At 39.3% G+C, this 137,826-nt stretch overlaps 5 protein-coding genes across 5 annotated transcripts; 2 read left to right on the forward strand and 3 right to left on the reverse strand.

Moving 5' to 3' along the window:
- Positions 1-2,209: 2,209 nt before the first annotated feature.
- REXO5 (RNA exonuclease 5) lies at positions 2,210-39,110 on the reverse strand (the record flags this gene model as incomplete). The annotated part of the gene is made up of 19 exons (XM_080703014.1): positions 2,210-2,291; positions 5,806-5,924; positions 6,823-7,010; positions 7,232-7,448; positions 8,001-8,093; positions 9,543-9,680; positions 10,581-10,685; positions 18,532-18,652; positions 19,236-19,336; positions 22,365-22,467; positions 23,786-23,880; positions 24,030-24,168; positions 25,763-25,878; positions 26,933-27,021; positions 29,342-29,485; positions 31,026-31,122; positions 33,015-33,141; positions 34,068-34,180; positions 38,973-39,110. 19 exons carry the CDS (start codon positions 39,108-39,110, stop codon positions 2,210-2,212), a joined length of 2,325 nt encoding a protein of 774 aa, XP_080559140.1.
- An 844-nt stretch (positions 39,111-39,954) lies between these two features.
- Positions 39,955-46,796, forward strand: ERI2 (ERI1 exoribonuclease family member 2; the record flags this gene model as incomplete). The annotated part of the gene is made up of 9 exons (XM_080703260.1): positions 39,955-39,977; positions 41,598-41,665; positions 41,752-41,835; positions 42,349-42,476; positions 42,986-43,142; positions 44,147-44,247; positions 44,508-44,589; positions 45,168-45,256; positions 45,456-46,796. The coding sequence occupies 9 exons, from the start codon at positions 39,955-39,957 to the stop codon at positions 46,794-46,796; spliced, it is 2,073 nt and encodes a 690-aa protein (XP_080559386.1).
- Positions 46,797-48,142: 1,346 nt separating this feature from the next.
- Positions 48,143-63,364, reverse strand: ACSM3 (acyl-CoA synthetase medium chain family member 3; the record flags this gene model as incomplete). The annotated part of the gene is made up of 13 exons (XM_080702415.1): positions 63,128-63,364; positions 62,108-62,318; positions 60,411-60,618; positions 57,480-57,623; positions 56,880-57,036; positions 56,538-56,617; positions 55,359-55,482; positions 53,920-54,000; positions 52,095-52,196; positions 51,208-51,335; positions 51,004-51,103; positions 48,581-48,700; positions 48,143-48,229 (listed from the first exon to the last, which is right to left on the reverse strand). Exons 1-13 carry the CDS (start codon positions 63,344-63,346, stop codon positions 48,143-48,145), a joined length of 1,761 nt encoding a protein of 586 aa, XP_080558541.1. The 5' UTR covers positions 63,347-63,364.
- A 22,086-nt stretch (positions 63,365-85,450) lies between these two features.
- On the forward strand, positions 85,451-90,149 carry THUMPD1 (THUMP domain 1 NAT10 acetyltransferase adaptor; the record flags this gene model as incomplete). Its single annotated transcript, XM_080702294.1, has 4 exons — positions 85,451-85,681; positions 87,054-87,228; positions 88,004-88,252; positions 89,740-90,149. 4 exons carry the CDS (start codon positions 85,451-85,453, stop codon positions 90,147-90,149), a joined length of 1,065 nt encoding a protein of 354 aa, XP_080558420.1.
- A 4,890-nt stretch (positions 90,150-95,039) lies between these two features.
- On the reverse strand, positions 95,040-115,812 carry ACSM4 (acyl-CoA synthetase medium chain family member 4; the record flags this gene model as incomplete). The annotated part of the gene is made up of 13 exons (XM_080703934.1): positions 95,040-95,126; positions 96,164-96,283; positions 98,132-98,231; positions 98,326-98,453; positions 99,090-99,191; positions 99,323-99,403; positions 100,854-100,977; positions 102,784-102,863; positions 104,243-104,399; positions 105,516-105,659; positions 109,388-109,595; positions 113,133-113,343; positions 115,612-115,812. The coding sequence occupies 13 exons, from the start codon at positions 115,810-115,812 to the stop codon at positions 95,040-95,042; spliced, it is 1,743 nt and encodes a 580-aa protein (XP_080560060.1).
- Positions 115,813-137,826: the final 22,014 nt, after the last annotated feature.

Consider the following 137,826-nt stretch of genomic DNA (forward strand, 5'->3'; position numbering starts at 1 on the left):
TCTTGTCCATATCCAAGGCAGGTACTTCTTTTCTAAGTCAGGAACCTCAAGCAGTAAATATCAACTGAGCTCTCACAGCTCTGGAGCTCAGCTGGGCAGGAAGGGATCCAGCAGCACTGTCATTTCAAGTTGTCCTTGTGCTTTGCAGCTGAAGCTGGCAGCAGAGAATGTTTCTTCTGACAGCTTCAAGTTGCAATGTACTGATTCCACACCAGACTCTTCAATGCAGGCTCCATTTAGGGCCAGGTCTTATACAAGTTACATTTAAAGGATTAAATTCTGCCCTAAATGCCCAACTTCATGGTTATTTTAAGTAGAATAATAATTTTTTTTTCTAATTGGTTTGTGAGTCACTGTGGACTGACCCAGGGGCTTTCTGCCTCCAGGCTACACCCTCAGCCCTATTTTTTTTTAAACAGTCTTGCTTAAGTTGCTGAGGGTCTCTCTCAATTGCTGAGGCTGGCCTTGAATCTGCAGATTAGTTTTCATGTCTTAGCATCCCAAGTACTAGTAGTACAGGCATGAGCCATTATGTCTAGCTGATTTTTTTTCTAATTATAAAATATGTGCTTGAAAAAATGTTTTCTTTTTTGGTACTGGGGATTAAACCCAGGGCATGTCTCACTCAGCTCTCTTAGTTTTTTTTTTTTTTTTTTAAACAGGATCTTGCTAAGTTGCTGAGAACCTCACTAAGTTGCTGAGGCTAGACTTGAACCTGCAGTCTTCCTGTCTCAGCCTCCCAAGTACTGAGATTACAGACATGTGCCCTGATTTTCTTTTTCTCCTTACAGTAGTACAGATTGAACCTAGGGACATTCTACCTCTGAGCTCTATCCCTAGACCTATTTTTTTTTAATTCTTTATTTTGAAACAGGGTCTCACTAAGTAGCTGAGGCTGGCCTCAAACCTGCAACCCTTGTCTCAGTCTCCCAAGTACTGGGATTACAAGTGTGTGCCACCACACCAGGCTTGAACTTTTTTAAGTCTAGCCTACACACAGAAAAACATTTGATAAAACCTAAAATGCCAATATCACTAGGTCAGAAATACTATATTTTGGCAAATAGCCTTCCACATTTAATTGTAAGCCTATGCATAACTTTGTACATGTTTTCCTGTGAAACTGGACTCAAAATGTATATATTCTATTTTGTAGCCTCTCACAATAAATCATATAGTATTATGACTGCATAAACTCATTCAGGACAATCCTATAAGATACAAACTATTATCACAACCACGGAGGTGCTAAGTAACATTTGAGTTCAACAATAAATGAATAAACTGGGATTCAAAGTTAGGCACTCTGGACACACACACACACACACACTTTAAAAATGGCTACCTAGAAGTCCACTGTAATAACCCTGTGATCTCTCCTTCATGTTGTGAAAATACTATACAGCAATTGTAACCTTGAAGTAAAACTGATGGTCTGAATGTATAGAGCAAGCTTTTTGGTATTATAAACACTGATAGATTAGTTCATGTTTTCTGGAGGACAGTTCATGTCTCTACCAGTCTGGGAACTGTGCACCTGTGCCCCACTGTCCTTTCCAATACAGAATGTTACCAGTTTGAGGGTTGGTTTAAAAGGAAAGCACAGATTTTTTACTGAGTTTCCAAATCCCTGGAGGGATGCTGGTGTGATGGAGGCACCTACTGGTACAGGGTGGGACTGCAGCCACATTCTGAGGAAAGAGGGATTTCTAAACAAGGAATTGAATTGGGTTTCTGGGGTTAGTAAAAAGCTCAGAGTCTGAGATTTACAGTTTGTTATCTTTTTCCTTTAATTTTATAACATGTATCAACTGAGAAAACAGTTTATCTCAAAAATATCCTTCAACTATTACAACTTTGACAAACTGGCTGCTTTCTTCACAGAAATACCACTCCTCCTGGTTTCCTTATCTGTTTACCACTCCACAACTGTCCCACATGGAATGAGTACCCATGTACAGAAACTCACACAAAGAAAACAAATTGGTTTCCTCCATCATACTGTCTTAAGATGCTTAAACTTTAGACATTAATTGAAAACTTGCACATGTCATGTAAATAACTATAGACTCCTTAGCCGGTACACCAACTTTCCACAAAAGCTCGCTGGATAGAGGGGCCCAGCAGCCTCTGGAGATGCTGCTGCCTGACCACATTCTCCACCATTGCCTTTGAGGGGCAAGAAATGGCAATGAAGTGGTGGGCACTCTCACAAACCCATGCTTGGGATGGCGCTTTCCTCTTCATCTTTTATTCCCATCAGTCCTAGGCCAGAGAGTGATCCATGAGCACTGCAACAAAACGAATGAAGACAGGTTTCTATCAATAAGGCTGAGGCTCCTAGGCTAGATGATGTTAAGTTTTTGAGTATTTGTGTTCTGCAGGGTGAGAGGCAGGCCAATTTAGAAAGTTGTCTGTTGAAGATAGTTCAATGGAAAGAACATTGACTAATCCAGAGGCCTGATTCAAATCTCCGCTCTACCACCTAAGAGATGTAAGGCACATCTCAAACAAGACTTACTTTTTTCAACTACAAAACTCTAGATTTTTAAAATTACTGTCTCACAGGGCTTTTGGGAGAACCACAGACAATAGTATCCAATATACACTGAGCATTCATTACATGACAAGACTGTTTTAAGCACATCTCATTTAATTCTCAAAAGAGCTTGGTGATGATGTTAAGTATTACTATTATCTCCATTTTTCAAATAAACAGACTCATAGATATTATATAACCTGTTCAAGTCATACAACCACATAAGTAGTGGCAGAACCAGGATTTTTTTCCCCTTACAATACTGGGAATGGAACCCAGGGGCATTCTACCTCCGAGCTACACCTCCAGCCTGATTTTTTATTCTTTATTTTGAAACAGCATCTCACTGAGTTGCAAAGAGCCTAAGTAGCTGAGGCAGTCCTCGAGCCACGATCCTCCTGTCTTAGCCTCCCAAATGCTGAGATTACAAGTGTGCGCCACCATGCCTGGATAGAACCAGGATTTTAAAAATGGAAATCTGTCTTTCCAGTCCTTATAAATTGTTAAGTCTTTTGTTCATTTTACTTAATCTCTTTTGTAGTATATACTATGTACCAAGCTTTATTTGAAAAACTACAATACATTAACTTATTTACTAATGTATGAGTAAAATATCTGGTGCTTTGCTTAGAACTGAGGAGTCATCCATTGCCTGTTAGGTCGTCATAAATAAATTGGGTTAGCGGTCTGAGGTGCTCTTCCTCAGAAACAAGCAAAGACAAACATATAACCTGTCTCACCTGATGTCTGATCTTATGCTGGCAAGCACTAGCCTGCTGGGGATGAAAGAGTGGAGCTTTGAGGGCAAGTGGGTAGTTAGATTATTAGGGTTGAAGTACTTGTTAGTTGTATGACCTTAAGTTGCTGAAGCTGAGATTTCTTTTCTTTGTTAAAAAGGGGCTCTAAGCCGGGCGTGGTGGCGCACACTTGTAATCCCTGCACTTGGGAGGCAGAGACAGGAGGATCGCGCAGGTTCGAAGCCAGCCGCGCGCGCTGGCTTAGGAGACCCTGTTTCCAAATAAAAATGTAAAAATAGGTCTGGGAGTATAGCCCGGAGGTAGAAGGGCTTCCAGGAACCCCAGTACCACCACCAAAAAAAGGGGGGGCTCTAATACCTTTAAATATAGATAGCATAGTGCTTGCAAATTAAAATAGCAATGATTAATATTTTCAATATTAATTTCGCCAGGTACCAGAAATATAAAGATTAAGAGCTGAGTCAGCTCCTAGCGGACAAAACCTGTTGTCTTTGCTTTTTTTTGGTGATACTGGGATTCCTGGAAGCCCTTCTCCCTCCAGGCTACACTCCCAGACCTTTTTTTTAGTTATTTGGAAACAGGGTCTCTTAAGCCAGCGAGGCTGACTACGAACCTGCGCGATCCTCCTGTCTCCACCTCCCAAGCGCGGGGATTACAAGCGTGCGCCACCGCGCCTGGCTTTGCTTCTTTTATTTTTACTGAGTATTTGGTTTCCCAAATGTGTCCACTGGCATCATTGAGACAGTTGCACAGATCAGGCTCAGTGAAGTTAGTAATGCAGACTGGAGAAATGTATTCTATTACCAAGTTTGATCAATATGGCCACAGAAATCAGAAGGTGACTTTTAAAAGAAAGAATTCATGTTTCCTCACTGTAGCATTTGCTGCTTTACAGGGAGTTACTCTCTGTAGTTACCTGATTTGTCAAACTCATACTGGGATCTTTGCTGCAGCCACACTGAGTTTTTGTGCTCCCTGGCCTCAATACTTCTTCCCCAGCCTTTGCCCTCTGTGAAATATCCAGACTTCTGGAAGGAGAATGCTAGCTATGGAATACTGCCTTAGTTTACCTGCAAAATGGGGACTGCAATATAAGTATCTTACCTGGGAAGATGAAGACCAGTCTCCTACTGTACTCCTACCTCCAGACCGGCTGGTCCTGAGGAGCTATCTAAGGACCAGTCCCCAATCCCTCAGAGCTTTTCCTTGATTAAAAAAGTTTTAATGGCAATCTTGGCTCACTTTTTAACCTCTTACTGTAAACTTCCCCACAAGCCTATGTAAAGTATATTGGCTTATGACTATCCATCCCTAACTTAAACACCTAATACTCATTTCTGCTTCTCTGAGAAAGTGGTTTTTTCAAGCTACCCAGAAGGTAGACTGTCTACCAGTGATCAGCCATCAAATGCATGTTGTGAGGTTTTTGACAGGAAATACATTTTGGATGCAAGATTCAAGTCCTGAGGTATTCATACTCTGCAATTTGTAGTTTACCATATCTCCTACAATGTCAGAATCTTAGTGACTATTTTCTTTTTTCCTAAAAATAATACAATTCAATGCCAATCTGCTCCCCCAAATCCATGTCCTCTTTCTCTTTTCCTCTAATCTATACTTCATTCACTCATTCACCTATTCACTTGTTCCAGAACCACCCAATCTTTATACTTTAGGATTTAACATTAAGATTTTTCTTTAAAGAAAGGACTTAAACAAGAATTTAAAAATCACTGATTTACTTCTACTCCCTCATTTTAGAAGGGAAATTGAGACAATCAGAAGGTGGCATGGTCACTTGTGAGAGGTAACAGAAGAAGAAACGGGACCCCAAATCCTGTTCCAGTATTCCTTAGGCTTAGAATCAGCAAATAGGCTTTACTTTTAAAAAATAATTGGGACAGCCAGGCATGGCGGCACACGCTTGTAATCCCAGCATTTGGGAGGCTGACATAGAAGGATTGCAGTTCGCGGACAGCCTCAGCTACTTAGTGAGGTCTTTTGCAACTCAGTGAGACCCTGTCTCAAAATAAAGAATAAAAAATAGGGCAGAGGGTGTAGCTTGAAGGTAGAATGCCCCTGGGTTCCATCCCCAGTACCGGAAAAATAAATAATGGGGACAGTGAGGGGAAGTGAGGGAAGCCAAGAACATACTACTGATACATTGGGAGAGGTGGCCTTGATCACACCTAAGTCTGGGGTTTCTTTTAGGACACCTCAACCTTTTTACTTAAGGGTTTAAGGAAGTTACTTCTTAGACCAGAGGGGCTACAGGACACAAGATCTCTGATTTTAAACTGGGATAAGCTGTTTTGAGTTACCAACCAATAAGTGAAATGATAAAACACCACATAAATCTAAGAGATAGGAAATCTAATTCCTATCTCTTAGAACTATGAGATGACCCATCTAAGTATTTATATGCCTGGATATTAACAAAAGGTCTTTCTCCAAAAACAGCTTAAGTCCAAGGGCCAGTCATGAGAGAAAACCTATCACAGTCCTTACCTATTGGTTCCTGGTAGGAGGATGAGGCAAAGAGTGCCTGGGCTCAGGCTGTGGTAGAGCCTTCCAATCTTCCGGCTCCAACGCCAGGCCACTATCTTCGGGTGGTCCAGCTTCAGAGTCTAGGATTAAAGCCATGTGTCAACACTTAGCCAAAATACCTTCTGCTCACCTTTGGAGGGTGGGCCTTCTGCTCATCTTTGGATACTTCCTCAAGATCTAAGGCCATGGGATCCCAATAAAGGCTCTGAAAAAATCCATTATTAAAACTGGAGCCCATGGTTCAGGCCTCCAAGGTAGTTTAAGCCCCCTCAAGGGAAGGCAACTGCTGTCCTTTCCTCCAGATGGGTCTTCCAGGGACCCTTAGTTAGGGGAGCCACATCACTGATGAGGCTGCTTAGTCTGGCCTCTGCAATGAAGTATCTTTGTGCCTTTGGGAGAGTCACTCATCAGCTCCTACCTCTACTTCCCATCTTCTCAGTGTGAGAGATCAGGACAGGGTTTTCCAAACTACAGACATTTTATCTCCTCTCTTAAGTGATTTCTCTCAATTTCTTTCTTAGCTTTGTCTAAGTAATACTATTAATGAAATTTCAGGTTCACTGTGGTTGTATACTTCAATGACTGTTAGAAAAATAAGTCCCTAACTATAAAAGTGAAAATAAACAAGTTCATCTATGACAACCAAAATTGATCTTGTATGTATATCACACTTTGGGAAACCTCAACGAGATCTCTGAAGACTTGTCTAGTTCTCTGACTTCCCACCTTGGTCCCACAAAGTCCCTTGGAGAGCCACTGGAGGACTAAAAACTTGATTTTAGTAGGTATGGAAGGGGCAAAGTATGAGAGATCTGGGAGAAAAACAGATATGACCAGGACTAGAGGAAAGAGTGACACAAGATAAGTCAGGGCAAAAAAAGCAAAAGATCAAGTGTCTCGGAGCAGAACCATCCAGAAACAGAAGTCCAGAGTAGCTGCCTTTCCCCTCTGACCTCAGAAGTCACCCACTCTGCTCACCTGCAAGGCCTGCTTCTCTGTGGGAGGAGGTATAACTCGAAGCCCCGGGGGCCTTCTTGATTCAGGCGGTGAACTTCTAAGCCATGCATGGAGGTGCCTTGGGGTTAGGGCATATCTGCCTTTCAGCTTCCAGTACTTGCCTGTGAGAATGCTGAGGGCCCTCTGAGCATTGAGAAAGGCTTTAAATTCTGAAAGCAAGAATATCCCCATATTCTCTTATTATGGGCCAGGAAAACTGATCACCTTATAAGCTGGAGCCTGGCCAGGGCCCGCAGGGAAGAATAGAATCAGGAGCTCCTGCCCTGGTCTACCCCAGGAGGGCTTGTTTGGTGAACCTTCCCTTTCTCTGGCCTCCTGTTATCACCATCCCAAATCTCCTTTAAGGCTATACTTGGTGGTAGAGACTTACTCAAAAAACAGTATTTTTTCTGATTTCCACTTCTAAGATCTTTAGGCAAGATCACAGCATCCAGGCCAATGAAAAGGTTAGAATGCTGCATCAGGTATTCTTTGAAGGTTTCACTCACTCCAGACAGGTAAATAGTATCTCGGTTCTCTGAATCTTGTTCCAACTCCTTAATAAGTTTGTCACAATCAAGGGTGAGCTCTGTCACAGGCCTCTGCACCTAACCAAGGAAAGGGGGTATTAGTAGTGGAAAGTTACTACTTTCAACCTCAAGACTATTGTATTAGCAACTTAATTTTACAGGTTTCTAGTCTGTAAAGAGGCTGATGATGACTGTCTCATGGAACTATGATTAGAAACATATGATTCAGAAACATATATGTTCCCTAACTCCCTGCCTCCCATACTCAATGAAATTGTTTACTTGCACAAGAAAGTTCAAATTACCTCTTCTCCCTGAAAATTGAAGGAATAGGCAGCCACAAAGAACTACCCAGAATAAACTTCCTGGGGCTTAAGTAGTGGTAAAGAATACAAAGAAGACCCCAATCTAGCCCAGAATGAGTTTGACAAAAATAAAAGCTGTTATTAGGACACTGATAAGAGAATGTTAGACTTGGCTGAAGACATTCTATAACCATTCCATAATAAAAAATGTTGTGCTTGTGCTTTCAAGGGTGTTTCCTGTATCTTGGGGTGCTGTACATAGCGGCTATGTTAGGCCAGGCCTGAGTAAAGGGGCCTGGTTTTCAGCTTTCTCTGGCCACTTTACCTTAATGTAGATATCATCCAGCAGAATGCCATTCAAGGTCTCTATGGCCAGCTGGGCAGCTTCTAGAATTTCATACTGTATACAGAGATGAGGCTGCAGAAAGACCAAGATTTCTTCACTGTTACTTTCCAGCTCAAATTGCTGGAGAAGGTACTGTAAAAGAGACCCAAACTACAGTAGCCAAAGCTATCATAATGGGTGCCCTTTCTGTGGTGAGCTACATAGGCAGTGATAGCAGATTATCAAGTAGCATGACCAAGGTTCAGGAGCTGGTTCCCAGAAAATAATGAATCTTTATTTGCTTTTTTTTTTTTTTTTTTTTTTTTTTTTGGTGGTAGTACTTTGAATTGAACCCAGAGATGTTCAGCCACTGAGCTACATCCCCAGCCCATCTGTCCATCCATCTATCCATTGCTACTGGGGATTGAACTCAGGAACATCCTACCTCTGAGCTACATCCCAACCTTTTTTTATTGTGAAACGGTCTTGCTAAGTTACTGAGGGTGGCTTCAAACCTGCAATTCTCGTGTCTCAGCATCCCAAGAACTGCGATTATAGGGGTGTGCCATCATGCCTGGCTTATTTTTAATTTTTTGTTGTTGTTGTTGTTGTTGTTGTTGTTGTTGTTGTTGTTTGGTTCTGGGGATGGAACCCAGGGGCATTCTACCTCTGAGCTATACCCCCAGCCCTATTTTTTATTCTTTATTTTGAAACAAGGTCTTACTGAGTTGCAAAGAGCCTCAATAAGTAGCTGAGGCTGTCCTCGAACCAATATCCTCCTGTCTCATCCTCCCAAATGCTGGGATTACAAGCATGCTCCACCATGCCCGGCTTTTATTTTTAATTTTAAAACAGGGCCTAAGTTACTGCACACTAGCCTCAAACCTGCGATCCTCCTGTCTCATGCTCTCAAGTACTGGGATTACCAGTGTGCCCAGCCCCTTATTTGCAATTAAAAATCAAAGTCCTTCTGAACTATGTGAATTTAAAAACTGATATGCAAATATTATTTTTATAAGTAAAACAAGCTCTTTACAGGATTTTTATGTAAATAAAAATCCAATACACAAACCTTACTCTTAGTGTATTCTTAAGAGAATTTTTTTAACAAAACAAAAAATTAATTAACTCTTCCTCCTACATCTTACCTTAGCTATAAGCCTACTTGCTAGTTAAGCTCTATAAAGCTTCCCAAGACATGGACATTACTGTTTTAACACTGAGGTCATAATCAGAAGGCCCACAGGCTACATCCAACTAGCAGACATATTTTTGGTCTGGCTTACATAATATTTAAGAAAGTTGAAGCGAAAACATGGAAACTAGCAGATTTCTCAATTCTCAAAGCAAACAAAACAAAACACATATTCCAAAGCCAAAAAATCTGGTAACATGGGGTATACATTTTTGTGGGTCAACAACTCCCAATAGACAGAGTTGGAGACAATCAAGCTAATTTTGGTATCTGTACAGCTCCAGAAGTCATCTGAATTTCTAACAATAATCTAAAAGGTAAAAATCTAAATTTTCTAGTCTCCTTACCTGATGAGTTTCAAAAACAAGAGTCATTGAACAAACTGGGCCAAAGCCCTTAAAAAGCGTCTTGAGAGCTGTAAAGTTACAATTTTTAGTAAATGGCCCAGCGTAAACAGTTGACATCTCTATCCACTTGATCCTCATCTATAGGAAAAACAACAGAATATAATGAAAACATGGATATAGACAGAGAGTTGAAATGAGTTAAAATATGGGACAATACCACCTCAAAAATTTTTTTGACAAAAACAATTACCAAGTATATAAGAATTTATTTTATTTATTTATTTGGTGGTACTGGGGTTCCGGGAAGCCCTTCTACCTCCGGGCTACACTCCCAGACCTATTTTATATTTTTTTATTTTTGGAAACAGGATCTTTTAAGCCAGTGCGGCTGACTTCGAATCTGTACAATCCTCCTGTCTCCGCCTCCCAAGCGCGGGGATTACAAGCGTGTGCCATCACGCCCGGCTGTATATAAGAATTTATATAGTTTATTCCAACATTATTTATAATAGAAAAATGTATAAAGCACAAATGCCATAATATGTATACCATATAGCAGAATATACTATTGTTCCTTAAAAATAAGAGAAGGTATGTAGTGACATGGAAAAATGTAAAATATAAAATATTTTAGTGAAAAAATAAAGTTGTAAAATAGTATGCATAGTTCAATTCTTATTCTTTTGTTTTGTGCAACTAGGGATTGAACCTAGGGGCAATCTATCTCTGAGCCACACCGCAGCCATATTTTTTAATTCTTTATTTTGAAACAGAGTCTCACTAAGTTGCAGAAAGTGAGCCTCACTAAGTAGCTGAGGTTGTCAGTGAACCTGTGATCCTCCTGTCTCAGTCTCCCAAGTACTGGGATTACAAGCGTGCACCACCACACCCAGCTCAATTCTTATAAGAATGTCTTTTAATTGTTAACATATACATTGAAAAAGATTTGGAGAAATACACATAAACTTAATACTTTTAATAAATGCACCATTACTTTCTTTCATTAAGTAAGGCTGTTGAGCAGAACCATTTACTTACCCTTTTGTTCATCTCCTCAGTGAGGACAGGTGAAAAGGGCTCAAAAGAGAGCTGAACAATGCTGAAGGGAAATAGAGGGATTTCCATTCTTGCCTGTTCAAGGACCTGCAGAGAACAGCACAGCCTGGATGAGGCAGGAACCTAGTGCACACTTTATAAACATACTTTTACTCCCATTAAAAAGTAATGTAGCTTAGCAGAAAAGCCATAAAAATCAACAAAAAGAATAAATAAACCCTTATAGGACATGTACCTTCAGCATTCAAATAAGCCCTAGGACATAGGGCTACTACACAGTCTCTATAATACCTCAGGTAAGAAAATAAGTGAAATCCCAATAGAACTCCCAACAGTGTACACTGCTAAGCCTATGTACAAAATAAGCAAGAGAAGAATCTTAAGAAATTTAGTGGCAAAAACAACAACAAAAATACTACCACAGGCATGGAAGAATTAGAGTAAGCACAAACAAAATCATCTCCAGAAAGGAAAAGTTCAACTAAATGCCAAATAATGAACACAGGTCATGATTTGCTACTTCACAGCCTGTAACTATAAGGAAGATAGGTATATAGGCTCTAAAAAGAAGCAGGGACAAACTGCTTAGGAAATTTGGGACAGCTAGAGGCATATGCACAATTCCAAAGGAAACAAATTTTCAGAACAGTTTTAGAAGGTCATGGACCCTCTAACTAAGCTGACTTCGAAAGTTTTTCCTGAACAAAACAGTTCATGAAAGAACTGGTTATTTTTCAAATGCCCATCTTGACAGCAGCGGCAACAAAATCACATGGCATCCAAAGAAAGAAGCAAACCTACCCAATCAAAAGAAGAAAATCTAATTCCAGAAACTGAACCTAAAGAATGTAGAGCTATGAATGGCTTGATAAATTTCAATCCCAACAGTGTTGTCCCTTAGTATGCACAGGGGACTGGCTCCATTACTCCAGAAAATACCAAAATCTGCACACGACCTAAGTGCATATAATGTACGTAAAGTAGCATATAACATATGAACATTCCCCTGTATATTTTAAGTCACTGTTTCTAAATTGCATATAGTTTCTAACAAAATGAGAACGTGACTATGTAAACAGCTATTATACTGTATTGCTTAAGGAATGACAAAGAAAAAAGCCTGTACATGCATGTTCAGTACAAATGTATTTTTTTCTGAATGTTTTTTATTTATGGCTGTTTAAATGCATGGATGTGGAAGCTGCATTCATATGGCTGACTGTAACTGTCTAAAAGAAGATGCTTAATAAGAGCCATGCATTACGAGCACATGCTCGTAATCCCAGTACTTGGTAGGCTCGAGACAGGTGGATATCAGGTTCATGGCCAACTTCAGCTACTTAATGAGGCCCTCCCTCCTCAACTTAGTAAGACCATTTTGAAAAAAGAGAAAAAAATAGGGTTGGAAGTCTAGCTTGGAGGTAGAATGCTATGTTTAATCTCCAGTACTGCCAAAAGAATAATTAATAAGCTAAGACAATTTAAAATAACTGAAATGAAAATGACTGTCTAAAGATTCTTAATGAGCGAAAAGGGAACACAGACAACTAACAAAATCAGGAAAATGATGCATGAACAACATCACCAAAGAGAAACTATAAAAAACAATCAAATTTTAGAGTTGAAAAATTCACCAGAGGGGTTCAACAGCAGACTTGATTAGGCAGAAGAGAGAAATCAATGATCTTGGAAGATAAATTATTTAAAATCACTAAGTTAGAATAACAAGAAGCAAAAGAATGAAAAAAAAAGTGGAGTATGCTTAAGGAATTTATATCATACTATTTACAAGAAACAACTGTGTGCCTTGGTAAATATATTATTAACTTATTCCACACAAAAACTGCATACAGGCTTAAAGAAGCCTTATTCATAACTGCCAAAACTTAGAAGCAACTAAGATGTTCATCAGTAGGTGAATGGATAAATACACTAAACATACATATGATGGAATATTATTTGATGTTAAATAAGCTATCAACTGCAGAGGCCAAGGGAGGTACAAAGCACTGAAAAGACATGGGAAAAACTTATATACATTATTACTAAGTGAAATAAGGCAATCTGAAAAGGCTACATATATATCCGGGAAGAGATATATATGTATATAAGGAAAGCTTACGAAGGCAATAAAAAAAGATTAGTGGTTTCCAGGGAGAAAGGAGTTGGGAGAGATGAATAGGCAGAATATATCAATTATAAGATTTTAAAGGCAATGAAACCATTCTATATGATACTATAATGGTAGATATATCATCATACATTTGCCAAAATCCATAGCAAATACACTACCAAGAGTGGACCGTATAGCCGGGCATGGTGGCGCACGCTTATATAATCCCCATGTTTGGGAGGCTGAAACTGGAGGATCGCACAGGTTCAAAGCCAGCCTCAGCTACTTAATGAGGCTCTCAGCAACTTAGTGAGACCCTGTTTCTGAATAAAATATAAAATAGGTCTGGAGTGTAGCCCAGAGGTAGAAAAGCCCCTGGGTTCCACCCTCAGTACCACCAAAAAAAAAAAAAAAATTGGATGGACCTTAATCATAATCAACCAAATGGACTTTGGTTGATTTGTATCAAAGGAGGTTTATTGATTGTAATAAATGCATCACTCTGGTGTAGACTGTTGACAGCAGAGGAGAATGTAGGAGGTAAATGGAAAAACACACTTCCCATGCAATTTTGCTGTGAATCAAAAACTGCTCTAAAAAGTAAAGTCCATTAAAAAAATAATAATGCTCACAAAACCTTTAAGGTCTATGTAGGTGTGCAGGATGGGGTTAAAAAAAAAAAAGGAAAAGAAACAACAACTCTCAGGACATTGGAAAAAGAAAGTCAGTGATACTTGAGAGATGGGAAATAAATGAGTGAGCCCTTAAATTTCTCTAGCTTTCTACCTACAGAAAGTCTCCAGGATTTAAGAGAAGCGGGGAAATCTGCTGGCTAGACTATCAGAAGGCAAATAACTACACACCTAAGTCTAGAGATTTATAAAGAACCTCTCTTCAAATTTTCAGTTAAGTACTAATTAGCATATCAATGTACACAAACCCCATAAGGCCTGGGAAATAATACCCAAAAGGATCACAGGGAACAATCCTAAAGGCTCACTTAGGACCAGGAATAGTTTAGATTCCTGAAACTAGAGTGCAAAATCTCATAATTCATGGAGCATTAAGCACTTAAGTATGGTTTTGCTTTGATAGTGGGGTAAAAATTGCTTTAGTTTCACCTAAAAACCTGAAAAGCAAATCCAAAAGGATCAAAGTCACTATTATATCCAGAGCATAATTCACAAATATTTATAAGAAAAAATATAGTACTCAATAAGGTTAAATGTACTATGTCTAGCTGGGTGTGGTGGCACACACTTGTAATGCTAGTACTTGGGAGGCTGAGACAGGAGAATCAAAGGTTTTCAGGCAGCCTCAGCAACTTAATGAAGTTCTCTCCACAACTTAGTGAGGTGTTGTTTCAAAATAAAAAAATAACATACAACTGAGAGTGTAGCTCAGAGGCAGAACACTCTTAGGTTTAATCCCCAATAACACCAAAATAAAAAATACTACTTCTGGCATGCAATTAAAAAACAAAAACAAAAACTAGCCAGGCATGGTGGCACACTTATAATCCCAGCATTCGGGAGGCTGAGACCTGAGGATCATGATTCATGGACAGCCTCAGCTACTTAGCGAGGCCCTTTGCAACTCAGTGAGACCCTGTTTCAGAAAACAAAAAGACTGAAAAATAGGGCTGGGGGTGTAGCTCAGAGGTACAATGCCCCTGGGTTCCATCCCCGGTACAGAAAAAAAAAAAAAAAAAAAAAAAAAGAGAGAAAAAAACAACAATAACAAAAAATACTAGCAGGCAGACGTGCAAAGAAACATGAAAATACAATCCATAATGAGGCTAAAATTTAAGGCTTACTAAAAATATGACATAAATGATCAAATTAATAGATGAGGACATTAAAATAGTTATTGTAACCATGAAGCTAGAGGAAGCCACATGATGGCATGCGCCTGTAATCCCAGTAACCTGGGAGGGTGAGACAGATGGCTGCAGATTTGCCACCAGTCTCAGCAGTTTAGCAAGGCTTTTTGCAACTTACTGAGACCCTGTTTCAAATTAAAAAATAAAATAGGGCTGGGGTTATAGCTCGAGGGAAAATGTCTCTGGGTTCAATCCCCAGTAGCCCCCCACCAAAAAAAAAGAAGCTAGAGGGAAGTTTGAGTATGTTCACTAGAGACATGGAAGATATAACAGCACCAATCTACCTCTAGAGATTACAATGACAATGTTGCAATAGAAATGATTAAGGAACTTGAAGACCTAACATCACAGAATATCTAAACAAAAGAAGAAAAAAGACTGGGAGAAAATGAACAGAGCATCAGTGAGTGATGAAGCAACTTTAAACATCCTAATATGTTTAGAGCTGGAATCCCCAAAGGAGGGGAGGGCAGTGAAGAAAAAGTTGGAATAGTCAAAAAATTGTTTTTCTAACTAAATTAACAAAATAAACTCACGAATTCCTGAACTCAACAAGCTCCAAGTGTAATCTCAGCATTAAGGAGGCAGAAACTGAAGGATCATGGTTCATGGACAGCCTCAGCTAGTTAGTGAGGCCTTTTGCAACTCAGTGAGACCCTGTTTCAAAATTAAAAGGACTACAAAAATAGGGCTGGGGGTGTAGCTTGGAAATACAATGCCCCTGGGTTCCCTAGTACTGCAAAAATAAATAAATAAACAAAGTTATACCAAAATAAATCAAGATTGAATTGCTTAAAACCAGTGACTAAAATAGCCAGAGAAAAAGTCCTATTTATATGGAGAAATAGTGATAAGGGTAATATATTTCTCCTCAGAAATCAGGTTAGAAGACAATGTAAGAATGGCTTTAAAGTACATGAACAAATGTCAACCTACATATTTACTTCCATCCAAAATATCTTTCAAACACAAAGATTAAAGAATGTACAAAGCTTTAAGAATTTAGCAATTATAGACCTGCACTGCCCAGGTAAAAAATCTGGATTTATACAAAGAAATGAGAAGCACTAAATATGATAATAATAACATGGCAAAATAACTAATATGTCTTCTTATTAAAATGTCTTTAAACAATTGAGCTTTTAAAGCAAAAACAGTTAATTATAGTGTAGGCTTTACAATATTTGTAGAAGTAAAGCCTGACAACAACAACAGCACTCAGGCTAGGGGAAAATTCGAGGGGAAATGCAAGTGCATAGTTACAAGGTTCCTATACCTGGAGTGGCATAATGTTGCTTAAAGGAAAACTGTAGTCAGATGGAGCAGTCCATTCCTGTAATCCCAGTACTTTGGGAGGCTAAGAAAGCAAGACTGTAGTTTTGAGGCCAACCTCAGCAACTTAGTGAGACCTTGTTTCAAAATTAAAAGTAAAAAGGGCTAGGGTGTAGAATGCCCTAGGTTCAATCCCTAGTAGCTACCTGCCCTAAAAATAGGTAAACTATGTGTAATGATGTGACCATCATTACAAATTATAAATCCTAAAGCAACACTATAATAATAAAAAACTGTAGCTAATAAATTGCCAAAGAAAATAAAATCATTAAAAATGTTTCATTAATTAAAAAGGAGGGGGGAGAAGAGATAGATGGAGCAAATAGAAAACAAGATGACAGATTTTAAACCTAACAGTATCAATAATCATACCAAATACCAATAGCCTAAATGCGCCATTTAAAAGGAAAATATCAAGTCAGGCATGGTGGCGAATGCTTGTAATCCCAGCATTCTGGAGGCAGAGACCAAAGGATTGTGGTTTGTGGACAGCCTCCGCTACTCAGCGAGGCCTTTCGCAACTCAGTGAGACCCTCTTTCAAAAATAAAGACTTAAAAAAATAGGGCTGGGGGTGTAGCTCAGAGGTACAATGCCCCTGTACTGCATAAAAATAAATAAATAGCCGGGCGTGGTGGCGCACACTTGTAATCCCTGCGCTTGGGAGGCGGAGACAGGAGGATGGCGCAGGTTCGAAGCCAGCCGCACGCGCTGGCTTAGGAGACCCTGTTTCTAAATAAAAATATAAAATAGGTCTGGGAGTGTAGCCCGGAGGTAGAAGGGCTTCCAGGAACCCCAGTACCACCAAAAATAAATAAATAAATAAATAAATAAATAAATAAACAAACAAACAAACAAACAGGCTGGGGATGTATAGTTTGGAGGTAGAATGCTAGAGGATTCAGTTCTCAGTTCTGAAAAAAAAAAATCATGCAAAGTAGAAAGCCAAACAAAAAGTTTCCAAAGATAAAAAAGATCTATTTGTAATGATTATGGGATCAGTTTGTCAGGAGGATATAATTCAAATATTTAAGCAACTAACAACAAAGCCACATAAAAAATGAAGCAAAAATTAAAACTAAGAGAACAGATAAACCCACCATTCCAGTTGGAGCTTCCACTTCTCAATACATTTAAAAGAATCCAAGCAATACAATGCAAAGTATGTTCTTGAATCAGAGAAATTAGATTAGAAATCAGTAATATAAAGATCTCTGGAAAATCCACAAATATTTGAAAACAAAATAACACAGTGACAAACCTTGGGTTAAAGAAATCGAAGGAAAAATAAAAAATTATTTGGAATGAAATGACATGAAAAAACAACTTACCAATATTTGTAGGATGCAACTAATGTTAAGAACTTAGAAGAAATTTATAGCTCAAAATATTTATGGCAGAAAAAAATAGTCTCACACCAATGACTTCAGCTAGCCTGGCTATATCAGTCATACTATTTAGAAGAAAATAAAATAGAAACAAAAATTGGAAAAAGAGAAATAAAACTATAGTAAAAATATAACGGAGTATTATGTAGCTATAGTAAAGAATGAGAAAAAAATCCTTATACACTGACAACAGTATGATTCCCAAGATAAACTGTTAAAAGGAAAAAAAACTCAACTGCAAAAGAACTTACGTAGTTTGCTATTTCTGTGTAAGAAAAATAAGAATGAATGCATATATCTGCTCATATTTACCAAAAAAAGCAAATGATGGATAAATCAGAAAATAAAATTATTTACTTACATGAAGTGGGGCAGGATTGGGAAAAGGAGATATAAGAGAGAAAGACATACCTCTGAGTATACATTTTGTATAGTTTTACCTTTGGGGATTGTGCTAATGTTCTACAGACCCAAAAAATAAAGTTCAGTGGAAGGAGGTAAAAAAATCTAAAACTGAAAGCAAACTCAAACAAATAAACTGAACTTTATTTTAAGGTGAAACTGTAGCTAACTTAAATGGGGATGGGAATCTAAGTAACTTATAAATAAAATAATAATACTTTACACCATCAGTTGTGGGTAGGGAAAGGAGGACAGAAGTATAAAACAAAGACTGAGCACACCTTATGGTGATATGGGTACATGTGACTAATACAATTGAGGAACTGATTTTTTATTTTATTCATTTACTTTTATATGCTTTTAATGGTTACATTATAGTCTCACATCATAAGGTAAATCATATTGGCAGTGACATATATACACACAGCATAGAACTGAATTTTTAATTCATGTTTTGATACGAGCCCTCTGCTTTACATGTGCAGCAATGAAAGATAAAATATAAAAAGAAGAAACCTAAAGATATAGCCAGACTCAAAAGTGCAGTAAAAATCACCATAAACCAGAAACAGAATAGAGATTCAAAGTGGTGTGCAAGGCCATGCTATAGGCCTGCTGGGCCCTGGAAGCAACAGTGGCTACTGGATCCTATGAAGTAACTAAAACTTAAAGTGTCCATACAAGATCTGAGACAGAAGCCAGACTTGCTCATTATAACCAGCACTGCTGATGAAAAGAAGGTTGACACCTGCATGGGGTGTAAAGAGCTATATTCTATGTTCTGAATGTAGCCTATAAAAGCACAGTAGGTTACTCACCTCTTTATTTGAAAGGCACTTAGTAATCTGACAGTTTCCAGAAGAGGGAAGTTCAACAGTATCTGTCTCCCGGGCCAAAAGAAGGAGATTCTGACCAACTGAATCCAGGCATTCTAAAACACTGTAAAGAAGTAAAAGAGATAAGAAATACAGTCTTCTATAACCTGACAGTTATTTCTTTATACCTATAATATTCAATATGGTAGCTATAAGCAACATGCAGCTATTTAATTTAAATTACAAAATTAAAATTAAATTAGAAATTCAGTTTCTGAAATGTACTAGTCACATGTGATAGCACAGATAGAGAATACTTTCATCACTTCAGAAAACAGAATTGGACAATATTGCTAACAGGGAGGAGAAAGATAATCAAGAAAGAGACCTAAAGCGCTCTATCTCTGTTTTGTTTCTGGGTTTTAGACTAGAATCTAAGGATCTGATTGATATATTCATTATGGTTTAGAGTCAAAGTCTTTTTGAATCTGTTTTTTCCCCTAATCTTGGCAATACATCTAAGGATATAGATGGACTCTTCTAACAAAAATACCAACAAGTCTATCTCCTCCAATGCTTACTTCAACGTATTATAAGGTCTTATTATTTTGTAAAATATATCATTTTAGACCATCAAGTAGATTCAGAAAATTAGAAATAAGATCCTCTATTTGCTTTTGCTCTTGTTTAGAAGTGAAAAACATCACCTTGCATTTTGGTGCTGAAGTATTGTTGTATTTCTTGGTTGTTGGCCTATTCCTTGTAGTTCTTGCTGACTAGCTAATGCCTCCAGATTGAGTTCTGCAATCTATAAGAATTAAAGTAGTAAAATTCATCTAATTTATTGCAAACTATTTAAAGTTAAAATAAATAAAAATAGACCCAATGGTATGCTCTGCTTCTTTAGACAGTGGCTTTGCCACTCTAACAGTGTTGGGCTGGCTTCAATAGTTACTATATGGTTTCTAGTTCCTTAGCCAAGAATGACAATCTGTTACCAGCTACTGATGTTACTATATGAATATAGGAAAGGACCAAGTAAGTCTGAGTGAAAAAGGATGGCAATTTTGATTCATCCTCATTCCAAACTCAATCACTTAAAATGTACTTCTCTGCAAACATGCAACTTTTGGAATTAATACAAGAATGGCTTTTACAGCCACAACAAAAAGACTTAGTTTAATATAAAGCCATGAGAAGTCTATTCTAATTGATGTTTCTTCTTCCATAGAGTGGGAGTTTACTTGGAAGTTGTGAAGCAGAAAATGATAAATAAAAATTTTAAATAGAGCCGGGCGTGGTGGCACACGCTTGTAATCCCTGCTCTTGGGAGGCAGAGACAGGAGGATCGTGCTGGTTCAAAGTCAGCTGCGCTGACTTAAGAGACCCTGTTTCCAAATAAAAAGTATAAAATAGGTCTAGGAGTGTAGCCCGGAGGTAGAAGAGTTTCCTGGAACCCCAGTCCCACCAGGAAAAAAAATTAAATAAACTTTATTTACTTTTTATTTTTTTGGTATTACAAGCATGCGCCACCATGCCAGGCCACGATAAACGTTATAATAACAGATTTATAGAAAAACCACAAAGACAGTACAGTTCACATATACCCAATAGCCATTTTAACCTATTATTAATAGATTACTATGGTATATTTATTGCAACTAATGAACCAATATTGATAGTTAAGTCCATGCTTAATTCAGATTTCCTTAGTTTTTATACAAGTGAGATAGATTTTTTACTAGAAATCAAGCATAACAGGTTCTGAAAATGTGTTCTGAGATCCCTTGGGAGTTCCAGAAACCTTTTCAGAAGTTCACAAGGCCCTTCCTTCTTCTAAATGCATAATTCAACAGATTGCCGATAAAGGCAAATCTGAAAAGCCACCTATCTTCTGCTAAGCTGGATTATTAAAGAGATTTGTAAAATATGTAAAGCAATTATATTTTCCTACTATTTTTGAAAATGCTATTTTCTATAAAATATACTGTGCTAACATTAAATTTTTATTTGATTCTTTAAATTTTTATTGTTGCATTGTATTTATACATCATAATGGGGTAAAAAATTTGTGTAGACATAACAAATATTAAAAATATTTTCACATATTTTTTTTTGGTTGTAATGGGGGTGGAAACCCGAGGCTTTCTACCTCCAGGTTATAATCTCAGACCTTTTATATTTTATTTGGAAACAGGGTCTCACTAAGTTGCTGAGAGCCTCACTAAGTAGCTGAGGCTGGCTTCAAACCTGTGCGATCCTCCTGTCTCAGCCTCCCAAGTGCAGGGATTACAAGCATGTGTCACTATGCCCGGCCCATATTTAATTTCTAATATGGGAAATGTTGATAGATATGACACACTTATATAAACAAAAGCATTTTGAGGGTAAAGTTGTCTTGAGACCAGTAAGTTTTTAGAAACACACTGTAGTGGTTTACAGAGAAATTGACCCTCAGGTCAATTTTAGACAGTGAATATTTTATTGAATCAAGGCTGTGTTTTTGTTGTTGTTGTTGTTTTTTTTTTTTTCCTGTACTAGGGATGGAACCCAGGGACATTCTACCTCGGAGCTACACCCCCAGCCCTATTTTTTTTATTCTTTATTTTGAAACAGGGTCTCAATGAGTTCCAAAGGGCCTAAGTAGTAGCTGAGGCTGTCTTCAAATCGCAACCCTCCCATCTCAGCCTCCCAAATGCTGGGATGACATGCGTGTGTCACCACTCCCAGCTAAGGCTGTGTTCATTTGTTAACATATTGTCTATGGCTGCTTTTGCACTAAGACAGCAAGGTGAATATCTGTGACAGACACAATATGGTTCACTAAATCTACTGAAAAGGTTTCTCCTGGTGTAGAGCATAGACATGCCTTGGAATCTGACAGTCTTAGGTCTGAATTCTGGTTCTACCTCTGACTAGTGGTAGGGTCTCAGAAAGTCATCTAAGCTTTAAAAACTTGATAATGCTTATGAACAAAATTGAAATGATAATAATCCATAGGACTTCTGTGAAGATTAAGTAAAATAATGTCTGTAAGACATTTTATAACAGATTTGGTAAGAGCTCAGTCAATAATAACTTATATCTGCATGCCTAATTAAGATCTTTTAGAATGTTTTTGTACCTCAATGACACAAAACACTATTCTGGATGCTCTTATTTTATGCAGATAACAATTTATTTCATAACAGAATCATGATGAAACTTATGTAATGGGACAATCTAACAGGTTAAAATGTATTATAACAAAGTCTCTCAGAAACCGTCTTTTTCAGTATCTGTCTTATGTGCTTTTCTAATCTATATCCACTGCATTGTTGTTGAAATAATGGTATGCCAAGCTCCCCCCAATTGACAGCAGCAACCTCTGTAGATTTTTTATAATTGCAATTATTAGCATCAACTGCAGTGGTCACCACCATCAGCATAGTTAATATATTCAAGGCACTATGTAAGAGTTTTATATACACTATCTCATTTATCATCACTAATAATATCCCAGAGAACTGTGTATTGCCATTTTACAAATTGAGAAACAAGCTATTTGGAAAAACTGCCTACATCATAAAGCTAGACATTGTAGATCCTATACTTATATGTATATGAGCCTAACTTCAGAGACTTGATATACTTTACCACTGCATTCAATCACATTTCATTTTTGTAAAGAAGGAACAATAGGAGATAGTCTGACTGATTCAGTCCCATAATTTAAAAAAGCATATATAAAACACGCACACACACACACACACACACATATATACATATAAAAGCATATATAAAACATATATATCATATATAAAAAAGCATATATACAACTGATCAAAGATACTAACCTTCTTTGGACCATATTTAAGGAAATATCGAGCTAATTCAAGGGCTGCTCTAGCATCTTCTATAGCATCATGACCAAGCCTGTTTGAACTCTGTATATCCTTCCTGGAAAGTCAAGATAAAGATGACATATCTGGAAACTTTTTTTTTTTTTTTTGGCGGTACTGGGATGGAACCCAGGGGCATTCTACCTCCAAGCTATACCCCCAGCCTGATTTCTTATTCTTTATTTTGAAATAGGGTCTCACTGAGTTGCAAAGGGCCTCACTAAGTAGCTGAGGCTGTCCGTGAACTGCAATCCTCCCGTCTCAGCCTCCCAAATGCTGGGATTACAATCTAGTGCCACCAGCCTGGCTTCATCTGGTAACATTTTTAATGATAAATTCTTTCAACCACCTCAAATCTTCTGGTTACATGTAAAATTTCAGCATTGTTTCAGATTAACATCATGATACTTATACTTTTTTCTGGCTAATTGCCAGGCCCTGAGCGAGGTGCTGGTGATGCAAAACAGTCAAGAATGGCTTTGTTCACAGTAAGCATATCATCTGGAAAAAAGGCTGGCCAGAAAAGCCTCTAGAGCTCATCCCCAGCCAGTCTTCTGTCTCATTTTTTAGATGTAACAACTGTTTATAGAGTTACCATCCAGAAAATTTCTATTCATATACAAGTATCTATGTATACTGAAGTAATTTATTTTTATAAAACTTTACATATATATTTAAGCCTACAGGTATATATAAATCTAATCAATATCATATCTTGCTCTCCAACTCCATTTTACTCTATTTTTAGAGAAATTTCCATATTTTCAAAGATCACAGGTTTTTTTTTTTAACAAAGTATTCAAAAAATTACAGATAACCATAATTTATACAGCCAGACCTCTAAAATACATCCAGTTTCTTTTTCTACTTTCAGGGATCTTATGTATATTTTGATATAACAGGATATATTCAATATAGGCATATCATATTTTGAAATTTATTTTCTGCCCTGCATGTCTGTGTCTGACTCTCCATTAGGCTTCAACTGAAAATAGAAACCCTTTTCTCTATTCCCACAATTTCTTTATTTTTATATTTTTTTGATACTGGGTATCAAACCCAAGGGCATTCTACCTCCAAACTACACCCCAGCCCTATTTTTCATTCTTTATTTTGAAACAGGGTCTCAGTAAGTTGTGGAGGGCCTCACTAAGTAGCCGAGGCTGGATGCAAACCTGTGATCCTCCTGTCTCAGCCTCCCAAGTATTGGGATTATAAGCGTGCACCACCACACCCAGCTTCATTTCTTAAGAAATGAAATAACATTTACAAATTAAGAGAACAGAGACACTGAGTGTTGAAATATGCATTAAATTAGATACTATATGCTAAATTCAACTTACCAGGACAATATTATAATATATAAATAAACATACCCCAAAATAGCTTTGGCTAAAAACTTTAGCTTAAATCTTCTGCCCTGCTCTCTGACATAAAGCAATGAGGTATCAATAACATATGGATGTATCATCTGAGGAAGAAAGAGAATAGAATGAGTAGTGTCTTATGTTAAAGAAAAAAACAGTGAGCTGGAAGGTAAAGAGCACAAGACTTTAGATTTGAGAGAAACAGATCATGTCTTTATACTAGAAAAAATGAAGTAAAAAATCATACACAAACCTTCAGTGCTCTGAGATCCAAGTCTAAGGAGTGGCCCACTAACACAGCATCAGGAGGAAGCAGGGCTCTTAACTGTCTCTGTACATCTCTGAGTTTGGTCGTCACTGGGTTAAGAATGTTCTTTGTGATTCCTGAAAAGCTTTTAGTAAAAAGAGAAAATTGGACAGGCCAGAATATTAACAAGATTTTTTCCTGAAAAGTCTTTTAGAAAGAATAAAAATTATACTTAATAAATACTTCATAAAGAAAAGGTCTAAATACAAATTAGCAGTGGAAATTAAAAGTTAATTAAAAGTTTTCCATAATCCCATCACCCTGAGCTTATCACTTTTTGTTTTATTAAATATCCTCCTACATTTTTGATAAATATTTGTGAATGTACTTCACTTTTATAAAAATGCAATTATAGTGCATGTGCTATTTTATAACATGAGTGTCACTTGCAATGTTTCCACTTGACATCTATTTTCACAGACTTTTAAGTGGATACACAATATTTCATTAACTATATAACCTATTTTAACTAATCCTCTTTTTCATTCCCACATTTTTTCAATATAGAGGCTGTGACAAGAGGATTGAGGGTTTGCAGCCAGCCCCAGCTACTTAGTGAGGCCCTCTGCAACTTGGTGATACCCCGTTTCAAAATAAAGAATAAAAACTAGGGCTGGGGGTATAGCTTGGAGGTAGAATGCCCCTGAGTTCAATCCTCAGTACTGAAAAATAAGAAAGAAAGAAAGAAAGATAGATAGATTTTGGAAAAAAAGAAAAACAGTAGTATTTAAATTGACTTTTTTCTTTGCCTAATTACTGTATGCATATTCTGAAATTACACACAAATCTTTAGAAAGCAGACTAAAATTTAAAGCTTCAATTTTATTCCGTTTTTTTTTTTTTTTTTTGCGGTACCGGGGATGGAACCCAGGAACATTATACCTCCAAGCTACACCCCCAGCCCTATGCTTTATTCTTTATTTTGAAACAACATTTCACTGAGTTGCAAAGGGCCTCACTAAGTAGCTGAGGCTGTTCACAAACAGTGATCCTTCTGTCTCAGCCTCCCAAATGCTGGGATTACAAGTGTGCGCCATCACGCCCGGCCAGAGCTTCAAATTTCTTTTATGGGAAAGATTCAGTTTTGTTTTGAGGTCAGAGCAGATTAGGTGCTAGGATCATTTGGCTGCCAAACAATAATTTATAGATTTTTAGATACGGCCTTACCAGAAAGCAAAGCTCCCTCTAGCTGTTGAGTAGTTGCTAAATAATGAATACAAATGGGGTATTTTAAGACAAGGAAGATAATCTTCTAATTTACCATCAAAAGAAAACTAGAGAACACAAAAGGCAAAGGCATTATATACTGACTGTATAATTTCAATATTAAAACATATCAAGGTGTGGCCCCAGTCTTTTTTTAATATAAGTACATAAAATTAGCCGGGCGTGGTGGCACACGCTTGTAATCCCTGCGCTTGGGAGACGGAGACAGGAGGATCGCGCAGGTTCGAAGCCAGCCGCGCTGGAGTAAGAGACCCTGTTTCAAAAATATAAAATAGTCCTGGGAGTAGAGCCCGGAGGTAGAAGGGCTTCCAGGAACCCCAGTACCACAAAAAAAAAAAAAAAAAAAAAAAAAAAAAATTAAGTAAAACGGAAGTTGTGAGTCATTCCTACCAAGTCTTATTCCATTGTAGGTTTATAACTCTAGGAAGAGCTGGAGGCAAGGTGAAAAATACCTGGTGAGGTAGTCTAGAATTCTGTCATCGGGTTTGACCAGTTCATCCATAATACAGCAGCCTCCTTCAGCAACCAGTGAGATACGTGTTAGCTCTCTCCCCTTGGATGTAAGGCACTGGAAGACCAGAATAGTCAAGCTTTAGAATTGTGAAAGATACTGCTTCTTTTTAAAATTATCCATTAAAGCACCTACCCCCTATCCTCAACTACCAGGTCCCTGAAGCTATGGCAAAGGCATTTGCTTACTAGAGGATCCAGTACAAATGATGTTAAACAGGCTGCCGAATGCTATACTTAAGAGAAGCAACACCATACAGTTCCTCTGGAAAGTGATGTTCACAAAGATGAATAGGAGTAATATCAATCATAATTGTATCTACAATTTATGGAATGTGTACTATAACATGTATTCTATTAAGTACCACTAATATACTACATCACTGAACTACATCTCAAGCCCTTTATATTTTAAGATTGGGTCTTGCTAAGTGCCCAGGCTGGCCTGGAACTCCTTAATCCTGTTTCAGCCTCCAGAGTAGCTAGAATTACAGGTATCCAACACCGCTCTATAGGAAAAATTTTAAGAAGCATGCCCTAACCGTGTGAAGTAGTTTTTAATTATTTCTACTTCAAGAGAAATTGAGGTTAAGAGAGGTCAGCAGAGATGTCAGATTCCAAAACATTAGCTCTTGGTCACTCTGTTAAGACTACAGGAACTAGTTGATGAGTACTGAGAGAGAATACACTGTCTTAGAAAGGAGGCTTACTAAAATTAGGCAAAGTAAAGCACAAGTGGTGCAAAAGCAGGGAAACCCTCCTGATCTTCAATGTGTAAAACTAAGCTAAAAAATGGCATTTAAGTCTTCATGACAATGGCAACAACAATAACAACAAAATACTTGTTTAAACAACAGCAGAAATAAACTTCTAGTAAAGTGTTAAAACTTGATTAAACATAGCAACTAACTGGAAAACTTATATCTTTATTCTTCATCCTGTAACATGGGTCTACCTTTTCTAAAATGTGAGTAAAAGGACCTGTTTTCAGTTATTGAAACTCAACAATGGAACTGAATGCACTGTTTCACTGGTATATTAGAATCAAGAAATCATCTTCCACTAAACACCAGTTTGCAACATTCCAATTTAAAAATCAAAATAGTACTTACCATTTCACAGTCAAGGCCAAACAGCGGACTATTGTCTGTTATAGGACCACTGTATTTGGTAGTTATAAAGTTTCCACAGTCAGAAGAACCTAGGAGGAAAAAGAATAAATATTGGTCTTTAGAACTAGATATGATAAAGGTTACAGATTGATCCTAGGAAATTGAAATACCATCTTTGCTAGGTACCTTCTCTATGTTAATTAGATACTTGAAATATAAAGTCTAAACCAGAGGTAATTTCTGTTCTTAAGTTTTTCTCCATCCATTCATTTTTATATTTTGAGAAAATAATGTAGGCTGCTGTTATAGCAGATCCTGGGGCCCAGACTTACAGTAACTATCAAGTAACAATTTTTCCTCCTTTTGAGAAAAGAGATTATAACTAAATTGTCACTAAATCTAAAGCCATTGGACTTTTTCTATGGAAGCACTAAAAGAAATGAATAAAGTATGCAAATAACCACATGTGGCATTTTTATTTCCTAAATAAAAAAGAGAAAACAGGAAAGAGATTTCATTCTACTAGACATCTAAAAGAACTAAATAGCAGACAAAGTTTAAATAAAATTCCCTGGGTGCATCCTTCTACCCAACTCAGCCCTTGACAATTCTCTGAAATCTCTACTCAGAGATTCAACTGTATTTCTAGAATCATAACCTGAAAATTCCCTCTTAGAGGCTCAACATAGTCATAGGGTATTCCCTCCATTATGTAACCTGCCATGTTCAGCTCAGTAATCCAAAACATTTCAATCATTGAAGATTTCTAACTTTACACAGGTACTGAAGGAGTAAAGGTAATGTGTACATCTTGTTTGATAAGAAACAAAGGAAAATATGAAAAACGATGACCAGTTTTGATCTCTGAAATTTTCAACTGATTACAATTAACAGAATCAAAATATGGTTTGACCCAGAAAAGAAAGGCATCCCCAAATCTGGGAGACACTATAGTACTTACTTATACTATTAGTGGCAATAATAGCAATAAAATGACTAACATTCTAAAAGTATTTATGTGCCAGCCACTATGCTAAGTACCTGTTATACTGACTTTATCCTTATGATAATACTATGCTATATAAACTAAATTTTAACTCCAATTCACAGATAGCTTATATTCTTATTATTGTAAAGGAAACACATGTCTCTAGAATATATTAAAAAGTCCCAAGCCAGGCGTGGTGGCACATGCTTGTAATCCCAGCATTCGCGAGACTGAGACCAGAGGATCGTGGTTCGCAGACAGACTCAGCTACTTAGTGAGGCCCTCTGCAACTCAGTGAGACCTGGTTTCAAAATAAAGAATAAGCTGGGCATGGTGGTACACACTTGTAATCCCCACACTTGGGAGGAGGAGATAGGAGGATCATGCTGGTTCAAAGCCAGCCTCACTGGCTTAAGAGACCCTGTTTCCAAATAAAAATATAAAATAGGTCTGGGAGTATATCCCGGAGGTAGAAGGGTTTCCAGGAATTCCAGTACCGTCTCCCCACAAAAAAAAAATAAAAATAAAAAAATAAAGAGTAAAAGAATAGGGTAGGGGGTGTACCTCAGAGGTCAAATGCTCCCTGGGTTCCATCCCCAGACCTGCAAAAGTTCCCATAACTCACTAATAAAAAAATAGCCCAATTAAAAAATGGACAAAAGAGCTGGGCATGGTGGCATATGCCTATAATCCCAGTACTTGGGAGGATGAGACAGAGGATCACAGGTTCAAGGCCATCCTTGGCAACTTGAGGCCCTCTTTCAAAAACAAAAAGGCTGGGGGTTGTAGCATGGAAGTAGAAGGCCCCTGGGTTCAATCATTGGTACCAAATTTAAAAAAATGTATTAAATAAAGGATCCCAATAAATATTTTGCCAATGATAAACAAATGGGCAATAACCACGTGAGAAGATATTAAAAATCATTAGCCATCATGGAAATGCAATTCAAAATCATGAGATATAATTTCACACTCATTGAGAAAACCATGTAGAAGTAAGTGTTGGTGAGAATGTGCAGAAATTGGACCCTCATACCTTACCAGTGAAGATATAAAATGATGCAGCTGTTTTGGCCAACAGTCTGACAGTTCCTCAAAAGGCTAAACAAATTTACCATATGACCCAACAATTGCATTCCTAAGTATATAGCCAAAAGAAATAGAAGCATATGTCCACATAGAAAACTTGTACCGAACATAAATAACTTCCTAACTAAATATTTCATTTTCACACAATACCTCTCAAATTTTACCAATCATAATATATACCCCATACTTTAGGAATCACTATACTTCAGATATTTCCTTCCTAATAGAAAATGGAATAAGTAAAAATAAGTCATTCAGAAAGCAGCCAGAAAAGTGAACTTTCAACAGAAGCACCTATATAAACTGTAACATTAGATTAAGTCTAAGCTGACCTTGTAATGGAAAGTGAAATGTTTTCATTTCTTCCTTCGTCAGAAGGCATCTGATCAAACTCACTCTCTTAAAGCCATACTTTTGAATGATGGGGTCATTCTTCAGGTTGATGTTGGCTTTTGAACTAGTAGAAAGTAAAGATCCTGAAACAAGAAAGACAATTATTATGTCTAAGAACCTCCGAGGATATGTCTCTCACTCACCCTTAGCATCCCCAGCGAGTTAATGTTCTTTAGTCATGTCAGTTTTCTTTTTCCTGATTATACCTTTCCTTTCTCAACTCAAGACCTTTACTTGAACCTAAAGATTTCATGATTATTTGATTATTCAAAGATATTTAAAATACAGTACAAGCCGGGCATGGTGGTGCATGCTTGTAACCCAGCATTTGGGAGGCTGAGACAGGAGGATTGTGGTTCATGGACAGACTCAGCTATTTAGTGAGGCCCTCTGCAACTTAGTGAGACCCTGTTTCAAAATAATAATAATAAAAAAAAAAACAGTGCTGGGGGTGTAGATCAGAGGTGGAATGCCTCTGGGTTCCATCCCTAGCACCACAAAAAGTTTTTTTCAAATTAAATAGCCGGGCGTGGTGTCGCACACTTGTAATCCCTGCGCTTGGAAGGCGGAGACAGGAGGATCTCGCAGGTTCGAAGCCAGCCGTGCTGGCTTAAGAGACCCTGTTTCCAAAAATAAAAAAGTATAAAATAGGTCTGGGAGTGTAGCATGGAGGTAAAGGGCTTCCAGGAACCCTAGTACCACCACCACCAAAAACAAAACAAAACAAAAAAAAAAAACCCAAAAAACAAAAACAAAAGCAAATTAAATAAAATATAGTGCATATTAAATCAAACAGAGATGTGGATCAGATACAACATCTACTATAAGGAGAGGGAAACAATGAAAAGGTAGAAAATTAGAAGATGCTACTAAGACAAAGGATAATAGAAAGCACTGTTCTGAAGGAGAGGGGAAGAAATCACTGGTTACTTCTCACCACTTTTCATGTCCCCATAATGCAATTACACAATTATGACACTATTTCTGAACACACAAAAAAGTTATCACTGAACAAAACTTACCCATACTATATGCAATAAATGCTGGTAAATATTATTCTATTCTTTCACTCACCCTCATTTCCCTCAAAAACAGAAGGTTGGGCTATAACTTGCTAGTAGGATTCAACCCAGAGTCTAAAAGACATGGCCATGCTATCATAGACATATATCTACAAGAAGCTTCATCTTTTGGGTCTATACCACTTGTCAGAAGCATCTAAATATATTTCTCACTCTGAGTAGTATTAGTGAGTATCCTCTAAACTAGTCAAAGGCAAGATCTTCCTCCCAATCCGTATGTTAATAGAAATTATTCACAGTAATTCATAAAAGTCCAATGTCAGTGATATTCAGACATCCTTATCTACCCCAATAAACCAGATAGTTTCTTAGGCTTCATGAACCTTGGCTGTGGTTCTTGAGAGCTTTCCTGGGTATTTGCACATTTCTCCTTTTAAAAAACTTAGAAATAAAAAGATTTAAAAAATTGCTCTTCTGATTAAGTTAGTCAGGATTGAGTTTTGTTGTTTACAGTAATAAACATGACTAATAAACCTTCTATGACCATATCCATAACATCTTTTATAATGGGCACATTATCAAACTAGAGTCATAGTCATACCTTTGATAATCTTGGGTAGATATCCAGCTGTTTCTCTATTTTGAAACCCAATAATATCAGCTAGAAAGTTAGATGATGGAGGAGGCAAGCGGAATTTCTGCAAATATATTAACAGGTTTTTACAAAAATGTTTGAAAACAGTTTAAATACTGTGAAAGGTCTAGACTTTTAGTTCAGTCAGAGATATAAAAGCTCTAGACCTTAAATGTTTGCACTGTAAAATGAGAACTGTTTCCTTAATATGGAACAGTGACTAGTCAAAGTCACATTTACTACTGACACCACCTCCTGGCAATTTGGTTTTCTCATATACTGCAAAAATAATAAACATTAAAAAATGCACTTTAAGAAAAGTCCCTTAAATTTTTCAAAGCACTTCAACATCTATTATTTCATTGGATAGCATGCCAGGTAGTCAGGACAGATGATAATAGCAGTGCAAAGGTTAAGAGCTCTAGTATCAAACTCACCTGGGCTTAAATTCCAACCCCACTATTTCACAGATCTAACCTGAGCAAGGTACTATTATGTATAAAATGGGAATGGGCATGGTAGCACACACAGTACTTGGGAAGCTAAGATAGGAGGATTGCAGGTTCACGGCCAGCCTCAGCTACAAAGTGAGACCCTCTACAACTTAGTGAGATCCTGTTTCAAAATAAAGAATAAAAAATAGGGTTGGGGTGTAGCTCAGAGGTAGAAGTGCCCTGGGTTCTATCCCCAGTACCGAAGGGAAAAAAAGTGAATAAACTATCTCTCGCCAGGTGTGAAGGTACACACATATAATCCCAGTACTTGAGAGGCTGAGACTATAGGATCACAGGTTCAAAGCCAGTCTCAGCAACTTAACAAGTCTCAGCAATCTAGTAAAATCCTATTTTAAAGAAGTGTGGCTCAAAGACAGAATGCCCCTGGGTTCAATCCCCAGTACCAAAAAAAGTATCTCTCTTATAAGAACTACTGTGAGAATTAAAGATGTACACAATATGACTAACATAGGACTTGTATATAGGAATTGTTCGATAAATGGAAGCAAAAAAGAAAATGGAAATTCAGTGATATAAATTAGGGCTCATCAATTCAAATACCTTCAGGGGCAAATGGATTAAAGAGACCAAAGGAAAATGGACAGTGCATGCCTTTTCTCAAGATGATGATAGCTGTATTCAGATCCAGATACTGTCCTAAGAGTGCCCAATCTTAGAATTTTTTTTTTTTTTTTTTTGGTGGGTCTAGGGATGGAACCCAGGGGCATTTGAACTCTGAACTACACTCCCTGCCCTATTTTTTTTTTTTTTTTTTTTTTTTTTTTTGGTGGTACTGGGATTCCTGGAAGCCCTTCTACCTCCGGGCTACACTCCCAGACCTATTTTTACATTTTTATTTGGAAACAGGGTCTCCTAAGCCAGCGCGCGCGGCTGGCTTCGAACCTGTGTGATCCTCCTGTCTCTGCCTCCCAAGCACGAGGATTACAAGCGTGCGCCACCACGCCTAGCCTATTTTTTATTCTTTACTTCGAAACAGGGTCTCACTAAGTTGCATAGGGTCTCACTAAGTAGCTGAGGCTGTTGGCAAACCACGATCCTTCCGTCTCAGCCTTCTGAATGCTGGGATTACAAGCGTGTGCCACCACACCGGCTGAAATTCTTAAACAGATTCTTAAAAATTCTTAAAAAGATAGAAAAACAGATTTTATGAAAGCTTTAAGATTTCTAAAAATTGCATATTCAAAATTGTTAAACATGACATTATCAACTTGGAGTTACAGATTGTAACTTGTGAATAAAGATTTTACCTAGATCACCAAAGAAAATAAAAAAGAAATATAAACATGAGGTCTCTGACTCTTAGTCCTTTCTACATCTGTACTTTCTATATCTCCTATTGCTTTATTCAGTTAAATCACCACAAAGCCTATTCTCATATATATGCACTAGTCATAGATGAGAAGACATAATTCCGTTCCAATACAAAGTTTGCTTAACTTACATGTCTGAATGCCTTTCGGAGAGATCCAAACTCCAAATAGAACTTATAGAAGTGTAGCTGACTCATTCCTTGCAGAACAAAAACTGCCACATTATTCAGCTGGTTTTGGTGAAAAAGCTGGCACCAGCTGTTGAAAAACCAAATCAACATAGTTAAGAGTGATGTCTTAAGTCAGCTACAGGCTGACAGAAGGAAAGCATGAGACAAAAAGAGGAGTGATAGCTAATGGGATTTTTTAGGACACACCAACCTGGAAGTGGAAGATAGTCATTAGTTCAAGAACCCATATAAAGATCTTTTGAAATAAATTATGGCATTCAAATCAAGTAATATACTAAGAGAAATGCAGTGCATTTTAATTCATTGTCATATTAAGATATGCTTTTAAGTCAGAATTTAGCTCATTTTCCAAAAGCTCATCCCCTTGCTAAGCCAGGTAGTCAAATGGCTGGCTTCAAGAAATTCAATTTTTGATAAACTGACAGACAGACAGCAGTCTGATAGCAGTATTTGTTGATGAGGAAGATAGCTTCGAAGTATCTAGCCAATTCATAACTTCCCCCAGGGAAAAAAGTGTGCATTTGGAAACCTGTTTATTGGAATATACAAAAATAATTTTCATAATATTAGAGCAGTAAAACTCCCTTTGCCTTTATTTGTAAAAGGACAAAAATAACTGACTAGTATTATTAACATATCACCAGGTTATTTCAATGGGTCTACACAGGAACAACAACTAAAATATCTATAGTGACCAGACAGATACTGAAAATCAGGAAAGCAGGTCAAGTAGGACACTGGAGTATAGGCAACCATATCTAAAGGAAAAGACCATCACTCAGCTTTGACAAATTGTGCTAAGTGCGAATACTGGGACAGTTGCCAGATCTTTGAGTTTTATGAAAAAGTAAAAAATATGATGTTGGTAGACATTATTAAAAAGAAACTAGGATATGCTGCATGGCAAATAGATAATGTCAAAGCCAGATATAGTTTCCTAGACACCATTTTGAAATCTGTAGTCTATATATACTGTTTAAATTCATCTTTTACCTGGGTTTAGGAGCACTGGATTTACCAAGAATTGCATACTTCAGCAATTCACGTAGCTGGCCATGGGTTATTTCACAGTTTTCAGTAAATAAAACTGTAGATAAACGAGCTTTCTGAAAAGAAAAATCAGAGCATAGCAAACTGTGCTTTATCAAGAATAGTGATAAAGCAAAGCAAATTACTATTCTAGTTTCTGATTTTACTTATTTTTGCAGTACTGGGGATTGACCCCAGAGGCATTCTACCTCTGAGCTATACCCCCCAGCCTTATTTTTTATTTTGAAAGAGGATCTTACTAAGTTAGAGAAGGCTTCACTAAGTAGCTAAGGCTGGCCACAAGCCTCCAATCCTCCTGTCTCAGCCTCTCAAGTACTGGGATTACAAATGTGCACCACCACACCAGGCTTAGTTTCTGATTATTTTAACACATATACAATCCTAAGGAAGGTTTTAATTAATTAGAAATGAAAATTTAAAACAAACTGTGGTATGATGTTATTAGAGTATTTACTAACATTGCTATAGAATCTGAGTTATACTTGATTAAGGGCTAGAAATAGCATAAATAAAATACAATTTGTGCTCTCAAAAATTCTATTTCATTAGACAAAAAATGTCTTCTAGGCTAAGGAATCAAAATTTGGCCTATGGCTGGGTGTCGTGGCGCACACTTGTAATCCCTGTGCTTGGGAGGCTGAGACAGGAGGATCACACAGGTTTGAAGCCAGCCTCAGCTACTTAGACTCTGAGCAACTAGTGAGACCCTGTTTCCAAATAAAATATAAAATAGGTCTGGGAGTATAGCCTGGAGGTAGAAAGCCTCTGGGTTCCACCCCAAGTACCACAAAAACAAAAACAAAAACAAAAAATTTGGCCTACGGCACCAGGAAGGTCAATGAAGTCACCATCTCCTTAAACAGGCTTTGTACTTATTTCTGGATATTACAGTGGTTCATGTTTGTTATCAAAGACTCAGATTATAGACAAAAGTAAAACATAATAAATACACAACAGGTAAATATAAAAGCCATCTGTATAACTCAAGACAATTAACACTTTCATTTGTGTCTAGAAAACATGAGTGAGCTGGGTTTGGTAGCACATGCTTGTAATCCCAGTACTTGGGAAGCTGAGATAGGAAGATAAAAGGTTCCAAAGGTTCGCAACCAGCCTCAGCTACTTAGTGAAGCCCGCCGCAGCTTAGTGAAATCCAGTTTCAAAATAAAGAATAAAAATAGGGCTGGGGGTGTAGCTCAGAGGTAGAATGTCTATGTGTGCAATCCCTAGTATGGAAACAAACAAACAAAAAGAAAACATATGAGTATAAAGTTTGAGAGTCTTGAGGCCTGGAGTCACAGAGTTAAAACACTAAGTTCTATCATCTTGGACAAGTACCTTATCTTTTTAAGACTCAGTTTCCTCATCTACAGAGTGACTATAATTCTTTCATAAGATGTCTAATGCAATGTTTCAAGGCTAGAGCCTGACATACATACTTAATAAAAGTAAGATATTAATTAGCCAGGTATGGTGGCGTATGCTTGTACTTCCCGCATTTGGGAGGCTGAGAAAGGAGAATCATGGTTCGCGGACAGCCTCAGCTCCTTAGTGAGGCACACTGCAACTCAGTGAGACTCTGTTTCAAAATAAAGAATAAAAAATAGGGCTCCTGTGTAGCTCAGAGGTAGAATTCCCCTGGCTTCCAACCCAGTACCGCAAGAAATAAAAAATAGAAGGTATTATTTTTGCTAACTTTCCCGTGGTTCAGTGTCCTTAAGCTAATGTTGAACATTTGCTATAAGCTAGATATAGTCCTAAGCACTTTACATGCATTAAATCATTTAATTGTGACAACTCTCAAGCACTCCTATCCCCATTTTACAATTAAATAAATGAACAGGTAACAGAACCACAACTGGGATGCAGAACACAAACCCAAGTTCTTTTTCTCTATATATTCTATTTCCCCCAAGGGATTTTACCATCCATTCTGTTTTGTAACCAACTCCCAACTTAATCTGTGAATATCTTCTTCCAACAATTAAATATAACATCAATTTTAGTAACTGAATAGTTAGTTCATTATCTAAATTTACCTAAATGTTTATAACTTATCTGTAAAAATCCCTGATATTTTTTTTCTTAAGAATTACAATATTATGATGAGCATCCTTGTACAGACAGCCTTATGCACCTGTTTTCTCAAGAAAAGTACCTGGTAAAAATGCGCACATATATTTTACATTTTGATAAATACTTTTTTATAATTTTTTTTATTTTTGCTGTATTGGGGATGAAATCCAGTGGCATTCTAACCCGAGTAACACCCCCAGCCCTATTTTTTATTCTTTATTTTGAAACAGGGTCTAAGTTGCAGAAAACCTCACTAAGTAGTAGCTGAGGCTAATCTGTGAACCGCGATCCTCCGGTCTCAGCCTCCCAAATGCTGGAATTACAAGCTTGTGCCACCATGCCCGGCTATAAATACTTCTAACTTCTGGATTTATTTACTTATTTATTTTTTTGGTGGTACTGGGGTTCCTGGAAGCCCTGCTACCTCTGGGCTACACTCCCAGACCTATTTTTACATTTTTATTTGGAAACAGGGTCTCTTAAGCCAGTGCGCGCAGCTGGCTTCGAACCTGCGCGATCCTCCTGTCTCTGCCTCCCAAGCGCGGGGATTACAAGCGTGCGCCACCACGCCCGGCTGGATTTATTTTTATAACCAAAAACGTATGAGATTATGAAGATGGGACTAAGCAAGATAGGAGCCTATAGTGGTGAATAATCATGGTTGTTGGGCATGGGATATCAGAACTCTTGAGAAGACACCTCGTATGGGAGATAGTCCAGGACTAGGAACAGAAGCCCAGGACATCATTGTAGGAGGGTACCCTACTATCTTGAGGGTAAAAGAGGGCATCACTGCTGAGGGATATTAGTGGTCTTCTGCAAGATTCAGAGCCTGAAAAGGGTGTGTGTGTGAGAGGGATGATGGTAGCAGCCTGTCATGGAGTGACAAAGGCTCCAGGGAAGTGACCTGGTGTAAGACAATGGATCCCAAGCAGGGTGAGGAGTATATGAGGATGGGAGGTGGTGCAATGACAGGGAATTGATCATATATATGGGATCAGGTTTCTCACAGAAACAAGCTACAAATGTTAAAAAGGAGAAAACTAGAGTGAACCTGTAACCATTAATTCACAAGACTGAAAATAGAGGTACTGATGTGAATTCATGATTTTAAATTAATGTAATGAGGAAGTACTTCCCACAAAATCACAAAGAGAAAAAGAGAACTTTAGAGAAGTTAGCAGACACTATCTTACGTATTCAAGGTTAATAAAACCAACGAGACTAGTGAAAATCATGTACAAACTACAAGAGGAGTATCACTTCTGTGGTATTTCTGCCAAAGATGCATAACCTAAATCTAATCAATGAAGAAACGTACAAATCTAACTTGAGGGACATTCTACAGAATAAATGATCCAGAATTCTTCAAAGGCAGTAAGATCATAAATGTCAAGACTTAGAAATTGGATTGAAGGGGACATGGCAACCTAGACTGTATTTTACTGGTAAAGAAATTAATCAAGTAGAAAAACTTGGATGGGATCTGAGGATTAGGTGGCAGCAATATATCCATGTTAATTTCCTCAGTTTGATGGATGCATAGTGATTATGTACAACTGTTAGCAGGAACTACACAAAAAATAGAAAAATTAGGGAAAATAGATTATTGTGTCAGCAACTACTTTCAAGTGCTGGCTGGAGGTAGTTTTTCTGGCATTGTTTTTTGCAGTTTCTGGGAATGTGAGACTGCTTCAAAATAAAAAAAAAAAAAAGACTGTCAGCGGGCGTGGTGGTGCACGTTTATAATCCCCACGCTTGGGAGGCCGAGACAGGAGGATTGCACGGGTTCGAGGCCAGCCTCAGCTACTTAGTGAGGCTCTCAGCAACTTAGTGAGACCCTGTTTCCAAGTAAAATATAAAAAGGTCCGGGAGTATAGCCCAGAAGTAGAAAGCCTCTGGGTTCCACTCCCAGTACCACCAAAAAAAAAAAAAAAAAACTGTCAATTTCCTTACATTAACTTGAATTTTTGCTTGTATGATAGGCAAAATATTTGTAATCCCATCTTAATAAAAACGTCATAGCATGAATTTTTTTTTTTTGTGGTACTGGGGGTTGAACCCAGAGGCATTCTACCTCTGAGCTACTCCCCCAACCCTATTTTTAATTTGAAACAGGATCTCAGTAAGTTGTGGAGGGCTTCGCTAAGTAGCTGAGGCTGGCCTTGAACCTCCAATCTTCCTGTCTCAGCCTCCCAAATACTGGGATTACAAGCATGCACCACCACCCACAACTTGCATGAATTCCCTTCTAACATGCCATTTATTTATACCTATTATTTGTCTCTGTTCACTAGAAGCCTTACAATATGATCTTTATTCATATACCCCCAAGGACCTCAGTGCCCTTGCACAAAGAAGACAATAAAAACCTGGTGAATGACTGAAGGGGTGAATAGTCTAGTTAGCTCTCAATGTTAGGGATAATGATTAGCTCTATTATTATTCTACAGGACTATAAACTTCACGAGGGCAGGGAATTTTGTGTTTCTGTGTATGAAGATAATTCCAGAACCTAGAACTATTTCTGGCACACAGAAGACTTTAATATTTGTTGGATGAACATTTTGTGTGCCAGATTTAAACCATAAATAACAGCCTTGATGTAAAAGATTATTACAGTATTATCCCCACTGTACAGATCAAAGAGCAGGCTTAGTGAGGTCAATGGGAGGGTGAGCCCAATCCTTGGATCCTTGACTGGGGGCCTGGAGGGCAGATGGCGCCAGGGTTTGGGAGCCCCTAAACACCTAGGGCAGCCTGGTAGCTCACCTTGGGCTCCGGCTGCCTGTCCTCCAACTCCCAACGAGCTCTCAAAGCCTCTGTCGCCCCGACCAGTCTGTTTGGGGCCTGCTTCCTCTTCCTGCCCTTCCTGGGGTACCTCCCCATCTTTCCCTCCTCTGGCTCCATGAAGCTGCAAAGAAAGAACCCCTGGAGCTGAGACTGATGGCCAGATCTGTGGGTGGGGGTAGCAACGAGCTGCAGGGACTTTATAGCTTATAGCCTCCCAGGGATCCTCTCCCCAACCAAGAGCTCTCCCCGCCCTTTCCACCTCCCAAACCCACAGGGCCCTCATGATCGCTCCCCTCCCAGACGTGACTCCCCGGTGGCCCCAAATGCCAGTTTACAGCTCTCTCCCAGCCCGCCCTAAAAAAGAGGCAGAAAAAAAAAAAAAGAAAGCCGGGCGTGGTGTCGCAGGCCCGTTACCCCGATACTTGGGAGGCTGAGACAAGAGGGTCTCACGTTCCAAGACCAGCCGGCCTCAGCAGGTTGGCGAGGCCCGGCACAATTTAATGAGACGGTGTTTCAAAATTAAAAATAAAAATGGCTGGCAGTGTAGCTCAGAAATAGAATGTCCCTGGATTCAATCTCCACTACCAAAGGGGAAAAAGAAGAAAAGAAAATCCAGAGTCGGCCAACGAACGATCTTCCCCTCCCCGCGGACGGGACGCGGGCGTCGCACCAACCGTCCGCGCCCGAGGCCGGGGTTCCAAACAGCTCCAACGGCTCGGACGCCGCCACCACCGGCCATGCGCGAACTGGGCGCGACCCCGCGGCTTCCCCGCTTAAATCCACTCCCCACGCCCCCGAGCCGGAAACGCCCCCCCCCCCGGAACCCCGGCGACCACCGCGCCCGCCGCCGCCGCCGCACCAACGGCCGCCAACGCCCCGCAGCCGCGCCGCGCGTTTGAACGACCGGAAGCGACACGCCCACTTCCGCCGGCCGCGCGCCGAGGAGCGGTGTCTGTCGGGAATGGCCACCAAGCGGCTCGCGCGGTACGCGGCGGGGCTCCCGGGCGGGGCGGGGCGGGCAGGGCGCTCGGGGTCGCGCGCTCCGGGTCCGCGGTGGCCGGCCTCGGGCTCTGCCCCCGCAGGACGCCCCTGCGTGACCCCGGGCTCCGGCCCCAAGGAGCCCCAGGAGTCCTGGGTTTGCCCGTCTGCGTGGCCCTGAGCCCTGGACCTCGGGAAACGCGACTGGACGGGACAGCGCGGTGTGGACTGTTGGGAGGTGTCGGGCAGGGCCCGCTGCACCCTCGGCTGTTCGCCTCCGCACTTGCAAAAGACCCGTCTAGTTGCTCCTGTGACCTGTTGACTCCGGGCGCGCGGTGCGCACCGCTCACTCGTAGCAGCAGCGGAGTGATGGGTGGGTGAACAGCGTGGACTAAAGGGCTGGACGATCAGGGCTGGTCCTGGGCTGGCCGGTCAGGGCTGTGTTCCTTTGACAGATGACCTCGTGTTCTCATCCGTGAAGTATGGGTAGCAAACCTCCTAGAGTTGTTGTCTTAAGTGAGGTCACCGTCTTAAGTTTAGTACCTGTTATGTAATAAACTGAATGCTAGCTATTATTATTTCCAAATCCCTCACATCTCTAAAAAAAAAAAAAAAAAGCTACAACGGTTAACTCTATCTGTTCATCAGAGATTGTCTCACCTGCATTTGATTTCAGTACACTTTTCCTACTCTCTGAATACTGGCATATTGCCTTCAAGGGTCCTTTATTATAGGTTAACTTGTAGTGATTTTATGGATGTCTTGTTTCTTTACCCAGATTTGTTACGTTGTAGAAGATGGGAACATGTCCTATGTTCTTCAGAACTGTGCTATATACACAGTAAGGACTTAAAAATGCAAAGACAAAAATAAAGCTTTTCAGTGCACCCGTACCACTACAATCATTTGAGTTCTTCACCAATACCATATGGGGAGCAGATAAAATTAGCCTGTTTGCAAACATGCACTGTAAAGCCTGTGTTTTTAACATGACTACTGAAATCTAAAGATCACAGTTAATTTGAGACTTTTCTCCCAAAGTCTAGTTGAATTTCTTTTCAATTATAATGTGTGTGTGTGTGTGTGTGTTGGGGGGGGGGGGTACTGGGGATGGAATCCAGGGCATTCTACCTCCTAGCTATACCTCCAACCCCCCCCCCTTTTTTTTTGCGGTACTGGGGATGGAACCCAGGAACATTCTACCTCCGGCCTATTTTATAATTTATTTGGAAACAGGGTCTAAGTTGCTGAGAGCTTCACTAAGTAGCTGAGGCTAGCTTCAAACCTGTGTGATCCTCCTGTCTCGTCTCCCAAGCGCTGGGATTACAAGCGTGCACCACCAAGCTTACTTAAACAAGAGTGCGGCTGGGTTTGGTGCTGCAAGCTTGTAATCCCCGTGCTTGGGAGGCGGAGACAGGAGGATGGCGCAGGTTCCAAGCCAGCCGCGCTGGCTTAAGAGACCCTGTTTCAAAAAAAATAAAAATAATAATATGAAATAGGTCTGGGAGTGTAACCCGGAGGTAGAAGGGTTTCCAGGAACCCCAGTACCACCAAAAAAAAAAAAAAAAAAAAAATGGGAGTGCGAATGTGTTTCTAAATCTTATTTGGCTTGTTTTACGTTTTTAGGCAACTTGGTTTAATTAGGAGGAAATCGATTGCACCAGCAAATGAGAATCTAGGAAAAAGCAAATCCAGTAAGTAGTATGTGTAGTTTCTTTACATTTCGTAGCCTTGCACTTTCAGCACTGGTAAAGCATAAGGACACCTTGATCTTTTGCAGAGCAATTGTATGGCTACCTAATTGTGATTGATTTTGAGTCTACATGCTGGAATGATGGGAAACGCCACAATACTCAGGAAATAAGTAAGTATGGAATTCCAGTGATCAAATTTAGCATTAGATGAGTCTCTTTAAATGCTTATAGCTATAAACCAACAACAGTTTAAGAAAACAGGATTATCTATGAATTTGTCATTTAATATAAAACCTGTCTTTACTAAAAAGAACAAAATCCCAAATACCTAAATGTGTCATATATAATTGTTTTAAGATTACATACAAAACCTCAGTTGCATAGAAACTGAAAATCAATATACCCTTGCATAAAAAAAGAATACATTTCAAATATTTCATATTTGAAATGTATTCTTTATATTTAGTTGTGGAAGTATAAATAGATGTGCACATGATTTAAATATTTTTATTTATTTTTTAGCGTATCTTTATTATTACTTTGTATCATACTACTTTGGTCATTTTAATGTGTTTTTACTAAAACTTAATAATGCTGTTATGACGGGTATATGTTCAATTTTGTGATTATAACATATTTTAAAATTATATATTCAAGCATCAATTGGTGATTCTTTCATTTAGTTGAATTTCCAGCAGTATTGCTGAACACATCAACTGGAGAGATTGAATCTGAATTCCACACTTATGTTCAGCCTCAAGAACATCCAATTCTTTCTGAATTTTGCATGGAGCTGACAGGCATAAAGCAGGTATGATGCAAATTTGGAAATTCATAAATCAAATTAAAAAAAAAACTATATGCCATTTAGAATTAGATTTATTTAATATTAGGAGAAATAATATTCTTCCCAGAAGTCCACTGGAATCTTTAAAAATTGTTAAAAACATGAAGATCAGTGCTGGGTGTATAGCTTAGTGGTAAAGCACTTGCCTAGCATATGGAATTCCCTGGGTTTTGATCTCCTCGTTATTATTTTAAAATTATTTTATGGAAATTAATTGACTCAAATTTGTCTTTATTTCTATCTGTCTGGGTTTAGTAATTATTTTTTCTGTGTGATTTTAGATTTATCAGCCTAATTTATATTGGTGGTTGTATTCATTATAGAACTTTTGTGTATTTTAACATCTTTTCATTAGAAAAACTCTTTGCCCGTTAGAATGTCTTGTTATATCTTTCCATAGTGTATGATTATAATATGTGTTTGATAATTATAGAATTTGATGGTTGAATTCAGATTTTGTGACTCCTTATAAGGTTCAAGTTGATGAAGGAGCCCCTCTGAAGATTTGCCTATCTCAGTTCTGTAAATGGATTCAAAAGATTCAGGAACAGAAGAAAATTATTTTTGCATCTGGGGTTTCGGAGCCTTCTAATTCTGAAGGAAAATTGTGTGCATTTGTTACTTGGTCAGGTAAAATATGTATTATGCCTATTAATCACAAATGGTAGCATTATCACTATATAATTCCTTATTTCCAGTTTTCTACTTGCTAACTTGGATTTATACTTAACGCCCTGGACCCAAAAAAGAAATTCAAATGCCTAATAGATGTTGAAGCAAATTCATTCTTTTTTCTTTTTCTTTTTCTTTTTTTTTTTTTTTTTTTTTGGTGGTACTGCGGTTTTTGGAAGCCCTTCTACCTCTGGGCTACACTCCCAGACCTATTTTATACTTTTTTAAATTTGGAAACAGGGTCTCTTAAGCCAGCGCGGCTGGTTTCGAACCTGCGGGATCCTCCTGTCTCCGCCTCCCAAGCGCGGGGATTGCAAGCGTGCGCCACCACGCCCAGCTCATTCATATTTTTAACATTATGATATTGAGATACCTTAAAAATTTAAACCTTAACTTTTACAGTCTTTCTAGATGTTCCTCTTTTCTTCTGAGGTCAGGGAAAGATGGTTTAGTGAAAACACATAGGTTATTTTCTATAGCCTTGAAAGTCTTCATATAGCTCATATCTTTTGCTTTTATGCATTGATACTTACAAATATGAACATTAATGACAAAAATCTTTTGTATGACCACACTAGAGCATTGCCATTAGGAGCCTATGATACCCTTGACTGTATAGAGTGATAGTCATATTTGGCCTCAAGTTGCTATATAATGTTTGGTTTCTCAACTACATTGTTTCTTCGAATATAAGAAATGCAGCCTTCGTAATTTAACATTTTTGACTTGTTTATGAAATAGTCAAGAGATTTATTGTGTGTTTAAGAAGTCATTTTGAAACTTAGTTTTCAATGTAATTACTTAATAATGATTTATATAAAGTAATAAAACATATAAATGGTTGTTAGTTATTAACTGAGCAATTAAATCTTACTGTCCAATTTTACATTATCTTCCCTATTTATAAGTAGAAAAAATGCTACCACCAATAACTTTGTTCTATTTTGATATACTTAATGCAGACTGGGATTTGGGGGTTTGCCTGGAGTATGAGTGTAAAAGAAAACAACTGTTAAAACCTGTGTTCTTAAATTCTTGGATTGATCTCAGAGCTACTTATAAGGTAAGGGTCAATTATGGAGGCATGTTCCCTTCCTTCTATTAAACAGTGATTATATTTTATCCTACACATGGATATAGCTTTCTAAAAATTATGTCCTTTGGGAATGCCACCAAAATATATCTTAAAATATTTTAAAGCAACACAATAAAAATAAGCATATTCAAATTTAACGGAACTAAAAACTATGAAAAGTAAGTGGTTAATATGTAGCCTTTCAAATAGTAATCTTATTTTTAGATGTATTTTTTTTATTTGACTAGCTTTTCTATAGGCGAAAACCAAAAGGACTAAGTGGTGCCTTGCAGGAAGTGGGAATAGAATTCTCAGGACGAGAACATTCTGGTTCGTATAAGTTACAAATAATTTCTTATGTAAGTCAGTGGACTTTTGTAAAATTTTCATATAAATCTCACTTTTGGTAATGCCATTAAAAGGAATATCCTTCAGACTAAAAATTGCTCCTAACTTATACAACGCAATTTGTTCATGATTTTTCGAGTTAACAACTTTAAGAATTATTTGAGATAAAGATTGCCATCTAGTGGTTTTCTAGTTCCTAAAAAGAATTTATTAGCCAAATCTCAAGTGGAGATTCAAAAAGTGCCCAAATAATATGGTGGATTACAAAAAAAGCTGAAAAGACTATTTGATTACTCACAAATCATGGCTCCCACAGAATGCTAGTCACATTTGTGGAAACTGGTCAGTTTTCACATCCTCCTCTTTAAATATGAAGTATCTTATCTTTCATTGGTAATGCTGCTACATCTTTCTACAAGACAAGTTTTATTATGATTAAAATTAGTAGATGATCAAAAAACTAACAATATGCTCCACTATCTAAGTCTTGATTTTTTTCTTTGCTATTAATTCTTTACAGTAATGCCACTAAATTCTGTGTTTGATATTTGTTTCTTCAGGGTTGGATGATTCTCGAAATACTGCTCTTCTTGCTTGGAAAATGATCAAGGATGGTTGCCTAATGAAAATCACAAGGTCCTTCAGCAAGGTTAGTGGCATCCTGACTTTTTTGTCATCTCAAGCCCCAAAGTAGACATAGGTCCATGGAAATGTAGATTTCATGTTATGTATGTGATCATTTGTAAGCCAATGACATTTTCTTTTCTGTAATATCATAAAATGTCTCTACTGAAGAAATTATAAAGGCAGAGTTTCTAAAGCTGTTGGATTTGTCTGTGAAACCATAGGTTCCTACTAAGAAGGATCCCAACCTTTTGACCAGAAATTCGGATACAGATCAAGTTGAGGAAACAGTTACCTGCAAAATTAGCATCAAGCATCCAAACATCTATGATAGGGAACCTAAAAATTCAATAAGTGCTCATGAAAAAGTTCAGATGAGTTCAGTTTGTGTGAATTCTCCTAAAAAGGCACAACAGGATCAGTTACAACTAAAGAGCTATATAAAAGCCGGTCTTCACAATGGCAAAAGTTGCTTATCTCTACTTAATAATAAGTCCTCTACATCTCTGGGACAGTTGCAATCTTCTACTTTGAACTCACCTGTCCATATGCAGAGGCAAAGAAAAAACGAGCATCTTGCTTTTAATACCAAGTCTAAGTCTTCAACATTTGGTTCAGAATTGGTTCTTGTTTCCACCACTATTCCTTCTGTTAATCATGTTTCTCATATGGAAATGAGTTCTACCTTGGACTGTTTGCCTATGTTATCTGATTGGGAAGATGTAGTTTTATTGCCAGCATCTCAGCCTGAGCATAATATAAATTCTATATCTCCTACTAGTGACACAAACATAGATACTTCATTTAATTCTGGAGAAGGACTAAGAGTTTTAAAAGAATTGGAAATGTTGAGTCATGAAAATTTTGGAAGCAATGAGGAAACTCCTCAAAACTTTGAGACCTCTAAGTCCATTGTCTATAAGAGTCCTCACACTACTATTTATAATGTAAAGGAAGCTAAATACCCAGATTCAGATGTGTCTGCCTTCAAGTTACCTGAACACAAATCATGTACCTTCAACAGCATTGCTGGCAGTGCATCTCATCCTTTAGTTTTGGGGAAACAGCCTCTTTTATTAGGTGCTACTAAAAGGAATTCATTTAGTCCACCAGTTTTCCCACCAGCAAAAAAACAGACCATCACTATTCATGAAGAAAACCTTATATTATCTGACTGCTCCCCAGTAAGAAGTTCTTCCCGGAAGAGTCTCCCTCCTGTATTAACTTCTACAGTTAATCTACAAGAGCATTGGAAAAGTGGGAAAATGACGCCTCCCTTATGTAAGTGTGGCCGAAGATCCAAGAGACTTATTGTTTCTAATAATGGACCAAATCATGGAAAAGTCTTTTATTGTTGTCCTGTTGGGAAATATCAAGAGAACAGAAAACGTTGTGGTTATTTTAAATGGGAACAAACACTTCAAAAGGAAAAAGCCAGCACCACAGTTGTATCTCATCCCACAGGGGGACTCACTTTTAGTTCTCCAGAAACAAGCCATATTCAGGATAGTAACTTTTTTCCTACAAAAAATTCTTTGAGACTCAGACCTTCAATGAGGAATTGATAAGCTGTCTTTACGTCTAAACTGTGTGTTTTGCCAGGCATGGTGGCTCACGTTTGTAATCCCAGTACTGGGGAGGCAGTGACAGGAGGATTGCAGATTCGTGGGGCGCCTCAACTACTTAGTGAGATCGCCACAAATTGAGACCCTGTTTCAAAATAAAGAATAAAAAATAGGGCTGGGAGTATAGCTCGGAGGTAGAATGTCCCTGGGTTCCATCTCTAGTACCACAATTCTATATCTTTTAGTGCAAAACAGATAAAAAAAACGATAGGACTACAAGTTATGGAGGCTTAGCATATCTGAGCTCTGTAGGCTGCACTAGAGTAGTAACACACACATACAATGAGGAAGAAAATAAATTTCATGAGCTTTCATTTGTCAGTTGTCTAACATTTGTCTTCTCTTTGATCATGTATGAATCCTAGTATTCCTTAAATTCCCAAACATGAATATTGTCATAATGTCTTACATAATTTTAATCGTGTCATACTTTTTTGGCTAAGTTATCCTACTTTCTCACCCATAAAAAATTTGTAAATTGTATTCATTAGGTTAAATATAATAAACAACAATAGTACATGATACTCATTTTTCATAGACCAGGAAACAAATATTAAACTATTTTTCAATTTTTTGTTTGTTTTGTTTTTGTTTTTTTGGTGGTACTGGGCTTCCTGGAAGCCCTTCTACCTCTGGGCTACACTCCCAGACCTATTGTATACTTTTTTTTATTTTTGGAAACAGGGTCTCTTAAGCCAGCGTGGCTGGCTTTGAACCTGAGCAATCCTCCTGTCTCCGCCTCCCAAGCGCGGGGATTACTAGCGTGCGCCACCACGCCCGGCTTCTATCTTTCAATTATTTGAACAAGACTTTGAGTAATAATTTATAATCTATTTTTAGGTGGATACTTTGAGGATTATAATCTTCTGACTGATAATTTTTTTATTTTTCTAAAGGATCATGCGTTATTTAATTTTATTTCAAGGCTTGAAGATTGTTCTGATTTGTATGTTAACATATAGGAAGTACTCAACTCAGGTTTGAAAACCATTGGGACAAAGATGTGATTGATTGCTAGAATCTGCTTTTATTACTGTACTTGAGAAATTCTTCAGCAATTGATGACATTCTTTTCATGCTTCCAGATTATAGGGCAGTAATGCAGATGAAGCTATTGAATATTTTACTGAAAATTCAGCCTCAGGTGTCATAACCACAAAACATTTTAAACAAAGTTTATAAACATACTACCACATTTTTTATTACCTCTTTCTAAACTCTGGTTTCTATAGATTTATAGATACCCTATTTGTCTTATAGGTACTGTGATAGTTAATGGAATGAATTTAGGTTGACTCCCATTCTTTCTTCCTTAGTTCATTTCTTTTTGTCTTCCCACTTATAGTCTTTGGCAGCTCTTCAATAAATTCTACCTGTTGGTATCAGGGGAAAAAAATTAGTCCAGAAGATTTCATCTTTAAAAAGCCATTTATAGTACTTACTTCTATTATGAATTTGGCTAGCCACTACTGTGGACTTTTAGGTAACTAAAAAGAGAGGGGCCGTGCTATTTTTCTTGATATTTAGTATTTCCTACAAGTCCACTAAGCCAAATGACCCCAAAAAAAAAAAAAATAGGAGTTTCACTTTACTCAAAAATTTTTTATTCTTAGGTACATGTCATTACTTCCATTTAGAACAATTTGAATAGCATGTTTGAGGAAAAGTTCATTAAATAGGAAAAATAAACAGTTGAAAACATTATTCATGGTTACGATGCTTACCTTCCTGGGGTATTTGTAAGGTGCTGTAGTGTTTTTTACATGCTCCTGAATCTCCTTTTTTAATTGTTCTTGATCATGTGACTTGTAATCAGGGTTCAGAACAATAAAGGCCTTTACTACCTAAAATAAATATTTGAAAGTGAGTTGTATATTTTTATGCTTTAGTATGTCTTGTTTGCTTTCTCTAACTGGAAATTGTGCCCGGTGGCAAAGGACTTAACAGAGCTCCGTGCTCTTAAGCCAGCCTGTTGACTTCCATACCTCTTGGGCTGTACCAGATAGAAGATAGCTTTTGGGATCCCTAATTTATTTATGATCTGCTCTTGAATACCCTCTCATCTACTACATTTTGAAATTTTGCTTTCTGACCTATTTTTGATGATCTCTGTCCTTGAATTCTTGCCTCATCTTTTACCTCATTTAATTAGAAAGTCGGCAGTGTACTAAATACAACCTCTTGTGAAACAACCCAGCCAGGTCCAGACTAGCTTCTAGGATCCTATTCTTGTTGTAGCCCTTGTAAAGAGTAGTGAACGTAGGTTTGTCATGCCCTCGTTGAAGGGAACAACTCCCTGAGACCATGAACTCATTATACAAGGCTGTGAAGATTCCAACAGGCACTTTGCTGTTGCTCTGACACAGGGTGACATGGCCCTGATGGACAAGAGTAAAAATGGTAGGGACCTCTACTCTGTATCTAGCAGAAGGAAGGCACATCTTTCCTTCTGCTCCATCACTTTATGTCTACACATAAACTCTATGCCTTACTCTGGCTAATCAGATATCAAAACCCCAGAACTGTGGAGGGACCTCAACCCACTTACAGATCTTTGCTATCATGGGATATCAGGTGACTACCAAGCCAGTCTGGTCCTAAAGATGCTATAGCCATCCTGTCCCAATTAAGTACCTATATAGGCGGATGAAAGTCGTCATAGTAGAGAGGTGTGGGAGGAGCTGAGATTCTTGACACCCTGCCAGTGGAGTTCAGTAGAGAGACAAACCTCAGTAATCACTGATCTGTGCCCTGCTCTCACCTTTCTGGAACATTCCCCTTCATAGTACATAGGCATTTTCATTCTAACAACTAACCAAACCAGCAAACATCAACCACTGGTCGATATCCAAAACAACTGTGGGCCATCCAGAAAGACCTACAGATTATGCTCTGCCATCAACATTAGGATAGTCAGTTCTGGGGTGGGAAGGGGCAGGAGGATCTATCCTTGCTGTACTATTACACATCTCTCATTTCTGCCTTAAACTCAATGACCTATTCAACCTCTTGAGGGTGAATACCTTGTAACCCTACCCCATACCTAGGATTTAAGATAAGGAACTTAAAACAGGGTACAGAAACTGACTTAAACTAATGTCAACGTCATCTCCCAAACTTGATTTTGTATTAGAAGGGATATAGACTGGAGTTATATTGTAAGAACATGTGCCCCAACTCGCACAACCCCAGAGGCATGTGGTAGACACTCGGGCAAAACCCATGAGGCCCTGCCTGGCAAAACAGTGGCAATAGTACCTTTAAGCCCAAACTACCATGTGGTCAGCCCCAGTAGAAGTGGGCGTTCAGGACTTCTGCTTTATTCTTCATTTACTTGATGAAACCTCTACTTATCTCCCTACCAGACCTGCCCATGGCAGCCTTAGTTCTTGCCTCTGACCTTGCTCTCACCACTGATATCTGATGCCAGCTCCTCCTCCTTTGCAGTACCAAGCATCAACTTCCAAAGCTTCTAGGTAACAACTTGATCTAGCTGACCTTTGGACGCCCTTCCTGGAGTGAGCCTGAATTACTGGCATCCATCCCATCTTCACCCCAGTGCCCCATGGAATTCAAATTCTTTTTAGTATATGTTTTATTTTTTTAGTTTTATTGTATAGCGACCCCCCACCCCTTTTTTTTTTTTTTTTTTTTGCTTTTTTTTCTTGTGGTACTAGGGATTGAACCCAGGGACATTCTGTCTCTGAGCTACACCCCAGCCTGATTTTTTATTCTTAATTTTGAAACAGAGTCTCACTAAGTTGCAGAGGGCTTCACTAAGTAGTGAGGCTGGCTGTGAACCTGTGATCCTCCTGTTTCAGCATCCCAAATACTGGGATTACAAACATGCACCTATTCATGCTAGGTAATCTACATCTCCAGTCCCTTCTTATTTATTTTGGGAGAGGCTCTCACTAATAAGCTGCTCAGGCTGGCCTCAAGCATGTGATCCTCCTGCCTCTGCCTCCCAAGTACCTGGGATTATAGGCATGTGCTACCGCCCCTGTTTTAGGAACTGAATTTTTATAGAACTTGAATGCTTAGTGAATGAAACATTTGTGTAATTCTGTTGCAAGGAAGTACTATTTTGAAGTATTGTACTAGATCTATAACAAATTATAATGCTGACACAAATCAGTTGGTTTACCTCTCCTCTGATGGGGTCTGGGCTACTGACAACAGCTGAGTCTGCAACTGAAGGGTGCTCCATCAGGGCGCTTTCTACCTCAAATGGTCCAATTCGGTAACTGGGAAGGCATATGGCAGGAATTTACGAATGAGTCATAGATTCAGTCCAGAATGCCGCTGATCAGTTAACATAGACATATACACAGATGGAGAAGAAAATTACCCAGAGGATAATATGACATCATCTGATCTTGAAACAAACCAGAAATATCCATCTTCATCCATATACCCTCTGTCCCCGGTGATATAGAAATTGCCTCGTAGAGTTGAAGCTGTTTTTGAAGGATTATCCTGCCAAAAGAAAAAGGCATTGTGTTCATTTACTTTGTGATTCTACTGTATAGATAGATTTTTTTTAATGTTCAAAGAAAAAGTTTGGCAGCTTTTAGAAGCCACAGAATTAAGAGAAGCCAGAGTGTTGAAAAGAAAACCCACTGATACCTAAGAATTCAAAAGAGCCGACATGACTTTTTGTTTTGTTTTACACAAAAGCAGAGAACTAGTTCTCTAAATCTGACATAAAATGAACTAATAATTGTTACAGCATCAATCTCACTGGCAAGTAGAACCTGAAGTGAAACCTCTTATTATATTGATATAAACTGTGCTTTAATTTCTATATTATGATTAGAGATGAAATTTGCTTGCAAACAGTGAAGAGCTGGGAAGCTCTATGTGGAAGGACTTTATTTAATCCCAATGTCCCATTCCATATTCCTCCCATTCCTCTTGAGAAAAGAGAAAACTGATTGGATGTCAGGAAAATAAGTAGGTGTTATTTGCTAGTTATGAGGATTGATGACTGTTAAGGACGTGAATGTACGAGACTATCTTATTTCTACCCTCCATGGGTGTTATAGCCTACAGAACTAAAGCATTCATCTTTATCAAGCACTTGGGTGTTTCTTCAATTCCCAGTAAGCAAAATTATTACAGGAGATAATGAATCTCTCACTGAAGACATAGGTGTGTTTTATGACAAATAGGAATAGTTACCAAGTACCTTCAAGAATTAAAAGAAAATATGAGATTTAAAAAATAGTCTCTTACTACATAGTGAGTAAAAAGGCCAAAAGGTCGATTAGGTAGAACTTGGATGCCAATATCTCCTTCTTGTCCGGGAGGTAGAATATTGCCATTTGCATCCAAAATCTAGGATACGACAGAACAGTTTAAGAAGATGTTTATTTAATGACACATCTTAAATCTTAACTTGCATGTGTTTTTACCACTTAACGATACAGACTTTAAAAACATTTTAAGTATAGTTTAAAATTCTGAGAGAAAAGCACTTATTTAAATTTTAATTGCATAAAATACTATCAAATGCAGATTATCAAAAGTTAAAAGAGGAATAAACATGTCTTTAAATTCTACTATCCAGCAATAATCATGTTTAGGTAGTATCCTTTTGGGACAATATAGATATAGTAAAAATAAGATCACTTCATATTATGTAGTTTTGTAACCTGCTTTTATAATTCAGCAATATCTTTTTTTTTTTTTTTCAGTATTGGGAATCAATCTCTGGAGCATTCTGCCTCTAAGCTACATCCCAGCCTTTATTATTTTATTTTGAGACAGGGTCTTACTACATTGCCCAGGCTGCCCGTCAATTTGTGATACATAGGCATCATATGTATCAAATTGATACATATCAATTTGTGATACTCCTGCTTCAGCCTCCACAATAGCTGGGATTACAGGTGTGCACCACTGCTCCCAGCTCATTTAGCAGTATATGTTATTAAAAGCATGGATTTCATGGCCCCACAGCAAATAGATTAAATCAGTCTCTCCAAAGAATCAATTCAATTCTCCAAAGAATTGTATTTTAAACAAGTAGCCATGTAATTCTTATGATCACATGAGCTTGTGACACACTGATGTCTGTCTAGAACGAACCTTCAGGTAAATTTGGGTCTGAGCTCTACTCTGGAAATGCATCCAGTCTGCCTTTTGACTGTTGTTGCTTTCTCCTTTATTACTGTAAGTTCTTTGGCTTTTCCTAGACTTGCACCCGCGTCCATCTGAGAACAATTATGACCCTATACAAAGTGTGCAGAGAAATAGAATGTGCCTATGGTCTCAAGTGATGGTAAAGGTGGTGGTTACAAAAAGCCTGGAAATGTCCAGGCAGGCAGAGAAGGAACCAGAGAGGGAGAGTGCTGTAGCCTCTGTATTCTTGTGCCTCGTTGGGGCTCGTTGATCCCCTCAGGAGATCCTGATCTCCCTCACCAGAGTGGTATGGTATTGTGGTTAAGAACATGGATAGTGGCCGGGCCTGGTGGTGCTCGCTGGTAATACCAGCATTTGGGAGGCTGAGACAGGAGGATCTGGGTTAGCAAACAGCCTCAGCTACTTAGTGAGGCCCTTTGCAACTCAGTGAGACCTTGTTTCAAAATAAAGAATAAAAAAATTATAGGGCTGGGGGTGTAGGTCAGAGGTAGAATACTCCTGGGTTCCATCCCCAGTACTGCAAAACAAAAACAACAAAAAACCATGGATATTGGATCCAGATTGCTTGAAACTATATTCTTATTCTAGCAGTTACTAACTATATTACCTCAGGTTAGTTCCTAACTGGTCTCTGTGACCTTATATGTAAAATGAGCCCATTAGTATGTCTTTATGTTCCTTCTTAGAATTAATGGGTTAATACTTAATAAAATGCTTAGAACTACATAGTGCAATATAGGTTTGGCAAAATAATAGAGACCTGATTAAGCTAACATTTCTAACCCATTTCTGTCTTTGCATAGAAATTAAAGTATCATGGAAATAACATGGAGCCCCTATTGGAGTGTATATAGGGGTGGGCAGGAAAACAGGTCCGACTGTTATTAAACATTGTCCTGGAAGCATCTGTGCAAACCTTAACATTGAAAGCAGGAGAAGCCTTTCCCATTGAACCAGGCTTGATTTTCATTCCCTTAAAATTTCCACAGATTAGCACCTAGTTAAAAAGAAGAAAATGGAAAGGGACATAAGTAACAAAATTAATTTATTCATCAATCATTCACTTATTCGACAAATATTTACTGAGAACTTAGTGTGAACCAGGCTCAAAATGAATTCTGTACACATCAGTGGTGAGGTTAACAATATACAAAGAGAAAAGTTATAAGACAATAAATCATAATTATTGAAATAGCCATATTTGTTAAAATGAATATATTAACATTTGTACTTGTAGTAGAATATTTTTGTGCCAATTCTGTTTAAATAATTTATCAAGTTTTAAATGATTGATATTTTAAGTTTTGACCAGGTAGTACATTAAACTTATAAATTGAAGCATTATAGAAAGACGTGCTGAAAATTATATTCAACTTTTCTCTTATTTGCCCTACCTTAGCTCCCCTGCAAAATAATACTTTTGTTCTTATTTCACTACTTTCCTCCAGAATTTCTTCTTATGCTTGTCTGCATGAGCCCCTAAAAAGCACTTTTTAAAGTATGTTTAATATTTTAAGTAACAAAGAGCTCAACCAGCATATGTGTGTGTGTGTGTGTGTGTGTGTGTGTGTGTGTGTGTGTTACTGTGGTACTGGGGCTAGAACTCAGGGACAGTCTACCCTCAGACCTTTTTATTTTTTGTTTTTGAAACAATTTCTTACTAGGTTGCTAAGAATCTCGCTATGTTGCTGAAGCTGTCCTATAGCCTGACATCTCCTGTCTCGGCTTCCCAAGTACTGGGATTACAGGTGTGTGCCACCACACATGGCTGCATTTCCAATTTGCAGCAGCCCTGACTAAGAAAGTTACCTTTCAGTTAATGCGGAACTCTTTCTTTTCATAGATTCAATATTTTTTCATTAAAATATAACTCCATTACCATGATCAACTGATAGCAATTTTTCTAAATGAATATCTTTTAAAAAACTGTATCTGTTAAGCTGGGTGTGGTGGCACACACTTGTAATCCCAGCATATGGGAGGCTGAGACAGGAGGATCACTATTCGCAGACAGCCTCAGCTACTTAGTGGGGCCCTTTGCAACTCAGCGAGACCCTGTTTCAAAATAAAGAATAAAAAAATAGGGCTGGGGTATAGCTTGGAGATAGAATGTCCCTGGATCCCATCCCCAGGACCACACACACACACACACACACACACACCCAAACAAAACAAACAAACAAAAAAACCTATCTGTTATAGAGCTTTTTTGCAACTAGTTTTCTTTAAGTTTTTATTTTTTTTAACTCTTTGATAATCACCCCATTTCTTCCCATATCCCTCAAACACTCATAATTACAAAATAGACACTGAGTAAATCAAGTCCAGCCCCAACTTTTCAATGAGGTCAGGTACCGTTTCTGTCTGTCCATATCCTTCATAGATATCCAAGCCTGTCCTGTTTTTCCATTGTTCAGTCACCTCAAGGTTGATTGGTTCCCCAGCACTCACACAGTGCTTTAGGTTTTTGAACTTGTAGCTTCTCCGAAAACAGGTAACAGGTTTAGGAGGAAAAAGTGTAGAGAAGTGGAAATTAAAGTTATGCCTAATACAACAAATCATTCTAATATAAAATGACACCCTTATACCAGTCTTTTTCTTATCTCCTTTGTGGGGGGGGGTAGTATAGGAGGTATTTGTTGCAAAGGAAAGCTATGCAGTTTAGGGATGGTGCTTATAATAGCACTATCAACAGTTAAAAACCCCCTCCCAAGGGAGATGTGAAGTATTGAGTTTTGTGAGTATAGTCAAATGGTGGTTTTTCTTTCCAGTCCACCCCCTGGAATGGAATCTATGCATCCTCTTTCCTGTTTGCTGAGATAAAGTTCCAACTAGGAGCAACATTTTTCTTTTCTTTTTTCTTTTTTCTTTTTTTTTTTTTTTTGGTGGCACTGGGGTTCCTGGAAACCCTTCTACCTCTGGGCTACACTCCCAGACCTATTTTATATTTTTATTTGAAAAGAGGGTCTCTTAAGCCAGCGAGGCTGGCTTTGAACCAGCACGATCCTCCTGCCTCTGCCTCCCAAGCGCAGGGATTACAAGCATGTGCTACAATTCAGTTAATAGCCATCATCCCAAAGATTAAATAAAATTAAATACTTTTTTTGGTACATAAACCCAGAAACATTATACCTCTGAACTGCACCACCAGCTCTTTTTATTTGAAGCAGGGTCTTGCTAAGTTGCTGAGGCTAGCCTCAAACTTGTAATCTTCTTGTCTTTGGGTTCTCAAGTACTGGGATCACAAGTATGCACCACCCCACCCAGCTGATTAAATACATTCCTTGCCCATAGCCAATGGGCTAAGAACTCTAAACATGGCTTAGCCCTCCCTTTCTTCTTCCTTGGAGAAATCTGCCTTAGACATATTAATTATCATTTACAGAATGTTAGCAAATAGGAAAAGGAAGATATTGTCAAAACCCTGCATTGGCTTATCTGGAGACAAGCTTTTAGATAGAACGATCTTCAGTGTCCTAGTGTTGTCCTCATCTTCCCTCCCCTACTAAGTGCCTATTTACCAACATTGTTTACCTGGTCATATCTTTCTCTACAAGCATTCGGTATGCAGTTGGTGCTGAACAGAAGACAGTGATGGGAAATTTGGAGAGTGTCTGCAGCATAGGAAAAGCAAACCCAGTTTTACTACAGCTTTGATAAGTGCTTAAATGTCTATGGTAGGCACAGCACAATTTAAAGACTGATTATTTTAATGTAAATACATTCACTCCTATCTCTTTTCAGATGTACTGACATTTTGGATATTAAATGTTTTAAATCATGTTGTATACCCTGATCTCTGCAAATTATTCACTAGTCCTGTCAACAGTAATGCTAATTCATTTCTAAATGTGGACCTCCTGTACTCTGCCTTACTTGTAAGATGGAAATTGGCTCGAAACGGGGCAAATAGTGTACAAATACGCATGCTCCTTGGATCCATGGGGAAAAAAGACTACTCCATGCTGACTTTGCCCAGCCTGTGTCTGAGGTATTCCACATCACATCTGAGGGTGTCAAATCTAGCCAGAACCTAGAAAGACAAAGAATAACCCTGATGCATAAATTTATTTTTTTAGGAATTTGACATCTATAAATATGTGGATAAATTCAAATGGCTTTTTTTTGTTTTATTTTGTTTTGTTTTTTGCAGTACTGGGGATGGAACCCAGGGGCATTCTACCTCTGAGCTACACCCCCAGCCCTATTTATTTTTACTCTTTATTTTGAAACAGGGTCTCACTAAGTTGCAGAGACCTCTCTAAGTAGCTGAGGCTGGCCACAAACTGCCATCCTCCTGTCTCAGCCTCCCCAATGCTGGGATTACAAGCATGCACCACCACACCCAGCTTCAAATGGCTATATTTTTAAATATGTAAAAATGTTAAATTTGGATCAAAACAAATTTTAAAGACCAATGCATGAATCATTATCTTTTCATTTTTTGACATCTCAAGCTATAGTTCTGTGGAATACCTTCCATTTACTGATAATCCTAACCCAAAACTGCTGTGAGTGTGTCCAATCATTTTAGGGAGTCCAGTTGTTCCACTAGTAAAGTAAATGGCCATCATCTCATTGTGCTTTGTCTTCACACAGGTGTGGTTGTCACTGGCATGCCTGGAAAGGAAAAACTACAGTGATTGTGCACATAAACAGTGACGTAGACTGCTAGACTGGAAAGGACTTAGGAAACTCTCTACTTTGACCTTTTCGTCTCAAGGATCAGGTCCCTGATTCTTAGGTGAACCCCAAGGTAAAGGCTACCACCTTCTCTCCATCTCGTTAGGTGATTTCTAGAATCAAATTTTGCTATCAAAAAACATTTATAATAAGTGATTTCATAGCTGTTTCACTATACAATAAAGGACATTTTTAAAAACTTAAGAGTTGTATCATACCTCCACCACAGTGAGTTTTCTTTGATCTCATAATCATGAATATATGAAGAATTTCCCCTTACTCTCTACTGTAAATGCTTTAAAATATGATTTTTTAAAAATGAGTGTGCTAGCCGGGCATGGTGGCGCATGCTTGTAATCCCCACGCTTAGGAGGCAGGGATAGGAGGAATGCGCAGGTTCGTAGCCAGCCGTGCTGCCTTAAGAGACCTTGTTTCCAAATAAAATATAATTTTTAGGTCTGGGAGTGTAGCCTGGAGGTAGAAGGGCTTCCAGGAACCCCAGTACCACCAAAAAAAAAAAAAAAAAAAAAGAAAGAGTGTGCTGGGCTGGGGTTGTAGCCCCATGATAGAACCCTTGCCTCGAATGTGTAAGACCGTGAGTTGGATCTCCAAATACCACAGAGAGAGAAAAAAAGAGTAAAAAATGAGTATATTAATGCAAGTAATGGGTAATGACAAAAATCTGCAAATTATGGCTCTTGGGTCAAATTTTTAAATAAAGCTTTACTGGTGCAGAGATATGTTTATTATCCCTGGCTGCTTTCACAAAACAATAATACTACACCTTCATTCAGGGAAGGAAGAACGGTAGTGAAAGAGAAAGAAAACCTTTCAGTTCCAAAGGATAATTTGGCTTCTCAATAAGTCATTTGTTAGAGCAGCCAAGAGGAGGAGGAAAGTACACGGACACACTTTAAGTATCTAAGAAGTATACAGATGGATCTGGGAGCACTAGGCTGAGAATGAATAAAAAACATCTAGGCCACGAGAAATACAAAAATAGACTTTTTTTTTTGGTGGTACTGGGGTTCCTGGAAACACTTCTACCTCCGGGCTACACTTCCAGACCTAACATACATATATATATATTTGAAACAGGGTCTCTTAAGCCAGCGAGGCTGGCTTCAAACCAGCGCGATCCTCCTTTCTCCACCTCCCAAGCACGGGGATTACAAATGTGCACCACCACGCCCGGTTAAAAATAGACTATTTTTAAAGCCTAATAAAGCTAGGCTGAGTGTGGAGTCTATAATTTCATAATTATCTTCCTTAAAAACACTATTTATATACTTGGAAGATTGAGACAGGAGGATTCCAGGTTTGAGGACAGCCTCACCAATTTAACAAGACCCTACCTCAAAGTTAAAAATTGTAAGGGTTTGGGGGTGTAACTTAGTGGTAGAGCGCCTTGTGTTCAATTCTCAGTAACACACACACACACACACACACACACACACACACACACACACACACACTACAACTGCATGCTTGCATTTCCATCACAGGTATCGTTACCCCCAAAATCTAAGGCAGGACTGTCGTGCTGATCTTATACTACTAGAGACAGTGTAGGTAGCAGTTAGGAGTGTGGGTTCAGAAGCCAGCTGCCTTTGAAATCCAGCTCTGCCAGTTACTAGCATTGACTTTATTCATATCTCCAGCTATAGTACCTACCCTCTAGCCCAGTGTGATATTTACATGAGTTAATGTATCTGGAGTGCTTAGAAGAGTTTTCTGGCACGCAACTAATGTCACATAAATGTTAATTATTGCAATTATAACGTTATTTTTATTAGAATTATACTTGGTCTTTGGTAGGAACTCAATTCACATTAGCTATTAAGAAGGAGGTAGGAACATGTTCCCAAATACTTGAATAAAGGAAGGAAGCTCATTCTAGAAAGAGAAATTGCTACAAGCTTCCATCCTAACACTAAAATATAGCTCGACCTGGCAAGAGTTTCAAATAACTCTTAGAAGCACTCCACAGTAGGGCTGGAACATTAGTGTAATTCAGTTTTAACTGTAAACATTAGCATTAAGTGCTCTTCTTATTATAACCTATAATAGAAGTGTTGCTGCCAGCAAGGGAATGAATGGTCTAGCCTCCACAGAAGGACTGATTGTGATCAGTTTCTATGGGAGACAATAATAGCTCTGTGGTTGATGATGTGATGTACCTTGTAGATCCCTCGCAGGAATGGAGGACTTTCGATGGGAGCCCTCTTAAAGATTGACTTGGCTAAAGAGAGCTGCCTCCTTCAAAGTCACAACTCCTTCCAGGGACAGTCCACACCCAATAACTGATAAAAGTTGGTACATAAAGGCCAGGACCTCTTGTTTACTAGAAACAGCTTTGAGGAGCTGTCCAAACTCCAGAAGTCCCAGTGATTTGGCTGAGAGATTTGTAGAGAATATATTACAGACTCATGTCTTCCTCTGCCCAGTCCCATACCTTTCTCATTCCTTCACAGGTTTTGATTCCATGAGAACTCCTTTATAAACTTCTCATACACCATTCTCCATCCCAGGGACTGCTTCCTTGGGATCTTGACCTCCAACCCCCTTCCAGCCTCAGATCTTAGCTCTATTAGTGCAGCGATAGTTGCCAATTATTTCCTTTGTCTAGTGCTTTAATTTGCATTTTTGATCACTACTGGGTTGAAGATCTTTTCCATTATTGCCTTTCTTTTGGGCAGCTATTCTACAATTAAGGCTACTCACTTCATCATCTCTTTGAGGTTTCCCCACCCCTCTCTGGAGTTCTGAGATACAATTAGCTTGGAGTGAAGATTTTCACATTTATGTGCAACAGCGTCTACTGCTGGGGCTAATGTTTCATCAGTAATAATGCACTTTGCTTTTGAAGATTGTAGTCTATAAAGGATGTCTTTCTGGGTCAGTTGAGTGGTTCCTGGAATCACAACTGTTCCTATAGGAACAGAAAAGAAATAATGTTTAGAAGAAAGATTATTCTCATCACGTTAATATATTGTAGATAGCATGTGTGCATTCTATATTTCTCAGAATGAATCAGTTTAGGAACTTTCATAGTCTTATGAGAACGACAGACATAAGCCAATTGTATACCCCAACAGTATAGTATCTGTCAAAATAGAAATGCATACATGTTGCTTTGGAGAGCTCAAAGAAGAAAGTTCCTGTGTTGAGATAGTGTACTTGTGAAAATAACATTAAATGGAGTCTCAAAAACCTACTAAGAGTTATTTTTGTGGCTAGGTGTGAGAAAAAGGTTTTCCACATGTGAAAAACTGCAAAAAAACCCACAAGATGGGAATAACCACAAACCTTATAGAAAATCATTTGATATGGCCTGATCACAGAGTATAATAGAGAAATTAAAGCAATGAAGGGAAAATAGTTAGAGCCTTCAATGAGTCACCTAAAAAATTCTAAAATGTATCTGGTAGGCAGTGCAGAGTTATTAGATAATAATGTCAAACAGCAAAAAGACAGCATAAAATTGTGCTTTAGAAAAAAACACTGGCTTGGGAGGATGAATTGGATTAGAGAAGAATGTGGTTATACTTGAGACCAGAATTAGGAAGATTTTGGAGAAAATCCATTTGAGAAATGATAAGTGTGTGGAATAAAACAATGGCATTAGAAACAGAGAAAAGGAGAAACTCTGAATACCAAGAGTCTAATATTTTCTCTCATACGTGGAAGCTACAGAGAAAATTGGAAACAAAAGGGAATTTAGATATTTGACAATAGTGAGTGGTAGAACAGTGGAAGGGGGTAAGAAAAAAAAGATGGGGAAGGAAAAATGGAGATCTGATAAAAGAAACTATTCAAATCATGCTGTGCCCATGTATGCGGGTCTCACTACCAGTCTCTGTTGTGTACAGGGAAGGGCGAGTTGAAGGGTGGGACCTGAAGGAAAACACACCAAGACCAGTGTGCATGTTGATTTGTATGGCTTCGAACCTCACTAAGATGTATAATTATAATGCACCAGTAAAAGTATTTTTTAAAAGGCCAAAGTTATAAGATAGAGTAACTTATTAATAAGGAAATATCAATAGCTGACTGCCTTAGGGCACCAGATGGATAATAATTAATCATGAGAGGAATGAAGGTATAAAACAAAACTGAGTTGATCCTTCAAGTTTCAGATGACCGTGGATTCTATAGGAGGAAAGGGAAAAGAGGTATGAAGATACTTAATTGTTGATTGGCATTCACTCGATAAATCTATTGCATCAGGAAAAGCCCAACTTCCCATGTAGGTCAAAAGACATTTCTAAGGTTCCTGAGGATAAGTCTACTTTGTGTACAGTTCTTCTTTAAATACTATATCCAAATAAGTTTTTCATGATTACTTCCATTTTTTGGAGCGGGGTGGGGGGGCCCATCTGGCTTGGTTTAAATATGACTGGACTGAAAACATTACCAACCTGTTCGCAAACAGGCCACATTGGCAAGCCACCACTCTGGGATTTTAGGCAGAATCACAATTACTCGATCTCCCCTTTCCAGGGAACAGGCTTCTGTAAGTATATTGGCAAACTTCCTGGACAAAGATCCTAGTTCCTCAAAACTCCACCTCACCTCTTTTCCACTTCCATTTATCCACCAGAAGGCTAGATTGGAGAGTCTCTTTCCAGCCTAAGGAAAGACAAACCAGTCATGGATTTAGAAGTTGTTATACAGTTAAATTCTATTTCAACTGACTCGGTAGACTACATTGTCTGAAGAAAATTCACAAGTCATTAGTTAGGTCTTAAATGGAATATTTGAAAGTAACTCTGGGGTCCTTATTTGCAGATGTTGGGAGCCATGTAATTTCTTCTAGCCTATGTCATTTGCTATTCACTTCGATCATTTCTCTTTCCAAAAAGTTAGAATAATTACATTCTTTTATATTTCTCTAAATTCTGGAACTTTGCCTCATTTCCTACCATTTGATTTTTTTGTTACTGGAGATTGAACCCTGGGATATTCCAAGTCCAAGATATACCCCCATCCCTTTTTATTTTGGAAGAGGGCCTTGTTAAGTTGCTGGGGGTTTCACTAAGTTGCCGAAGCTGGCCTCAAACCTGAAATCCTCCTGTTTCAGTTTCCCAAGAACTGGGATTACAGGCCTGTGCTACCGCACCTGACTCATATATGAGTCTTAAAGTCACTTTTCACTCCACTTTTTGTTTAAAAAATAAATCAACCTAGTTATGCAATCCAGGCTTCCTCTACCAACCATGGAACTATTGACATTGTGGGCCAGATAATTCTTTATTCTTTATTCCTACCCTTTATTTTACATGATAGGACTTTTAGAAGCATCTCTATCCTCTACCCACCAGATACCAATAATATTCCCTCCCATTCACCCTTTACCCTCTTAGGGCAACATTTCCAAAGATTGCTTAATGTCCACAGCGGGCAAAGTCTCTCCCAGTTGAGAAATTGTAGTCCGATACCTTTTCCTCATTGGTCCACTGGTCTAGAACATCTTTAGCAAAGTTGAAATACTCTGGAATCTCCAGTTTGAAGTCCTGTTTCATGGATTCATAATTGGAGAAATTCTGAGGGATTGCTGTTTTGTAATCTTTATGCAAAGCTCTCATAGAACCAGGAATTGCTAGGTGCTGAAAACACTTGGCACGAAGTAGTAGCTTCATGGTGACAAGAGCTAGCATCAGTCTTGTTGGATGTTTTAACACTCAGGATTTCCATGTAGACTAATCCATCTAAAAGACAAGCAAAGACCTATATGTATTTCTGTCCTAAAGGTGGCCATACTCCAAAATGGATAGTTGCTATCATCGTCATCATCACCACCAGCACCATAGCATCATTTTCAGGATACTCCCTGTGTTCCAAACACTCTACTCAGTGTTTTATATACACTTTGTCATTAAATCCCCAGAGTAACCCTGTGGAGTAGGTACTGCTACCATCTCTGTTTACAGATAGAAAAAAAAAAAATGACTAGCAAGAGGCCTCGTGTAGATTTAAACCCAGAACCATCTGGTCCCAGACCATGCTGACTACTACGCACAATTGCTTCCCACGCATATTTCTAAAGAAGTAAATATCTGGATCACCCAGGTAATCTCACTGTTTGCACAGGGTGAAAGTCTTCTTATCTAGCATCTTTTACCTGCAGATTTCAAAAGTAGTGCAGAAATATCAAGGAAGAGTTTTCATAGAGGATGATTTACAGATGAGGAAACTGAGAGTAGCTCACTACTAATTAAACATAAGCACCATCAAAGTTTATATTCTGTCCAGTTTATAGGCAACAGTTCCCATGATTCCAATAGCAACCCACACTACCTTCAAGTCTAGGCATGGAACTGCATTTACTTAAGACGTAATCATAGGGCCTTAATCTTTATAGCTTCTGTGGAGGAGGCCTTTTGGGGTCACCTTGCCCTCCCTGCTTCTGTGGGAAATCATCTGATCATGTCATTTACTTGGCTGAAGCTATTATAAATATAGTTCTAGGATTATGATGATTTGAGGTTCTCTTTATACTTCCTGTAATTTTTCAAATTTCCTACAATGAAACATGTATATCTCCCATAATCATTAAAGCATAACTTTTACTACAATTCTAGCTGTGTGGTATATAAGGCAACCTGGCTACATGGAAGCATTTCTGTTTTAATAAATTGCCCAAACAATACATAATAACGGTATAAAATTAGTTTTACCCTAAAGAGATCTGGGATATGGGCATCATGTTTAAGGACTGAATTGAAAACCTGGGTACTTCTTCTGGCCCTCCCACCTCTTTATGTGAGGATCTGACAAGTCAGTTTCCTTGAGCCCTAAGAGGTCATCTGACTTGAACTTCCTCATTTTTCACCTGCAAAGAAATACAAAGCCCCAGAAACAAAAAACAAAGAAACTGGCTTCAACTTGTCATGTCAGAGTTAGAGCCAGAACTCCAGTCTTTGGATTCCTACTTGAGTGTTTGTACTTCAGTTCAACAGTATTTCAGTAGAGTAGTGATTCTTCATCTTGGTCTTACATTTGAATCACTAGGGAAGCTTTTCAAAAAATTCTGATACACTAGGTCTTAGACTAATTAAATCAGCATCTTTGGAAGTGGGACCTGGCAACATATTTTTCACAATTTACTCAGAGACTAATAGAACTCTGTCAGTTATCTCAAAAATTAAACTTGATAAGAGTTCTATTTAAAACCTAAGACCTAAGAAATTCATCTACTACTTTAATCAGAGTTTTGTGACTACCTGAATTGTCCACATGTGGCAGATTTATTTACACTAGTTTAAAAATCAGTTCCTTAGATATGTTAGTTGCATTTCAAGTATTCAATAGCCACATGTGACTAGTGGCTATAATATATCTTTCAGTGCAGACATAAAACAATTCTATCATTACAATAAAATTTTTGGGCAGTGCTTCTCTATATTGATAATAACTTGTAACCAGACTGATATGAAACATTAATTACAATATGGGAAAATCAATGGGTAAGTTTCCCAAGATAAGATTTTCCCAAGGGTCCAGGTATCTCAAACTATAAGGAGAAAAGATGCTTTTTTAGAACAGAAATAAAATCACTCTGAGGCCCAGTTTTTCTAGGGGTGAAGTCCTCAAGTCCTCAAATGTCCTTTTGATGGGCACTGGGGACAGAGCAGAGAGAGAAGAACTACTGGTCTCTACTGTTTCCTGGCAAGCTATAACCTGCCCACTTGGTGACTATTTGTCTTAGCAGAATTAGCATCAGGGTTCTTTCCACTGAAGGAAGTGGTTAGCACTAAGTTTCTGGACATATTTTGTCTCTCTTTTTAGTTGTTTGCATAATGTCTTCTAATAGTTCAAAAAACATAAAAGATAGTGAAAAATCTGCACTCCATCCTCAGTCTTGAAGCTTCCAGTTTAATCCCACGCTTACCTTCCAGGGGACTACTACTGTTCTTTTAATGCATCTTTCAAGCATTTTTTATGTCCTCTCAGACAAATATAACTCTATGTTTTCATTTTTCTACCATTTTACACATCAGATAGCCTAGAATATACACACTATTCTTTTTACTAAAACTTTTTTTTGTGTGTGTGGTACTGGGGATAGAACTCAGGGGCATTCTACCTCTGAGCTATACCCCCATACCTATTTTTTTTATTCTATATTTTGAAACCGGGTCTCACCAAGTTGCAAAGGGTCTCACTAAGTAGCTGAGGCTGTCAGTGAACCACAATCCTCTGGTCTCAGCCTCCCAAATGCTGGGATTACAAGTGTGTGTCACCACACCCGGCTCATTAAAACATTTTTAACAATGTATTTTGAGAGGTTTTTTGGTTTTTTTTTTTTTTTTTTTTTTTTTTTTTTTTTTTTTTTTTGGTGGTACTGGGGTTCCTGGAAACCCTTCTACTTTCAGGCTAGACTCCCAGACCTATTTTTTTAAAAATATTTTTATTTGGAAACAGGGATTTATTTATTTACTTATTTATTCATTTATTTATTGGTAAGTAAATTTATTTATTTATTTATTGTCACACACATCTAAAATAGTTAAGACGTAAGTATAATAAAAAAAATTCCTGATCCTATTAAAAGGCAGGAATTTGGACTGGTTGGAACAAATATCTTAGGGCACTGTATTTCATTCTTGGCAGGTTAGCGTGATTCAGTTATTTATTTAACAGATATTGGTACTGGGGTTCCTGGAAGCCCTTCTACCTCTGGGCTACACTCCCAGACCTATTTTATATTTTTATTTGGAAACAGGGTCTCCTAAGCCAGTGCGGCTGGGTTTGAACCTGCGCGATCCTTCTGTCTCTGCCTCCCAAGCACGGGGATTACCAGCGTGTGCCACCACACCCGGCTGGAGGGGTTTTTTTTTTTTTATATCAATACAAAGAGCTCTTCATTTTTTCTTTATAGTTGCATAGCATTATAGTGAATAATTATACCATAATTTCTTTAACTCAGTCCCCTATCAGTGGTCACTTGAGTTATCTGTATTATTTTGATGACATTTTGAAACTATTTCCTCTAAAAGAAATGTTCTGATTCTTTCCTTCATTGCTTGGATGTACAAATAGTATTTTAAAATAGTTAAGAAGTAGCCGGGCGTGATGGTACATGCTTCCCAGCATTTGGGAGGCTGAGACAGGAGGATCGCAGTTCAAGGACAGCCTCAACTACTTAGGTCCTTTGAAACTCAGTGAGACCCTGTTTCAAAATAAAGAATAAAAAAATAGGACTGGGAGTGTAGCTTGAAGGTACAATGCCCCTGGATTCTATCCCCAGTACCACACACAGACACACACACATACACACACACACACACACACACACACACACACACACACACACATCTAAAATAGTTAAGAAGTAAGTATAATAAAAAATCCTGATCCTATTAAAAGGCAGGAATTTGGACTGGTTGGAACAAATATCTTAGGGCACTGTACTTCATTCTTGGCAGGTTAGCGTGATTCAGTTATTTATTTAACAGATATTGGCTGAGTACCTGCCATGCAAAGCTTCAAACATAGAGGATTTATGGGTGAATGAAAAAGACAGGGTCCTCCCTGCTGTCATTGAAAGACATATAATTGAGGCAACAAATAAATGTGACATTATACACGAAAAAAAAAAAAGTAACAGGAGAAAAGGGAGGCTATTTGAGAAAGTTTCATCAGAGATGTGGAATTTTTGTTGGGATCTGTCAAGTGGCTATACTTTATTAAGCATTTTGCATTGATTATTATTTTCATTTTACAGACAAGGAAGCACAACACACACACACACACACACACACACACACACACACACACACACACACACATGCATATCCAAAGAAGGCCAGACATTCATTCACCGCATGTTTACTGAGCACATACTAATGCCAGACCTATACTAACTGCCAATAAGCAGATGTGAACAAGACACAACTAGTCCTGCTTCTGTGAAGTTTCTAGACTATTAAACAATTATGTACATAGTATCATTGGGGATAAATACACCTTATGCAGCTTGCTGATACTGAGTAGAGTCAGAGTTCAATATTATTTCTTTCTTATACCTGATATAAAACTCTCTACCCTTTCAGAATCCTTTAAACATACATTAAAAAGAAATTTGACCAGCCAGTTGGAACTTAAAATGAATGTAATAATTTTCTGTTCTCCAAAATTTTTTAAAAACTCTAATAAAGAAACAAAAATATAAAAAAGCCTGGCCTTCTCACCAAAACCATAATATTGCCTTTCCCCCATAAAGCTCAGTTCCTACCTTTTGAATGATTTTAGTGTTTTACAATTTCCATTTCTAGATTTGTAAATTTTTTTGTGTGTGTGGAGGTACTGGGGATTGAACCTGGGGAAATTCTACCTCCAAGCCACACCCCCAGCCCTACTTTTTATTCTTAATTTTGAAACAGGGTCTCACTGGGTTGCAAAGAGCCTCACTATGTAGCTGAGGCTGTCCGTGAACCTGGATCCTCCTGTCTTAGTCTCCCGAATGCTGGGATTACTAGCCTGCACCACCATGCCTGGCTTATAAATTTTTTTTGTAGATAAAAGAACTGAGATAACTTTCCCAGGGAGAGTCCAGATTTTTATATTGATCCACAGAAATGTTGCTAATGAAAATTCTAATAAAGACAGTACCACTGACTAGTCAGATGGGCTTTTGAAAGTATTTTTGACTCACCTAAAATGCAAATGTATGTCCACATAAAAATTGGTGTCAAGAGGGCTTTAACCTCCCCACACCTTCATAAACACCTCTCCCCCTAAGTAGGTTAAGTCATAACAGTTGTTCCATATGCATAGCCTCAAAGCAAGGCAAAGCTCCTACAGCTCTTCCCAACCCCAACAAGACCCTACCTTAAGCCTCACCCATGTGCAACTCTTGGAGCTGCCCTTGACCACCTAGTGGAGAAAAGTGGCTGCTTTTAGATTATTTTCTTAGATTTTTACATCTGTATGATTCCTAAAGTCTTCTAGGGGTAGTTTATAGGCTTTCTGGACAGTGCAAAAGAAAATTTTCCATCTGCCACTGAGCAGAGGAGCTAAGTAGAGAGTACTGTGAAAAATTCAGCTTCTACTCAGATTCATTTTTTTTCTAAAATATTTTATAAGTAAACACATGCACATCCTTAAAAAGTTTTTAAATTACTAAAAAACATGAAAACTCTGCTGGCATGCAGCCTTTTTTTGTATGTATAATCCTCATCACTTATTAAATATCATATAGTAACTGAGAAATTTTGAGAAAAACATTTTGATTGCCAATGACTTCAGTGAGAATATTCTTTTTAAAACTTGGATTCATTGATTTTGTTTGCTTATTATTCTTACTAAACAAAAAATAAGTAAATAAAAATGGCTGTACTAGCATAGCAAATTTACACAGGAGAGAAAATGAGGTACTTACTGAAGTTATGGCTTCTGACACGGCTGGCTGTGATGGCAGATGTGTTTCCTAGACTAGCAGCCTTTAATTTGATTTCTTACCTCTGCTTTAAGCTGAAAGAAGAGAGAAGTAGTCTGCCAATCAGAAGGAGCAAGGCTGGAGGAGGAGATGCTCTAGGCTAAATTTACACCAAAGTTTACACAATCCTTGGCAGTCCTTACAAGTAATGATTTACATACACAGCAAGCTTTTAGCAGGCTGAGAAAGCATTTATTCACAGGCAGGATATTGCTAGAGTTCCTGGAAGGGTTAGCCCTAGGAAGAGGCAGGGGAAGTTTTCAAAAGGAGGAAAGAACAAATGGAAGAAGACAGAGGGATATTTTAAAATAAAAAAAAACAAAGGAAAGAAAGAAAAAGAAAGAAAGAAAGGAAGGAAGGAAGGAAGAGAGGGAGAGAAAGAAAGTGAGGAGGTAGAAAGGAAGTAGGCAGGTAGGGAAGAGGCCTCGGTAGAAAAACTTAATTTCCTGAGGGGCAACGAACACTAATTAACTTCCAAGGCTCCTAAAAGAGACCAGCTCTTCCAAGGTTCAGAGATAAGAATGACCAAAGCTTCACAAAACCCATCTGTTTACTAATCAACAAACCAGGAGACATCACTGGAGCAAGTCTGATACCCCTAACTGAAAGGAGACCCCTCAAAGGACATGCAAATACCCTATTCAAATTTTAAGAACTGCTTCCCAGACTCCAACCAACAGAGGACATGCAGACATATATAAACCCCTAGAGCAGTCACCAGGACGGTTACCCACTCTGGGAACCCCTCCCCGTTGGGGACCTTTTCTCTCTCTCTTGTAGGTCGTGTTAGCTTTGAGAGAAGGTGGGGTGCAATTGAAGGCACTTGGCCCGGGCTACACTCGGGTAGTGACCTGAAGGCCTCCACCGGACATCAAGGCCGGCCAGGGCCCCTAGGGGTGACCTGTACTTCTTTTCTGGCAGATCGCGTGGACTTTGGGAGAAGGAAGCAGCTTGCAACTGAAGGCATTTGGCTTGGGCTACCCTCAAGTATTGTCCTGAAGGCAGCTGCTGGACATCAAAAGTTCTGACAGCCCTTAAGGGCGTTCAGCCACTTTTCCCTATTCCCTGCTGCTTCCAATAAACCTTTTACTCCCCTTCCTGATGTCTGCGGGTGTCATTCTTCGCTCACCAGAGACAAGAATTCGGTAAGGAAACGCCGTGTTTCTTCTCAAGAAACCCCATTTAAAAGGAAGAAAGAAAAGTTGTCAAGGTCTCAGCAAACCTATTGCTTTATATATGTCTTGAACTGGTCAGGGCTAAACATAAACACTCTCAGACCATTCATGCTAGAATCCTTCAGTGCTTCTCACCTCACTTCAAGTTTTACATGTAGTACAAAAAGCTGTATGAGTGTCACATACCTGTAATCCCAGTACTTTGGAGGCTGAGACAAGAGGATTACAGGTTCAAAGTCAGCCTTTTTTTTTTTTTTTACTTTCTTTTTTTAATTTTGAAATAGGGTCTCACTAAGTTGCAGAGGGCCTCACTAAATTCCTGAAGCTGGCCACAAGCCTGTGATCCTCTTGTCTTAGTTGCCCAAGTACTGAAATTATAGGCATATGCCACCTATAACTGGCTCTGTGACTTTCAATTCCATGAGATAAAAAGCAAACTCAAATTCTCTGAAATGAAAACAGGAATTTATTGGTTGATTCCTTGAGATTTTCTGTGAAGATAATCACATTATCTGCAAAGAGGTTTATTTCTTCTTTTGATACCTATATGCCTTTTATATCCTTTTCTTGCCTTATTGTGGTGGCTAGCACTACTACTATGTTGAATGAGAGTGGTGCGGACAGAAATCTTTTTTCCTAATATTAAAGTATTAGAAATGTATTTTAAGGAGGTTGCAAATAAAAACTCATGAAAACAAAAGTAACTTGGCAAAGCAATTTACTTCTGTGTTGAAGGTACAGGCACAACAGGTAAGCAGTCAGTTCAGCTTTTTATTCCCTAATTTGAAGACTACTATATTCTCCATTGGCTGGAGTATGGCTTTCATATTCTAATACAGTGGGCTGTTTTTGTTTTTGTTTTTCTTGCAGTAATAAGGATTGAATCCAGGGGCATTCTACCACCCGCAAAATTGGCTAGTTTTTACTGGGCAGATTTTTACAAGAGGAGAAACATGAAACCAGTATATCCTGGAGTGGAATGTATAGATACATGTACAAAAGTTACCAAATAGATGCCTAGGCTTTGGTTACAAAATGGAAGCCTGCCAGTTTTTTTTTTATTTTTTTTATTTTTTTTTTTATTGGTGCATTGTATTTATACATCATGATGAGGCAAAAAACTTGTGTGGACATAAATGCACACATCACCCAGCCAGCACTCTCCCAGTCCCCACCCATCTCCCTTCCCATCCCTCCCTCCCATGCTTGGCTTAGTGGTTGACTATGATATGAATTAGTACATTGTACACTTTAAAGAGTTTCCTTTTCCCCTCTCATCCCCACAGTTAGGTTGCCTTATTTGCTTCTCTGTAGGATCTCCTTTTTCACCTGGAGTTCCTCTTATGACCCCTTTCACCTTAGCTTTCACATATTAGGGAAAGCATCCGATTCCTTACGTTTTGTGACTGACTAATCTCACTTAGCATAATGTCCTCCAGTTCCATCCATTTCCCTGAAAATGATGTAATTGAGTTTTTTTTAATGGCTAAGTAAAATTCCATTGTGTACATATCCCACAGTTTTGTAATCCATTCATCTGTTGATGGACATCTTGGCTGGTTCCATAGTTTGGCTATGGTGAATTGTGCAGCTATGAACATAGACACACATGCATTAGTTTGGTAGTTTGGCTTCCTTTCTTTTGGGTAGATACCCAGAAGTAATATTGCTGGATTGAATGGTAGATTTGTTCCCATTCTTCTGAGGATTCTCCATACTGTTTTCCAAAGTGGTTGCACTAATTTGCAATCCCACCAACAATGTTTTAGAGTTCCCATTTCTCCACATCCTCACCAGCATTTGTTCTTTTTGTTTTGAATGGTTGTCATTCTAGTTGGGGTAAGGTGAAATCTCAGGGTACTTTTGATTTGCATCTCTCTGATTGCCAATGATGCTAAGCATTTTTCATGCATTTATTGGCCATTTGAATTTCTTCTTTTGTGAAGTGTCTAGTTTGCTGGCCCATGTTTTGATTGGATTATTATTATTTTTTTTTAGTGTTGACTTTCTTGAGTTCTCTGTATATTCTAGATACTAGTCCTCTATCAGAGGAGTAGGTGGTGAAATCTTCTACCATTCAGTTGGCTCTCTATTGAGGTTCTTGACAGTTTCCTTTGCTGTACATTCTTCAGTTTCATGCAATCCCACGTATTAATTCTTCTTTTAGTTGTCATGCCTTTGGGGCCTTGTTGAGAAAGTTTTTATTTGTGCCTATGTGTTGCAGTGTTGTACCTATCCCCATTTCAAGGAACCTCAAGGTCGCTATTTTAATTTCCAAGTCTTTGATCCATCTTGACTTGACTCTTGTGCAGGGTGAGAAAGTGGGATTAATTTCCAGTTTTCTGCATATGGTTAACCAGTTTTGCCAACACCATTTGTTGAATAGGGTATCTTTTTTCCAGTGTATGTTTTTGGCCCCTTTGTAAAAAAATCAAGTGGCTATAAGTGTATGGACTTGTTTCTAGATCTTCTATTCTGCTCCATTGGTCTATATATCTGTTTTTGTGCTAGTATCATGCTGTTTTTATTACAATGGCTTTGTAGTATAGTTTAAATAAAGTCAGGTAATGTAATTTCTCCTGCATGAGTTTTGTTGCTGAGAACTGCTTTGGCTATTCTGGGCTTTTTGTTGTTCCAAATGTATTTAAGGACTGATTTTTCTATGTCTGTGAGGAATGATCTTGGTAATTTAATGGGCATTGCATTGAATCTGTAAATCACTTTTGGAAGGATGGCCATTTTAATGATATTTATTCTGCCTATCCATGAACATGCAAGATCTTTCCATCTTCCAAGATCTTCGGTTTCTTTTTTCAATGTTTTATAATTTTCTTTGTAGAGATCTTTTACCTCCTTGGTTAAGTTTATTCCTTTTTTTGTGTGTGGGAGATCCTGAGGGGAAGTGTTTTCCTAATTTCTTTTTCAGTAGATTTATGGTTGGTGTACAGGAAAGCTTCTGATTTTTTAAGATTGATTTTGTATCCAGACACTTTGCTGAATTTGTTGATCAGTTCTATAAGTCTTTTGGTTGAGTTTGTTGGGTCTTCTAGATATAGTATCATGTCATCTGCAAATAGTGAAAGTTTGAGTTCTTCTTTTCCTATTTGTACTCCTCTGATTTCCTTTTCTTGCCTTATTGCTCTGGCTAGGGTCTCAAGAACTATAATGAAGAGAAGAGGTGATAATGGACATCCTTGTCTTGTTCCTATTTTTAGGGGAGCCTGCCAGTTTCTATGCAATTTTTTTTTCTTTGTGGTGCTGGGGATTGAATGAACCCATGGGGTGTTCTACCTCCAAGTTACACCCCCAGCTCGATTTTTTATTCTTTATTTTGAAACAGGGTCTCACTGAGTTGCAGAGGACTTCAATAAGTGTAGCAGAGGCTGGCCGTGAATCTGGATCCTCCCGTCTCAGCCTCTCAAGTACTGGGATTCCAAGCCTGTGTGTGCTACCACGCCAGCTTTCTATGTGATCTTGTAGCATTGCTAGAGAAGATTGCTTTGCTTTCTTATAAGAGGGAAAGCATTTAGGCTTTCATAGTTAGATCCAGTGTTAGTTGTAGGTATTTTTTAAAAATAGATGCTCTTTCTCACATTGGAAGTTTTCCTCTATTCCTAATATTTCCTATAATCTTGTCATACATAGGTATTAAATTTGGGCAATTTTTCAGCATCAGTTAATATAATCATGTAATTTTTTTTCTTCCTTAGTTTGTTAGTAGGGAATTACATTAACTGAGTTTCTAGTATAAAACTAGCTTTGCTTCTCTGGGAAGAACTCCACTGATTGCTGGTATAAAACTATTTTTATGTATTGCTGAGTTCTATAGCTTATATCTTGTCTCAAATTTGGAAAGTTTTCACTCATTATTTCTTAGAGTTAGTTTTCTGTTTTATTTTCTTTTTTCTTTTTGGCACTAGAGATTTAACCCAGAAGCATTCTACCTCCAAGACACATCTCCAGCTCTTTTTCTTTTTTATTTTGAAACAGGGTCTCACTAGGTTGCTGAGAGCCTCACTATGTTGCTGAGCTGTCTTCAAACCTGTGATTCTCCTGTCTCAGCCTCCCAAGTACTGGGATTACAGGCGTGCACCACCACACTCAGCTTAGAGTCAGTTTTCAGTCATTATTTCTTGGAGTATTTTTCAGCCCCCTCAAAGAGTTTTTGTAATAATCACACAAATACCCAAGACTCTTTCTTCTCCCGTCTTACTTCTGTAATTTAGATTGGGTAATATATCTTTTAGTTCATTAATTTTTTCTTCTCTTCCTTCCATTCTGATGGTTGAGTCCATTATTAGAGATAGGAAAAAAAAAAAAAGAATCACACTGTTTTTTCTGCTCTTGCACACCACTCAACACAACTCTTCTGAAATTAGATGTATGGAGCCTCCCCCGCCCCATTCACCAAGCAGTTCTCTAGCAGACATCAGTTAGGTATCTTATACTTCAATTTAATTCTACATTAACTATCAGCTTTTAATGACACCTGAGTTGTGTGAGTGCCTTGTTGGGTGAGGATGAGAATTTCATTTCCTCATGTAATCTACACTGACATTGGACTGGCCTGTACTTGGCCTTCTGTGGTGCTGACCAAAGAAAAGGAACTGGGGCACCTTAGGTTATGGACTCATGAGGGTAGAAGTCTTGGCTTCTCAATCTGTCTTTGCTCCTATAGGGTAGGATAGTTGAAGCTATATTTTGTGTGTTGTTTGGCTATGGTAGAGTAGTTATTGTTTAATAGTTTTCTGTCTGCTACACTGCTCTTTTCCTGGTTCTTGACTAAAGATAGCTGACTCAGGGTGGGGGACAAATTCTCTTGCTGGTACCCATTGGCATTTCTAATTTTCTGGCTTCTTTAGCTCTTAAGTATAGGATAAACAGAGAAAGAAGACCCAAGGAACTCACAACTGTGTTGTTTCTTGGGTCTCCAGGTCCATGATCTGTCTGCCTTACTTTCTTCTCCTTTCAAAGTCTTCTTATGTTAGTTTTATATAATAATGTCCAGGAATGTTAGTTGTGGTCAGCCAAAAAAAACAAAACAAAACAAAACAACCAAAAGCATGCGTACACCATCTTCCCCACAACAGAAGTCCTTTCGTTTTATATTTTGAGATTAGAATAAAATTTATAGTAAAACCAGACAAGAACACTATTGGGAAGAAAATCACAGGCAAGATATTATATTCTATGAGCATAAATAAGAAACCTAAAATTAATTATTAATAAAACCAGTAATGCATAAAAATAAGAAACCCATCGTGACCAGTTTGAGTTTATCTAAGAATATGGCAAAAAGGAGTGGGGGAGTGTGAGAGTACTGAGATGCAGGCTCCTGCTTGAAGGGTTAACAAAGCAACTCTGGCTCCTGAGAAGCAGCTTGGAATGCCAGGCTGGGAGGCAAGCATAGGTCCTCTAATCAGTGAGCTATGAGTCTTGCCGAGTTGCCTTCAAGGTCGGAAGCAGCTCCGGCCCTCTCTCTGAATGTCCTTCCCAGCATAGACATCTCTGAGAAAACTTATTGGTATAATAAACAGCTTGAGATGTTATAAGCGGTCACAGGTGTTCTTTGCTTATAATTATAAAACAAAAAGTTGCTTTGAGACTAGTCCTTTGGCTTTACTCATACACATCCATTGTTGCTTTAAGATAATCTTGTAATGTCTAAAATAGTTAACTTGAGCCGGGCATGGTGGCACATGCTTGTAATCCCAGCGCTTGGGAGGCTGAGACAGGAGGATCACACAGGTTCGAAGCCAGCCTCAGCTACTTAGTGAGGCTCTCAGCAACTTAGTGAGACCCTGCTTCCAAATAAAAAAATATAAAAGGTCTGGGAGTATAGCCTGGAGGTAGAAAGCCCCTGGGTTCCACTCCCAGTACCACCAAAAAAAAAAAAAAAAAGTTGTCTATAGATCCCATGGAAGCTTTCTCTATAAAAGTCTGATTGCTCTTTCAATAAAACATGCAGTGTACATGAAACCTGCATTCCCTGTATCCCGTGAATCGGCTTTACCCTTAGGTCTCCAGTGTACTAGACACTGACAGAGGAGCCCAAATGAGCATTTTAATGAATCTGGAAAAAGTAGTTGATGAATTTTAACAGTCATTCATAACTCCCATTATATCAAAAAGTAAAATGTGACTAGAGAAGAATTTCTTTACTATGATAAAGTTATTGATGGAGTTCAGGACATGCTACCCACAAATATGGCATGATGGCATTTGAGAAAAAATGTAGAAATGGAAGGGACAGTCTCAGCTTCTTTCTTTCTGTTAGAAAGCAGGTCAGAAGACCCTCATTTGAGATTTCTGTGATTTTAGTGTCATCAGAATTCGTGTGGTTAAAAACCATTTCTTAAATGTATATGTCAGTAGCATTCATTTTTTCAGTTTTTAATTTTTTTAATTTTTATTTATTTATTTATTTATTTATTTATTTATTATTATTTTTTTTTGGTGGTACTGGGGTTCCTGGAAGCCCGTCTATCTCCGGGCTACACTCCCAGACCTATTTTATTTTTGGAAACAGGGTCTCCTACGCCAGCGCGGCTGGCTTCGAACCTGCGCGATCCTCCTGTCTCTGCCTCCCAAGCGCGGGGATTACAAGCGTGCGCCACCATGCCCGGCCTAGTTTTTAATTTTTTTTATTGGTGCACTATAGTCTCACATCATAATGTGGATCATGTTGACAGTGGCATATGTTCACACAGCACTTGGTTTCCCTCCCTTTCCCCTTTTCCCTTCCTCCCGATACTGAGTGTCCAGGTTAACAATATTATATTCATATGTATACACATTTTCAAATGTACCTTTTCCATTAATTAACCTCAGTCTTCTTCCTCCCTTACCCTTCCTTTCTAGCTTTGTTGAGGATTCTCTTTCATTATCTGGAGTCCCTCTGGTATCCCTAATACTCCCTAGCTTAAGCATATAAGAGAAAACATAGGTCCCTTCTCTTTCTGTGCTTGGCTAATCTCACTTAACATAATGTTCTCCAGGTCTTTCCATCTTCTTGTGAATGACATGATTTTGTTTTTCTTTATTGCTGAGTAGAATTCCATTGTGTGTATTTTCCATAATTTTACAATCCGTTCATCTGTTGATGGAGACCTAGGTTGGTTCCCTATTTTGGTTATTATGAATTGTGCTGCTATTTACATGGGTATGCATATGTTACCGTAGTTCTCTGATTTCAACCCCTTTGGAAAAATACCCAGGAGTAGTATAGTCGGACCATCCAGTGTTCTAAGGAATCTTCACACTGATCTCCATAGTGGCTGAACTAGTTTGCACTCCCACCAACAGTGTAAAAGAGTTCCTCTTTCCCCACATCTTCACTAGCATTTGTTGTTATTTGACTTCTTCTTTTGTTTGTTTGTTTGTTTGTTTATTTATTTATTTATTTATTTTTCTTTTAAAATTTTTTATTGGTGCATTATATTCAAACATCATATTAGGGTAAAAAACTTGTGTGTACAAACATGTACTCATTACTGATTTAACCCCTACCCAATTCCCACCCCATTCCCTCCCCGTCCTTCCCTCCCTTGCTTGGCTCAGTGGTTGACTTCGATATGTTTAAGTACATTGTGTGTTTTAGAGATTCTCCTCTTCCCCCTCCTTTCTCCTCCTTTAGGTTGTCTTGTTTGCTCCTCTATAGGATTTCCTCTTTCAAGAGTTCCTCCTATGACCCATTTCTCCCTAACTCTCACTTCTTTATGCTTGTCACTCTGATTGGGGTTAGATGGAGTCTTAGTGTAGTTTTGATTTGCATCTCCCTGATGTTGAACATTTTTTCATGTTATGTCAGTAGTATTTAGAGGTACGGTCTTTGGGAGGTAATGAGGATTAGATGAGGTCTTGAGGAAAGAGCCCCCATAACAGCATTAGTGAATGTATAAGAGGAAGAGACATGACCTAGACTTCTTGCTCTGCCTGGCCATGTGATGTCTTCTACCATATTATGATGCAACAGAAAGGCCTTACCAGATGCCAGCTCCCTGCTCTTGGACTTCTGAGTCTCTAGAACCACATTATAAATAAATCTCTGTTATTTATAAATAATGGTTTCAGGTACTCTAATAAAAAATTTTCCCTAATACACAGAGGAAAGGAACATCTTGAAAACAACAGGTCATAAAGAAAAATCTGAACAAACCATCCCTGCTGTTTACTTCAGTTTATTACCATTAGATTGAATCTGTGTCCAGTCATATTTCTCCATGACTAACCATCTCATCACCAAACCTAAGAATAAAGATGCAGAAGTTTACTAGTTTCTTTGGGTCTTCATTTTCAGATGCTTAGTGTAGAACTTATATTAAATAAATTCATATGCTCTTCTCTTGTTAATCTGCCTTTTGTTATAGGGACCTCAGCTATGTATGTTGCTCTTTCTCCTTTATATTATCAGTATTGCACATTATTTTGCTGTTGTCACTGTGTTTTGTTCAAATGACTAGCCCTTTGTGTAACTTGATGCCTTAGGACTACTGCTAAAGCCAAAATAATGGTAGGCCAACACTTGGAAAATACTCACCAAGCCCAGGTTTCACTGGACTTCTTGAAGTCATTTCTGACCTAATGGAGTGTCTAGTTTTTCAGTTGCCTCCTTGTTGCTCAAGGCGGCCCGTAGCCTCTGAACTTGCCCATCGCCCTGGCTGCCAAATAGACCCGCTGATGAGAGAATGGCTTCCTGGTATGAATTTATCCCAACAGTGGGATCTCTCATGACTTTTATAAACTTTTATTAGTATATTGTAGTCTCATAATGTAGTTCCAAATGATAATGACATATGTGCACACCTCACTTGGTGAACTTCTCTCTGGCTCCTGCCATGTCCGGCACAATAATATTTTAACATCTGAAAAATCCATAATGCTTTATTTTCACCAGGTAATATTTATAATCACCAGCTATTCTTATTATCATTTTAAAGATTTTATATTTTTCCAGATTAACTCATAAAATTTTATCTTACATTTTCCAGATAAACTCTTAAAATTTTGTCTTACATTTTTCCCCCCAATTCAGGGCCAACACATTGCATTTTATTACAATATCTTAAATTTTTAAAAAAAATCTGTAAGTTTCATCTTCCGGTTCCTTTTCTTTGCAAGTTGTGTTAGAAAGTAGAATATTGTCCTTTATAGTTTACCAAATTCTAGACTTTGGTAATTCAAGTGATTGAACTTAACAGGAAAAAGGACAAAGATTTATAGAACTGTGTTAGCCACTTCATAAGCTATATATATACAGAAGAACTTAAATTCTATTTCATGAGCATTTTTTAAGGAGAAAATAAGATGTAGCTCATGGTGTTCTGGCAGGAAAACAGAAGACTGGCCTCTGGTCCAGGATTTCCCAATGATTCCAAAAAGAAAATTACATAATTGGGCTTCCTATTAAGATCTGATTCCAGAATCCATGTTCTCTTTAATATATCATGAGATCTGCTTTTAATTTATCTGAAGGACAATGTTCATAATCTATATGAACAATAGGTTCTAATAAGGATAGTGAAGAAATTCTGAACAAACCAGATTCCCAGTGTATTAGTCAAGATGTGCTAGGCCAGGCTGCAGAAACAAACAGACCTAAAGCTCAGAGGCTTATACCTAATGCAGGTCCTGGGTGTTTCTCTTCCAAGTACTGACTTAGGATTCTTATATTAGAGGCTCTCTTCTCCTTTAGGTCTCCTAAGAGTCCTGGTGGGAGCCTCTGAAATCAGCAAGCTGTCAAGCAGAAGGTGGGGAAATCTTATGAATTTAGGTCTGGAAGTAGCATGTGTCACACTTGCCCTCAGTTCATTCACTTTATCCTCACTTCCTGGGAACTGAGAAACCCTGGGCACAGCTCAGGTTGGGGGGGTGGGCAAAATACTTTGGTGAGCAGCGACATCAAGAAATGATACTTCAGGTCTGGTGTAAGCATGCTTGTAATTCCAGCATTTGGGAGGCAGAACCAGAGGACTGTGGTTCACGGACAGCCACAGTTCAACTCAGTAAGACCCTGTTTCAAAAAATAAAAAATGACTAAAAAAGGCCGGGGATGGTGGCACACACTTGTAATCCCAGCATTTGGGAGACTGAAACCAGAGGAGGATTGCAGTTGGTGGACAGCCTCAGCTGCTTAGTGAGGCCCTCCACAACTTAGTGAGACTCTGTTTCAAAATAAAGAATAAAAAATAGGGCAGGGGGTGTAGCTTGGAGGTCAAATGCCCCTGGGTTCCATCCCCAGACAGACCTAAAAAAAAAAAAAAGAGAGAGAGAAAAAAAATAGGGCTGGGAGTAATAAATAAATAAAAATAAAATAAATAAATAAATGATACTTTATTCTAACTTATAGAAATGACACATGCATAAGGTCAAAGATAAAAGATACAGAATGATGTAAAATAAAACATGGCTTGCAAATGTGTTGCAAAAGCAAGTGGTGTGTGTGTGTGTGTGTGTGTGTGTGTGTGTGTGTGTGTGTGTAGGGGGGATGGTAGGTGTGATAGAGAAATGTAAGTACTTCTCAAACAAGTTTTAACTCAAAACTTATTTTTTTCCAATTTTTGTTTCTCCTCTTGCTCTTTCTGATATTCTCTTTCCATCTCTTCATGATATCTTAGGATATTCCATAACTTCTCAACCATATTTAGTTATTTAATGTTTGTCCACTCACAATATTTAATCTCAAACTCAATGTCCACTCTAGCCTCCCCCTCTCCTCAGCACAGGCTGGCCTGTGACTCTGGGCACTTTTAGGGGCAGGGGTGGGGGTTGTTCACTCTTTTGATCCACCCCATCACCTGGACTGGAGTCAAGTGGCCTTACCTGCCTCTCAGACACCTTTCCTACTCCTTCTTCTAAGCTCTAGATCCTCCAGTGTTGAGGGTAGAGAAAAGAGATTAGGATAAAAGGGCTAGCTACACTGAGTGTGACTTTAACCCTCTATTAGGTCTACTTGTGCAAGCCACAGTATTCTGTGGGGGTTCCTTTGATGCCCCAGATACTCACGGGGCTTTGGAGCACTCCACCATGGGCTGCAGGTCCCTCTTCTGTTGTTCTCTGCAGGGGAGAGGGTTATCACTCAGGGAATGTGAAGCCACTCTCTTTCCTCAGCCACCACTAGCTTTTAGGGATCCTTCCTGTCTCTCAGCAGAGGGTGTGAAAACACTCCCTCTGCCCTGGCCAGACTTAAGTAAGCTGAGAAGCAGGGCGGTGTAAATGGGGACTTGATCAGGAGCAGTAGGGCCAGTTGAGTCACCTTTTTGCAAACTTGGAGAGCTGCCTTGCTTAACCTTTGTTGACAGTTCTGTTTAGAAGGGCAAGGACAGAGGTTTTGTCACTCTCGATCCTTAGCTTTGGACTTTAATTCAAAACTGTGTGGGAAACAAAAGTCTTACTGCCATTACACGCAGAGTTATGATGAAAATATATTCATGTGCATGTTTGTTATGCATATATATATATATATATATATATATATATATTCCCTTCTAAAACAAGGGTTGGTTCAAAGTACACACACCTCACTTAGATTTTCCCCCCTATCTTAAATGTATGTTGTAGATCTTTTCATATTAACAGTTAGATATAATAATGAGTTTGCTGGGTACTAAGAATGGCTGGAAACACTTCAAAGCAAACTGACCAACATAAAAGCTGGGGTTTTAAACCGCAGTATTTTAAAATAGAAACTTTCCGGTTACCTACATCTACAACAAAACAGTAGCAGCTGACATTGCTTGAGTACTTGTATGTGTGGTTGAAAGGGGAATATGGACCTTCAAATGTATAATATGTATCTTATAGGTTGTTTGGAGTATTGAGTAAAATACACATTACATATTTGAAGGTACATATTCCCACTTCAGATGAGGAACAAGAAGGTGAAATGGTAACACTGCACAAGAACACGGAGCAGTAACGCATCTGACTCAGGATTTAAATTCAGGACCTTCTGACTTGAGTGTATTGCTAATTTGTCTTACTGTTCACCCATACATTGAACATGGCATTCTCAACGGCTTCCCTACAATTTTTAGTTTAAATATAAATTATTCAGCCTAGCAGTCATGTAGATCATTTATATGTAGGTTTAATCTGCCAAAGAAGTTTCTAAACCCTAGTTACTTTGTAAATTAAATATTAAACATATAATATGAAATGTAAATTAATTAAATAATAAACATATATGAAATGTAAATTAAATAATAAACATATAATGTGAACTGTAAATTAAACATTAAACATATGTATCTAGCCCCCCAACCCCCCATATAGGGTTCTGTAAGTCACAACCAAGCTCCCAAATAGCTGGACTAGTCCACGTGGATTGAACAGTGAGTGAGACCTAAGTACCTGTTATACCTGTTCTTACTGAGTCTTCCTAATAATCCATGATGTAGGCATTGTTATTGTTATTATTATCTCCATTAAAAATTGTTTAAATTTTTTTTTCTAATGAAGAAACTGAAACTTGGCTTGGGTAATTTTCTGAGTCCTGCAGCCACGGCATGGCACAAACCAGGACTTGAACTTGGTTTTACTGTAGAATCTGGACGTGTAGTCATACAGTTCTGAAGGCAGCAGGTATTGAGAATAATATCAAAAGGAGCCCAGGATCCAGTGTTAGGACATGTATTCCCCAAAGATGTTGGGTAAGACGAGATTAAGGCAGAAAGTCCTGGCTGAGAGCAGGGCCAGAGCAGGAAGTGTCAGAGTACCTCCTATCTATTTTCAGGCAGGACCAAGACAGATTCTGTATTGAACATACAAGTAGAAATTAAGTGGCTGCAACTTTGAAGGTTAGGATGAAAAAGAGAAAGGGAATCTAAGATGACTTACATGATTATTGCCTTGCCAGGCTGAAAGCCTTTCTGAATATGTGAAACAAATAGGTTGACTAAAATAAAAGGCAATATACCTCCAAGCACGCACCTTTATCCACTCCAAAAAGTGCCAGGTGGTCATTTCTATAACTCCAGCATTTTTATCTGTTAGAAATTTCCCACGTATACAGGAGCCAGAAGAGACACATCATAGAGTCCTTGGTGCCCAATGATAGACATGAGGCCACTGACTATGACTAGTAGGTAACCTAAAGAGATGAAAATTTACACAAATACAAGTTTTACATAAATGTGGTCCAGCATTGCCAAGGAAATCTCTCAATGAAATAATGGACAGTTTGATGAATAATCAAGTAATCCCAGTACTTGGATCTGAGACAGTATGATCACAGGTTTAAGCCAGCTTCAGCAACTTGGTGAGGCTCTCGGCAACTTGGTGAGACACTGTTTTAAATAAAGAAATAAATTAAACAAACAATGCTGGGGATGTAGCTTTAATGCCTCTGGGTTCAATTCCATGCAGCACAAAAGAAAAAAAAATAAACAAAGGCTGAGTTATTCAGAGCAGGCCTATGAGTCTGATTAAGGGAGGAGGTTAATGGAAACATTATTGGCACTTGCCATAGGATGGGGAGAATTAATTTCTAACATCTAAAGGACTAGTCACCCAATCTGTATATTTTCTGGCACAGTCCATAATCAAACATAATAATTTGAGTTTTGGTTTTTCAAGTTTGTCTCCTGATTTACAACACTAGCATGTCATACTTAAGTATGCCTGGGACTTAAACCAGGCATGGTGGCCTTTATAAACCCAGTACTTGGGAGGCTGACACAGGAGGATTGGAGGATCACAGGTTGGGGACTGCCTCAGCCACTTATGCCGTCCTCAACTCAGACCCTGTTTCAAAATAAAGACTTCCAAATAGGGTCGGGGGAAGACTGGCCACAAACTTTGATTCTCCCTATCTCCCAAATACTGGGATTACAAGCTTTCACCACCACGCCCGACTACCAGTGACCTTTTCCAGCTCCCCTGGTATGGCTCCTTGGGCCTATTTTTCCTCTTAATATCACGAATCTTAGCTTTGTTTTCCTTATTGGCCATTGTTTTGAGTTAAAACATTTTATTAGCACCTACTATGGACAAGGCACTATACTAGGTACTGAGGATGAAAAAAGTTTCAACTCTCTACACCCCTTGACACCAAATCAATTCCAGTGTAGAGACTGCTTTTCACAAGCAACTGAAGGCTTCTGGAAGTCTGTGCTACATAACACCCATCAGTGAAAATATGAAAAGGAAAGGCTGTGCTAAATACAAAATATAGGATGGTAACATTTGTGCAAATAGTAGTAGATCTAGGGTTGGAACCAAAGATTACTGGCTGTGAGTTCAGTGCGGGAACCAAAGATTACTGGCTGTGAGTTCAGTGCCTATCAGATGATCTCTTTTAGGATTTTGTGTGTGTGTGTGTGTGTGGTACTGGGGTTCCTGGAAACCCTTCTACCTCCAGGCTACACTACCTGACCTATTTTATATTTTTATTTGGAAACAGGGTCTCCCAAGCCAGCGCGGCTGGCTTCGAACCTGCGCGATCCTCCTGTCTCTGCCTCCCAAACTCTGGGATTACAAGCCTGCGCCGCCACCATGCCTGGCTCTTTTAGGATTTTGTAGGAACTCAAATCTGGTGACAACTTCGTACCGAAGGAGTAGTTGGAAACAGGCTGCAGTGGTTCCTAGTAATCCTAGTATTTGGGAGGCTGAGATAGGAGGATTGCAGGTTCAAGACCAGCCATGCCATTTTAGCGAGACTGTTTCAAAATTAAAAAAAAAAAAAAAGTACTGGGAAAGTAGCTCGAGGGTAGAGTGCCCCTGGGTTCAATCTCCAGTACCATAAAAAAAAAATAGTTGGGGTGTGCAAGGCAAGCCCCCACTCTTGAAAACATCCACCAGTGACTCATCTTCTCAATGATCTTAAAAAATAACAAGATAATTGCTGAGACTGAATTAAAAATGCCACGAATAAAGCAGCGTGAAAAAACACCACCAGCTAACAGTCCGGTTAGTTAGTAAAACAGAACACAGTCTGGTAAATCTGGGCGGAATGCAATCTATTAGAAGCATTTGAGGGAGCCGACCGCCGGGTCGAGCGGGCTTTAGGACCCGGCGCAGCAGGGACGGAGGCTCGGAGGCGGGCGCGGGAAGGCGCGCGGGGGAGCGCCGGCGCGCCCTCTGACGCAATCAGCCCGCGCCGACGAGGGGAGGAAGCCGCGGCGCGGTTGCCGGAGCTCGCGCGCGCCATGGCGGCCCCCGTCCAGCAGCTCCCTCAGCCCGGCGGCGGGAAGCGCAAAGGCAAGGCTCAGTACGTGCAGGCCAAGCGGGCTCGGCGCGGCGACGCGGGCGGGCCGCGGCAGCTGGAGCCCGGGCTGCAGGGCATCCTCATCACCTGCAACATGAACGAGCGCAAGTGCGTGGAGGAGGCCTACAGCCTGCTCAACGAGTACGGCGACGACCTGTACGGGCCTGAAAAGGTACTGGGCTCGGGGCGCGCGGCCGGGCTGGGGCTGGGGCTGGGAGCGCGGAGGCACGTGCGAGCCGGCGGCCTGCGTGCGCGCGCGCTCCCCGCGGTCACGTGGCGGGGCGGGGCCTCGGCGCAGTCCCCGCCCTCCGCGACGCTGGCTGGATGCGCTGTGTCTCACCGGGGGTTTTCTGTTACTCGTGGTAACGCTTACTTCGTGTTTCCCGGGGGCCAGGCGATGTGCTGAAGAACTTTCAGAAACGTACTTCTCACGACCGCCTTGTGAAGTTTGCTTTAATAATGTGTGTCCTGAGCCATAATATCTATGAAATAATGGGTTTGAAACGAATATTTGATATTTCCCAAGTTCACGCAAGAATACATTTTAAAAGCTAAGACTTATTTTAGCAAAGTACCACCTAAAATGTCATCCTATTACATCTTGGAAGTCATAATATTGGCCCAGAATCTGGACCAATATACGTATGTATACCCTGAGGAATTCAGTGAAGAAGCTTCAGTGAAGAAGCATAGTACAACAGCCCCCATCATTTACTAGCTTGAGGACTTGGGCATGGGCAGATTACTTAGTTCTGCTAAGATAGATTAAAACAAGGAGAAGAATGATAGTAATTCCTGAGGTTGGCCAGAAAGTTGCTTATGTGTATTATCTACATCAAGTACATTATGGTATGCAGCTAAGACTTCTTAAATGTGGGCAATTATTAGTGTCTGGCAAACCCCTTGATAGAGTAGAACTGGGCAACAGTTGCATATCTTATCTAAACTGGAACACATTCTGTACCATGTTTCTCAATAGAACAGGAGTAAAGTTTTCGGTTATAATCTCACCAAAAGGAGAGTCAGGAACAAAAATGTTTAGAGATGGTGTTAAGGTCTGCTTTGATGGGTGTCATCTGTTGAGCACATTTATTTCCCTCAGTGCCAGGCTGAAAATGTTTTTGAAAATATTGTCAAATGATAACATACCACATTCTGAGGGAACTTTTTTCTTCCTCCAAATTTTGGAGAGAGTGTTGTCTCAGTGTGTGTGTGTGTGTGTGTGTGTGTGTGTACTGGAGATTGACCCAGGGGCATTCAACCTCAGAGCAACACCCCCAGCCCCATTTTTATTCTTTATTTTGAAACAGGGTCTCACCAAGTTGCATAGGTCCTCACTAAGTTGAGGCTGGCTGTGAACTTGTGATCCTCCTGTCTTAGCCCCCCAGGGAGTGCCACCCACCCAGCTTGTTTCAGTCTCTTAATAAAAAAAAAATTCCTGTCAGTATTGAGCTCTCCTGTTAGGGGTTTCACATCAGTAAGTAATTATAGTGTGTGGACATGAGCTGTTGTGTCATTTCTGCTTATTGGTTTCATGTAAACAGTTTACAGACAAAGATCAGCAGCCCTCTGGAAGTGAGGGGGAAGATGATGATGTGGAAGCTGCCTTGAAGAAAGAAGTTGGTGACATTAAAGCTTCCACAGAAATGAGGCTAAGAAGATTCCAGTCAGTAGAGAGTGGAGCGAATAATGTGGTCTTCATCAGAACACTTGGGATAGGTGTGTCTGTCTAATATCCTCTAAGTAATTGATCCTATAATACCTGGACATCTTAGAGAACTTTGCCTACAAAATGACTTCATGAGCATGAGTCTTTTAATCAGGTGATTGCAACCTCTCTACACTGAATTAACAGTTGGCACATGGAGAAGTAGAATAAGGCAGTATATAGCCTGGGCTTGGCTGCTGCTTCTGATGTGTGTAGCTAGGCGGGATGAGAGTGCACGTTCTGCCTGAAAGGAGCAGCTGCTTCTCAGCTCCAGCCAATATTTGCCATTTGGTAAAGGGCTAGATCATCTTCTGTTGGAAATCTGAGCTTCTTTGATTTTGAAATGTGGTCATCTAATTTAGAAATATTGAAAACCCTGAGCATCCCCAAACAGACTGTGTGTAGGCAGGATGCAGACTGAGGACTGCCAGTTCTCGATAGCGCACTGTGTGGTTCTGGAATTCTTCCCAGGTCTGAGATCTAGACTTGTGCTCATTATCTAATGAATTAATTAAATCTTCCTAAGTGACTCACAGCTTTTGTTTTTGTGAAAAAGTTTTAATGTTTAGTGTTTGTTGCACTGTTAGTTGCTATTGTTATATAAAACAACAGGGTATTGTAGTTGGGTAAATCAGGACTTCACAAAAAAATTTAACTCCAGGGTGTGCATAAACTTTTTTTTTTTTTTATTAGCAAAATCAAGGCAACAATAATGACCGAAGTTAAAATATTAGGTTCAAAATAGGCACTAAGGAAGTATTGTTTGTTCTGTGTGTGTTCTTTTAGAACCTGAAAAATTGGTGCATCACATTCTCCAGGATATGTACAACACCAAGAAGAAGAAGACTCGGGTAATTCTACGCATGCTACCTATCTCAGGCACTTGCAAAGCTTTCTTAGAAGATATGAAAAAATATGCAGAAACGTTTTTGGAACCCTGGTTTAAAGCTCCAAACAAAGGGACATTTCAGATTGTATACAAATCTCGAAATAATAGTCACGTGAATAGAGAGGAAGTTATCAAAGAGTTGGCAGGTATGTTTCTCTTGCTGATTTTATATATGTGTACACTGATAAATGCTGCGTTTAAATATCTTTAAGACTTTAAGCCTTACATTTTTTTAGTATAGAATCTAGATTCCCAAAGAGGGTGATATCACCCCCAGGAGTGCACTATAATAAAATATAAATACATAAAAGAATGGAAATTTGTCTCTGCATCGTTCTGGGTACTCACTTAAAAAATGTAGATTTTCAGGGTTGGATGCTGAATTTTTTTTTTCTGCAAAGAGGGTGGCAAGCCAAATAAGTTTGAGAATATGTAGTATAGAATAAATATATTAAAATAGAAACCTAGTCGGGCATGGTGGCACACGCTTGTAATCCCTGCGCTTGGGAGGCGGAGACAGGAGGATCGCACAGGTTCGAAGCCAGACGCGCTGGCTTAGGAGTCCCTGTTTCCAAATAAAAATATAAAATAGGTCTGGGAGTGTAGCCTGGAGGTAGAAGGGTTTCCAGGAACCCCAGTATCACCAAAAAAAAAAAAAAAAAAAAAAACCCAACCGTAACTGACTTCAGTATTTTAAATATAAGATTATGTGTAGTTAACAGTCTTTTCAAGAGCGGTATGTGGTGTCACATGCTTGTAATCCCAGTATTCAGGAGGCTGAGATCAGAGGATCATGGTTTGTGGACAGCCTCAGCTACTTAGTGAGGCCCATGGCAACTTAGTGAGAGAGACCTTGTTTCCAACTAAAGAATAAAACAGCAGGGGTGTAACTTGGAGGTCGAATGCTCCTGGGTTCCATCCCCAGAACTGCAAAAAAAAAAGTTTTTTCCAAATTAAAGTTGAATATTCTTTAGGGAAAAAAGTGCAGTTGTCTCTGTGTACTCATGGAGATTGGTTCCAGGACTCCCTACGGATACTATTATCTGGGGATGCTCAAGTTTCTTATATCGAATGGTATAGTATTTGCATATAACCTATGCACATATTTTGTGCTTTAAATTTAATCTCTGAACTTCTTAGAATACCTAACTCAGTGTATGTACTGGGAAGATAGTTTTTATACTGTATTATTTTATATGCTCAGTACTGATACAGTTTTTCCAAGAATTTTGGTCCAGGGTTGGTTGAATCTGGACAGGGGTCCTGTGGATTTGGAGGACAACTGTATTCTTAATATATATCTCGGGTTTCCATTTGTTTTTATTTATTGAAAGGGTTTTTTTCTTTTGGTGTACTGAACTCTTAGCTATATTCCCAGCCCTGTTTTTTTAACTTATTTTGAAACAGGGTCTCACAGAATTGCGAATGGCTTCTATAAGTTGCTGAGCCTGGCCGTGAACTTGTGTGTGCCACCACACCTTGCTGGATTTGGGGAAATTTGAAGTCCACATAGACGAGTGAACTGGTATATATGGTGTTTCAACAAATTCCAAACAAAAAGTGCTGAATTTTTTTTGGTATCTACGAAGCTTAATGGTACCCTTCTCAGACTGTTTTTCTACTTTTGTTACAGGTATAGTGGGCGGCCTCAATTCAGAAAATAAAGTGGATCTCACCAATCCACAGTACACAGTAGTAGTGGAAATCATCAAAGCTGTCTGTTGTCTGAGTGTTGTGAAAGATTATATGTTGTTCAGAAAATACAATCTCCAAGAGGTGGTGAAGAGTGCGAAAGACCCATCACAGCTTCACCCAAAGCTGGGAAATGGCAAGGAGGTGAAGTTGGAACCTGAGGTCAAAGCAAATCAAAATGACCCAGCAGAAGGAGAAAATAACCAGCAGGTGGTACCAGACAATAGTGAGGAGCAGGGGCAGACAAAACCGGGGTCAGAGGAGCAGGTGGTGAATGAGGGAGGGGCTAAACCTGAACTTGCAAGTCAAGTCACAGAAGGATCCCAGTCAAATGATAATGACCTCTCCTAGGAGAGGAGGTCTGTGTTGGAGATGGGTTTCTTAACGGGCTTTGTGAGATGGTACTAGGTTTCCATGTAAAATTATCATTAAAATATTAGCCTTTGTGTGCTGCCTCAGTGCTGATCTCACAATAATAAACAGTGATCCCTCAGCTCTGTTAACAGTTTCGTTAGAGTTTTTTCAACCCTGGATGGCAGTGTATATAGGCCTACCTGCTGTTGCACATGGGAGGGTGGGCGGAGGGAGGTGTTGGCTTTTTCTTCCTGGTTACCTTCCCCAGCCTCCCCTTATGCACTGCCAACTGACTTATGGGAGTGAATACACTCTGACAGAAAATCAGAGGGAGGTTTTCATTGTAAGGAAGAAATTCTTTATGTGCCACAACTCAGCTATTTTCTGCCATTTTATTCTAAACATTGCAAGAAATGTGGATTCTGTAGGTTAGAAGTGAATTATTTTGGGGTAGTTTTGTGTTTTTCTATTATGTCTTTTATTAATGTTTGTTATGAACAAATCTGATAGTTCATTGCTGCAGTTTTTGAAGGCAAGGTGTGAGAGAGATGGAGCATTCTAGGCATAGACCTCTGACATTTCTGTTAAGGTCAGTGATGAAGAATTAGTCTCCAGTTACTTCCATCTACTGTTCAAAAGGTACAAAGAAGCTCTCTGTAGAGTGGGAGCTGCTTTTTGTGGGGTCTTACGTGGACTCAGAATCCAAGCTGTCCTATTTTGTCACGTGTTGTCTGATACTCGGCTTACTAGCAGTTACGCCGGCAAGTAAAATCAGATCATAAGGATGTTGATTACTTCAACTGGCCTTCTGATTGTCAAAACAGCAGTTCAAAAATCACATTTGGCGAAAAGATTTAAGTAGCAAGTTATTTCGTAGCAGACCTTATCCTCGAAAATAAAAATTTATATAGTTAGTGAAAATCTAATAATGCTAACATTAAAATGCTGGGGCAGTACAAGAAATGAAAATTATTAGTTTAACAAGTTGATGTATTGATGACACATCACATGATGCTTAAAGAGGTTTTGTGAAATTTGCTGAAAAACAACAGGTTCTGTGTAGGTTGAGTCAACACATTTTATAAATATGTCATGCTGTAGCATTTATATTTGTAAATGATGACAGTTAAAACAAGTGAGCAAATCCTTTTTTTTTTTTTTTTTTTTTTTTTTTTTTTTTTTGCTGCTGCTAGAAGTCCCCCAGAACAAAGACCTTTATATATTTACTGTTAGGTCTTCATACCTGAAAACCAAAGGTCTGTCAGCTCCAGTCCTGGTGCTCCATTGATGATGGCTTCAGGACAGCTTTGCTTCATTAAAGGAAAAAAAAAAAAAAAGAAATCCCGATGTTGACAGATAGCACACTGCTTTTTTCACAGAGATGCCAATATCAAGAACCTGGAGATGAAGACAGTTCCCAGTAATGCTACAAACATGATTAACTATAGTAAAGATCCATTTATGTAATAGTGTTAAACCCCAACTAACAGCAGGACACAGAGTACCTAACTCATGCTGCAGAGACCTACTGGCTTTTCAGAGGAAGCATTTTCAGAGGATATTTGAGTGGAAAGGTGAATTCTCGATTCTTACAAGAAAATAGGATAGGTCTTGTTCACTGCTTTGAAAATGTAAAGTGGCTACAAAAACTAGCCTATTTAGTAGGCATTTCCACTGCATGTATAAATGATTGTTTCTGCAGGATCCTAGAGATTTTTTCTTCCCTTTAAAGTGATAGAATCTAAGATTTAGAAGGAAAAGAGCTCTGGAAAAGTTCATTTCTGCAGCAATCTGCATTTGAAAATGAAGAATACAAAAGTCTCAAGTCGTACGAAAACCCACCTGGGAAAAAAACAAAACCAAATTAAGTAACTTAGCATATCCTTTAATTTAGTGTTCACACTCATACCATGAAGGTTTCCTGCAGAAGCTAACTTAATTGGAAAGTGCTTTTCAAGGACTCCTCCCAGGCAAAGTGATTGAAAAGGCTAGAAGAGAGAGAGCATTGCAAAATAAACTGTCTACATTGAGAATGTTAAGAGATTATAAAGTTAGTTTTGGAGATGAGTTTATTTTAGGTTAAAAAAACTTAAAATGTAGTATAAATGTTTAGATTTCCTACACAAGTGACCATGTTTATTTAATGGCAGTCAGTGTGAGATATTTCAACTCTTATAACTAGTGCCCCTGCTTGGTAAATTAGACTAGAAGGATTTGGGAGAGGCAAAGAGAATAGGCAGTACTTTGCTAATGTACATGGGGCTGGAGCTTCCTTAGATATTTTCAGATATTTAGAGTGTTAACTCTTAGTGAAGTTGAAGTGATCCTGAAGTATTACCATCATCTGGGGGAAAGGGAGGATAGGATTTTGGTGCCTTCTTCAGTGGACTTGATCCAAGACAAAGATACATTTATTTTGATAGAACAAGATAGAGGGACTTTGGGGAGAAATTGGCCACACACCTACAGAACTCTAGGGAACTGAGTTCCGTTCGCATTGTGAAGCTGCTACTCTACAGAAAGATTTTGCTTTTATAGTTTGTGTTTAGTTATCTTTCGTATTTATTTGCATTTGGGAGGCCTGAGTGTGGTACAGGCGGTCCCCCGATTACACAGCACTTGTGTTCTATTGGGAATTTATTCATTGAAAGTTTTGCTTTCGGGTTTATCATATATTTATTTCACTGACATTTAAGCATATTGTTTTGTAAATGGTGAGATTCCAGGGCGAGGATTGGGTGCTTTTTTTTTAGGTTTTTATTAAAAAATCTATATGGCAGTTATAAAACAGTCCAATGTGGCTTAGTGAACTTGTTCTGTAGAGAAACGAGTTTAACTTGGTATTTTAAAACCTATTTCTCTAAGCTTACATGTGATGTTCAAATGTTATTTTTACGTGTATTTTGCTTTTGGTACAGCCCAAATCTTGAGCTTGTTTTTCATAGTTCCTGATATTTTCAGAAAAACCAAAATAAACTTGTTCCCTAAAGATTGGTTGTTTGTATTTTTTTTTCTTTTAGCAAATCTTTTTATAGGGTGTGTGTGTATATGTAATATATAACAAAACTGTTTACATGTCAGTGTGTTAAAGTCATGTACATGGAAAGTAAAGATGTAAAAAGTGTAGTAATTATTCTTGAATAAATATTTATAAATAATCCAAGTTTCAGATATTTTACAGGATTTGCTCCCAAATGAGGCAGCAATACAATACGTAATTTCATTAAATTTATTTACTGGCCTTCTAATTCTTAGGCTTCCTAATTTTTTTTTTTTTTTTTTTTTTTTTTTTTTTTTTTTGGTGGTACTGGGGAAGCCCTTCTACCTCTGGGCTACACTCCTAGTCCTATTTTTACATTTTTATTTGGAAACAGGGTCTCCTAAGCCAGTGTGCGCAGCTGGCTTCGAACCTGCGCGATCCTCCTGTCTCTGCCTCCCAAGCGCGGGGATTACAAGCCTGCGCCACCACTCCGGGCAGGCTTCCTCATTTTTAACATTAGCATTTCAACAACTTTAAAGTATTGATCTCATTAAGTTGTTAAACAGAAGAATTTTTTTTAAAATTGGTGCATTGTAATCATACATCATGATAAAGTTCAGAGTGATAGGGATGTACACATCACCAGGTGAGACCTCCCCCAGTTCCCTCCCTACTCCCTTCCCCTCTCTGTCTCTCCTCTTGCACGACATTGTGGTTGACATTGATAAATGTGTGTATGTGCGTCACATCCTTGGAAGTGTTTCCCTCTTCTGTCTCCTTGCTGGGTCCCTCAGGTGCCCTCCCTCACTTCACTAAGGTTTCTACTTTGTCTGGAGTTTCTCCTGTGTTCCAATTTCTTCTCAGCTTTCACATATGAGGGAAAACATTCAATCTGATCTCAGCATATTTTCCAGTTCCATCGATTTCTTTGCAAATTACATAATTTTGTCTTATAGGTGAGTAGAATTCCATTGTGTGTAAATCCCATAATTTTGTAATCCATCTATTTCCTAGGCTGGTTCCATAGTTTGGTAATTATGAATTATATGAGCAGAAGAAATTCTAACTTGAAAATTCCTCTTAGAATAGGTTTTATCTTTATTTTGAATTTCAGGACAAAATAAATATATTTGTTATATATTATCCTTTTCTCAGTAATTTTACCCCTGCTATTTTAAGCACTACAAATTATTACCTTTGTATAATGATACTCTCAAATATGCTTAAAATGTTTAAATATTTTGACTAAAATGAGTTTTCAGCCAGGAAAATTTAAACATTTTAAGAAAGTAGTTATAGCTGGGCATGGTAGCACACACTTGTAATCCTAGTTTGTAATCCCAGCATTCAGGAGGCTGAGACAGGAGGATTGTGGTTTGTGGACAGCCTCAGCTATTTAGTGAGGCCCTCCACAACTTATACCCTGTTTCAAAATTAAAAAATAGGGCAGGTGGGTGTGGCTCAGAGGTTAAATGCCCCTGGTTCTATCCCCAGACTTGCAAAAAAAAAAAAAAAAAAAAAAAAAAAAAGTAGTTATAGAATTATTGGAAGCAAGTGCAAGTACTAAAAGCAGCAACTGGTTACCATAATGGTGGAAGGGAGAGCGGCAAGGAAAAAGCCTTTACCAAAGCTCATGCTCTACAAAAACTCAAGAGTCAGATTGGTGAGGAAAATAGCTTTATTCAAAGCTGGCTATAGAGATCTTTTTGTCTCAAATCTCTTGTGAGAGGAAATAGGGAATACATGTAGATTTAGTTAGCCAGATAAACTCAGCTTCCTTGGTTTCTGTCCTCATCAGGACTAAATTTTTATTCTCAGTACGAGGAAGATCAGAAGGTCATAATTTGGGACTTCTAATGTCACAGGAATTCTGTTTCATTACTGCTTAGTCTGTCAGTTTTATTGAGCTACAGTCGTCCCCATTCTTGGTCTCTTAAAACGTTGCGTTTGATTTTCCCAGTGATTGTCTTTGGGAGTTCTTGAACAAATTCCACCTAGTAAACAGAAAGACATATTATGAAAGACTTAATTTTATTTTGACTTATTCCAACTCCTCAATAGTCCAATAGGGAAGAGCCTATGATACCGGTCCTTTTATACAGTAAGGACTCCAGTGCATCTCCATCATACTGGATTTTAGTGGAAATTCACTAATTTACCATTTTGCTTTCCCCTATCTAGACCTAGGCCTCTTACCCCCTCGGGGAAATTGAGGTTACACCTAAATACATAAAGTTTTTGGCATTTGAACTTTTAATAGTGGAGTCCTGCCAGTCTGAGGGATAATTTGAAGTACATATAGTTTCCTCTTTATGCCCTGACTTGACCATAAAATCATGTCTTTGTTTCGCTCTCTCATGAGACTATTTTAAAATGTCCTCAAACTTTTATTTCTGAAGATCAAAGTGTCACTGATTTAGTTTAGTGGAGAAAATGTTTAAACAATTGGATTAGTTCTTAGGTTGAAATTAACTATCTTTTGGCTGAACTGATGCCAACTGAAACTGATTATCTCATAGTATCAACTAGTAGGATTCCAGGGCTGGAAGAAAAATGCAATTCCAGCGCTCTGACTATGTAAAATTGTTCTTAAATTTTCTTTGAAGAAGGTTTCAAGAAAGATCTTATAATTCAATAATATCTTCTTGAGCCTTAAATGAGGCGATTGTGTACACTTAGAGTTTATAGAGTATGGCCAAGAGTAAGTACTAAGACGAATCAGGCGATCTACCTAACAGTAAGGCACTTTGGCAATTCTTGGCTTCTTTTCTCCTCGTGAAAAGGGAGTAATTCTAGAAAGATTCTTAGTAGTTACTCAGGATTGCAGAGTTGATACAAAAAAGTCCCAGATTTTCAACTATTTGCAGTCCCCTGATACATCCTAACATTTTAAAAGCAAAATTTAAAAGCAAGGCTAAACAAACTGAAAAGAATATCCCGTATCTACATAATGAACACATTTAAAGTGAAACCACTAAAATCTGTACACCAGCTTAGACTCTAGTTGGATTATACAGCTTTGTTCACTTGCCTTTCTTGGATATTTGTAAGGCGCAGTTGATTTTTTCACATGGTCCTGAAGCTCAAGAGTTAATTTCTCAGGGTTGGAGGATTTGAAGGGTGCAGATAAAACCACAAAAGCTTTCACCACCTGTAGCACAAACATCAATTCACATTGCTATCTTTGTTTTTCAGAAGCATCGGGTTTGGAACGGATACTGAGCATAGGCACTGGCTCTGTTCATAGCAGCTTGAGTGATGACTGCAAGTACCAGAGATCACACCTGAACAAAGCTTGGATACAATGATACAGAGAGGTTTTAACATCTATTTCCAGATGAATGGGATGAGAAGGAGCAGTGCAGTGATTCTTTTATGACTTTGTTTAATATTTACATGTCACATATCTAACATATGTCAATCACACCGATCCTGTTTATTATATAGGCAGTCCTGATTTACTGATGACCACTTATGCCATCAAATCAATCCTGGGTGCGGTGCTGCAGACCTGTAATCCCAGTACTTGGGGGACTTACACGGGAGGATCGCAGGTTTGTGGCCAGCCTCAGCAGCTCAGCGAGGCTCTTAGCAACTTAGGGAGACCCTGTTTCAAAAAATAATGTAGGGCTGGGGTGTAGCTCAGAGGTAGATCAACCCTGAGTTCAATCCCCAGTACCCTTCACCCACAATCAAAAAACAAAAACCCAAAGCAGATGAGTAAATAAACTTAAAAAAATCCTTATACTGTTAGCAGCATGTTGTAGTGGGACACACGGTAGGTTCTAGAGAATATGGTTTGAAAGGGATTTGGAGAGGCCCAATGGAGGAAGGAAGTTGTACTGGAAAGGACTGATCTATTGCTAAGAGACCTTTCTCCTATTTTTCATTTGTCTTTAAAGCAATTAGACAATTTTTGAGGTTAGTAGGCATACTTGATACATTCATGCATCTATTCAGTTTGGTGTTTACTTCTGGTGTTCTGCTGGAATCACTTATATAGAAAGAATGAGAATACGGTGGCAGGAGGATATTTTGGGAATGGCATTAGATGGAGAGAGGAAGGGGGTCCCGGTGGTAAGCGCGGGCTCTGGGGTTCCTGCAGAGACTCACTGGAACAAGAGAGGGAAGAACAGAGAGTGGTGGGCTGATGCTTAGAGGCACACTGTTTTCAGATTTTCCCACTTGCTGAGTCTGGAAACTGGCATGAGGAGAGGCCATTTCTCCTTCCAGACTGTAGGGCTTCCTCCTAGAACTAAGGCTATTTCTGTCATTGCCCTAATAACTATCTCATTCAGCAGCTCTACTTGACCACGGGACTTACTTGTGATTCTGGATATACTCCTCTTTGTGTTATTTCTGTGAGAGAACGTATTCTGAGCTTCCTGACAGTATTACAGATTTTGAAATATGCTTATGCAGTATCTGTTTGCCCCTTGTAGAAACAAGACTCTGTTCCCTGTGGAGTATTACGGGGTTGTTGCCAACTCTTACCTCTAATGACAGGTATGTCATCCAGGTCTGGCCAGCAGCCTGTACCACTCCCTGGACCATACTGGATAGAGATGTGATTTAAGATATGTAAATGAGACCCTAGAAATGACTTGAAATGGTTGAAAAGAGTGTTCTCCTTCCCTGGAAGGGTGGGGAATGTTATTAAGGTGCAAGAATCTAGTTAGTTGCTATCGAGCAGGAAGAACCTGCTCGGATGGAGACAACATAAACATGAGCAGAGCCAGACACAGGGAGAGTCTAAGTCATGCTGACTGCATATGAATGCTTGCATGTAGCCGTACCTGGATACTTCTCTCTTATTGGAGACTCCCCCAAGTTTTTATTTTTATAGGAATCCTACTTTTCTTTGCGACATGATTCATTTGTAAAGTTGATTGCTAGTATACATTTTTGCCACACGTGTGCCTTGTAAGTGACGACTATGGTCAAATGACAGAAATTGGAAATATGAAATTGCTACTTGAATTAACGACATTCACTCTACCTCTCCTCGGATTGGATCTGGACTACTGACAACAGCCGATTCAACAACTGCCGGGTGCTCTATGAGCGCACTCTCCACCTCAAAGGGCCCGATACGGTACCTGCAGAGGAAAAGATGCCCGTCATCACCACACTCTCCGGGTAGATCTCCCTCCCTGACACCAGTTGCTTTCTGGGAGCCGAAGATATACAAACCCAGAGGATATAATGACGTCATCAGCTCTGCCGACAAACCAGAAATACCCATCACTGTCCATCACTCCTCTGTCGCCGGTGACATAGAAGTTTCCTCTTATCGTGGCAGCAGTCTTATCTGGATTATCCTGGGAATCAGAGACGACATTTGGGGATTAGTTTGGACAAAGGAGAGACAGGAGTAGTACACCCATTAAATGACCACTGGAGTACACATCCTACTTGTAAAGAATTTAATTTTTAAAGAGGAAGCTCCTAGTATAAAACACAAATGGTCCAAAAGAGTGTAATAAAAACTAGCCTTATGCAGTGGTGCATACCTGTCATCTCAGTATTTGGGAGGCTGAGACAGGAAGATGACAGTTTTGAGGATAGCTCCAGCAACTTAGCAAGATCCTGTTTAAAAATAAAAAGGGCTGGAGCTGCAGCTTGGAGGTAGAGTGTCCTTGGGTTCAATGACCCCCCCCCCCACACACACAAAGAGTACAGTAAAACCTAAGCCTCTCTTCTGACTCTAGCACCCCTCTCTGTCATCCTCTTTCCCCATTTTATCCTTTCTGAGGACAACCACTGCACCTAGTTTCTCACACCTGGAATTTAATCTTTACTCAGAGTAAAGAGATGATATCTTCCCCATTTTATAGCTGATGAAATAGACCGGGATCTGTCACTTGTCCAAGGTTAGCTAGCACGACATGGTGGGTATGAACTGTGGATCCAAGTCTGTATTACTGTGTGATGAGCACTTTCTAACATTTTCATACCACATATTCGGAGAAGAAACAGAAGGGTCGTGTAGAGTTTAGTCTGAGCGCAATTTCCCCTTCTTTTCCAGGTGGGAGGACATTGCCTTTTTCATCTATAATCTGGAACAAAAGACAATTTAGGTTCTTAGATTTTTATCTTTTTGCAAAATGAAAATGAGTTTTGAATAGTTGAGGAAACTGAAAGATACTTTTCTTCCTTATAGAACCAGTCAGATACTTTCTCCACTCACCTGGACATCATAGGGTAGTACTCCTTTCCCCATGGAGCCTGGTTTAATTTCTTGTCCTTTCTGATTAGCACAAATTATTCCCTGTTGAACAAAGATAATTTTTTCAAGTATGTAAAAATTCACTTTCTGTAGTTACTTATGACAAGGGTGCTTAAGATTCTATTGTGACTGATTTTCCCAATATGCAAGTGTATCTTTTGAAATATGTTATTAAAACATTGTGGAGCCAGGGATTAAACCCAGGGGTGTTCTACCTCTGAGATATACCTCCAGCCTCATTTTTATTTTTATTTTTTAATTTATTTATTTCTGGTGGTACTGGGGTTAGAACCCAGAGGCTTTCTACCTCCGGCTTATATCCCAAGACCTATTATATATTTTATTTGGAAACAGGGTCTCATTAAATTGCTGAGAGCCTCACTAAGTAGCTGAGGCTGGCTTCGAACCTGTGCGATCCTCCTGTCTCAGCCTCCCAAGCGCTGGTATGACAAGCGTGCGCCACCACGTCCGGCTTTATTTTTTATTTTGAAACAGGGTCTCACTAAGTTGTGGAGGGCCTCCCTAGGTTGCTGATGCTGTCTGGGAGACTGTGATCCTCCTGTTTCAGCCTCCTGAGTACTGGGATTACAGATGTGTGCCAGGCTTGAAATATATTATTTTAGAATACTAGTTTCCCAAACTGTCTGTGCATCAGAATCACCTGAAACATTAAACATTGCTAAAACAGATTTCTGGGCCTCCCCCCAGAGTTTTTGATCTGGTAATTGTGGGCTTGGACCTGAGAATTAGCATTTCTACCCAGTTTGCCAGATGATGCTGAGGCTGCTGTTTGAAGGCCACACTTTATTTCTAACTTCATTTTTTTCTTTTTTAGTGCGTGGTACTGAGGGTCCAACCCAGGTCCTTTCACATGCTAGGCCAGCTTTGAGGGCCACACTTTGAAAATCACTCTTTTTAGATCCGTTATGTTCCCATTGGAAATCGTTCCCTACAGAAAGCAGTGGAAAGATGAAAGGCTTACTTATGAATCTCACCAACCTATAACACCTCTGAGATTTTTTTCTGTGTGGGGAGGGGTGAAGGAGGACCATAGAATATTCACATTTCCCTTAAAGCCAAACCTAATTGGGCAATTTGCAAATTTTGATAACTACTGGCCAGGGAAGGTATTCTAGGAAACTCCATAAAAATTTAGAAGAGCATGGTTGGGAAATTCAGTTGACAGTCTGGGGTCTGAAAAGCCCCAATATGCAGTCAGCTCTCCATAAGTGTGGGTTCTATGCCCTTGAATTCAACCAGCCAAGAATATAAAATATTTAAAAACATTATATCTGTATTGAACATGTACAGGCATTTTTTCCTTGTAATTTCTAAACAGTCCAGCACAAGAGCTCTTTAAATGGCAGTTACATTGTATTAGGAACTATACTGGGGGGACAATTATATTACACTTATACTTTTCCCATGTGTGTGTGTGTGTGGGGGGGTACTGGTTAGTGAAGCCTTCCAAAACTTTTCCTTTTAAATATACCACTTCTGTCTGTCCATAGCCCTCATACAGCTCCAGCCCCGTCTGCGCCTTCCACTGGTCCAGCACCTCTGGGTTGAGTGGTTCCCCTCCAGTCAAGCAGTGCCGCAGCTTCTTGAATTTATACCTGAAGACACAAGAGTTGCAGGGATTCTTTGGGGGAGAAATCTGAGTGGCTTTCACTGCGATATTATTAAGATGTTTAAGCAACAAAAGAGCTGGGAGAGGCAAGTCTTAGATCCTTGGTCAGCGCCTGCTATGGTGTAAGATGGAGTTCTATTCATAGAATGCACATTAGTGATGAAAATAGTTTCCCAAAGGAGATTACGTTTTGGCAGACGCGGGAGAACTTACGTATTAAAAAAAGGGAAAAGGTATAAAATGATAAAGAGTGCTTATGAGACACTGGAATCACTAACGTTAGTTATCAGTGGCTATGTGGTAAGGGCTTGAGGAGCACTCTAGAACCCTCACAAGCCCCACTTTACAGATGAGCAAACTGAGGCTCCAAGGGGTTGAAGAACTCGCCTAAGGCCTCCCAGACAACAGCAGGCTGCACTGGATGGTCTGTCCCGTGCATTTATCTCCTGTCAGGCTGATGTCGCCAAGCACGTGGCTCACAGTAAGTTCTCTCCACAGCCCCATGGGGGTGGCACTCTTTCTCTTACCAATGAAGTTGGAGGTTTAGCCCAAAAGTGGTAGGGGTGAGTGTCCAGGGTCACACTATTAATAAGTAGCAGAGCCCTGCCCATTTGACTTTGGAGCTTGAACTTTTAACCACTGGTCTTACTGGACTCAGGAGAAAAGGTCTGGAACGGCCTGATTCCCCTACAGCAAGTTCCTACATGATCAGTAGAGTGTGTGGTCATGGGAGTCCTTGAGTAGTCTGAATTATCCTTAAAATGTGAGCAGTGTTATGAAGGCCACAAGGGGGAGCCACAGGCTAGAAGAACAGATCACATTTGCTTTTTAACTCTCACCGCACTTTCCTTCCTGGGCATCCTTACCTTGGTGGGAATTCTTCCTTTCTCTCTCTCTCTCTCCTCCCGTGTTGAATTTGAATTCGTTACATAAATATACATTGCTGCTCTATTTGGATAGACAGGTGATTTGGCTAAATCAAAATAACCTTCAAGTCATAGGCTTCATTAGATGTTTTTGAAGGCAGTATAAATGTACTTTTTTGTTTTGTTTTGTGGGGGCTTGATTATAGGTGACAGTGCTTTTTAAAGAGTGTTACTAAAGGACAATGTTTTGAGCGGGAGTTCTGAGACTATAGGGTTCTCGTCACCGGAAAAATATCCAGTTCTCCCTAGAGGATATCCTGATGGTTCTTATATTAGGAGATGCTTTTATTCCCTATTAGAAATCAAGCAATGTCTAGGGACATTTACTTTATTTTGTATTGGTGCACTGTCATCAAACATCTTGTTGGAGTTCAGGGTGATAGAGGCACAGATGCACACAGCACTCGTTGAGCCCTCCCCCAGCTCCCTCCCCACTCCCCTTCCTCCCCACCTTCCTGTGCTCCACACAGTGATTGTCATTGATAAGTCTGTGTGTGTACTTCATGTCTATTGAAGTGTTTTTCTCTCCAAGTATTCCTACCCCCTCTTGTCTGCCTTGGGTAGGTCCCCTCCTTCACTCCACTAAGGTTTCTCCTCCTTTGTTTGGAGTCCCTCCTGTGTCCAGGGACATTATTTACTGTCACAAATGATGGAGGAAGAAAAATGCTATCAGCATCTAATTGATATGTGGCTCAATATTCTACAATGCATAGGATAGCTTCCCATGATTAAGAGTTATTTGGACCAGAGTGACAATGTTGGTGAGATTCAGAAACCCTGGGCTATTTTGTGCTGAAAAGGGGAGATAGGTGATACTGGATGATAGCTTTTGTTTGTGAATCAAATGGAGATTTCTGCCCAAATACCTCTTAAGATCTTTTTGCACAAGCATCCGGTACACAGTGGGAGCGCTGCAGAGGGTCGTGATGGGATAAGTGGTAAGTGTCTAGATAGTGGAGAAAGAGAGATGTCAGAGATAATCAATCAAAGGCCATGCCTAGAGCTGGTGTCTGCAACCTCTAATTCTCTCCACCAGCATGTATTCAACTTATAGTTACTGCTAGGATTAAGAAAGCAAGAATTTGTCAGTTGTCACCAGGGACTATGTATCTGTTGGGAATTTCCAATTACTATTAAGAATATGAATATATTCCAGGAACAGACATACATCATCACAGTCAACAGTGAGTTGTTGATTTTTAGAACCACCTAAAGTATGAACTGGTTTATTCTACCTCAGGACTGTATGTTACCTTTCATGGTGGAATCTAAAACCCTCTTGCGCATATTTTCTTGTGTAGTACTTACTCTGGATGTACAAGCTAACCTAGTAGGACTTTTCCTGTATCATTCCTATAAAGGACATCAGTCTTTTTGACTGAACTGAGAACGGGAAATTTCTTTCTTTTTTTCTTTTTTTTTGCTGGGTATATTATACTTCTAGTTCTTTAAATCAAATAATGATATAGGCATCTTAAATCAAGAGAAAAACTAATGTCTTAAAGACTCCTATTTTGGAGGAAAAAAACCCCATGTTCCACTGTATTACTCAATGCCCTGAGAATTTATATTAAACTTAAGCATTTGGAAGAAGGTTCTTCAGGGGTATATATAGGCTATCTGGATTGTCATAAATCAAGAATAACTTTTGATCTGTATGTGAGCATTTCTACTGTATCCACTTGCCCCTTAGGTTTTAATTATTTTTATTATGGATGTATATATCTAAGAATTGCATAAATTTATAGAGGTTTGTGCAGCAAACCTTTTCTTTGTAAGATAACATTTTTCTTATTTTACGAATATGCTTTGAAATGGCAGAGTTGCCTGATCTTCTTTAGGGCTTTCTGTAAACCTGAAGAAGTCTCAGTTCTTCTGTCACTCTCCATTCTTCCTCCCCTCAAGCCATCTCGTCACACCAGTTAGCAAAATAACAGCATGAACATAGCTTTCGTTCATACACAGATGTGGTGCATATTTAACAATATATCTTTTGTTAAACTTAACTCATCTTTTTATAGCTGAAAACAACTGGCCTGAAACATATTTTTCTAAAGGTTAAAGAACCTAAGCAGGCACAGATTTACCAACACTAGTCAATCCTGGTAATTCGAAGCAGGAGTCTGAATTTCCCACCTGAGAGTGTGGTGAGTGATCCTTTCCATTCTGTTAAATGCATTTAAAAAATCAAGTTGCCCGGAGGCTTTGCTTCTTAAAAAGGAATCATCTCCAGAAGTCCTGTACTCTGAGGAATCATTTATTTGTGGTTTTATAAGAGATGGGGGCAGCTATAAAAAAGATACATAACTAGAGGTCATGACTTACCTCTAGGAAGGTGTCAGTGTCAAACTGGGCCATCCGATGCACAAACACACAGGCCCCTTGGAGCCAAGAAGCAAACACGCTTCCAATGGCAGCCTTGATCCAGCCTGTGTCTGACATGTTCCATATGATATCGGAGGACTTCAAGTCCAGCCAGTATCTAAATGATATGGAGAGGCAATGAAACAGACCACAGACAAATAAATAAAAATTAAACACACACATGTACACATGCACGCACACACACACACACATACACACTCACACACACACACAAATGCAAACAAATTAGTATCTTGCCTTAGAACCTCATGGACTATAGAGAAAGGTTCAAAAGAAGCCTTGAGTCAAGGTGAGGGATCCAATTTCCCACTCTTCTCAGATAGCTTTTTCAGAACTCTAAGTAGACTGAGGTACAGTAGGGACTTAGTTCGGTCTTATTTTCGGAGTTCATCCAGTAATGCAACAAATTACATATATATATACACACACACATACATATACATACATACATTTACATACACACACATATATACATATATACATACATATATTCCAGAAGATGTGTGTGTGTGTGTGTATGTATGTATATATATATATATATATATATATATATATATATATATTTGCGGTACTGGGGATGGGACCCAGGGGTATTCTACCTCCAAACTACCCCAGTCCTATTTTTTATTCTTTATTTTGACAAAGGGTCTCACTGAGACCTCACTAAGTAGCTGAGGCTGGCTGCGAACTATGATCTTCCTGTCTCAGCCTCCTAAATGCTGGGATTACAAGCGTGTGCCACCACATCCAGCTTGCAAAAAATATTTACTGAGCAAATATTGTGTGCTGGGCACTGTTCTAATACAACAAGCAAGACAGACTAGATGTCTACTCTCTTTTTCAGTCATAAAGAGAACAAGTACACAATAAAGTACATTAAGTATATGAACAAATACCATGATTTCAAGTGGTGGTAAGTGCTGTGAGGGAAATAAAATGGGCTCATGTGATCGTTTTAGATAGCTTTTAAGAAGGCCTTTCTGCAGTGAGGAGTGGGAGCTAGACGTTATGAGAATCGAATCCTATCTACTTTGTAAATTCTTGCTTATCAGTTGGCTAGATGGCGCCATTGAGTTGAGGTGGTGCAGGGACAGCAGTGATGCTGTGTTGGAGAGCTCTCACAGCTATTCAAAGAGAGGTATCAGGTAGTGGATACGTGTACTGGCAGTTCTAGGGACAGTTAAATGAAAACAAACTGAGTTTTCTTCCTTACCTTCCGCAAAGGGCATACCCAATGCCGATGCTGCTCTGAGAGTGCTGAGCCATCTTAGGAGAGCCTGTGGTCCCACTGGTGAAATAAATGGCCATTGGTTCTTGGCTTCCTGTCTCCACACAGCTGTGCTCTTCAGAGGCAGATCTGTAAATCACGGGCCCCGAGATGGTGGCTCAAGATGGCAGACCGGTTTAACTCTGATGATGCTTGTGCTCTGCTTACGTGTGCCCTCTTGATTCCAGAAGATGGTTAACAGAACTGAAACTAGTCCAAAGCTTCCCTAAGAAAAATTACTCAGGAAATCTTGGGGGCCCTTTGAAGATCGCTGCTAAGATTTAACAACTCAAATCTTTCTCTTTTTTACTTTTCCTTTAGTTCATCCCTCTATAGCCAAATAAATAGCCAAGATGACTTTCAGTATTAATAACAGAAAGATATGCATTTTATTTATTTAAGCATTTTTCTATGTTTGTTTAATCTAACAATTTAAAAAAAATCAACACTGAATTTCTGTAATGGATAGTATCACTTCAGTTTTTATTACTTAATATGAAATTTTTCAGTATCTGGGTCTAACTTGTGCATATGGTGTGTGGATGGATCCTTTCTTCTTCTTCCTCCTCCTCCTTGTTTTCCTTCTCCTCCATTTCCTCCTCCTTTTTTTTTTTTTTTTTTTGGACAGGGCCTCACTATTTTTTACCAGGCAGTTCTCAAACTTCTGGGCTTAAGCGATCCTCCCACATCAGCCTCTTGAGTTCCTGGGACTATAAACATATGCCACCATTATTGATTCTTTCATCAAACCTTTTAATAACTTATGTTTAATGTCTTGAGTATCTCAGAAAACATAGCTAATTGCTTACCAAATAGCTATCCCTTCTTCCTGCACTAATACAACTCTGATTCTGCTATGGAACCAGGTAGTCACATACTTCAGGGGTTACCATGTTTATATAGCCTGGTCATTTCTTTTCTTATCAGTGACTAGCTTAGAAATGAATACATAATGCAGTTACGGTCAATGAGCTATACCCCTTTAATTAGAAATATTTCCTTGTTCTACAAAGAGTCATGAGGAAAGGATGCTACCTTATCATCTTGTTTGACAGCCTTTGACTCTTGTTGTGTAAGTACAGCATGTCTGGAAGTCCCCTAGCCACGCTGGGATTATACTGATGATAGCATGATGAAGGATGAATTGGGGTCCGTGTTAACTTCACCAAACCACGGAATTAACCAACCCTCAGTCCATCCTACCGCTGTACTTACTGGTAGGTGAGAGGGAGATTTTCAAGCAATGTTGTCATTGTATTGACTTGTATTTCTTTCTTTGGAATCCTGAGTTCCTAGATATATTTTTCCAGATTATCAGAGCTGAGTACATGATGACTTCCAGATCTGTATCTTTACTACTTTGCACCTGAGGCTCATATAACCACGACCTGCTAGATATTCAAGTATTCAAAGACCTCTGGATCTTAGTAGGTTGAGCTTTAAACTCATTATCTTAGCCTTCTCCAAGGGTTCTTTCTTTAGTTTCAGTACCACATCCGCCCAGCCCCTTAAGAAAGCAGATCAGCCTTGATTCCTGCTCCCTTCAGCCTCCAAGTCTTGCTAGTTCTTAGTTTGTCCATTTCCCTCTATCCCATTCAGCAGAGCCCAGATTTAGATCCCCATCATCTTTTCTACAGCTTAGGCTCCAAGTTTATCTCTGATTCCAATTTGGTCCTCCTTAAATTCCTTCTCTGTATAGCTCCCAGAGAAATCAATTTAATATCCAGACCTGACCTTGATGCATCCCTCCTTAAAACCCATCAGTGGCTTCTCTTGCATACAGGGTCAGGTTTAAGATTTAGCATGGCATGTAAAATCTCCCGTAATCTGGCCTCTGCTTGCTCCTCCAGCCCCTACTCTGATTTCGTATCTATTTCTCCATCTACTCACAACACATGTAGTCTCTTCTCTGCACACTGAAGGGTACTTTTGCTCCCATGTTTTTGTGAATGCTGCTCTTTTGCCTAGAACATTATCTGATTACTCAAAATCAGAATCCAGGCTCCTGGACCCATAGGACAGGGTTCTTTGTACTAGGTCAGGACAACAGAAACATTGATCTGCTCTAGAATCTATGGATTTTTAGAGACTCATCCTTTAAAGCTTTTAGTTTTTGTATTTGTGCAATACATAAAAATATATGTATATATAATATAATGTTATCTATATGGAGGACTACATTCCTGATGGAGATATATATATCTTAGGAATCACTACATTGCAGAACTTGAAAATAATAATCGTGATGTAATTACAGTGGTATTTATTTTGTGCTAGGCATTCTGCTAAGTATTCCACATGCTTTATGACATTTGATTCTCTATAACTCCACCAGCTAGATACAATCATTTCCCCCATTTTATGGCTAAGATACAGACTTTCAGAAAAGTTATTTGACTTATCTAAAGTTATATAGCTTATAAAAGACACAGATAGGATTTTCTGATGTGGGTCCTCAGGAAAGAATTTTGTGACTGACCAATAGAAATTGGGTTAGAGCCGGGCATGGTAGCGCACGCTTATAATCCCCACGCTTGGGAGGCGGAGACAGGAGGATCCCGCAGGTTTAAGAGACCCTGTTTCCAAATAAAAATATAAAACAGGTCTGGGAGTGTAGCCCGGAGGTAGAAGGGTTTCCAAGAACCCCAGTACCACCAAAAAAAGAAAAAAAGAAAAAAAGAAATAAAGAAATTGGGTTATATAAATCAATAGGGTAAAATTTCATTCTGGCAAAGAAAACTGCTTTATTACCCAATAGGTCTTACATGTTTTCCCTTTCTTAGAAAGGGAAAAACTTCTCTTAGAAGGTTTTTTAAAAATAATATATTTAGCACCTTTTCGTAGGGCAATATAATTAATTAATAGCTTATTCACTTTGTTACATCTTAGGAAGCACTTTCTCCTATATGAGATTTTTTTTTATCCTCAGAACAATACTTGAGATATGAGTGGTATGATACACAAACGAAGACAACTGAGGTCAAGTGATCTGTTTATTCATTTATTCCAAAATGTTCCCTAAGTACCCAGCTATGTGTGGTTCTTGTGGAGACACAGTCAAAAAAAGCCCCATGCTTTTTCAGAGCTTCTGAGTTAAGGCAGAGATTGTCATGCTTTTTCTATCAAGGGCCAGATAGAAAAGATCTTAAGCTATGTAAACAATATAGTTTCTGTTTCAGCTACTCAATTCTACTGTTGTAACCTGAAGTCACCCATGAAAAATAGGTAAAAAATGAACACGGGACATCCCATTAAAACTTTCTTTATAAAAAGCAGGTTGTGGGTCAGATTCACCTTGTGGGTCTTAATTTGCCAACCACTCAGTAGAAGAAAAAAAATCAGATAACCACAAATGCTATGAAGAAAATAAAAGAGTGATGTGATACAGTGACTTATAGTTCCAGTTTGGTTAGTTTGCTCAGGAAATGCCTCACTTAGAAGAAAACATTTGAGCTGAAAGCAAAAAGAAGGAGCCAACAGTAAAAATGGCTAGGAGGTAGAAGGAACAGCAGGTGCAAAGGCCCCAAGGTGGGGCATGCTTGAGCAATAAGGGAGAGTCTTGATGGATGTGGTCCAGGAGATAGGTGAGGACAATCTATGCAGGATGCTCATCAGAGACCACAGGAAAAAGCAGGAAAATGGGGCAGAGCCACATCCTTTTCTCCTGCCCATTAATCTTTTTATTAGATAATTCCTTTTCTGGGAAGAAGCCCAGAATAACAACTCAAAGTGTTTCCAAAGCCTTGGAAGCAAAAAGACTCAGATGTAGCTTGATTTGTGTTGTTGTTAGTATGTAGATGGGCCAGAAAAATACTCACTGGAATAACTCCTGGAAGCTGAGCCACCCGTTCCGCCTGTGCGGAGACACGAGGAGTTTGGTCTTCAGGTTGGGACACTCGGACATGATGGACTCCACTGCCGGGGCCACCTCCTCACTGGCCACAATGCACTTGGCCTTGGATGTCTGCAGCCGGTACAGGATGTCTTTTGCTGTCAGCTGGGTTGTTCCTGGCATAAAGACAAGCCCTGGAAGGATAGAGGGGCCTGAGCTGAACAGAGAGCTATTGTTTATTAGGCATGATTCTCTGGGCCCTGAGAAACTTGGGCCTTATACCCGAGTGGGGAGGAGCTTGAAGCCACCCAAAGCTATGCCTTCCTTGGTTCCCAGGGACATCCCACAGGGGACCTCATCACTGGGAGATCATTAGAGCAAGGCTTGGAGTCTCACAGACCCTGGGTCTAATCCTGGTCTTGCAACTTAATAGCTTGGTACCTCCGTCTCTCTGCTTTCCTTTCTCTGTCAAACGGGGCTAATGTTAGTGTCTGGCATGTAGGGGGTATTAAAATGGTGGTTATTACTACAGAACGTTTTAATAATGTTTGAGTCATTATTATGAAACACTTAAATAGTACTTTCTGTCTTATATTTTCACAAGCATTATCTCACTCAGTCCTCTGAACCCAATAGTCTCCTAAGTGAGTCTTTCAAGACAATCTACTGGGAATGAGAAAAGAAAAGAAGAGAATCTTTAAAATTATTGAGAAACTAGAAATCTTTTCATGTTTTTTTTTATTATATCTGTGTGTTCTATAATATGTATACCATATTAGGGCAGTTGAACAATATTAAAATTATACCCAGATGGCAAGATAGAGATCTTAGCCATTTTTTAACAATAGACCATACACCACCAGATGCCTGGAAGCCACTGTTCTAAGCAGCCCTGTTGGTCCACGTGGCTACCATTTGATAAGATATGAGATTTTGTCATAGCTGGTAAGTGGCAGAGGCAGCCCTCAGATTTCGGTATCCTGGTGGTCCAGCATCATCAAGATTTGTCTGGACTTCTATGGTGATGCTTAATTTAGCTCACCTTTTTACTTTATCCTAAACATTGGCTGGAGATAGGCCTGATTTCAAAGTACCACTTCCTTAGGAGAAAAACATGTATAGTAGAAGTTGATGTAAGACAGAGAGAAGGTAGTTGAACTTTATAAAGTGAATCAAGGGGAAAAAAGTGGATATAAATAAAGAATTGCAGATACTGTCTACTTTTTATTGAGTGCTTATTATGTGCCTGGTTATCTCAGTTAAAATTAAACCCAGCAACAACCCACCCAAGGGTCACAAAGTAAGTGGCAGAACAAGGATTCAATAATATGTTTCCCAGGCTCCCAAGGCCTGTGTTGTATACCAGAATATTTACTTATGAGTTCCCTGAAGTTAGCTAATAGGGCAATGTGGAATTGAATTCCTAGGAAGGAGACTTTATTTTATTGACTATATTTTAAAAGCTCTTATATGTTATCCTCTCTCAAGAAAATAAATATGTTAAGATAAACAAGTTGATTAAGAAAACACCCTGTCTAGATTCCCAAACTTGCTGGCTTACTACTTTCTTTTCATTTCAGAAAAAAAAAAAAGAAAAAAATTCCTCAGGGCCCCTGGGTGCTTCCACAGCCCTTAGTTTTACTCAGTGCTCCTTGATCACCCCAGGGGCTACTACCACTCTCCTGGGGCTTTCTAGCATCCTCCACCTGGCCTCTGGAGGCAGCTTCTCAGGCTTTGGGAATCTATTGTCTAGAAGGTCTTAGAATGTTCACTCAATATAAAAATATAAGGTCACTTATCTTTCTTTTTTTTTTGGTGGTGCTGGGGTTCTTGGAAACCCTTCTACCTCCGGGCTAAACTCCCAGACCTATTTTATATTTTATTTGGAAACAGGGTCTCTTAAGCCAGAGAGGCTGGCTTTGAACCTGCACGATCCTCCTGTTTCCACCTCCCAAGCGCAGGGATTACAAGCATGCGCCGCCATGCCCGGCATCACTTATCTTTCAAACTACTTGGTTTTGTGATGTGACTGGGTTCAATAGACAGACTTCTAGCTTAGAAGACTAGGGGACATTGCTTCTAATGGATTTCAGGTAGCAAATATCTTAGGCTTTGCTATGCATACTTTAGAGCAAAACCAAAATATTTTGTCATGAGGTATAAATAATATAAGCAACCTCAGTAATCATTCAGAAGATTTATTCATTCTGATTCAGAAAACATAATCCAGCTTCTTTGATTAAATGAGCATTTTAAGTATTCAGCCTGTATTTTTTATTGGCATTTCATAATATGTAGAAGTTATGTTAGATGATATTAAGTATGTTAGGTAATATTGAGTATGTATTTTAATATTAAGTATGTTAGGTAATACTAAGTAGATATTTTTTGACAAATACATACTTTATCTTCTCCTTACCCATAGTTGGTTTCATACTTGCAAGTTCTTTTTAATATAAAATGCAAAAGGAATTTTATATATAGTTGTTTTCATTTATATTGGCAGTAAGAACATTTAAAATACTATTACTAAATCTTTATTATTACATTAATATTATTATTGTGAATTATCCCTCACATGATATTTCATCAAGTTGGGGTGCCAGAATTGCAATCAGCAATGAACACACCTTCACTAAACTTATACATTAGTTGTTATAATTTATTTAATCATTTATTTAGGCTATTTCCAATATTTTACTTTTATTAATGATACTACAACAAACATGTTTGTGTTAACTATAGTAGGTCTTCCTTTGGTATTCTTATTTATCTTTAAATTGATTTCTAAAGATTTATATTGTGTTTTAGAGTAGAGATTGGCATTTTTTTTTTTTTGGTAAAATGGTCAGATAGTGAATATTTTAGGCATTGCAGGGCCTTAGGATCAATCTTGGTTTCAGCTAGCATTTCTAATGTTATAAAACCAAAGGAGCCATAGACAATATGTAAATTAATGTAAATGAGCATGGTCGTTTTCCATTAGAACTTTTATTTACAAAAATAGGTGGGCAACTCACAGCTCTGGTTTTCTGACCCCTGCCCTAAAAGAGAAAATTTTATTTGGGGCTCATTATTTTATTTAGGGTTCATTACTTTGGGAGAAAATTGAATATATTAATATTTTTGTTGGAAAAGAGGTGAAGGTTTTCCATCTGGGGTCTGCAGTCACTCAGATTTTTACAAATCCAAGCTAAACTCCCAGCCCTATATTTTAATCCTTTATTTTGAAATAGGGTCTCACTAAGTTGCTGAGAGCCTAAGTAGCTGAGGCTGGCTGCTAACCTGTGATCCTCCCATCTCAGCCTCCCAAGCACTGGGATTACAAATGTATGCCACCATGCCCAGCTCTCTTTTCTGTATCTTTATGTCAGAGAAAATTCAGATATATTCATAAAAGAAAATTCTGGATCATCAAGATGAACAAGTCATAATCCAGTTTTGCCAAGAGGTACTGGTACCCACATTTGCTTTTATAGAGTTTTGCATTTAAATCTGAATTGCATAGTTTTCTGGCTGTGTGATTCAACAAACTTCTTAACCACGCTGAGCCTCTCCTGCAAAAGGTTATCACAATAATACTGACTTTTTATGATTACTCTTGATTTCAGTTCTTCTTTTTCTGTCATCTGTAAACATGCCTTAGACAAGACTACCATTTCAGAAAATGCTTGAGTTTCAGTCTTTTTATGTTTCTGCATGATTTACAAATGATAAATGTTGGCACTGACCTGTTCTCATGCAAGCCACATTAACGAGCCACCATTCAGGGATTCGGGGCAGAATCACGGCCACTCGATCTCCTCTCTGCAGACCACATGGTTTGACGAGCACATTGGCAGCCTTTCGGGACAAGGAGCCCAGCTCTCTAAAGCTCCATTTCACCTCTCCCCCTTTGCCATTCACCCACCACAGGGCTGGGCTGGCCGGTCTCTCCCCTGTCTGGCCAGGAACACAGAGGAAAGAAAAGAGAAGGGGCTGTGGTTTGAAAGTGTCCCACAAAGGCACATGCGTTAAGGGCTTGCTCCCTCGCCTCCTGTGCTGATGGGAGGTAGTGGAACCTAGGGAGGTGAGACCTAGTGGGAGGAAGTTAGGTCATTGGAGGCATGCCTTTAGAGAGGGTAGTAGAATCTCATATTCTTCCTCTCTTTCACTCTCTTTGCTTCTCAGCTACCCTGAGGTGAATAGGGCTCCTCCACCTTGTTTGTGTTCCTGGCATATTCTGCAACAGACCCAAAGTAACAGAAATGAGGGACCATGGACAGAAATCTCTGACGCTGTGAGCCCAAATAATTTTTAAATTGTTTGCAATCTCCTTTTAAGTTATTCTTCTTTGGTAATTTATCACAGTGACAAAAAGCTGACTAACAAAGAAGGCTTATATGACTGGACCAGCTATATAGGACATCTGCTCCTCCTCCTCAGTACCCGTTCCTAAGCATTCTCCTAACAGCACCCCAGTATGTCTTTGTGGGAACTGCTCCTCTTCTAGTGAACACAGCTCTGGTGAGACAGTCCATTGGGGTACCTGCTCTTCTCTGAACACTTGGTGGGAATATGACTACCGTTGGGCCAATCAGACCTTTTTTGTCTGGACTTTTGCGTTTTCTGACACCAACCAAAAGGCAGAAAACTATGGGCTCTTGGCAGAAAACCATGGGGGCTGCCCTCGTTTCTGTCTCCACTGAGGCTGACTCTTTGGTTTCTATACCAGTTTTGCTAGCTCTCCCATGTTCCTCTGATACATTTCTTACTTTCCTAAGTTAGATTCTTTTCTGCCCAAATAACCTTAATGGGTGTACAAAGTTTGGTTAGGAACCTGACATTCGTTTGTTCCCCAAAGGCTGAGGTGCAGTTTTCACAGGTCACCAGAAAAGGGTGGAAGTAGCTATCAACCGATTGATTTATTTCTAGGGGAAACTTCTCACCTCTCATTCTGCAAAGGGAGTCACCTGTATTGAAAACCTCTTTGCTTTATGTATTGCCTGGAAATTTTTTACTCTCTTCTCTCTCGTATCCAGAATGCTTCTCCTATCTTCCCAGGTTGGAAAATACTTCAAAGCCTGGTTTGCAATTGGGTTCTTCTGTGAGCCCCTCTTAGCCTCCTCTTTCCTTCATGGACTTCTCTGTCTTACTTCAGCAATGTACTCATATTCCAAGTGACCCCTTTGTAATGCAAGGTATTTATAAGATGAGGGACTTGGTTTACATTCTTTTGGAGCTGTGTGACCTTGAATAAGTAGCTTAACTTCTATGAGGTCAAGTTCCTTATCTGAAAACACCCCAGGGTGGTTGTGGGAATTTGATGAAATAATAGAGGTCAGTATTTCTCAATCTTTCGTCCTTTGAATAGCACCATTTTGCCAGATCTGTCTACACCTGCATTATTATTCTTCACCTTGTGTTTGCCTTTACATTGACGCACTTGCATTTTTTTACTCAAGAAAGAAAATGCATCTATCAATACCATAATGCTAAATATAGGATACAGAAATACATGTAGTAAAAGTCAAACTCTGCCCTTAAATTTCATCTAAAGATTATCAACCTCTACCTGCTCTCTCTGTTACAGAGAGAGAGTTTAAGTCTTAGGTGTTAAAGACACAATGACTGACATGTCAAAGAAGGCATCCATCCTCTGTTTAATAGGAAGGATGAATTTAACATATCTAGTACCTAACATCATCTTCTAGATGGCAGGTAGAGTGCATTTTAATAAACACTGAGAGACCAAGTGTTCCCTCGGTGGCTGGCTTGGGGTGGGCATCAGAAAGCAGAGACTTTGTCCTGAGGTTGTACTGCAGGATTTTTCTAAGGCTTGCTTGCTTTATTCTTCTTAGCCTGTTGAATCTCACCTATTTATCCCAACAGCAACTATATTCACAAACTACAACTCAAAATACTACTTTTTTTGGATAAGCCTATTACCATCCTAAATCAAGAGAGTTTTTAATGTGCAACTTGGAGAAAAAAGGAATAACCACAGTATGTATGTGGGCTGGGGAGGGAAGGAACCAAAGAGACTCCAGAGAAAGCCTTATGTGGTTGGGGATCTGAGATCTGTGGGAAGAGAAAAGGAGATTTGGAAAACAAAGAAAACCAAGACAAATGAAAGAATTGAAACTGATGAGTGGACCACAGAGCAAGGAAATGGGAGATAGGAATATGTAAACACCAAGAATCTAATCTAAGCCCAACATCATCTTATACCTTCTCTTTTTGGGACCACTGGTCCAGCACATCCCCAGCAAAATTAAAGTTCTTGGGTACTGGCTTGTCACAACGATTTATAGCTTCAAAGTCAGCGAGCGTCAGAGGTGTCCAAAGTGGGCGATCTCTGTGAAAGTGCCGGCCAGACAGCTTGGACAGCCAGATGACTCTAACTGGCTGGCAGTGGATGAAAATCTTCATGATTCCAAAAGACCCAGGCTATTGATGTGGTCACAGAGGTCCTACAGCCTGTGAAGAGAGATGGGTGGAGAGGGTCAGCCAGAGACTGGGAAGAGGATTTGAGAGGCTGCTGTGCCCCTGGCAGGCCAAGGAGCTCCGTCAGCTTCTTCAGAGGTGTTATCTTTAGACGTTGCACACTGGACTCTCCTTCTTCATTCTGTCTGTAACCAGGTTAGTCTAAAACTAAATCCTGTCCCTACCCTCTCCCCAACTAAACCACAGTCAAAGAGAATATTTGCTGCCTGAATTGGCAATCAGGATCTCCCTCCATCTGCCTCATACTCTGTCCTTATCTGCTAACTCTGTCTGCTTGAATTTCCTCTTCCAGTAAAAGTAGCCTATTCATTTTTTATGAATGTCCATTTCTATCATTAAGATTTGGCCTGCCTTTCCCCTTGATTCTGACTACCCAGTCCTTCTCTCCCCTCAAACCTTTATTCTAATTGATTAGAAAACTTCATTAAGCCGGGCGTGGTGGCGCACGCTTGTAATCCCCGCACTTGGGAGGCTGAGACAGGAGGATCGTGAAGGTTTGAAGCCAGCCTCAGCTACTTAGTGAGGCTCTCGGCAACTTAGTGAGACCCTGTTTCCAAAGTATAGCCGGGAGGTAGAAAGCCTCTGGGTTCCACCCCCAGTACCACCAAAAAAAAAAAAAAAAAAAAAAAAGAAAGAAAGAAACCTTCATTAATGTCCTGGCTCAGATATATTCTGGCTAAAGGACTTTGGGCAAATTAATTATCTTCCTGTACCTCAATATTTTCATCTGTAAAATGGGGAAAATATGCCGGGCATGGTCGCATGCTTGTAATCCCCGTGCTTGGGAGGTGGAGACAGGAGTTTCACGCAGGTTCAAAGCCAGCCTTGCTGGCTTAAGAGACCCTGTTTCCAAATTAAAATACGTGTGTGTGTGTGTGTGTGTGTGTGTGTGTGTGTGTGTGTGTGTGATATATATATATATATATATATATATATATATATATATACTAGGTCTGGGAGTGTAGCTCAGATGTAGAAGTGTTTCAGGAACTCCAGTACCACCAAAAAAAAAAAAATGGGGAAAATATTATATATCCTTCCTAGAGTTTTTGTAAAGATTTAATAAGATTGTGTGTAAAGTGCCTACCTTATAAAACATGTTTTTAGTTCTCTCAAAACTAGCTTTGTGACATTGGTAAAGTCACCTATCCTTTCTGAACTCTCATCTGTAATCTAACCCTTTTTCCAATTCTATAATCACTTCTTCCATTGAATTTCTAAAATTTGCATCTATACTACTCATGTCACAGTTGTCTACTTTGTACCATTAATTATCAGTTTTTATATGTGCCCTGTATCCCTTAATATACCTATATGGTGTGGGTAGAAGCTGTACATTACATTCCTATCACTAAACATGACTCATCGTCAATACTAAACGTCAGCATTCAAGAAGCTCTCACTGTAGGCTGGGCACCTTGCATTTCTGACACTATTCACCATTCATGACAAGCTTGTGAGGCTGGTGCTACCGTGGAAGCTGAAGACGCCGAGGCTTATATGGATTTAGGGAACTTGCTCAAAGTCACCTGGCTCATGGTGGTAGAGGCCAGGTTTGAAGCTCTATGATCTGAATTCACAGCTTGGCTAATCTGGACCTCTTTGCTATTCAGGTTCCTTTGTGCTGTCTTTTTCAGTCAAGATTTTTCACCCCTTTCTTTCTTTGTAGATGACAGACATCCTTGCTTTCTGCCTTTTTATGGAGTTGAATTGCATGGAGTGGAAAAATCTGCAGCTGCCAAGGGTGCTTGGGTCTGCAGCATGGTGATAGCAAACAACAGAACCAAGGGAGCAGGTGTATCGTCCTCTTATCTTGTTGCCAAACTCTCTTTCCTGCAGAGAATGGTATTTGGACAAGCCCGTTTGGTGCAAAGGCAATTTACTGTAGCCCCAGAAGAGCCATTTTGGGAAGCACTGTTGGTAAATTAAACTGCCGTGTCAAGGTAGAAAAAGGGATCAAGCCTTGCCTGGACAAATTTCTTGGAAGTGTGGTGGAGGTATCACAAGTAAAGAAGAGAGAAAAAGGAGAGGCAGGGAGGGCTACGTTAATGACTTTGAACACTGCCAAAAGTGAGACCCATTCCTGTCTTAAAATGCATACGTGTGCTGGGTACACACACACTTACCAGCCATCCATGCTTTCTCTGAATGACCTTTTGCCAAGTTGCTTAACCTCTCCAACTCTGATTTTCATCTGTGCAATGAGTAATGATCAGACCTTCCTCACTGGCTAGTTTTGGGGCTTAAGTGAATGCCCTCTTATGTTGCCTGATATACGGCTGCTAGAACTTAATAAAAGCTGTGCGTTAAAAATCAAACTGCAACACCATTTATGGTGCAAGGCTTTAGCTTTTAAAGACACCAAACAACAACAACAACAACAACAACAACTAAAAGAGCTACTGTGTTGCAGCCACTAACATTTATTTCTGCCTGTTTTAATGCCCGGCCTCTATGCACCGTGTTCTTGGGTCTGATCTCAACCCACCATCAGTCTGAAACATTCTAGCATTATCTCTTCCTTTCTTTGCTCCAGTTTAATGATGGAAAAATCTGGAAAATTTAAAATCTGGAAAGACTTCCAAGATGTGGGGCATCTAGAACACTCTTGCTTCCTCAGGTGAATAGTGCAGAGAATATGGCAGGTAGCCTCTAATACAACTCTTCTCTCCATTTCTTCTTCCAAATTTAAAGATGATTTTTTCCATGAACTGTTCATATTCCCCATACCTCCTGGACTAATTTATTTTATCTTAATGAATCACCAAATTAACAGACCAAAAAAAATTAAAACTACATATAGATCTGATTTGAATATACATTTCAGCATTTTTTGTGTCCTGTGCATAAGCGATATGAAATAGGTCTTGCATGGGCACATATAATCATTAATAATACAATAGAAACCAAGATACTACAGAATAGGATTTTTCAATTAAACTTTCAATTATTTTGCCGATAATGTTTCTCATTTTCTCTTTGGTTTGTCCTTGACTTACAGAATAGATTGGCTACAGATAGTAGTTTAGGAAGACCACAAAACTCCGAGGAGCCGCCATTTTGCACTGAACAGAGCCATTTCCTGACTCGGGATTCTGTGAGTTTATATGATTCTAAAGGTCAAATCTGAGGGTTGCTGACTGTTTTAAATTAAAACAGTATCTTTGTAGAAATGTGCATACAAATATGTTTAGCAAAATATCTCCAGAAAATATCTGTAAAAGCAAGAGAGTTGAACTACGTGATATCTAAAGCCTTAGGCGCTCACGTTAAGGACTTTCACGAAATATCTTGTTTAATTCTCTCAACAGCCCTTTTATTTTACATACGTACAATTTATTATTTTATGTGTTAGGTCATGGAGGTCTGGAAATCCAAGTAATTTACCAAATTCCACTCATCCAGCAAGCAGCAGCAATTCCAGTCCACCTTAGTTGTTTGCATAGCCAATGCCTGGAAATGCTCTCCCAGATTTTTGCTACAATTCTACTAACCTTCATGGTTGGTAGAAAATGGGCTGTAGAGGAACAGCCCATTTTCCTGTCAAAGGGACGGGATCTGGGGTTGGGTCTGTAGTGACTGAATTATGGCAAGACAGCATGCCTCTTTCCTTGCTACTATGCTGTAGATTCAAAAGCATGTTCTCGACTTCTCACTTACTAGAGTTACTTCTGTGTTACCACATGCATCTCCCTTACCAGAAAATAGACTTACTGATCCAGAAGACCTTCAGCTTCTTCACAAACACTCAGCTTTGAGTCTTCCAAAATTATCTCTTCTTTCTCTTCTTTTGGTGGTATCTATGCCACTATGGCCCCGAGTCTCTGGTGTGTAGTTGGGAAGATCATAATCTCCTGGGAGGAGAGTTTTCGTTTCTCTGGACAACCTGTGGTTAAAGGAACAGCAGCTTATAAGACACAGCTGGGAGGGAGAAAAGGAAATGCAGGATCAACATCCTCTCACAATTCAGTGTCAAACAATGGCTAAGCCCTAGCACATTAGCGGATTATTCTCATTTTCAGAGTTGTTGACATTGAGATCCACACTTCTCAAGCAGCCTATTACTAGAGCCTCTTGACACGATTATTCAGTACCCAGGACAATGGCATACACAATTATTGTGGCATAACTAGATCTGATCTGCAAGCCTGCCAGTGTAGTACAGCCCAAGGAATCACCCTGAACCCTTACCTGATCCCTTAGAGGAGGTTACAAAAACTCCTCCCAACTCCTGGATTTTATTGTGCTGGTCACTATTCAATGACTGACCAGCTCTTCTATGCTAGTCACTACTGGATTTCTGTCCTGATATTATCTTGTTTGAAAACCATCTTGAAACAATGTTGCAGACTGGCTATGGGTAACTTTCACCTTATTTCTTAATTTTTCTAAGAGAACATATATTTTATAACATGAACATACATGCTGTATTTTTATGATCAGAAAATTTTGTAAATTACTCTTAGGGACCTGAAACAGAGTTATATACTCAGTTATGTGAAAAATATAATTTTAGCTTTCTGTAACAAGACTGCTACTTTTACTCTTGAGTTACCATGTTACTTTGGAAGACTCAATGTCCACTGACAGGAAGACTCCATTATGTTAGTATTAAAATTTGGCTGGTTCAAAGTTTAAGCTCAGTCAAATTTGTTTATCCTTCTCTTTTTTCTTCTTCTGTTACTGTGGCTGATGTGCTGTCCTGAGATCAGGGAACAGAATCTGGTTTGTGGTCACTGGCACCTGTCCATGCTAGCCTCGGCTGAGATGTGCTACCCTTATTGATTGTTGGTCCTATCACCCTTTTGCTGCATCCACAGTGGGGCAGTCACCATGATAAGGTGGTGTGTATAGTCCTGAATGCAAGGTAGCCCACATCCTTTAGCCTCTTCTCACCCACAACTTCTTCTGGATCCCTCTTAGGACACTTGAGATACTTTCCCTAGTCATATTGGAATGTCAGGGCTATGACATTCTTTTCTTTCTTCCTTCTATCTTCTTTCTTTCCTTCCCTTTCTGGATTAAACCATTACCCAGAGTGTTCTAACTCCGAGCTACACCCCCACCCCTTTTTTAAAATTCTTGAAACAAAGTCTCACTCATTTTCTGAGGCTGGCCTCAAATCTGCAATCTCCTGTCTCAACCTCTCAAGTACTATGATTACAGGCATGTACTACTACACTGGGCACATACCATCATTTCTAATTCTCTCTAGTGAATGCAAGAGAGAGGTGGGGAGGGAGGGAGAGAGAGAGAGAGAGAGAGAGAGAGAGAGAGAGAGAGAGAGAGAGAGAGAGAGAGAGAGAGAGAAGAGGATATACTCTTTTGGGTTTTACTTTATCAGGGAACAGGGAACCTCTTGGACCTGTGGCTCCCTCAGACTTAAAACCCCATTATTTTTGTGTGTTCATTTGTGTGGTGTCTGGCCCAGGACTATGTGGGGATAAAATCCTTTCTTGGGCAGCTTCCCTGTAAATAAAGTCTACTTTCAGCTTATTGGATCACCTCCCACCCACCCTCTAGCTAATCTTGACCTTTTGGGGAGCAGAATAAATATTTTTGCATATTCATGTCATCTTCTCTCACTGTATGTTCTGAGACAGTGTATATGCCACCCCTATGCCCTCCTTCACACCACAGAAGCACACAATGTCTTTTAAAAGCCTGGATCTTCACGCAGGTTCGAAGCCATCCACGCGCGCTGGCTTAGGAGACCTTGTTTCCAAATAAAAATGTAAAAATAGGTCTGGGAGTGTAGCCCGGAGGTAGAAGGGCTTCCAGGAACCCCAGTACCACCAAAAAAAAAAAAAAAAAAAAAAAAGCTTGGATCTTCCATAGGAAATCTCATTTTTAAGACTATTGATGCTGGAAGGTTTCAAGAGCACATTTTAGAATTCAAAACAATCTCAATGTCTCCAAATGTAAACTTTAGACTGAGAAACTTTACTCAGTCTTTAGAAAGCTTCTGAGGAAAAGAAAAATAAGTTATGAGTCCATTCTTATTTAAATAAATGATTCAATAAATAAATTGTTCTGAATAATTTATGTAGGTAGCTCTTGAAGAGGTGGTTGGGCTAGCAGATGGATTGGGCTTAGTGACCTGCTTCTGAAGAGTGGAATATAGAAAGGTAGGGGGAAAGTAGTTTTACAGTGGAGAGACCTGTAATCCCTCAGCCTGGAGATTAAGGTTCTAGTACCATCCAGGATAGGTCAAATTAGTAGCCTGTACCCTTGGTATGTAATGAGGATGGTACTTCACTTCTGTGACCATCCTTTCGAAATAAAAATAAAGAATGGATTATATATATATATATATATATATATATATATATACATACATATATATATATTATATCAGATAATTTATAGATAATAAATACACACACACATACACACACACACATACTGTGCTGGGTATGGTGGTGCACATCTGTAATTCCAGTATTTGGGAGGCTGAGACAAGGAAGATTGCAGTTTGGGGGCTAACCTTAGAAACTCAAGGAGACTCAGCAACCCAATGAGACCCTGTTTCAAAAAAAAAGGGCTGGAAGTGGAGCTCGGAGGTAAACACTCTCTTGTATTTAAGCCCTGATGCTCCCCTGCAATATTTATCTATATATCATTTATATCTATCTCTGTATATATATATATGTACATATGTATTTATGTATGTATGTAGTCAGTGCAGAAGAAGAAATGATGGTGGCCATATCCAATCTAATTTGAAGAGTTGCGAAGTTATGGAGTGCCCAATAGGCAGACACATTCCATCTTAAGTAATTGTTGTTACTAGAAAATGGAATAAAAGTTACTGGCAGATAAATAAAAATATTTTTCTTTCAAAAAAGGCAGATGAGAAGATTCAGATAAAAAATAAACAAGTGGCCGGGTGTGGTGGTACAACCCCAATGATCCCAGTATTTGGAAGGCGGAGACAAGAGGATTGCAGGTTTGAAACCAGCCTCAAAAACTTAATGAGGCTCTCAACAACTTAGCAAGATCTTGTTTCCAAATAAATATATAAAATAGGGATGAGGATGTGGATCAGAGGCAGAAGGTCCCTGAGTTCAATCTCCAGCACCACAAAAAGAAGAAGGAGGAGGGAGGAGGAGGAGGAGGAGGAGGAGGAGGAGGAGGAGGAGGAGGAAAGCAAGATAAAAATACAGGGTAAAATAAATACACAAAATTCATGCTATAAAGACATGTCTAGTCACAAGAAGTGAAATTTGGCTAAAGCTTTCTCCCACCCAGAAGAGGAGGAGGAGGAGGAGGAGGAGGAGGAGGAGGAGGAGGAGGAGAAGGAGGAGGAGGAGGAGGAGGAGGAAGAGGAGGAGGAGGAGGAGGAGGAGGAGGAGGAGGAGGAGGAGGAGGAGAGAAGAGTGAGATCATGCAATGCAGTGTCCATAAGACAAATATAGACCAATTACCTAGAAAAATCCCATCTTCTTCTGATAATGAGTCCAGAGGGAAATCCCCCCCCAGCATTTTATTGTGAATATAATCTCTATATATAATTCCTATGCTAGATTCAACAATGAATTTTTTTCAGTTCATTTCTATACCCAAGCCGATAGCACTTTAGAAACATCCATTTTGATAAAAGCAAATTCTGCGAAGGTTTAATAGAGAAATAACTAGAACACAGCTAAGAAGTTCAGATTCTCTGCCTAGGTGGGGGTTGGACTGACATCCTCTTCAGAAAATTGAAGTAAGCTTGAAATAGACCATAACAACTCCACCTGGAGTTACGCTAAGGGAACAAACAACTACTAAATAATGATAATATTTCAGTCATGCACTAGGACCTGGGGTATCTCAGGTGAATTATGGTGTCAAGCCCTGAAGAATGTTGCATTCTGGTTGGAGAGAGATATGTAAGAAGTTAGGGCATTGAAGTATATTGCATGTATTATCAGAAGCATGTGAACAGAATTCCAGGGGGAGTGGTTGATTATATCCTTGTGGTGGTAGAGATGAGACATATGTTTTAGGGGGAGAGGTATTTCAGAATGGTCACTCTGGCGATGATGTGGAGGATGTGTAGAGATGATGTAGGAAATGAAGTTTCCAGAGGCAGAAAGGAGGAGTTCGGAGGTATTCCAGAATGGTTGGGTTGACTACTGAATTCTATTTCTGTTCTACTAATTTTTTATTAAATTAGTAGAAATCAATACTAGTCTGATCAAGACCCACTGTGTTGTGACAAAATCTCAGCATGTACAGGATGGAGGAGAAAAGGGACTTAGTGGTTTGCCTAATCATGGATGTACTGATTAATTAAACCCAAACCATAGGAAGACCAAGGTTCAGTTGTGCCTCATGAAAGCCAGACTTAAACATCATTAGGAGTCCTTCCAAGAGGTCGACTGATGGACAGACACACCTAGATGTTTGTCTCACTTAGTAAATACTGGTGATACCACATGTTCAGGTCTAGGAAGTGGAAATGTGAGACAGGAGACAGTGACCAATTGTCCTTCTCAGGGATATCATGAAAAAACATACTGATGCCTGGACAACTTGTTTCTAATTTTAACTCCTTAGTTATTGTCCCTCTCCTTAGTGCGTTCACTCAGTGTTTAGGGCTGAGTTTATCCAACCATGGTTCCTTGAGGTCCATTTGGGTCTTTGAGCATCTCTAAAGTCTTGGTATGCTTCATATAGATTTTAAGAGCTAGACTCTCCTTCCTACGAGAGGGAGAATATATTCTAAGTTTTCTTGGTTATACAGGTGTCCTATGAGAACCTCTTGCTTAAACTTGGAAGTCAAGATAACAAGTCACTACTGGATTGCCACTAGTCCTCTAATGGTTCTTTTGGAAGGACCAATATTTCTTCTAGTGATAATAAGCACCAAGGGCCTTGTTATTCAAAAGACCCCAAGGAGCATGTGGACATGTGACTACCATCATTAGTTATGTCTCCAGGGAGCATACTCTGTCTCTGGCAAGTGTAGAACTAAAGTAATTATTACTCAGTATAAATTTTAAGGGGAAGATGACAAGCCATATTAAAATGGAGATCAATAATTAACCCCTATGTAAGTACCCTCCTTGGATCAAGAGACTGAGAATGTTGAATCATTCCTCAGAGTCTTATAACCACAGAATCCAGGATATATCCACTTAGACATCCTGAGAGGTCTGTTTCACTTGGAAGATGTCCACACAGTAATAGCAGCTATCCTTTACATGCATATAGTACTTTTTGTAATTTCCTGGAATCCCATATGGTCTTATTTCTTCTAATCCTTGCAATAATCTTGTGAAGTGGGCACTAGAAGTACTATTATTTTATAAACAAGAAAATAAATTATGAAGGGCTAAGTAAGTTTCCCGGGGGCAAGTAATATTTGAATGCTTAATTTTTTTCTCTTTATTATCATAATCAATTTTTAACATAATGAGTTGGTGTCCCAGTGACATGTAATGGTGACTAATTATTTTAAAAATATGATTGTAAACTCATGAGTGTGTAATTATACACATAATATTTTATTCCAAGAAAATAATTTTTAAAAGAATGCTCAAATTGTCCCAAGGTGACTTTGGAACATGCTTAAAGGCTGGCTTCTGTGCCCTTTGGACATGACTACATTGGCCTTTGAAAGTTTTCTTATTTCATGCACAGTAAGGGGTTTCAGGTTTATCTTGTATACTTCCTGTCCAAGTTCTCCAAGGAATCCTGCTTTCTTTTAGTGAGAAATAGTATTTAACAATCAGTTCATCAAACATCACTAAAATTGTGCTTTACAATATAAGAATGATGAAGTAGATTTGGCCTTAAAATATTAGAATAGTAATAGTAGGTCTTTTATGTGTGTAGCACTGAGAATCAAACAGAGTAATCTACTACTGAGCTACATCCCCAGACCTTTTAAAATTTTATTTTGAGATAGAATCTCAATAAGTTTTCCAGACTGGCCTTAAACTTACAATCCTCTTGCTTCAGCCTCCAGAGCCACTGGGATTACATGTGTGTACTACCATGCCCTACCTAACTGTGACATTTTAGCCCATAGTCCACTTTATGGAGAAAAAAAAACCCCACTAGGCACAATACTAACTTGAATGGACCTCTTAGCGCTTGTTAATCAGCATTTCATGTCTGTATATATGAGGACTTTGTTGAAACTTACTTTTAGGTTACATATTACTTCTCAAATATTTACTACTTGAGAAATGTTGTGCCAGACTCTGTGCAGAGTTCTAGAGATACACAAGGCAGAGATGCATAGCAGCTCACAGTTACTGGAATGAAGGGAATGGGATGGGGCTGTCACTCCATGTCTGTCCCCCTTGGAACTAACCAATGGCACATACATTAGAAAGTAGTTGTTCATAAGTTGTATTTTCTATGCAAAGAGATCATAGTCAAGGATGGGGTCACCATTAACTTCAAGCTCTATCTTCTTGTGTCTTCTGTCCTGAGTGGACAATTGCCCTAGACCATCTATTCTTAAACGGGACTCATATTTCTAGTGATTTCTAAGGGAATTAAGGGACTTTTGGATGCCAGATTAATTGATCAAAATATCAACTCCACTTCTGGGCCGGTGGGCAGGACCCCAGGTGCAGCAGGAAGAAAGAGCTGTTGTTTCCTATGAATGGAAATAAAAAACCAGTATTTAAGAGTTTAAGCCAAATTAATGATCTGTATTTCAGGGCTCCAGATGGTGTAGGTTAAATTACCACATATATTGCTTCAGATTTTACCCTACATGTCACTAAGAAGAAGGTTGTCAGCTTGCCACATTTCTAACTCATTCAGCTGGAAGCTCAGATCATGTATACAGGTACAATAAATATTTGTACAACCTTGTCATTACCTTTCCTTATCCTACTGGAATATAAATTTCATGAAAGGAGGGGTTTTTTTTTGGTCTCTTGTGCTCATGATTTTATCTTTAGCTCCCTGGATAGTGCCTGGTACATGGTAGTTTTTGAAAATAATATTTTTTAAATGAATTACTATTTCTTTCTCATAACAGCAGTGATCTGGGTAGGCTGTTTTTCATGGACCTTCCTTTTGCTGTTGTTTTTCTCCTAAGGGAGTATCTGTGGCTGTTTCTTAGGTTCTCATCCATTAATTGCCTCATCAAATTAAACATTTGATAGTCGTTATCCTGAAAAATATCTAGAGGAATGTTTTTCACTGATGAAATGAGAGTTTTCCACTTTTAGTAGATTTAATCAGCAACCAAATAAAATATATACACATGTACTTTGGGGCATTTGAAATGCATAAATAGAGCTGGTGATTTGTCATGCCTTGGCAAACGCAGAGAACGAGGATCCAGTTTATTTCAGTCATGATAAACTATGCTATGATGCAAAAATAAATAACCCCCAGATGTCAATGCTCTGCAAAACAACAAAGTTTGTTCATTTCTTGCTGTCACTGCTCATCTAACATAGGCCAGCCAAGAGGTCTTCTGTGACCTGGCGGATGGCGCAACGATTATTTGAAGGATCGTTAATAAGTGTGGATGAGGGAACGATTATATGCGCTAGCCTAGAAGTTATATACATCATTCTTGTCCATGATTCACTGGCCAGAGCTTGTCTCATGGCCCAAGCGCACTATCTGTGGGTCAAGAGATGGGGGATAGCTACCAAAGTTGTCCTGAAAGAATGTTCTAGATTCGTACCATTTCTGGAGGTGTTTCATAACCAAACCCAATAGCACTTACTTAGAGAAGCAGTACTTTTTCTTACATTAACTTTTTTTATTGGTGCATTGTAATTGCACATGATTCATTACATTTATAGCAACACATTCATATATGCACACAATATCACTGGTTTTTTTTTTTTTTTAGGAACTGGGATGAAACCCAGAAGCATTGTATCTCCCAGCTTCACCCCAAGTCCTATATTTTAGTCTTTTTATTTTTGAAACAGGGTTTCATTTAGTTGCAAAAGGCCTCACTAAGTAGCTGAGGCTGTCTGCAAACCATGATTCTCCGGTCTTAGCCTCCAGAATGCTGGGATTAGAAGTGTGCCCCACTCTGCCCTGCTACAATATCACTTTAAAAAAAAATTAGATGGTGGGCTGAGTGTATAGCTCAGTGCATGCTTAATATCAAGTTCTAAGTTCAACCCTCAGTACTGCCCCCCCCCTCCACAGGCCCCTTCTTAAATGAAATTATATTTTATATTGTTTAACTGGCCATTTCATAACCTTAGCAAACTTGGTCTTTTTTTTTTTCTTTCCTAACTTGGTTTTACACAGAGTGCATCAGCAATGATTACAAATGTTTGGAAATATGACAGACCCGAGTTCAAATCCAATTCTGCCACTTATAGCTCTAGGGCATTATGTAAAATGTTTCATCTCTCCAAGATTAGCATCATCATCTTGAAAATGGGTCTGCCTCTCTGGAAGACACTGTTGTGTAGATAAAATGAGATCATCTCGTGAGGGCTTAGCAGGCACATGTCTGGCACACCTCACAGACCCAGCACACGTTAGCTAGCTTGAAAGATGGAAACTCTCACATTTTATTGGTTGGTGCCTCTTGGGCCAGGTTTTCTTGGCAGGAAAGATTTTTATATTCTCAGGAGATCTTGCAATTAAGACTGCTCAAGTTTCTCTGTGGGAGGATGTTGTTTGAAACGATTCTTCTGATTTTATTTTCGTAGATTCTCTGAGTCCATACACAGTCGATCTTCTACATTCTCCTGACTACAGAGTCTGAGAGTCTCAGTATTAGAGTCTCAACGTTAAATACACACACCCTCCCCAGGGAATTTTTCAAATACACCTGTGCCTGAGGCCCAACTCAGACCAATCAAATCAGTTTCTCTGGGTGGGGGCACCAAACTAGTCATCTGTATTTTTGGGGGGGAGCTACTGGGGATGGAACCCAGGGGCATTCTTCCTCTGAGGTACCCTTCTCAAACTTGCAGTCCTCCTATCTCAGCCTCCCAACTACAGGGATTACAGGAGTGTACTACCACTCCCAGCTTTATTTATTTTATGAAAGCTCCCTTGGTGATGCGAGTGAGCAGGGGCTACTGTTCTGGCTCTCTCCAGCGTCGTCCGTCCTCCCACGCTTCCCTCCCTTACACACTCCCTCCAGACTTCCTTTTTGTCAGTGAACATAAGAGTGAACATATCTGCTCCCACTTCAGGACTCGGACATTTGCTGTCCCCTCAGCCTGCAGTGCCTTCAACTCAGATTCCCATACAGCTGAGTCTTGTTCATCAGGACTCAAATGTATGTCACGTCTTCAGGATTTCACTTCGACATTCCATTCTAAAGTAGTATTCTTCACCTTGTTTCATTTCCTTTCTAACACTCTCTGTGATTTGAGATATTTGAGGATAAATTTTCTCATTTGTTGCCTGTATCCCCATTAGAATATAAGCTTCCAAACCACAGCACTCCTAATTCATTTACCATTGAATAATAGGGTTTCTGGCGTATGATAGCAACTCAGTATTTGTTGAACAAATACAAATTATTGCTTATAATTAATTACTAATGAAAAATACAAAGAATTAAACGACATTGAAAAGACATTTAAGCTACTTTTAAAAATATTGCAATTTCAGATTTTTGGTTTTTAATGTTTTGTTTCTTCGTCTCTTTAAATCGACACTGGGATACATCGGAAAGGAAGTAGGTCTCCTAAAGAGGCGTTCAGGGAGTTGCACTGGAAGGGTCAGAAGTTAGAGGCTGTGAGAAGGTTCCAGAGAGGCCCTTTCTTCCAGGGGCCTGTGGTGGGAGCCAGGGCGGGACACGTGACCATTTCACATGGGGGAGGTGCATGCCTCTGCTGTGCACTGAGATACAAGGGCGAGGGCGGGGATTGGTCCAGAGAGGCCATAAAGCATCCTAGCTGCTAAGGCAACCACCAAACAGGAGGAGCTTGGGGGACACCAAGCCAGGTCGCCTCCAACTGCTGCTGTGTGTGTGCTGCTGGTCTGCTGAGCTACTGGTGTACTGACCTGTACTCAATGCTCTGCTCACCCTGCTAGACTTAGTGTGACCTGATACTTTCCTGAGCCCCTTCATCTCCTTTCAGGAGCCTAACTCCTCCTCCCTGCCCATCCTACCCATCTCCATCCCCATCCCCATCTTATTTGAGACACACTGCCCTCATTCCCTGTTCTTCCCCTTCCCGCTCTCACTCCTCCAGTCTCTTCCTTAGCACACTGCCTTCCCAGAGGATCAGGACACGGGGGTCCTAAAGAGGATCCTCTTCTGTGTATTCATACTGAGCACTGCTGATTCCTCTGCTGGGAACGTGAGTAACCCTGGACACATTCAGTGGTCTCTTTCCTTGCCACCGAGCTCTGTCACATTTTGGTTCGGGGAACGGCATTTTAGGGGGTCTTCTGTGGGAACCGAGGCCTCCCTACAGACAAGGATCTCAGAGAGCTTGTCCTTAGCTGTCTTGCTAAGCTGGGGCCACACTATGAACATCACAGTGGCTTGCCCCAAGCACACCAAGGTTGTCAGGAGGCAAACCTGCAAAGAGTAACTTTAGAGCATTAAAGGAAGAGGGCTTGTGCCCTTTTTTGGTGGGAATAACAAAGTATGTGATGATATATCAAGGAAACTAGTATTTGCACTGGAGGAGACTATGTTAGTGGAAGTCACAGAAATCAGACTGAAGCTGGAAGTCCTGGGCATCATCCCCTTACATGGCTCTCGGTTTCCCTTGTATCCCACGTGGAGTTGTTTTTCCATATTATTCATAGAGGTGAAAGGTTGGCAGCCCTGTAGGTAAAATTCTGTCACTCTTCTTCAATAATAATTGACATACCTCTTTTTGGAAAAATAAAAATTCACATTTTTAGGTAAGAGATTTTTTTCTTTCTACACTTGCAGTTTGGTAAAGTTATGCACAGTAATTAGCATCTTTTAAAGTGTAAATATTGTTTATTTTACTTACCTATGCAGCCATCAAATCATTGTCATATTCAGGACATTGTGAAAATAGCTGGTTGGGATTATTCAAACATATAAAAAATTAAGAACAATTTTAAGTATTTTAGTTCAAAGGCAAAATCCCAATAGGAGACATTTTGGTTTCCTCTATCACCATCACATTGTAACAGAACAATGTTCAACGTGTGGCAATGAATTATTGCCATTTAGTTCAACATGATTGAACATATTTCTGTCCATCCATCTGTCCATGTATTCATGCATCTGTTTACACATCCAATATCCAATCCTCTACCCTCCCATCAGCCTATCTTGTTTTTTTGGGAAATACAAGCATATTTCCTTCTACATAGTTAAGCATGATTCTCATTAAGTATAATCACAATATTTTCTTTGAAATCATATAGAGCAAAGTTTACAAACCTTTCAAGTAGGTTAACTTCAAAAAATATGAGCCATTATAACTCAAGTCTTTTCCACACACGCAACTATTCTGATTCCAAATGGGAGCTTCAGCCTTTTCCTAGTCAATCCTCACTCTCATCATAGGTTAACTTTATTCTAGAGAGGTGTATTCAAGAATAAGCATAATGTAAGTTTATTCTAGGATTTTATATCTACAGATGCACACATAGCAGGTGTCCTCTTTAGTTCTGAGCTTTTTTTTTTGTGGTGGTACTGGGGTTCCTGGAAGCCCTTCTACCTCCGGGATACACTCCCACGGGCTACACTCCCAGACCTATTTTTTTTTTTACCCTTTTATGTGGAAACAGGGTCTCTTAAGCCAGCAAGGCTGGCTCCGAACCAGCGCGATCCTCCTGTCTCTGCCTCCCAAGCGCGGGGATTACAAGCGTGCGCCACCACGCCCGGCTAGTTCTGAGCTTTATCTTGCCCAGTGCAGTGCTTATGAAGTCATTTATGTGTTGCATGCACCATGGATTCTCCTCCCGACTCTTGATGCAGTGATGCCTCCTCTTAATGACTATCTCCTTTTAAGCCACTGTCTGGATGGAAACCTTTAGAATTAAGGTGCTGAGTTTGGAAACAGTTTAATCCAAAGGAATCTATAGGGCACACTTCTCAGAGTCAGTCCACAGTTGTGAGAAGTGTGTTGTTCATTCCCATAGAAGTCCAGAGAATTAACACCAGGAAACTTAAGAGAAGTCCCCACGCTCAGTGGCATTTCATTATCTACACCTTGGTTACATTTAAGCACTAAAACATGACTGTGTCTAAATATAGTCATCTCTCTATTGTACTTTTCTTACTTACGGTGATTTTAAATGACATATATCACCTAGTTCAAAGGAATAGTTAGGACTCAGAGGGCTTGATAGACAGGCGAGGGCAGGACCCGTGGTGAAGTAGAAACTTTACACTGCTTTAAAGACACCCACATTCACAGTGTCTAACATCACTCTCAGCTGAAGAAGAGCCAAAGGGCTGCCAACTCCCACATTTCTTGGGAGCGGTGCGGTTATGTTTTGGTAGTTTCTTTAGGATTTTTTAGGATGATTATAACTGATGTGTTCTCAACATTTTAAGTCTTTCCACTGTTTCTAATACGATTGCAGCCTGTTGATATCCTCTGTAATCATTGTCCACATGGGCCTGATTTGTGGGCCATTCCTTGGCGACAACAGTTGTTTGTACCATCATGGGAGTTGTGGCAGGGGGCCTTTTCATGTGCATAACAGTTCTTATTGTGAGTATACTTGATTAAATTATAGCTATACTTTTAATCCCACATAAGCAGAAATGTTTTTTAGTCATTGAACCTTTTATTTACATTACTGACTTTAAAATCACCTTAACCTATGCTATCGCTGCATACCACATATTTTAATAAATGCAGTTTTCATTATGAGTTAGGTTGTAATATTTAAATGTTTTCATTGAGACTTTTATTGAGACATACATTGTGTAGAACTGTGTTGGTTCATCTTCAAATGTTTTTTGCATTCATGGTACAAGTATGTTATTCCACTCCACTGTAATCTGAGAGCCTCAATACCATTCCTACTTTTTAAAACTTTTTAATGCATTTAATTGTCCCAAGTGTGGTTCAACTTGATGAATGTTCCGTGTAAAACTACAATAGTCTTTTTATTTCTCATTGGAGTTCAGTCAGTTTGTGCAACCTGCTTTTTGTTTTATTTTGATAATATGGCTCCAACCCAGGGCCTCATACATGCTAGGCAAGCCCGCAACCATAGAGTGATATCCCCCAGCTCAGACTCATGTGCTTTGATGCTCTTTTGGTAGGTGAATTTTCACATTGAAACTGTCATGTCTTCTTGATGAATTGACCCTTTATCATTAATACAATACCATTGTTGAACCTTGACACTTTCTCTTGATTGGTGGAGTGTTTGGGGAAAAACTAAAAGAGCTGCTCTAGCCATCTTCCACCTTTTTCTGATTGGGTGATCTTCTGCTTGGCAGTCTGGGAAAGTCATCTGTGAAGGATGAGGTTACAGCAAAATAATAGAGTATTTGCATAGCATGCACTAGATCCTTGGGTCAACACACAGAATTTCAAAAATCAATATATCTATAAAAATATCCCAGGTGCTGGGAGTATTCTATGAACACTCTAGGTCTCACCAAAAAGAAGCTCAGAGAAGTGATATATTAGCAGAATAGCAAGGTGCTTGCCATTTCCATGAGGAAATTTAGATAGATGGATATTTATTTAATAGAATACGGCATGACGTTATGTCTAAAGTAAGCTACTAAGTATGTCCTCCGTCAAGAATTATTTATGAAATATTAATATTAAACCAGAAATATCTTTATTTTTTATTTTTTAAAAGGGCATCAACAGGACACCACAAAGAATATAGTGTTTTGGAAAGAAGGATTTTGGATTCTTGTCATACACCATTCATAGTAATCATATAAAAGGATAAAAGACCTGAAATGTTGTGAAATCATAAATTTCCTAGAAAATAGCACAGGACAATCTTCCATGACATTGGCCTTGCTTGCAGTTTGTTTTTGTTTAACACCAAAAGCTCCCATAATATAAATTAAATATGACCATGTGATGTCTTTTCTGTCCCTTGAATGTAAAAAGCAAAGTGTTTCCCCCAAGAGCACAAGGGCTTCTCCATACCCAGCTCAGCAAGCCAGGTGATACCTCGAGAATTCATCAGCGCTTCGAGGGTGGGAGCTGAGGTTTTCTGTTTTGCTTCTTTCTGGAAATGACAGGAGGATGGCGGCCCTGGCCTCCGGACTTGAGTCTCAGGTCACAGGTGCTGCTTCACATCTCCCCCTCCGAAATGCTGCTGTGTCCTGAAATTACACAGGACAAATTTTCCTTGTTTTTGTTTGTTGTATTCTTTATCCTCTTCCTGCATGAGGTTAGGAATTTAACCTAACCTCAATAAATTTAAAAATAAATTTAATATTTAAAAAGCTTCTATACTTAAGCCGGACGTGCTGGCGCACGCTTATAACCCCAGCATTCGGGAGGCTGAGACCTGGAGGACTGCGGTTCGCGGACAGCCTCAGCTACTTAGTGAGGCCCTCTGCAACTCAGTGAGACCTGGTTTCAAAATAAAGAATAAAAAATAGGGCTGGGGGAGTAGCTCGGAGGTCAAATGCCCCTGGGTTCCATCCCTAGACCAGCAAAAAAAAAAAAAAAAGCTTCTATACTCAAATGAAAACTGTTTTTAAAAAGTCATCCCTTAGACTATTGTACCATTTTGTTAAAATTTCAAAACACTTTGACAATATGTATTCGGGAATTCATCTCATCCCAGGGGTTGGTAAAGGTAAATGTGCTGTGTAGAATTCTTTCCATGGTGCTCTTAATAATATAAATTATAATTTTTAAATAGTCAGAGATCACATATTTATACTCTGCAAGGAAGCTAATGGAAAGCAAATATCAGTCATTATCTGAAGGAGTATTGCTCATAAACACCCAAATTATAAGTGTGGATCTTTGGGGCTGTGTGGCTCTTTCAGATTAATTTTTCATCATCAAACCTCATGAAACTTTTACATGCAGAAATCAAAACCATTCATTTTAATTCAGACACACACACACACGTATGTAATATTTCCCTCATTTTTCAAGAAAGAAAATTATTCTTTAACTCACAGTATGTGGAAAATTCAATATTGCCTATGAATTAACACATATATTCTACCTGGGCTTAAGTAACATCTCTAGGTAACATTGTTGGTGTCACAAAACATTTCCTATTCCCCACGTAGGACTCCAGAAAAATACTTCTTCCAATGTTTATTGTGCTGGAGGACAGCACCTCAGAAGAGGAGATGTCTTGCTAGGGAGGGAAGGGGGGGACCAGAGGTGCCATGAGGGCAGGGCTGGACACGTCTCTTCTGCCTTTTCCAGGCTATGTACCCCTGAGTGAGTTTTCCAGTTACTATAAAAGCATTTGACCCTCTTAATGTAGAGCAGGTGTTCCCTAGGTTCGTTAGGTCTTTTTCATCTTTCAGAGCTTGGAGAATTAGACAGAGGACATGGAAGTTTTATTATGTATGTGGAGGAGAAAATGTTTGCTTCTTTCTTTCTTTCTCTTTTATTATTGGTGCATTGTAGTTGTACATCTTAACGGAGTACAAGATGGTAGAGGCGTACATGCACTCAATTAGCCCTTCCCCAATTCCCACCCCATTCCCTCCCCCTCCCTCCCGCTCATGTTTGGCCTAGTGACTGACTTTGAAATGTCTCTGAAAGTACGCCATGTACCTTAGGGAAGTTCCCTCTTCCTCTCCTGTCCCCCTAAGTTAAGTCACTGTATTTGCTCATCTATAGTTTTCCCTTCTTTGTCTTGAGTTCCTCCTATGATCCATTTTTTTCCCTAGCTTCCACATATTAGGGAGAGCATTCAATTTCTTATTTTTTATGACTGATTAATCTTACTTAGTATAATGTTTTATAGTTCCATCAATTTCCCTATAAATGTTGTAATTTTGTTCTTCTTTATGGCTGAATAAAATTCCATTCTGTACATATCCCATAATTTTGTAACCCATTCATCTGTTGATGGACATCTTGGCTGGGTCCATAGTTTGGCTATGGTGAATTGTGTGGCTCTGAACATAGATATGCAAGCATTAGTTTGGTGGTTTGGTTTCTATTCTTTTGGGTAGATACCTACCCAGAAGTGGTATTGCTGGATTATATGGTAAATTTGTTCCCATTCATCTGAGGATCCTCCATACTGTTTTCCAAAGTGGTTACACTAATTTTCAATCCCACCAACAAGGTATTAGAGTTCCCACTTCTCCACATCCTCACAAAAATTTGCTGTGTTTTGAATGATTGCCACTCTAGTTGGAGTTAGGTGCACCTTTCAATCTCTGCTCTTAATGTGATTGGGTGATGCAAAAGTGTGAGGCAGGTCAGAGTGCAGGACAGAAATGGCCTGTGCAGAAGGTTCATGACTCTGTTCTTTGTCTGAGAAAAGCCCCTGTGCAGAAGCATACAGTGTCCTATGGAGAGAGCAGTTCCTCTTCATGAATTCCCTTTAATCCCCAAGCTGTATGGACCCAGAGGAGTGGTGGAGTATAGTGGTCACCGTGTGACCTCCTGAAACCTGGTGGAGGGGAAGGTACCAGCCGCTGTCACCTGCTCCATTGGGCATCAATTCTGTTATTTTTGAGATTGTACATTCCACACTACATAACTTTAACCTCTTCTGCTCTGCAGGATGATCTTGCTGAGAGAGGATGCCCTCCCTTCCCAAGATGGCCCTATGTGTTCTATCACATGCAGTGACATCCAGCATCATTTATGGACTGGGTGTCATGGCTGCCTCCACCCCACTGGCCTCTGGGACTTAGCAGGTACCGCCAGTTCCAGTACTTGGTATGATGATATGTACAGTACAACTGCCTGTCACACATGTTCCTCTTTTCTCATGAGAAGTCAATACCAGCAGAATGTTAGTGATGGTAGTTAGGGTTTTGCACAAAAACTCAAGTTAGCTGAGGATACCGGTGACTCAAGATCCTTCTGGGCGTGGTGGCGCATGCTTTTAATCCCAGCATTCGGGAGGCTGAGACAGGAGGATCGTGGTTTACAGACAGCCTCAGCTACTTAGTGAGGCCCTTTGAAACTCAACGAGACCCTGTTTCAAAATAAAGAATAAAAAATAGGTCTGAGGGTGTAGCTTGAATGTAAAATGCCACTGGGTTCCATACCCAGTACTGCAAAAAAAAAAAAAAAATCCTAAGAACACACATGGGATATAACCTGTATATTTCTAGAAGTAACCTATATATTTCTGCCAGTTTTGCAGGTGTTTACATTAGTAAACAGATATTTATGGAACCTGGGGCATGTGCCTTGCTCTGTGAATGATGAGTCTTGTACTAGACTAGGTGGGCTTCGGGGGTCCTGAGAGACAGAGTTGGATGCAGCAGAGCTTGTTACCACTGTAACTGAAGTGCCAGTGTAGACCCCCACAAGAAAGAGGTTGAATGAGTCTACTGATTAAAAGAAATGGAGGTGGCTACCAGAAGGAAGGCGTGGGGATGTGGCAAATGGGGAGTTGGCTGAGCTTCAGAAGTGAGAGTTGAAGTGTGTTCCCTGAAGTTTGGGCAGGGAGCCTCATCAGGGCACCTGGAGGCAGGGGCAGGTCCAGGCAGAGCGTGCCGGGGTGTCACGTGACAGCATGGGCAAGGGGCTATACTGCTCAGAGGTGTTGCCCTAAAGCCCTTACCACGCAATCTGACCTAGAGATGTCTATGGGTAAAGCAGGGTGGAGTAACTGCACTGTCAGGACACTGTCTGAGTATCTGATGTCCCAAGGAGACTCTCAGTGAACATGGCTCTAGTCCAGTAGGCAGCTGCCTGGGCCTCGGGATGGGGTGGACTCTGGGGAAAGTGAAGTTGCTGAGGAGCTGCCCGACTGGCCACCCCTCAGCACATCCCAGAATGCTCCACTGACCACAGACTCTCAGCCTCACATCTGGCAGCAGCTCACCCGTTCCCTGGACCTGTGTCTCGGCCCTGACACCAGGTCTTGGGGGGTTCCTAAAGCCTTAGCTGTGTC

The sequence above is a fragment of the Muscardinus avellanarius genome (genome assembly GCF_963383645.1).
Source record: "Muscardinus avellanarius genome assembly, chromosome: 10".
In the NCBI taxonomy this organism is placed as follows: Eukaryota; Metazoa; Chordata; class Mammalia; order Rodentia; family Gliridae; genus Muscardinus; species Muscardinus avellanarius.